This window comes from Myxine glutinosa, chromosome 8 (genome assembly GCF_964187855.1).
Source record: "Myxine glutinosa chromosome 8, kmMyxGlut1.1, whole genome shotgun sequence".
NCBI lineage: Eukaryota > Metazoa > Chordata > Myxini > Myxiniformes > Myxinidae > Myxine > Myxine glutinosa.
Window position 1 is genome coordinate 107,558,212 of NC_136268.1, and position 127,636 is coordinate 107,685,847.

Consider the following 127,636-nt stretch of genomic DNA (forward strand, 5'->3'; position numbering starts at 1 on the left):
TGTGAGTAATAGCAGAAGAAGAAGAAGAATAAGAGGAAGAGGAAGAAGAAAGAGTAGTTGTGAAATGCCCAGTTTTTCTTTTTGTTTAAAATTATTTTAGTTTTGTATTTGTTCAAACTGTTGTCAAGGTTTAATTGTTTATTAAACAAATGTCATCACACCGACGATATAATGTTTAACTGAATTATAGTTATGATTTTGTTACCTGCAAAAACCTGAGATTTAAAATGTGAAAAGTTCATCATCAAGTTTTCGCAATTACAAAGATGAGATCAAATTCGCAGGAATGGATTCAAACTTGTACAAAATGAGACGTGATCATTGATTCCCCTCCTTATCTAAAGCACGAAAACTGTAAAATCGTTTTTGGTTTGAAAACCCATCGTCACGTGACCAGTCTCGGTGGTGGAATGGTTGGAGTGTTTGCTCTGAGTCTGGGGGTCGGAGGTTTGAACCCCGGCCGAGTGTGCTGCTTACTTGCTTGATGATCAGAATTTACAAAGGCTAGCCAGCACCGACAAAGAACCATAGGTTGGTAATAATAGCGCAGGCTTTGATGGATCCAATGGTCTCCTCGTGTGTTGAAGATCCCTCGAAGGCAACTCGTATTTCTATCATTAACTTTAACGTTTCCCTGAACAACTTTTCTCAACTTCAAATAGAGGAAGGAAAAGAGTAACATGATGTGTCAGAAAACCGAGTGGAAATAAACCCGCCATACTTCCCTCACCTCGAACCACAAACACTCCCCAAATTCTGGTTTTAACAAATCTTTCTCACCCCAAACACAGAACACACCGTGAGGGGTCAACCGAGGTCGCCCAGACAACACACCGTGAAGGGTCCACCAAGGTCGCCCGTACAACACACCGTGAAGGGTCAACCGAGGTCGCTCGGACAACACACCGTGAAGGGTCCACCAAGGTCGCCCGTACAACACACCGTGAAGGGTCAACCGAGGTCGCTCGGACAACACACCGTGAAGGGTCCACCAAGGTCGCCCGTACAACACACCGTGAAGGGTCAACCGAGGTCGCCCGGACAACACACCGTGAAGGGTCCACCAAGGTCGCCCGTACAACACACCGTGAAGGGTCAACCGAGGTCGCCCGGACAACACACCGTGAAGGGTCCACCAAGGTCGCCCGTACAACACACCGTGAAGGGTCAACCGAGGTCGCTCGGACAACACACCGTGAAGGGTCCACCAAGGTCGCCCGGACACAAGGAGACCCCGTTGATCTGCGACTACCTCCGGTGAGACTTTGGATCTGCAATCAGAATATAAACAAATTGTTATGAAATTATTTGTGGGGAAAATACAATCGATTATGAATTAAATATAATAACAAGTGACCATTGATTTCAAACTTGTGATTGTACGTTTATCTTCATTTCACATTATATATAATTATTACAATTTACAAACACTATACAGTACAGTTACTACAATGAATGATATAATATAAGTTATCTTCTAAAGAACTACAATGCAGGAGGACATGAGGCCAGTTAATCTTGCACAATGGTAGTCAACCTATGGTTGTTTGTCCTTTTTTAAGTGTTGAACATCAAGGAAGGAATCAGCACGGACCATTTAAAAATTATTTGTTGTAGCACGGCCGGGATTCGAACCACAGACCTTCCTGACTCAGAACAGACACACTAATCATTATGTGCAACCAACAATGGTGGATAAGGTGGCTGGCTGGAGATCTTAGGGCCCTGAGTTCAAGCCCCCCATTGAGATGTTAGGGTCCTGAGTTCAAGCCCCCCATTGAGATCGTAGGGTCCTGAGTTAGAGCCCCCCCACCCGCCCCCATTGAGATCTTAGGGTCCTGAGTTAGAGCCCCCCCACCCGCCCGCATTGAGATCTTAGGGTCCCGAGTTCGAACACCCACCCCATCAAGCCGTTGAATTAACACGAGGTGGGTTGACTCAGCCTGTAATTCCTATGAGCTTGGCAAAATGAGTACCTGCATACTGGTAATGGGGGGCACTGCATCGGTGGCATAGCAACAGAAAATGATGAGAAAAAATAACCAGAAAATGATGCAGCCAAACAGTCGCAGGATGCACATGAACCACCACTAATTGTGGATGACACAACATGTAGAATCAGTATCGGTTGTTTTATTTTTACCTGACATTGTGAACATTCCTTGCTTACCTGTACAAGGTACAGTGATCACCTTTTTCGAGGTACGATGTTAGCTTTGTGTACCTTCCTGTCTGTTCGTGAAGGTTACTGTTCGTTTTGAAGACCTTGTGAAGGACTGAAGTGGATTTGAGGGTGGGAAGAATGTCTGTGGCTGCAAACGTGAACCTGGATAGATCTCTCCGGGTCTTCATCACAGTTTTCTGCCTTTCCACACTTGTTGATGCAGGTGATTAAACCTGTTTATTCCAGATCGGGGTAACTCATCATCCCAAAATTACAAATCATAATATTCTCTGAAGTATAAATCTATCCAACTTTTTGTACACCTCTCCTTTCCGATTCCATCCCAAGGCACAGCATGACATCATCGCCAGGCACTAAAGGGGGGGCCCGGTGATGATGCGCGCTGAAAGGGAGTACTCAGTTTTCACTCCGTTTTTTTTTTTGTTTTGTTTGTTTTTTTTGTATACTGAATCGAGGCTCGTGAAAGAGCTAACATTTATTTCACAAACAAATCAACCAGACAAACAAAATATACAAAAAGAGGGAGCGGAAGACAAGATGGGGAGAGAAGGAGAAGCACACAACCACAACATTTGAGAGCAGGGAGAAGTGTGGGAGGGAGAGGGCTTGGGGGCAGGAGGCGTGGGAAGGGGGGGGGGGGGGAGAGGTATAAAACACAAGGGGACCGAAATTAGCGGGGGTAGAAAATATCAAGGTTTTGGATGGGGGAGGATAAGAGATGGTAGTGAACAGCTGTTTTAAAGACCTGGAGGGAGGAGTGGGATTGAAGAGAGTGAGGGAGTTTGTTCCAGAGGCGGGAGAAAAGAGGAATGAAGGAGTGAAGGTGAGCCGAGAGTCTTGATTTTGGCAATTTCACCAGAAGAGGGTGAAATATAGGATTTGGCGGTGATATTAAGTGGGGTTGTATCACCGCTAAATTTGGAAATATACTGTAGCAGTGCAAAGTTTTTCGGTTTTTCCAAGATGGCGCCCATACCATGTGACCTGTGATGTCATAATTACCATTAGAAGATTGTCGAGGCTAGTCGCTCCTATGGTAAAAATTTCCTGTCAACAGGTCCAACTATTGCAGAGAAAATGATTTTTGAAGGAAATAAATCCGAAAGATGGCAGTGGTACAATCAGTTAGATGCCCTGTGAAGAAATAGTGTTTTGTTTCTTCTTCTTCTTCCAACAATAATGACTTCTGGTTTTAAAGTTTATGCTTAAAATATCGTAACATCGAAACCATGTGACGTATGACATCATGATCAATGAATCTTTTTTTCATGAATGAACTTTTTGTTTGCCATGGCTATGCGATCTGTTCAGCTGTTGCGGAGAAAATGGGATTTTGATGTTTTTCACGAAAAACAATATGGCGACCGAACCATGTGACGTATTACGTCGAATTTTTTACATTCTGAATAATTTTTTTTCACTAAGGTCATGCAAAAAAAATATCATGTTCGTGACATCAAGGCATCTATTTGTCGAATTCTAACTTCGTAACGTTAGCACTTTTAACATCTTAAATAAACATATTTTGGTCCCATTGCAGAGTTCTTTAGAATGAGCCATGAATCAATTTTTGTAATTGAGCCGTTTCGGAGATATAGAGGGGCAAATTTGAAGGTGTTTTCCAAGATGGCGCACATACCACGTGACCTATGACTTCATAATCAGCAGTAAATCATTCTACATGTCGAGTCTATCACTGGGTGAAAATTTCATGCCAATCACACCAACGGTTGCTGAGAACGTTGATTTTAAAGTTTTCGGACGTGAAAAAGTGGTGGAATATAAAGTAGGGGCAAAGAAAAATTAGAGGAGTTTTAATCGGTTTTCCTCTTCATTACATGTGGACGAAACCTAATTATGATTCATAAAATATTTGCCAAATCAAACATTATTGGATTAAATCATAATACTGGTATATTTTGGAACAAAATGGTGTATAATGTTCCATATGATCATTAAAATCAAGCATCCACACTTATTTATACAAACAAACCCGAAAATATTTAGATACAATTTTGCATAATCTTAATAAAATAATGACATTTTAAAACTAGATAGTATTCATAGAATACTTACCCTGTGCAGTCAACTTGTTGCGAGCCAACTCTTCTGTTTTTGGACATTTTTTTTCTTCTTCGATCCAATATGGCTGCCAGACCACGTGAGCGATGACATCATAAATTTATATTGGTTCACGAGTTATCAAACAGTGACCACTATATTTGTCATGGGTGTGTGTCTGTCTGTCTGTCTGTCTGTCTGTCTGTCTGCAGCATAACTACCCGATGATATCATCCGATCTTGATGAAACTTGGGTGGGAGGTTGATATCATGATCAAGTTGTGTCCTACCTAGAGTGGGTGGATTGCGCCCATTGTGGGCGGAGCTACGCCCGAAAAAAGCTTTTTAGGGGGTAATCAAGTTCAAGCTACATCTTCTCCGAGGGAGTTGGTGGAATCTGACAGGGGTTTCGGTATTTGGTTCGGCCAATGTCATGTGTCTAGCCCCACGGAGCTCGATTTTTCATTTTCGCCCCAAGGTCAAGGTCATGAAATTTAGAAAAGTCGATTTTTAAAAATGGTTTTATTACATTGTTCGCTTCCTGGTCGGGTGAAATGTCATACATGATCTTATATTATCACATACATCATGAAATACAAGTTTTCCAACAAATTTCAGAATCTTCGACCTTTGACCTTTGAAGGTCACAAAGGTCAAAGTTTCAAAGTTGTCGGAATCGAACCGAATTTTCGGTATTGTGTAGCTAACTAACCTCATAACTGATCATACATTATTTTCTATCATTTCAAGGTCAGTAACCTACGTTTTGACATTTCCGGGCCTGGCCTGTCCGGGCCTGTTTCGGTTATAGTCCGTCCTTTGTCATTGAATACCGCTCGCTCGTGAACCATCGTCATCTCCTGACTTGTTCTCCAATATAATTGTTGCATAGATTACACTCAAGCCTGGTGTTGGCTTAGCGGTTAGGGTGCCGGCTTGGGATCCTAGGATCCTGGGTTCGAATCCCAGTCGATCGCTGAATTAACACCAGGGGGGTTGACTCAGCCTGTCATTCTCCCTGGCATTCGATTGGTGAACCAATTCTGTGACCCAATATGCAAATTCTTAAAATTATGTGACCTGCTTCCCCACAGCGTATCTACCAAGCTTGATATTGTCGCGCGACTCCCCCTCAGTTAAGACCGGGGAAATCGCGAATGGAAACGAGCGTAATGAGGCATCCAGGTCAATGGCGGATTTGCTATACACGCGCGGGAGGAAGAAGGAAAGAAGAAGTAACGGCGAGATTTACCTGATCCGCGCGAAGTCTTGAACCTGCAAAAAGTAACTTACAAACGAAAACGGAATTAAAGTTGGTTGGGAAAATAATACAAGGGTTTATTTAATATGGTGTCGGGACAGGAAAAGAACGCGCCGGTAATCACTAAACCCCCTAAATTGGGATCGCGCACACCTCACTTCAAATACAAGACAAATGGGAGAATATGAAAATAAATGTTTCTTTGTGTTTGTGAATGCGAGCTTATCTCAGTCTGGCAGTGTCAGGGATCGTCTGGCTCAAGCGCATCATCCGACGCAGCTCCTGTCGGTGGGAAGAAAGGCCTCGATGAGCCCCCGTTCGCACACTGCTAGGCCACCGAGCCACTCGCTCGCCCCGGTCTCGCCCGCTCCATTGGCAAGCCTCGCTCGCATGTGAATGCCAGGGAGAATCGACGGCGTTCCTTCTCTCCACCAACTTCCGAACTCCTCGATCCTTCCTCAAAGTCCGAAGCAAGAGAAGATCCAGCACGAAGGGACAGTCCAGAGCAAGAGGCCAAAAGGAAGAGCGGAAAATGCCGGTAAGCGAGAGGTTTTACTCACCGTCACGTGTCGTCAGCCCTCCTCCCCTCCAATCAGCGCGGCGCCCCTCGACCTCTCAAATCTTCTAATCGCGTTGCTGTCCTCTCATTGGCCGAGCGCGTTTTGCCCTTCGTGTCACGCCATCCGTCGGTGGCCAATCAGTGCGTCGCTCCTTCCATCAATCACGGGGAAGCTTTCTGCCCTTCCCCTGACCAATCACACGTCCTCCCCTACCCTGCCAATCGGTGGCCTGCTCTTTGCTTGCCCTTCCCCCCTGTCAATCAAGAGTCCTTCTGGGCGTGGCTCTCAGCCTGCCTGTTCGATGTCTGATCGCCATGGTGTACCACTGTGCGGCCGCTTGCTGTCTGCTCTTCTGGTCAGCTTTATCGTCTTGTGGCGGAGGGGGGATTTAATTAATGTGTGCACTAATGGGGCTAACTAATGTATGTGATGTGTTGCCATAAGGGACAATGGATAAATCACAGAGGTTTGACATATTGGGGAGTTAGCCTAATCCCTATTCTACCTATCAACCGATCATCCTCGTATGATCACAGGTACACACCTAATCCGACATTCGGGATACAGAACTTATTACATCGAGATTCCCTATCCCGACATACAAAGCACCTCGCTATACAGATCTACCTGGATCTATATATGCCCTACCCAACCGACATAACAATATGCTCAGGAAGCTCACATTAAGTGCATTTTAACCTTTAATAAAAACGGAACCATTGACGTCATCACCAGAAGTAGTTTTCACAGATATTAGTTTTCTATTCTTCATAAACATTGTACCGTTTTCTCTCTCCCTGCACAGATCTCCCAACCTCCCGGTTCGTACCAGAGATTCCCATGGATGGTGAAACCGTTACCTTCTCTTGTGCCATTCAGAGCCATTTTAACCTCCGCCTCTCTGCACGATGTTCGGGAATTGGAACAATAGAGGTTCAAAGAGATGGAGAACGAACAACTGCGAACCTTGTATTCACAGCTTCTACCGCAAACAACGGAGCATCATGTTACTGTTACATGGAATTTGGCGGGAATATCTTCAAATCAGGAACAAGGACCCTGGATGTACAATGTGAGTAACACACACAAGTTTATTCCTTGTTTAGAGCCCGTACCTGATGTTTATTACCTTGTCATGGATACAAACATCGATTAGATGGAATGATTCATGGATGTTGTTTGTTTGAGATTAACCTGACCCTGTAAATCAAACACCTTCTGCACAAACTCAGCAGTTTCAGCAACTCTTCTTGTTAAACTATTCATGGCATTGTTACCTTCTTACCTTGGAAAGAGAAAAATAACAAAAACGATATCTCAACTTTAATTGTAAAAGTTTCAGCTTCATGTCGAATCTCGGCCCAACTACAAACTGCCATGCTGGTGTTACCAAGGCCGTGTGATTAATCAATGTGTGTGCCACCTCTCGGATGGACGTTAAGCCGGGTGTCCTGCTTTGTCTTGGTCCAACGTCAATCTTGGGCAGTAGGTTCGTGAAAGACTTGGGCCAAATTTTCTTCATCCTGCCCCCACAAGGTGGGAATGATTAATAGCTGTGAAGAAACAAAAACAGGGAATAAAATCAATGTTTCACTTTTTATAGGGATCTAAATTCACTTTTATCGGGATTCTTTTTTTTTAACACACAAAACGATCTCGAACTGATTTGTATTAAAATTACCAGATACTGATGATTTGAAGCCTCGTTCATGTTGTGTTAACACTGATTTAGTCCATACCACCACTAGCTCATGGTCCTACACGGATTAACGTGCCCGAAGATAAACGTCCCCACTGTTATGGGACCAGGAACCCTGTACTTGACCGACAGACAGAGTGGTGTGTGGAAGGCACATCTTGTTGGTCGGGGTCCAATATATTACACGGCAGAACAACCAATCACGTGAGGGTCTTGAATGCACAGCAGGTTCTACTTGACAGTTTGTGCAGAGACGAAGAATTTAAACTTCTTTTTAATTTAATCTAATTCGAAGCTCAGACATTTTCATTTGTTTTCACGCACACTAATAGACTCTTAAAATTCAGGATTTACTCCTAAGTAAATTTATCAATGAACACACCTTCAGGGGAAGGATGGGATGTTGTTTTTAACAACATTGAAGTTCAAAATTAAAATATAACCTTCTTTCACCATTTCTGGGTAATTCACCTTATTAAGCATTCAATGTTCCTGAAAGCACAAAGAACGAGTCTAAATTAATTTCCTGCAACCAAGGATTCTCAGGCCTTTCAACCCCTGGGGACAAAACCAGGCTCGAGACCCCCAACCTGAAGGGAACGCATCGCTGTGTTGACCATGTCGATACAAACAACAACAACAACATGCATTTCAAAGGCCATTTTCCCTGCTAGAGCGGGGGTTAGCCTTGCGGTCCCCATGACAATCTTCTCCATTTAGCCCTATTTTCTGGATCTCTCCTTGTTAACCCCCTTGCCCGCATTTATTCTTCCACCATCTTTAGCCAAGTCTTTCTCGGTCTTCCCCGTCTTCTACCTCCTTCTACATTCATTTCCATCACTCTTCTCAACCAGTCACTTTCATCCTTCCTCAACACATGACTAAACCATCTCAACCTGTTTCTCTTCACAGCATCCATCACAGGCTCTATTTCCATCATATTTCGCAAGTCATCATTTGTCTTCCTCTCTCTCAACGATACTCCGCACATCCACCTAACCATTCGCATTTCCACCGTTTCCAGCCTTCGTTGCTGCTCCACGTTCATTACCCATGTCTCGCTCCCATAAATCATAACACTTCTCACACACGCAGCATAAACCTTTCCCTTCAGCTTCAATGACACTCCCCTCCTGGTCCGCACGCCACTCAGTTCCCGAAACGTATTTCATGCACATCTCACTCTCGCGACCGTTGCCAAGTCTGATCCACCTTCTCCATTCAGCATGTCTCCGAGGTAGCAAAATGTTTTCACACCTTCCAGCTTCACACCGTCTCTGAGATCCAACTCAACATTTCCTCCCTCTGCAGCTCCCTCTGTGCACACCTTACACTTGAATGTAGCTGCCACACTGGTCAATGACCCTCTCAGACCACTACATTTTCGATTAACCCACTCAGCGCACATTGTACATTGAATGGAGTTCACTCCGACACCCTTACTGCACACAGCACACGGCCACTTCCCAGTTCTATCCACCTCACCACATGCTTTACCGCTTGCCATCACCTTTGTCTTTCCAATATTCACCTTCAGACGTTTTGCCTCCATACATTCCTTCCACATGTTCATCTTCTCGTTCAGTCCATCCATACTCTCCCCAATCAACACCGGATAATTTGCATACAATAACTCCCACAATAAACGCTCCTTTACGTTCCGAGCCAGCACCTCCATCACAGCGACAAATAGTAGTGGACTTAGTACCGACCCCTGATGCACTCCCACTTTCACATCAAACTCACCACTCTTCCCGTCCTTCGTCCTGACAGCTGTGCTCTCTCGTACATTGTCATCACTACTCGGATCAACCATTCCTCCACTTCTAACTTCCTCAATGCCCATGTCACTACTTGCCTTGGAAGCCGATCAAATGTTTTCTCCAGATCAACAAACTCAAGAAACAACCTCTTCCTCTTCTCCATGTACTTCTCCTACATGTATCCGATGCTCCCCCTTCCTCTTCATTAACGGTATGGAACTCAAACATCTGGGGCCTTCGTTCAAACTTAACTGATCTCTCCATACAGGTTGCTTCTGACAAACCAGACGTGATCTGCTGAACAGAAACTTTCCTCCTTCATGATGTCTCTGATTCCTTAGTATCTCTCACGGGTTACACCCTCCTCCGGTATGATAGACCTGAGCCTCGTCCTGGAGGTGGGGTTGCTAACTTTATCAAAAACTCGCTTTCTAACTCGCCATGCACTGCCCTCTCTCCACCTCACCCCCAGGAATACCTCTGGCTACGGCTTCCCCTTCGCTCCCACCTCTTGTTCATATGTGTGTTGAACCGTCCACCAAACAGTGATGACTCCATCTACATCTCGCTGTCTGATAATATGGGCCAACTTCTATCTACTCATCCCAACTCTCTCTTCCTCATATGTGCTGATTTCAATTGTCACCATGCCAGTTGGCTGGGTGTGGGTACCTCTCTCACCAGCCATGGCTCCTCAGCAAAGGACTTGTGCGACTCACTGGGACTGACAAAATCTGTCAATTTCCCGACCCGGATCTCAGTCAACGGAGCATCTTCTCTTCAGGGCTTGGTTATGACTAACTTCCCTGAAAATGTCTGCTGCTCTTCTTCTGCTCCAATCGGCTCATCTGATCATGTGCTTGTTAAAGTGGACATCTCTCTGACCATTCTCAGGGAGCCTCCTCAGCGTCGACGAGTCTGGCATTTCACTCAGGCCAACTGGCACAGTCTTCAAGCAGCCATCAATCATCTGGACTGGTCTCCCATCTCTACCGCCTCTGACATCAACTCATCCTGGGAATTATTCCAAAGTAAATTGCTCTCTCTCATGCACAGATTTATCCCATCTCGTCTTCAGTTGTCATACCCTTCCTCCCGTCAATGGTACATGGAATCTTGTGGTGAGGCTGTTGCCCAGAAACAACTTGCCTTCGTCTCCTGGAAATTAAAATCCAACGGAAGGAAATCTCATTTCCTTTCACAAAGCCCGAAACAAGTGTGTGTCCACCCTCAGGAGAGCCAGGAAACAATATCTCTCCGTTCTCAAGACCGAACTCTCTTATCTGTCTCCCTCTTCCAAATCCTGGTGGCGTCTGGGCAAATCTGCTTCTGGTGTTTGTTCCCCCTCCATCCCCTCCCTCACCTCAAACGGCTACACAGCTGACTCCGCACGTGAAAAAGCTAAATGCCTCAAGTCTGTGTTTGCCTCTAAATCTTGTGTCCCAAACCCATCCCTCTCTGTACCCACCATACCCAGTCGTACCCAGCTGCTCCTGGACTCTGTGTCCTTTCCTCCTGACAAGGTGGAAAAGTTTCTGTCAACCCTCGACTCTGAATCTGCAACTGGACCTGACGGAATCAGCCCAGGGGTCCTAAAATCCTGTTCTACCGCTCTTTCACTCCCTCTCTCGGTTCTCTTCACCCTCTCTTTTGCTCAAGGTCATCTGCCATATACTTGGAAATCAGCCAACATCACTGCTTTACACAAAAAATGTGCAAAAACAGATCCGAGCAACTACAGACCAATCAGCCTTCTCCAAATTATCAGCAAAGTTATGGAATCCATCATTGCTTCAGATATGAAATCTTTCCTCTTCTCCAATGGCTTGATCTCTGATCATCAATTTGGTTTCAGACCAGGTTACGTGACTCTGGACATGCTGCTTCTGCTGTCTCAACAATGGATGGAGGTCCTCAATGCCAAACAGGAAATTCGAGCTGTCTCCCTTGACATATCACGTGCCATCGATACGGTCTGGCACCCCGCTCTGCTCACCAAACCCTCCTCCTTTGGTATCCATGGAAATCTCCATGCATGGCTGGCGGCCTTCCTAAGTCGTAGTCAACGTGTGGCCCTGAATGGGTTTCTCTCATCTCCTCTTCCTGTTCAGGCTGGAGTTCCCCAAGGCAGTGTTCTGGGCCCTGTGCTTTTTCTGGTCTTCATCAATGATCTCTCCAACTCTCGTGAAAATCCTCTCTATCTCTTTGCTGATGACTCCACTCTCTGCCGCTCCATTCCTCATCCCTCAGATCGGCAGTCTGCAGCCTCCTCACTCTCTGCAGACCTGGACAAAATCACAGACTGGGCAAACAAGTGGAACATGTCTTTCAATCCTGACAAATCTCAAACTCTTACGATGTCTCACTGAAAAGACCGACTGCGCAACCCTCCCATCCACTTTCTGAATAATCTTCTCCAAGAAGTTCTGTCACTCAAGCTTTTGGGTCTCATTATCTGCCGTGATCTTTCCTGGGAAAACCACATTTCAAATCATGCCTCCAAAGCCAGTCGCCGACTGGGCATCCTCCGTCGTGCGAAGTCCTTCCTTGGCACACCTGAGCTCCTCACCACATACAAGGCTTTCATCCGCAGCTCAATGGAATACTGCTCTCCCCTCTGGGCTGGCGCTCCTGCCTCACACCTAGCTCGTCTTCATGGTGTTGAAACCAAAGCGTTCAGAATCATTGGAATCTCCCGCGATGAAGCTACCTCCGAGGGCCTTTAATTTACTCACCGCAGGCAGGTTGGTGGTCTTTCTGTCTGCTACCGCCTCCTCTCCGGCCTTGCTCCTCCAGCTCTCTCTGGGCTCTGTATCCCATATATTCCTACAGGTCGCACAAGATCTGCCTGCAACCCTCTTTTGGTTAATGCCAAAATCAAGAATCTCTGCTCACCTTCACTCCTTCATTCCTCTTTTCTCCCACCTCTGGAACAAACTCCCTCACTCTCTTCAATCCCACTTCTCCCTCCAGGTCCTTAAAACAGCTGTTCACCACCATCTCTTGTCTTCCCCCATCCAAAACCTTGATCTTTTCTACCCCCGCTAATTTCACCCCAAATCCACTTTTTTGAAATACCAACTTCTTTCCTGGAAGTCCTTGGTGTCCTTGTGTTTATATTTCTCCCACCCCCCACCCCCCCCACCCCTTCCCACGCCTCCTCCCCCCGAGCCCTCTCCCTCCAACACATCTCCCTGCTCTCAAATGTTGTGTGCTCTCAAGTGTTTGTGTGCTTCCCATTCTCTTGTCTTCTGCTCCCTCTTTTTATATATTTTGTTTGTCTGGTTGATTTGTTTGTGAAGTAAATGTCAGCTCTTTCACGAGCCTCGATTCAGTATACAAAAAAAATAAAATAAAATAAAGTCACGTGATACGCACACCGCTTGGGCGTACTCGATTAGCGTGGCTTGTGCGAGGTCCGGTCCCCGTTTTCGTGGCAGCGTGCGTCAAAGGTACATGCGACGTCGACCCGATACCCTTTTCCACGCTCGCTGCGGAAGTGACGACTCGGCCTCGTGGACACAAAGACCCTAGGGAAAGAAGGGGGTTGACCCCCCCCCCCCCTTTTGTAACGTCGACGGGCTGTGGGAGATCCGCAACAAATTGGTCTCAGAAGTGGGATGGCCCTCCCTGGAGTGTCAGGAATGTCACTACTTAATTCTCAGTCTCTACTGTCGTCTAAATCCCTAACATTATCCTAGCCCTCCCTCGGCTAGCTTCGGCGCCCTCATGGATCGCCTTGGCCTTAGAGGCCGAGGCAGGACCCAGTACCTCCAATGACGGGGGCTCAAAGTTCAGAGGACTGGGGGGGGGGGGGGAGTAGTGTCCCCTCCATGGGGGAATGGTACTGACCATTCCTCACACGGGGGGGCCCATGAGCATTAGTTTAGGGGGATAGCAGTGTTAGGCACATGGAGGGGCCAGCAATGGTTGCCTCCATGGGGCACCGAAGCTAGCCGAGGGAGGGCTAGGATAATGTTAGGGATTTAGACGACAGTAGAGACTGATAATTAAGTAGTGACACCTGAACTATAGAGGGGACGTAGAGATTTTAGGTGGATGTTAAATAAAGGGTGTGCTTAGTTTAAAGGGACGACGAGGGAAGCACGAGTTTTAGGGGAAATTGGGTAGGTAGATGATGCTGTGTGTAAGTGTGAATTGTGCTGAGACAAATGGAGTTGTGTGGTAGTATTTGAGGAATTGTGTTTGAGGAATTGTGAGAGTGAGAACAAAAGGAATTGTGTAATGGTGCGTAAAAGTAGTGTGTGTGAGATATTTGGTGTGAGAATGCTTGGTGTGGAATAAAAGGTGTGGAATGCATGGTGCGAAGGATCGAATGGGGGAGAGTGGAACCCATTCGCGAAAGCCCGGGGGGGGGGGGGGGAGGGGTAGTGTAAAGCCAGGTAGAGGGCAAAGGTAAATTGCATGGATATTGACACCTGTGGTGCAGGCAGTAGCAAGAAATGCTTTGTCGGGTGCAGTAATCAGTGACATGGCTGGACGTGTGGCTTAATTGGAGCGTATGGTTATTGGGGCACTCCGCCACTGGTAATTTGTCGGCCAGGTGAGGCCGCAGGTAGGCTCTGGGAGCCGGTTAGGTTCGTTTGTGAGTGGTGCCCGAGGATCCCGGGAGAGGACCCGGGTTGCCCGATGCCAAGGTGGACATAGAGGGGGTAAGTGCCAGGGAGGGCCTTCCCCAGTTAGGTAGTTGCAGGAGCAGGCAAGCTCGGGAGGCGGCTTCAGTGGTGGAGGTGTGCAGGTAGGTAGACCTGCTGGTAGGGCCACACGACCCAGCCCCGAAATTGTGCGAGGGCACGAGTGAAAATTTGTGGGAGTGAGACCCAAATTCGGAGGGCACCACAGTGTGGGCAATGGGAATTCGGGTTCTTAGAACCACATAGTTTAAAGAGGCTGATTGGCAGGGTACGACCCCGGGTAGTTCAAATGAGTAAATGTCAGTAGAGTAATTAGGAAGTGAGATCCCTTCGCACCATCCACAGCCAGTCACCGAGGAAGACGAGCTCCACACCGAGGCTCTGTAAGCTGATTTGAGTAGTGAGACGCATCATGAAGTAAGTAGGACATTGTTGTGTTCCATCCCTTCCTTCCTGGGAGGGAGTTGGGGATGAATTTGGCATAGAGGGGGATATGGGAGACAGGATGTAGAGACGGATTGTAAATACAAGGGGGGGGCTAGGGTAGTGTAGCCAACGGTGGGGGGTACGAACGGCTAGGGACGAGTTTGCTCTGCTCGCTCTACCGCATCCCTCGCACCGCACCAGGCATGGTAGTGCCTGGTCACCTTGTTTTCTTGGCCACTGTTTCCTTTCCACTTGCTTGTTGTGCCTTGTCTTCCCTCCCCGCCCCAGGACCATTTTGGAGGCCGAACTGTGCAGCATCCATTCTGCACCGGTGCAGGCGAACTGTGCAGCACCTTGCTGCCATGGCCTTGTTACACCTGTGCAGCCGACTTGTGCAGCACTCTGCTGCCAAACCATCTTTCTGCCATATCTTTTGCTACACTTTGTCACTTATGGACCACAAGCCTTGTGGCCTTGCACCTCTGCTGTGCAGCATCTTGCTGCAAAATCATCTTGCACTTCGGACCACTTGTTTGAGTGGCATTGATGCCACACAGTTGGACCACGTGGGAGTGGCCCTGCTAGCAATGAGAAGCATTATTTACTATTGTGTGCTTGGGATGATGAAGATGTGGAAGTTTAGATGGCCCTGATGCTTCAAATGGCCTGTATGCCGGTCAGGGCCAGCTGGTTTTGTTAGCCGCACACAGAAGAAGCAAGATGCAAGATGCAAGCAGCAAGTGCCATTCAAGTGTGTTTTTCTCTCCTCCAATTTCTTCCCAAAGTACAGGTCCTGGGTCATATATTGTAAATATACATGCATGTAAATATAAGAATGTGCCCACCAGCTATGTGTGTAGTTTGAAAATTCCGAAAATACTCGGGTAGTTGTGGGTGTGAATCTGTTAGAGTAGCTGCTCAACACAATAGGAGGGACATATCTAGTGCTAAAAATGTCGCACACATGGGTCAGAGTAAATGCTAGGGGGAATCACACCAATGTGTCACATTTAAAAGTAATGGTTAAATTTGCATGCCAGGCTCTACCGGTCATTCCATTGTTGGGGTCGACTCGGGGTGAGTCTGGTGAGAGAGGGGTGTAGTGTTATGGTTTTGTGAATAAAGGATGACCCCCCCTCGTAGGTAGATGCACCACAACATGTAACCTCGTTTTAGTTCAGTTATTTCATAGTAAATGTAAGCGTAGTCCTTTCCTGTGTTAATTTTGCGTTGAGCAGGCCAGTGAGTAGGCCTCAATTATGCTGGAATACCATGTGCTCGGCCTGAGACAAGTCTGGCAAGGCCAAAGGGAGGAGCAGCAGGGGGAGTGGTCGGTGAGCAGTGAGCCGCCAATCAGAGCTTGACGGGAGTGGCTCACAACGGCGGTGAGGGGAGGGGCATGGAACATTCGGGTAGGACTGGGAAGGGGCTATATAAAACCCTGCCTCGAGCCCCCGCAGCAGAGTTCGGCAGACAAGTCAGAGATGAGAGGTGAGAGTTCGCTGTGAGACAAGGAGAGAGAATCGCCCAGCCCCTGAACGAGTCGGAGTGCTTGAATCGAACTGTTTGTAATAGCCTCGTTGTACACGAACTCTCCCCATGCCCTGTGCCCTGCGCTCTGCTACCTGTATTAAACGCGCTGTGTGGAGACGACCCATTCCGGGCCACAGACGCGCGATCTCCTTGCCTGCGCTCCAAGCGTACGTGCCGTGACCACCAGAGGGCCACGCCGGGCGAGCTGTCCTGGAGCGACCGACGGCAAGGCGCGTTTGGCGTGCGAACCTGCTCTTCTTCTTTTGCCCCGCGTGAGTGATTGGGCCCTGTCTGGGATTAAGTTAACATTGCTTAAGTGCCTGCTCTGTGTCTCTTCGGATCATTGTACATAACAAATAAATTGTGTTCTTCCTCTTATTTGATCGTCCCGTCCTCTCCATCTATTGGCCTAGCATCGTACAAATAGAACCACTCAATCGGGTTCAATAGACAGGAACGGCACAAGTCACGTGATACGCACACCGCTCGGGCGTACTCGATTAGCGTGGCTTGTGTGAGGTCCGGTCCCCGTGGCAGCGTGGGTCAAAGGTACGTGTGGCATCGTGTGATTGGGGTTGAAGGGAAAGGGTTATTATAGTTAAAAGATTTAAAAGCGCTCCTGGTAAAATGTGGCCGGAAATCCGGATCGTGACCGGAAGAGGTGGAGCGAGGAAGAAGAGGCGGTAGGAGATCGTGAAGAGACGTGGTTGTTGAGGCTCCGGACTGAGCGGTCGACGTACAGTGTGAGTGAACTTTGCGTCCTTCAAAGGAAATTCGGGCGATAAGAGATATCGCCGGAGTGCGTGGAGCCTGTGTCGGCGGGTATATTAATTGAGGTTCCGGAGGATCCTGGCCTCAAAGCCCGGGTTCGAGTGAAAGCCGTCCGCCATCTTCGCCACGCGAGCAACCTGCAGTGAACCGGTTTTGGTCGTGTCGGCTGTGCATTATTCCCCGGTGGTTTGCCGGGGATGGCTGTGCAAGAAAGGGCACTTGAGAAGTATACGGAGGCTTGCGGATTGAACCACAAAAGTTGTACGTCGGAGCGCGTCTTTGTGAGGTTCCTTTCCACTGCTGTATTGCTGGGTGCTGAACAACGTGACCTCGGGGTCGCCTCAATCGCCTACGCCTCAATTGACTTTGATCGGGCCTTGACTCCCCGATCGCGGGAGCGCACAGAGACATTGGGACTTCGCCTTGGAGGGGTGCAGAGACATTGGGGAGGTGCCGTGAGTTTGGGGTTAAGGGGCTTGATATTGCCCCCATTGTTGTATGGCTCTTTTTGTGTGATTTCTAATATATTCTTGTTTGTTCATAACCTGGTGTGGTTGCATTATTGATTTGACTGTTTCATTTGCTGGTTCCATTGAGGGTTTCATTATTTGCTTGATTTCAACCAAGGACAACACATCTTTCTGCCGGGGACCCTCTCGGGGTTCGGAGGTCTACCGAGACCAGAGGTAGGGGGAGGACCCCGTAACAATATATATATATATATATATATATATATATATATATATATATATATATGTTGGTGAATCAATCGAAGGTCCACCACGATGAAGAAAAAAAGTAACAAGCTTTATTGATATACCAAGTACACGATTGCGGAGATGCTCAGGGAAGAGAAAGACTCATGCAGCCTTCGGAATCCCCAAGCATCTGACTCTACCATACCAAGAGTTGAGTTTAAATACAAATCATATTCAAATTATTCCCCCACGAGACAAAAGGCAGTTTCAAAGGGATAAAGGATTTGAATCGGCCCATCCTGTCTTTATCAGATTGAATTACAAATGAGGCCAGGCTCCAGCCTTATCCTTTATCAAACTGCTGAGCCAAGCCAAAAGGCTTTTGTTCTAAAGCCCTTGCAAAATTCCTTAGCCTATCTCCTTGCACAACATGTTTGAGTTCTCAGATGTTGCTTCTTCGTCAGACTCAAATCTTATCCTTAAAAACAGATGGTGAAACTGCTACCCTTTCGTTCAGCTGACCTAGGTCATGATTCGCTTTTAATATAAAGTGAAACTAACTTACTAAGAAAACAAATCGCAATCATTAATGGCACAATCTCCCACAATACCCTCCTTTGGCTCTTTTGAGACAATGTAATCAAAGACACAATTTTAATGTCAGCATGTAGGCATTTCTTTGTTCCCTGTGGTCCGTCCTCTGTACACCCGTTCGCGCCCGAGGAAATTTCCAGTTCACCCTTGGCACCACGTAGGCATCTTACCTTCGACAACCTCAATCGTTCGACTGAGAATGCAAGACTTAGGAAAACCGGCAAAAAGATACACCTGCCATGCTTGATCTCGCGGTGGGAGATTGTCACCAATCAGCCCCTCGTGGCTGGCCTCTTGCTCCTCTGCATCTTCATGTCGTGGTCGTACATGTTGTAATTGTAACGGCTCTCCAAGGGCAGTCAGATCCGAAGCTAGGTCAACGGGGGTTAGACTGGCCCCGAGAGATTGCAAAACATATAGAGAAACAGGAGTCGATAAGTCCTGCACCCGTAGGTGATTTTGTAAAAAAAATCATCACAATTATCATATTTATCGCTATCTAACGACACGTCGTCCATGTACTCGTCCAGATCGGTGGAAAAAACCATAGTCTACGCTGGCGCTTTCTTCGACGTCCATCCTGAAAAGTATTTCTTTACACACACACAAGCACGAAGGCTTTCATTAGTGCCCCCCCCCCCCCAAATTACGACCCCAATTACCACCGTAAGTGCGGTAACCAACCATTTAACAATCGTGCCTGTCCATCCTTTGAACCAATCTGCGATCCATCCCAAATCGCTCCCAATCCCAAATCCAAATTTAGAGGCCTTGAATCTAAATTGAATTTAGAGGCCTTGAATCTTGAATCTAAATCTAAATCTAAATTTCATGCATGACCAGCACTGAATCCTGTTCTGCATTTTTGCCACCTCTCTTGCTACCTTCCAATATGTGTTCTCCTTGTTTCTCACTCGGGCCTCATCCCGGGAGTATAATTTCGAAATTTGCTTTAATTGGCCATCTATAATTCCCCTTTTCGACCATCCTTTACACCTAAGCTTCATGAACATGCCTTCTTCCAAGTGTGTGCGCATCCGTATCCTTAAATTGGGTGACCCCCATTTGTACCCCGGCTGATCCTCCACCTGGAAAGTGGTTACCCCCCAGAATGATTGTACCTGAAATTTTTAATACCTGTTTGAACCTACTTCCATTCAATGACACTTCCCAGGTTACGGTTCTCCACACACTATCATGGCCGCTTATGATTGTTTTAAAGCGCGGCGTTACGCGCGCTGCTTGTGAGCAAGGAGGAAGCGGACAAGCGGTAACATATAAACGCCTTTATTCAAGACTACACTGTAACACTGTACCGCTCCGGGCTGGGCGCCCGGTGTCTCTCATGAGGCCACGCCTACCCCTCGGACGTGGCCACCGCCCACTTGGTGCGTGGAATGATGTCACCACGCCAGTGGGCTTTTGTGTCCGCCACACGCGCCCCCCCAGAATTCCCGCGCACCTGGAGGGCCAGTTTGCGGGGCAGACGAATGACCCGGCCGAAGCGCCCCCTGGCGATCGGCGGCGTCCGGGGTGCAGGGATGCCAGGTGGGATGCCCCTGGCTGCTCCTGGGATGGGTGCAGGACCGGGGGGCGGCGTGGCGGCGGGGCTGGGCGGTGCCGGGGGTCCGCCCGCAGGAGGGCGGCCCCGACGTGGGGGTCGGGCCACTGGCGGTGGATGGTCCACATCGAGGTGGGCCGGCTTGAGGCGGTCTACCGAAACGCGGTCAGGAGTACCGCCGATGTCCAGGGTGAAGTGCTTCGCCCCGGTCTCCAGCACGCGGAAAGGCCCGTCGTACGGGGGCCGCAGTGGTGTCCGATGGGCATCGTGGCGGACGAAGACGTACTCCGCCGTGCGAAGCTCCGGGGCGACGTGCGTCGGTGGGTGCCCGTGGCATGCCGTTGGCACCGGGGCGAACCTCTGGGCGGTCTCTTGCAGAGCGGAGCGCTGCTGTGCCGCGGACCATGGTGCCGTGGAGTCGGGGAGGAACTCGCCCGGCACCCGCAGCGGTTGCCCGAAGACCAACTCCGCCGCGGATGCGCGCAGGTCCTCCTTGGGCGCCGTCCGGAGGCCCAGCAGGACCCAGGGGAGCCTGTCGACCCAGCCGCCGTCGCGGAGGGTGGCCCGGAGCGCGGCCTTCAATGAGCGGTGAAATCGCTCACACAGGCCGTTAGCCTGGGGGTGGTAGGCCGTGGTTCGGTGCAGCCGGACCCCGAGCCCCTGCGCAACCGCCCCCCAGAGCTCCGAGGTGAACTGGGGGCCGCGGTCGGATGAGATGTCTGAGGGGGCGCCGAACCGGGCGACCCAGGTGGCGATGAAAGCCTGCGCGACATCGGCCGCCGTTGTCGACGCCAAGGGCACGGCCTCCGGCCACCGGGTGGTGCGGTCCACCATGGTGAGGACGTGGGTGAAACCCCGCGAAGGGGGCAGAGGTCCCACCAGGTCCACGTGGACGTGGTCAAACCGGCGTTCCGGCACCGTGAACGGGGCCAACGGGGCCTGGGTGTGCCGGTGCACCTTGGCGCGCTGGCACGCGAGGCATGTCCTGGCCCAGCCGCGGACGGCCTTCCGGAGGCCATGCCAGACGAACTTGTCGGCGATCAGCCTTTGGGAGGCCCTCGCGCCCGGGTGGGACAGGCCGTGGATGGCGTCAAACACCTGGCGCTGCCAGCCCGCGGGCACAATGGGGCGAGGACGCCCGAGGGAGACGTCGCACAAGAGGGCCGCGCCCGCGCCGTCGAACGGCACCTCGGTGACGCGGAGGCCCGTGACGGCGGTCCGCAAGGCCTGGACGTCGGGGTCAGCGGCCTGGTCCGCTGCCATCCGGGCATAGTCGATGCCGAGGTGGACTGCGTGGGCGACGGCCCGGGAAAGGCAATCCGCCACCGGGTTGTCCTTCCCCGCGACGTGCTGGATGTCCGTCGTGTACTCGGACACGGCCGAGAGGTGACGCTGCTGCCGGGCCGACCACGGCTCGGTGACCTTGCCCATCGCGAAGATCAGCGGCTTGTGGTCGACGAAGGCAGTGAACGCCCGGCCCTCGAGCAGATGGCGGAAGTGCCTGACCGCCAAGTGAAGTCCGAGCAACTCGCGGTCGAAGGTACTGTAACGGCGTTCGGGCGGGCGAAGCTGCCGGCTAAAGAACGCCAGCGGTTGCCAAGCTCCACGCACCCATTGCTCGTGCACCGCGCCCACCGCGTAGTCCGAGGCATCGGTGGTGAGGGCGATCGGTGCATCGGGCGCCGGGTGCGCGAGCATGGTGGCGTTAGCCAAGGCGAGCTTCGCGCCCGTGAACGCCGTGTGCATCTGCTCGGTCCAGGTAACGTCGCCTTTGCCCGGCTTACCTCGGAGAGCTTCGTGCAGGGGGCGCAGGAGCTGGGCGATACGGGGCAGGAACCGATGGTAAAAGTTCACCATGCCCAGGAACTCCTGCAGCCCTCTGATCGTGCGGGGGCGCGGAAACCCCTTCACCGCCTCCACCTTGGCCGGCAGGGGGACGGCTCCGTGCCTGGTGACACGGTGCCCCAGAAAATCGATTGTGGCGGCGCCGAACCGGCACTTTGCGGGGTTCACAATCAGGCCATGCTGGCCCAGGCGTTCGAAGAGCGTGCGGAGGTGGCGTAGGTGCTCTTCGCGGGACGCGCTGGCGACGAGGATATCGTCCAGGTAGACGTAGACAAAATCCAAGTCGCGCAGGACGCTGTCCATCAGTCGCTGGAACGCCTGAGCCGCATTCTTCAGACCGAAGGGCATGCGCAGGAACTCGAAGAGTCCGAATGGCGTGATGACCGCCGTCTTCGGGACGTCCTCCGGCCTGACGGGGACCTGATGGTAGCCGCGTATGAGGTCCACCTTCGAGAAGAAGGACCTGCCCGCCAAACGGGCGGAAAAGTCCTGAATGTGGGGGACGGGGTAGCGGTCGGGAGTCGTGGCGTCATTGAGACGGCGATAGTCCCCGCACGGTCGCCATCCCCCGCCGGGCTTCGGCACGATGTGCAGCGGCGACGCCCAAGCGCTCTCTGAGCGCCGAACGATGCCGAGTCGCTCCAGGGTAGCGAACTCCGCTTTTGCCACCGCCAGCTTCGTCGGCTCGAGGCGGCGTGCCCGGGCGTAGACCGGTGGCCCGACGGTGGGGATGTGATGGGCCACCCCGTGCTTGACGGCCCCCGCCGAGAAGGTGGGCCGCGTGAGGGCCGGGAAACCGGCGAGGAGGCGGGTGAATGCGTCCGCTGCCGGCAGCGTACAGACCAACGTGGCCGGAACCGAATCGTTCGGCAAGCCGCTTGGCAAGCCGCTCGTTGAGCTGGGCAACGCACATGCGAGCGAGCTGAACGTCTCGGCCTGGACAAGCCGTCTGCGCTTGACGTCGACCAGGAGCCCATTAGCGCACAGGAAGTCCGCGCCAAGCAGTGCCATGGGCACGTCGGCGGTGACGAACGTCCATCGGAAAACCTGCCCTCCAAACCGCAGAGAGAGGCAGCGTTTTCCGTACGTACGGATGGGCGTCCCGTTCGCGGCAAGCAGCGCGGGGCCCCCACCCGCGGCGTGCTTGTCTGACATGCCGGCGGGAATGACACTCACCTGTGCTCCCGTGTCGCACAGGTAACGGCGCCCGGAGAAGGTGTCCGTTATGAACAGCAGGCTGCTCGAACGGCCGGCGCTCATCGCCACAATTGAGCGCCGGCCCGGGCGTTTCCCGACCCGTTGAAGGAGCACGGCGGATGACACCGCCGAGCTTCGTGGCCGAACTTGGCGTGGAACCAGCACCAGGTGGTGGAGCTGGAGGAGCGCGGCTGGCTCCGCCAGGCCGGTGGAGTCGACGGGTTTCCCCGCGGTGGCGGTTTTCGCCGCGGCGGTGGGCGGGGCGTGGCGGCGTTCACGAGGTGCGTATCAGCATGCTGCTGAACCACAGCGTGCTGTAGAAGATGATGCTGTGGAACATCAGCGTGCTGTAGAAGATGATGCTGTGGAACATCAGCGTGCTGTAGAAGATGATGCTGTGGAACATCAGCGTGCTGTAGAAGATGATGCTGTGGAACAGCAGCGTCGAAGGCCGTGACGGCCACGCCAACGCTCGCCCGCGTGTCCGAAGCGGCGAAGTACTTGTCCGCCTCGGCCGCCAATGCTCGGGGTTCCGTTAGCCCGGTCCCGGCCAACGCGAGGCGAACCTGCGCTGGAAGTTGGCGACGGAAAAGCGCCCGGAATAGCGAACCGGGGGCTTCGTCGCCCAACAGTGACAGCATATGGTCCATTCGGACCGACGGGCGCGTCTCACCGAGCTCGGGGAGATCCAGGAGGCGGTCGGCCCGTGCGTCGTCCGTGAGTCTGAACGTGGCTAGGAGTAGCCGCTTGAGTGCCTCGTACTTGTGGCCGTCCGGTGGGTGGCGAAGGACGGACACAACTCGAGCGGCCGTGTCGGGCCCGAGGGAGGCGACGACGTGGCAGTAGCGCGTGTCATCGCCGGTGAGGTGCCGAAGCTGAAATTGGGCTTCGGCCTGGACGAACCAGACTTCGGCCTGAGCCTCCCAAAATTCCGGAAGTTTGACGAAGGCGGCCATGGCGATGGCGTCGCGTGTGGAAGGATCGCTCCGGCAGATCCAACGTCGAGGGTCACCAATAAAGCGCGGCGTTACGCGCGCTGCTTGTGAGCAAGGAGGAAGCGGACAAGCGGTAACATATAAACGCCTTTATTCAAGACTACACTGTAACACTGTACCGCTCCGGGCTGGGCGCCCGGTGTCTCTCATGAGGCCACGCCTACCCCTCGGACGTGGCCACCGCCCACTTGGTGCGTGGAATGATGTCACCACGCCAGTGGGCTTTTGTGTCCGCCACAGTTTCATGAAAACATGGTTGTGATATTTCCTGCCTCATTACTACGGTGAGGTTTTGTGTTTCCCAGATACCCCCTTGTGCGCTACCAATAGATGATCCGTCGCCCGTGACGCATGTTACTGTTGCTATCAGAAGCATCATTCCTGTGGCTGACAACGTTATTACTGTGTTGTGGTGTCTGATGCTGGAATGGCCAACTTACAATGCGTAGCGTGGATCCAGGAAGATTTATTCTTGCAGAAGACTGCAGTCGGTGTAGTCAATATTACCTGGAATGGCCCTGCCCACCTTGGTTCCAGGGCGTTCTTGCGAGTGAAATGCTTCACAAGCACTTGGGTCTCCATCTTGAAAGTCGTGGATGGCCATGCTTCTATTGGTTCGGGCACAATCTCTTGGATCAATCAGTTGCACAAAATTGTTGCATCCAACAGAAACCATTATTCCAACGATTATTTTAAACAAACCAATTTTCTCTCATCCACTTTTTCAATTTTCATTTCAATTTCAATTCAATCCAATTTTCTCTAATCCCGCTCTCAGCATCTCATGCACCTATTCCCTGCACCTGTTTCGGCCCCTGGCCCAATATCCCTGGCCCAATAGTTGCCCAATATCTACTATGAATCCCAATATCTACATCGATATTATCCCAATAATTATATAATAATAATATTCCAATATCCCAGAAATATCAATATTTAAATTCTGAGAAAATGCCCTCTGACAAATAGCATTTTACAACTAGAATTACAACTAGAATGGCACCAAAAATTAAATAATTCTCACATCCAAAAGCCCGTCCAAAAAAACATTTGCGCTGGCCCTCTCATCAATCATCGCCTTGAAACCTCCCCCGTTATTTATTTATTTATTTATCACAAATAAAATAAATAAAAAATAACCTCGTTCATTTATCAAAAAAAATTAGTTCTCATATGTCTTACTGTTGTCCAGACTTACCTCCATCGAACCGCGATGCCGCAATCACAACCACGGCACCCATGAAGTCATTGTCAACAACCAGGCCACAACATAAACAGAGATCCACAACATCCTGGCCGATTAACATTTCCACACTCGCCACCTGGCATTCTCCACAATGACATTGCGCACCACAACACCACAACACAAGTGCCAGGTGCAATCAGCATCACCACCGTTTGAGTCTGCACCAAACGAGCCAAAGCGAACCCATAGCTTCCTCAGGGCACACACCCCGGCCTGCCACAGGCATCTCCAAATAGTGACCTCCACCTTTTGACCATTGAGGAGTCTAACATTTTATATTTATACACAGTGAGGATACTTACATTATATATATATACACAGTGGGGATACTTACATTTTAAATTTATACACAGTGAGGATACTTACATTTTATATTTATACACAGTGAGGATACTTACATTTTATATTTATACACAGTGAGGATACTTACATTTTATATTTATACACAGTGAGGATTCTTACCTTTTATATTTATACACAGTGAGGATACTTACATTTTATATTTATACACTGTGGGGAGTGTAACGTTTTATATTTATACACAGTGAGGATACTTACCTTTTATATTTGTACACTGTGGGGAGTCTAACGTTTTATATTTATACACAGTGAGGATACTTACCTTTTATATTTGTACACTGTGGGGAGTCTGACGTTTTATATTTATACACAGTGAGGATACTTACATTTTATATTTATACACAGTGAGGATACTTACATTTTATATTTATACACAGTGAGGATTATTACCTTTTATCTTTATACACAGTGGGGAGTCTAACCTTTTATATTTGTACACTGTGGGGAGTCTAACGTTTTATATTTATACACAGTGAGGATACTTACATTTTATATTTATACACAGTGAGGATACTTACATTTTATATTTATACACAGTGAGGATACTTACATTTTATATTTATACACAGTGAGGATACTTACATTTTATATTTATACACAGTGAGGATACTTACATTTTATATTTATACACAGTGAGGATACTTACATTTTATATTTATACACAGTGAGGATAGTTACATTTTATATTTATACACAGTAGGAGTCTTACCTTTTATATTTGTACACAGTGAGGAGTCTAACCTTTTATATTTATACACAGTGAGGAGTCTAACCTTTCATATTTATACACAGTGAGGAGTCTAACCTTTTATATTTATACACAGTGAGGAGTCTAACCGTTTATATTTATACACAGTGAGGATACTTACATTTTATATTTATACACAGTAAGGCATCTAACCTTTTATATTTATACACAGTGAGGATTCTTACCTTTTATATTTACACACAGTGAGGATTCTAACCTTATATATTTATACCCAGTGAGGAGTCTCACCTTTTATATTTACACACAGTGAGGATTCTTACCTTTTATATTTATACACAGTGAGGAGTTTAACCTTTTATATTTATACCCAGTGAGGAGTCTAACCTTTTATATTTATACACAGTGAGGATTCCTACCTTTTATATTTATACACAATGAGGCGTCTAACCTTTTATATTTATACACAATGAGGCGTCTAACCTTTTATATTTATACACAGTGAGGATTTCTTACCTTTTATATTTATAATACACAGAGAGGAGTCTAACCTTTTTTATTTATACACAGTGAGGCGTCTAACCTTTTATATTTATACACAGTGAGGATTCTTACCTTTTATATTTATACACAGTGAGGATTCTTACCTTTTATATTTATACACAGTGAGGAGTCTAACCTTTTATATTTATACACAGTGAGGATTCTTACCTTTTATATTTATACCCAGTGAGGATTGTTACCTTTTATATTTATACACAGTGAGGATTCTTACCTTTTATATTTATACACAGTGAGGATACTTACATTTTATATATATACACAGTGAGGATACTTACATTTTATATTTATACACAGTGAGGCATCTAACCTTTTATATTTATACACAGTGAGGATTCTTACCTTTTATATTTATACACAGTGAGGATTCTTACCTTTTATATTTATACACAGAGAGGAGTCTCACCTTTTATATTTATACACAGTGAGGATTCTCACCTTTTATATTTATACACAGTGAGGATTCTTACCTTTTATATTTATTCACAGTGAGGATTCTTACCTTTTATATTTATACACAATAAGGATTCTCACCTTTTATATTTAAACAAAGTGAGCATTCTTATCTTTTATATTTACTCGGGCATGCCCGCACTATATATAAGCTAGGACGTGCCCGTACGTGGGTGCCCGTTCCTTGCCAAAAAAAAAAAAAAAAAAAATTTTGTGTAGGGGTGTGTGTGTGTAAACATCCTAGGGCGTGCCCGTACGTGGGTGCAAAAAAACATGCGTGCAAACAACAACAACAAAAAAAAACTTTGAAACCACGTGGCAGTAACGACCACAGAACCCCCCCCCCCCCCTCTATTTACATGAATGGTTTGGTCCATTCGCAACGACCACAGAACCCCCCCCCCCCCCTCTATTTACATGCAATGGTTTGGTCCATTCGCAACGCCAAAGCGAACGGCGAACGGCTAAATCGCCATAGCTCGGTAAGTACTTGTCCGATTAATTTCAAACCTTGAAAAGGCACATCCTCGGGTCCCCAGCAATATACCTGGCAAGTTTCAAGTATATCGGACCGGTAGTTGTCGAGAAATCGTTGTCGCATACATACACACACACATACACACAGAGATTAATGGCATTATAGATAGATACACAGTCAGGAGTCTAACCTTTCATATTTATACACAGTGAGGAGTCTAACCTTTTATATTTATACACAGTGAGGAGTCTAACCTTTCATATTTATACACAGTGAGGAGTCTAACCTTTTATATATATATATATATACACAGTGAGGATTCTTACCTTTTATATTTAAACACAGTGAGGATTCTTACCTTTTATATTTATACACAGTGAGGATTCTTACCTTTTATATTTATACACAGTGAGGATTCTTACCTTTTATATTTATACACAGTGAGGATTCCTACTTTTTATATTTATACACAGTGAGGATACTTACATTTTATATATATACACAGTGAGGATACTTACATTTTATATTTATACACAGTGAGGCATCTAACCTTTTATATTTATACACAGTGAGGATTCTTACCTTTTATATTTATACACAGTGAGGATTCTTACCTTTTATATTTATACACAGAGAGGAGTCTCACCTTTTATATTTATACACAGTGAGGATTCTCACCTTTTATATTTATACACAGTGAGGATTCTTACCTTTTATATTTATACACAGTGAGGATTCTTACCTTTTATATTTATACACAATGAGGATTCTCACCTTTTATATTTAAACAAAGTGAGCATTCTTATCTTTTATATTTATACACAGTCAGGAGTCTAACCTTTCATATTTATACACAGTGAGGAGTCTAACCTTTTATATTTATACACAGTGAGGAGTCTAACCTTTTATATATATACACAGTGAGGAGTCTAACCTTTCATATTTATACACAGTGAGGAGTCTAACCTTTTATATATATATGTATATATACACAGTGAGGATTCTTACATTTTATATTTATATACAGTGAGGAGTCTAATCTTTCATATTTATACACAGTGAGGAGTCTAACCTTTTATATTTATACACAGTGAGGAGTCTAACCTTTTATATATATACACAGTGAGGATTCTTACCTTTTATATATATACACCGTGAGGATTCTTACCTTTTATATTTATACACAGTGAGGATTCTTTCCTTTTATATATATACACAGTGAGGATTCTTACCTTTTATATTTATACACAGTAAGGAGTCTTACCTTTTATATTTATACACAGTGAGGAGTCTAACCTTTTATATTTATACACAGTGAGGAGTCTAACCTTTCAGATATATATATACACAGTGAGGAGTCTAACCTTTTATATTTATACACAGTGAGGAGTCTAACCGTTTATATTTATACACAGTGAGGATACTTACCTTTTATATTTACACAGTGAGGATTGTAACCTTATATATTTATACCCAGTGAGGAGTCTAACCTTTTATATTTACACACAGTGAGGATTCTTTCCTTTTATATTTATACCCAGTGAGGAGTCTAACCTTTTATATTTATACACAGTGAGGAGTTTAACCTTTTATATTTATACACTGTGTGGAGTCTAACCTTTTATATTTATACACAGTGAGGATACTTACATTTTATATTTATACACTGGGAGGATACTTACATTTTATATTTATACACTGTGAGGATTCTTACCTTTAATATTTATACACAGTGAGGAGTCTAACCTTTTATATTTATACACAGTGAGGATACTTACATTTTATATTTATACACAGTGAGGATTATTACCTTTTATCTTTATACACAGTGGGGAGTCTAACCTTTTATATTTGTACACTGTGGGGAGTCTAACGTTTTATATTTATACACAGTGAGGATACTTACATTTTATATTTATACACAGTGAGGATACTTACATTTTATATTTATACACAGTGAGGATACTTACATTTTATATTTATACACAGTGAGGATACTTACATTTTATATTTATACACAGTGAGGATTATTACCTTTTATCTTTATACACAGTGAGGAGTCTAACCTTTTATATTTGTACACTGTGGGGAGTCTAACGTTTTATATTTATACACAGTGAGGATACTTACATTTTATATTTATACACAGTGAGGATACTTACATTTTATATTTATACACAATGAGGATACTTACATTTTATATTTATACACAGTGAGGATACTTACATTTTATATTTATACACAGTGAGGAGTCTAAGCTTTTATATTTATACACAGTGCGGATTGTTACCAATTATCTTTATACTGAGTGAGGATTCCTTCCTTTTATCTTCATACCCAGTGTGGATTTTTACCTTTTATATTTATACCCGTTGAGGATTGTTACCTTATATATTTATACACAGTGAGTATTGTTACCTTTTATTATTCATACCCAGTGAGGATTGTTACCTTATATATTTATACCCAGTGAGGAATGTTACCTTTTATTATTCATACCGAGTGAGGATTCTTACCTTTTATATTTGTACTGAGTGAGGATTGTTACCTTTTATATTTATACCCAGTGAGGATTGTTACCAATTATCTTTATACTGAGTGAGGATTCCTTCCTTTTATCTTCATACCCAGTGCGGAATTTTACCTTTTATACTTATACCCGTTGAGGATTGTTCCCTTATATATTTATACCCAGTGAGGATTGTTACCTTTTATTATTCATACCGAGTGAGGATTGTTACCTTTTATATTTGTACTGAGTGAGGATTGTTACCTTTTATATTTATACCCAGTGAGGATTGTTACCAATTATCTTTATACTGAGTGAGGATTCCTTCCTTTTATCTTCAGACTCAGTGTGGATTTTTACCTTTTATACTTATACCCATTGAGGATTGTTCCCTTATATATTTATACCCAGTGAGGATTGTTACCTTTTATCTTTATACCTGTTGAGGATTCTTACCTTTTATATTTATACACAGTGAGGATTCTTACCTTTTATATATATACACCATGAGGATTCTTACCTTTTATATTTATACACAGTGAGGATTCTTTCCTTTTATATATATACACAGTGAGGATTCTTACCTTTTATATTTATACACAGTGAGGAGTCTTACCTTTTATATTTATACACAGTGAGGAGTCTAACCTTTTATATTTATACACAGTGAGGAGTCTAACCTTTCATATTTATACACAGTGAGGAGTCTAACCTTTAATATTTATACACAGTGAGGATACTTACATTTTATATTTATACACCGTAAGGCATCTAACCTTTTATATTTATACACAGTGAGGATTCTTACCTTTTATATTTACACACAGTGAGGATTCTAACCTTATATATTTATACCCAGTGAGGAGTCTAACCTTTTATATTTACACACAGTGAGGATTCTTACCTTTTATATTTATACCCAGTGAGGAGTCTAACCTTTTATATTTATACACAGTGAGGAGTTTAACCTTTCATATTTATACACTGTGTGGAGTCTAACCTTTTATATTTATACACAGTGAGGATACTTACATTTTATATTTATACACTGGGAGGATACTTACATTTTATATTTATACACTGTGAGGATTCTTACCTTTAATATTTATACACAGTGAGGAATCTAACCTTTTATATTTATACACAGTGAGGATACTTACATTTTTTATTTATACACAGTGAGGATTATTACCTTTTATCTTTATACACAGTGGGGACTCTAACCTTTTATATTTGTACACTGTGGGGAGTCTAACGTTTTATATTTATACACAGTGAGGATACTTACATTTTATATTTATACACAGTGAGGATACTTACATTTTATATTTATACACAGTGAGGATACTTACATTTTATATTTATACACAGTGAGGATACTTACATTTTATATTTATACACAGTGAGGATTCTTACCTTTTATATTTGTACACAGTGGGGAGTCTAACGTTTTATATTTATACACAGTGAGGATACTTACATTTTATATTTATACACTGTGGGGAGTCTAACGTTTTATATTTATACACAGTGAGGATACTTACCTTTTATATTTGTACACTGTGGGGAGTCAAACGTTTTATATTTTTACACAGTGAGGATACTTACCTTTTATATTTATACACAGTGAGGATACTTACATTTTATATTTATACACAGTGAGGATACTTACATTTTATATTTATACACAGTGAGGATACTTACATTTTATATTTATACACAGTGAGGAGTCTAACCTTTTATATTTATACTCAGTGAGGAGTCTAACCTTTTATATTTATACACAGTGAGGATACTTACATTTTATATTTATACACAGTGAGGATTACTACCTTTTATCTTTATACACAGTGGGGAGTCTAACCTTTTATATTTGTACACTGTGGGGAGTCTAACGTTTTATATTTATACACAGTGAGGATACTTACATTTTAAATTTATACACAGTGAGGATACTTACATTTTATATTTATACACAGTGAGGATACTTACATTTTATATTTATACACAGTGAGGATACTTACATTTTATATTTATACACAGTGAGGATTCTTACCTTTTATATTTATACACAGTGAGGATACTTACATTTTATATTTATACACTGTGGGGAGTGTAACGTTTTATATTTATACACAGTGAGGATACTTACCTTTTATATTTGTACACTGTGGGGAGTCTAACGTTTTATATTTATACACAGTGAGGATACTTACCTTTTATATTTGTACACTGTGGGGAGTCTGACGTTTTATATTTATACACAGTGAGGATACTTACATTTTATATTTATACACAGTGAGGATACTTACATTTTATATTTATACACAGTGAGGATTATTACCTTTTATCTTTATACACAGTGGGGAGTCTAACCTTTTATATTTGTACACTGTGGGGAGTCTAACGTTTTATATTTATACACAGTGAGGATACTTACATTTTATATTTATACACAGTGAGGATACTTACATTTTATATTTATACACAGTGAGGATACTTACATTTTATATTTATACACAGTGAGGATACTTACATTTTATATTTATACACAGTGAGGATACTTACATTTTATATTTATACACAGTGAGGATACTTACATTTTATATTTATACACAGTGAGGATAGTTACATTTTATATTTATACACAGTAGGAGTCTTACCTTTTATATTTGTACACAGTGAGGAGTCTAACCTTTTATATTTATACACAGTGAGGAGTCTAACCTTTCATATTTATACACAGTGAGGAGTCTAACCTTTTATATTTATACACAGTGAGGAGTCTCACCGTTTATATTTATTCACAGTGAGGATACTTACATTTTATATTTATACACAGTAAGGCATCTAACCTTTTATATTTATACACAGTGAGGATTCTTACCTTTTATATTTACACACAGTGAGGATTCTAACCTTATATATTTATACCCAGTGAGGAGTCTCACCTTTTATATTTACACACAGTGAGGATTCTTACCTTTTATATTTATACACAGTGAGGAGTTTAACCTTTTATATTTATACCCAGTGAGGAGTCTAACCTTTTATATTTATACACAGTGAGGAGTTTAACCTTTTATATTTATACACTGTGTGGAGTCTAACCTTTTATATTTATACCCAGTGAGGAGTCTAACCTTTTATATTTATACACAGTGAGGAGTTTAACCTTTTATATTTACTAGGGCATTGCCCGTACGTGGGTGCCCGTTCCTTGCCAAAAAAAAAAAAAAACGCTACCCGTACGCTCTACCCCGCCCGTACGCCCGTAAACAAAAAAAACAACGCTCTTCGCTTCCGCCCTTCGCTCTGACTGAATTGGGAGAAATAATGCGCATAAGAAATCGAATTACGTACCGTAATGGCGGTCAGCTCGTAACGCGCTCAGCTCCGCTCGTCTCACATCGGCCACGCCTACGCAACAAAGCGTTCTGTGATTGGCTGCCGGAAGTGAAGTCGTCACTGTCCGGAAGTTCGCAAATCGCAGTTACGATGAATCGTTTTAATTTAATCGCAGTTTGAATTCGTTTTAAAACATAGTTTAACGGCAACATAGTTTTCCAACGTGAAATAAATGAATACGCTGTCAAATGTGCCGTCCGAGGCAGAGTCTGATCGCCACGTTCGGCACACGTGATAGCTCGCTGCTCTCTGATTGGTTGAAGCGTTTTTTGGACATAGCTCGGTAAGTACTTGTCCGATTAATTACAAACCTTGAAAAGGCACATCCTCGGGTCCCCAGCAATATACCTGGCAAGTTTAAAGTATATCGGACCCGTGGTTGTCGAGAAACAGCGGTCACAGACACACAGACACACAGACACACAGACACACAGACATTGCTGGAATTATAGATAGATACACTGTGTGGAGTCTAACCTTTTATATTTATACACAGTGAGGATACTTACATTTTATATTTATACACTGTGAGGATTCTTACCTTTTATATTTATACACAGTGAGGAGTCTAACCTTTTATGTTTATACACAGTGAGGATACTTACCTTTTATCTTTATACACAGTGGGGAGTCTAACCTTTTATATTTGTACACTGTGGGGAGCCTAACGTTTTATATTTATACACAGTGAGGATACTTACATTTTATATTTATACACAGTGAGGATACTTACATTTTATATTTATACACAGTGAGGATACTTACATTTTATATTTATACACAGTGAGGATACTTACATTTTATATTTATACACAGTGAGGATACTTACATTTTATATTTATACACAGTAAGGATTCTTACCTTTTATATTTGTACACAGTGGGGAGTCGAACGTTTTATATTTATACACAGTGAGGATACTTACATTTTATATTTATACACTGGGAGGATACTTACATTTTATATTTATACACTGTGAGGATTCTTACCTTTAATATTTATACACAGTGAGGGGTCTAACCTTTTATATTTATACACAGTGAGGATACTTACATTTTATATTTATACACAGTGAGGATTATTACCTTTTATCTTTATACACAGTGGGGAGTCTAACGTTTTATATTTATCCACAGTGAGGATACTTACATTTTATATTTATACACAGTGAGGATACTTACATTTTATATTTATACACAGTGAGGATACTTACATTTTATATTTATACACAGTGAGGGTACTTACATTATATATTTATACACAGTGAGGATACTTACATTTTATATTTATACACAGTGAGGATACTTACATTTTATATTTATACACAGTGAGGATAGTTACATTTTATATTTATACACAGTAGGAGTCTTACCTTTTATATTTGTACACAGTGAGGAGTCTAACCTTTTATATTTATACACAGTGAGGAGTCTAACCTTTCATATTTATACACAGTGAGGATTCTTACCTTTTATATTTATACACAGTGAGGATACTTACATTTTATATTTATACACAGTGAGGATTATTACCTTTTATCTTTATACACAGTGGGGAGTCTAACCTTTTATATTTGTACACTGTGGGGAGTCTAACGTTTTATATTTATACACAGTGAGGATACTTACATTTTAAATTTATACACAGTGAGGATACTTACATTTTATATTTATACACAGTGAGGATACTTACATTTTATATTTATACACAGTGAGGATACTTACATTTTATATTTATACACAGTGAGGATTCTTACCTTTTATATTTATACACAGTGAGGATACTTACATTTTATATTTATACACTGTGGGGAGTGTAACGTTTTATATTTATACACAGTGAGGATACTTACCTTTTATATTTGTACACTGTGGGGAGTCGAACGTTTTATATTTATACACAGTGAGGATACTTACCTTTTATATTTGTACACTGTGGGGAGTCTGACGTTTTATATTTATACACAGTGAGGATACTTACATTTTATATTTATACACAGTGAGGATACTTACATTTTATATTTATACACAGTGAGGATTATTACCTTTTATCTTTATACACAGTGGGGAGTCTAACCTTTTATATTTGTACACTGTGGGGAGTCTAACGTTTTATATTTATACACAGTGAGGATACTTACATTTTAAATTTATACACAGTGAGGATACTTACATTTTATATTTATACACAGTGAGGATACTTACATTTTATATTTATACACAGTGAGGAGTCTAACCTTTTATATTTATACTCAGTGAGGAGTCTAACCTTTTATATTTATACACAGTGAGGAGTCTAACCTTTTATATTTATACACAGTGAGGATACTTACCTTTAATATTTATACACAGTGAGGAGTCTAACCTTTTATATTTATACACAGTGAGGATACTTACATTTTATATTTATACACAGTGAGGATTACTACCTTTTATCTTTATACACAGTGGGGAGTCTAACCTTTTATATTTGTACACTGTGGGGAGTCTAACGTTTTATATTTTACACAGTGAGGATACTTACATTTTAAATTTATACACAGTGAGGATACTTACATTTTATATTTATACACAGTGAGGATACTTACATTTTATATTTATACACAGTGAGGATACTTACATTTTATATTTATACACAGTGAGGATTCTTACCTTTTATATTTATACACAGTGAGGATACTTACATTTTATATTTATACACTGTGGGGAGTGTAACGTTTTATATTTATACACAGTGAGGATACTTACCTTTTATATTTGTACACTGTGGGGAGTCTAACGTTTTATATTTATACACAGTGAGGATACTTACCTTTTATATTTGTACACTGTGGGGAGTCTGACGTTTTATATTTATACACAGTGAGGATACTTACATTTTATATTTATACACAGTGAGGATACTTACATTTTATATTTATACACAGTGAGGATTATTACCTTTTATCTTAAAACACAGTGGGGAGTCTAACCTTTTATATTTGTACACTGTGGGGAGTCTAACGTTTTATATTTATACACAGTGAGGATACTTACATTTTATATTTATACACAGTGAGGATACTTACATTTTATATTTATACACAGTGAGGATACTTACATTTTATATTTATACACAGTGAGGATACTTACATTTTATATTTATACACAGTGAGGATACTTACATTTTATATTTATACACAGTGAGGATACTTACATTTTATATTTATACACAGTGAGGATAGTTACATTTTATATTTATACACAGTAGGAGTCTTACCTTTTATATTTGTACACAGTGAGGAGTCTAACCTTTTATATTTATACACAGTGAGGAGTCTAACCTTTCATATTTATACACAGTGAGGAGTCTAACCTTTTATATTTATACACAGTGAGGAGTCTAACCGTTTATATTTATACACAGTGAGGATACTTACATTTTATATTTACTAGAGGATTCTAACCTTATATATTTATACCCAGTGAGGAGTCTCACCTTTTATATTTACACACAGTGAGGATTCTTACCTTTTATATTTACTAGGGCATGCCCGTACTATATATAAGCTAGGACGTGCCCGTACGTGGGTGCCCGTTCCTTGCCAAAAAAAAAAAAAAAAAAAAATTTGTGTAGGGGTGTGTGTGTGTAAACATCCTAGGGCGTGCCCATACGTGGGTGCAAAAAAACATGCGTGCAAACAACAACAACAAAAAAAAACTTTGAAACCACGTGGCAGTAACGACCACAGAACCCCCCCCCCCCCTCTATTTACATGAATGGTTTGGTCCATTCGCAACGACCACAGAACCCCCCCCCTCTATTTACATGCAATGGTTTGGTCCAAAGCGAACGGCTTGCAGTGTTTGGTAAAGAAATCGCCATAGCTCGGTAAGTACTTGTCCGATTAATATGAAACCTTGAAAAGGCACATCCTCGGGTCCCCAGCAATATACCTGGCAAGTTTAAAGTATATCGGACCCGTGGTTGTCGAGAAACAGCGGTCACAGACAAACATACACACAAACACACATACACACATACACACATACAAACACACAGAGATTAATGGAATTATAGATAGATACACAGTGAGGAGTTTAACCTTTTATATTTATACCCAGTGAGGAGTCTAACCTTTTATATTTATACACAGTGAGGATTCTTACCTTTTATATTTACTAGGGCATTGCCCGTACGTGGGTGCCCGTTCCTTGCCAAAAAAAAAAAAAAACGCTACCCGTACGCTCTACCCCGCCCGTACGCCCGTAAACAAAAAAAACAACGCTCTTCGCTTCCGCCCTTCGCTCTGACTGAATTGGGAGAAATAATGCGCATAAGAAATCGAATTACGTACCGTAATGGCGGTCAGCTCGTAACGCGCTCAGCTCCGCTCGTCTCACATCGGCCACGCCTACGCAACAAAGCGTTCTGTGATTGGCTGCCGGAAGTGAAGTCGTCACTGTCCGGAAGTTCGCAAATCGCAGTTACGATGAATCGTTTTAATTTAATCGCAGTTTGAATTCGTTTTAAAACATAGTTTAACGGCAACATAGTTTTCCAACGTGAAATAAATGAATACGCTGTCAAATGTGCCGTCCGAGGCAGAGTCTGATCGCCACGTTCGGCACACGTGATAGCTCGCTGCTCTCTGATTGGTTGAAGCGTTTTTTGGACATAGCTCGGTAAGTACTTGTCCGATTAATTACAAACCTTGAAAAGGCACATCCTCGGGTCCCCAGCAATATACCTGGCAAGTTTAAAGTATATCGGACCCGTGGTTGTCGAGAAACAGCGGTCACAAACACACAGACACACAGACACACAGACACACAGACACAGACACACAGAGATTGCTGGAATTATAGATAGACTAGGGCATTGCCCGTACGTGGGTGCCCGTTCCTTGCCAAAAAAAAAAAAAAACGCTACCCGTACGCTCTACCCCGCCCGTACGCCCGTAAACAAAAAAAACAACGCTCTTCGCTTCCGCCCTTCGCTCTGACTGAATTGGGAGAAATAATGCGCATAAGAAATCGAATTACGTACCGTAATGGCGGTCAGCTCGTAACGCGCTCAGCTCCGCTCGTCTCACATCGGCCACGCCTACGCAACAAAGCGTTCTGTGATTGGCTGCCGGAAGTGAAGTCGTCACTGTCCGGAAGTTCGCAAATCGCAGTTACGATGAATCGTTTTAATTTAATCGCAGTTTGAATTCGTTTTAAAACATAGTTTAACGGCAACATAGTTTTCCAACGTGAAATAAATGAATACGCTGTCAAATGTGCCGTCCGAGGCAGAGTCTGATCGCCACGTTCGGCACACGTGATAGCTCGCTGCTCTCTGATTGGTTGAAGCGTTTTTTGGACATAGCTCGGTAAGTACTTGTCCGATTAATTACAAACCTTGAAAAGGCACATCCTCGGGTCCCCAGCAATATACCTGGCAAGTTTAAAGTATATCGGACCCGTGGTTGTCGAGAAACAGCGGTCACAGACACACAGACACACAGACACACAGACACACAGACACACAGACACACAGAGATTGCTGGAATTATAGATAGATAATACACAGAGAGGAGTCTAACCTTTTTTATTTATACACAGTGAGGCGTCTAACCTTTTATATTTATACACAGTGAGGATTCTTACCTTTTATATTTATACACAGTGAGGATTCTTACCTTTTATATTTATACACAGTGAGGAGTCTAACCTTTTATATTTATACACAGTGAGGATTCTTACCTTTTATATTTATACCCAGTGAGGATTGTTACCTTTTATATTTATACACAGTGAGGATTCTTACCTTTTATATTTATACACAGTGAGGATACTTACATTTTATATATATACACAGTGAGGATACTTACATTTTATATTTATACACAGTGAGGCATCTAACCTTTTATATTTATACACAGTGAGGATTCTTACCTTTTATATTTATACACAGTGAGGATTCTTACCTTTTATATTTATACACAGAGAGGAGTCTCACCTTTTATATTTATACACAGTGAGGATTCTCACCTTTTATATTTATACACAGTGAGGATTCTTACCTTTTATATTTATTCACAGTGAGGATTCTTACCTTTTATATTTATACACAATAAGGATTCTCACCTTTTATATTTAAACAAAGTGAGCATTCTTATCTTTTATATTTATACACAGTCAGGAGTCTAACCTTTCATATTTATACACAGTGAGGAGTCTAACCTTTTATATTTATACACAGTGAGGAGTCTAACCTTTCATATTTATACACAGTGAGGAGTCTAACCTTTTATATATATATATATATATACACAGTGAGGATTCTTACCTTTTATATTTAAACACAGTGAGGATTCTTACCTTTTATATTTATACACAGTGAGGATTCTTACCTTTTATATTTATACACAGTGAGGATTCTTACCTTTTATATTTATACACAGTGAGGATTCCTACTTTTTATATTTATACACAGTGAGGATACTTACATTTTATATATATACACAGTGAGGATACTTACATTTTATATTTATACACAGTGAGGCATCTAACCTTTTATATTTATACACAGTGAGGATTCTTACCTTTTATATTTATACACAGTGAGGATTCTTACCTTTTATATTTATACACAGAGAGGAGTCTCACCTTTTATATTTATACACAGTGAGGATTCTCACCTTTTATATTTATACACAGTGAGGATTCTTACCTTTTATATTTATACACAGTGAGGATTCTTACCTTTTATATTTATACACAATGAGGATTCTCACCTTTTATATTTAAACAAAGTGAGCATTCTTATCTTTTATATTTATACACAGTCAGGAGTCTAACCTTTCATATTTATACACAGTGAGGAGTCTAACCTTTTATATTTATACACAGTGAGGAGTCTTACCTTTTATATATATACACAGTGAGGAGTCTAACCTTTCATATTTATACACAGTGAGGAGTCTAACCTTTTATATATATATGTATATATACACAGTGAGGATTCTTACCTTTTATATTTATATACAGTGAGGAGTCTAATCTTTCATATTTATACACAGTGAGGAGTCTAACCTTTTATATTTATACACAGTGAGGAGTCTAACCTTTTATATATATACACAGTGAGGATTCTTACCTTTTATATATATACACCGTGAGGATTCTTACCTTTTATATTTATACACAGTGAGGATTCTTTCCTTTTATATATATACACAGTGAGGATTCTTACCTTTTATATTTATACACAGTAAGGAGTCTTACCTTTTATATTTATACACAGTGAGGAGTCTAACCTTTTATATTTATACACAGTGAGGAGTCTAACCTTTCATATATATATACACAGTGAGGAGTCTAACCTTTTATATTTATACACAGTGAGGAGTCTAACCGTTTATATTTATACACAGTGAGGATACTTACCTTTTATATTTACACACAGTGAGGATTCTAACCTTATATATTTATACCCAGTGAGGAGTCTAACCTTTTATATTTACACACAGTGAGGATTCTTTCCTTTTATATTTATACCCAGTGAGGAGTCTAACCTTTTATATTTATACACAGTGAGGAGTTTAACCTTTTATATTTATACACTGTGTGGAGTCTAACCTTTTATATTTATACACAGTGAGGATACTTACATTTTATATTTATACACTGGGAGGATACTTACATTTTATATTTATACACTGTGAGGATTCTTACCTTTAATATTTATACACAGTGAGGATACTTACATTTTATATTTATACACAGTGAGGATTATTACCTTTTATCTTTATACACAGTGGGGAGTCTAACCTTTTATATTTGTACACTGTGGGGAGTCTAACGTTTTATATTTATACACAGTGAGGATACTTACATTTTATATTTATACACAGTGAGGATACTTACATTTTATATTTATACACAGTGAGGATACTTACATTTTATATTTATACACAGTGAGGATACTTACATTTTATATTTATACACAGTGAGGATACTTACATTTTATATTTATACACAGTGAGGATTATTACCTTTTATCTTTATACACAGTGAGGAGTCTAACCTTTTATATTTGTACACTGTGGGGAGTCTAACGTTTTATATTTATACACAGTGAGGATACTTACATTTTATATTTACTAGGGCATTGCCCGTACGTGGGTGCCCGTTCCTTGCCAAAAAAAAAAAAAAACGCTACCCGTACGCTCTACCCCGCCCGTACGCCCGTAAACAAAAAAAACAACGCTCTTCGCTTCCGCCCTTCGCTCTGACTGAATTGGGAGAAATAATGCGCATAAGAAATCGAATTACGTACCGTAATGGCGGTCAGCTCGTAACGCGCTCAGCTCCGCTCGTCTCACATCGGCCACGCCTACGCAACAAAGCGTTCTGTGATTGGCTGCCGGAAGTGAAGTCGTCACTGTCCGGAAGTTCGCAAATCGCAGTTACGATGAATCGTTTTAATTTAATCGCAGTTTGAATTCGTTTTAAAACATAGTTTAACGGCAACATAGTTTTCCAACGTGAAATAAATGAATACGCTGTCAAATGTGCCGTCCGAGGCAGAGTCTGATCGCCACGTTCGGCACACGTGATAGCTCGCTGCTCTCTGATTGGTTGAAGCGTTTTTTGGACATAGCTCGGTAAGTACTTGTCCGATTAATTACAAACCTTGAAAAGGCACATCCTCGGGTCCCCAGCAATATACCTGGCAAGTTTAAAGTATATCGGACCCGTGGTTGTCGAGAAACAGCGGTCACAGACACACAGACACACAGACACACAGACACACAGACACACAGAGATTGCTGGAATTATAGATAGATACACAGTGAGGATACTTACATTTTATATTTATACACAATGAGGATACTTACATTTTATATTTATACACAGTGAGGATACTTACATTTTATATTTATACACAGTGAGGAGTCTAAGCTTTTATATTTATACACAGTGCGGATTGTTACCAATTATCTTTATACTGAGTGAGGATTCCTTCCTTTTATCTTCATACCCAGTGTGGATTTTTACCTTTTATATTTATACCCGTTGAGGATTGTTACCTTATATATTTATACACAGTGAGTATTGTTACCTTTTATTATTCATACCCAGTGAGGATTGTTACCTTATATATTTATACCCAGTGAGGAATGTTACCTTTTATTATTCATACCGAGTGAGGATTCTTACCTTTTATATTTGTACTGAGTGAGGATTGTTACCTTTTATATTTATACCCAGTGAGGATTGTTACCAATTATCTTTATACTGAGTGAGGATTCCTTCCTTTTATCTTCAGACTCAGTGTGGATTTTTACCTTTTATACTTATACCCATTGAGGATTGTTCCCTTATATATTTATACCCAGTGAGGATTGTTACCTTTTATCTTTATACCTGTTGAGGATTCTTACCTTTTATATTTATACACAGTGAGGATTCTTACCTTTTATATATATACACCATGAGGATTCTTACCTTTTATATTTATACACAGTGAGGATTCTTTCCTTTTATATATATACACAGTGAGGATTCTTACCTTTTATATTTATACACAGTGAGGAGTCTTACCTTTTATATTTATACACAGTGAGGAGTCTAACCTTTTATATTTATACACAGTGAGGAGTCTAACCTTTCATATTTATACACAGTGAGGAGTCTAACCTTTAATATTTATACACAGTGAGGATACTTACATTTTATATTTATACACCGTAAGGCATCTAACCTTTTATATTTATACACAGTGAGGATTCTTACCTTTTATATTTACACACAGTGAGGATTTTAACCTTATATATTTATACCCAGTGAGGAGTCTAACCTTTTATATTTACACACAGTGAGGATTCTTACCTTTTATATTTATACCCAGTGAGGAGTCTAACCTTTTATATTTATACACAGTGAGGATTCTTACCTTTTATATTTATACCCAGTGAGGATTGTTACCTTTTATATTTATACACAGTGAGGATTCTTACCTTTTATATTTATACACAGTGAGGATACTTACATTTTATATATATACACAGTGAGGATACTTACATTTTATATTTATACACAGTGAGGCATCTAACCTTTTATATTTATACACAGTGAGGATTCTTACCTTTTATATTTATACACAGTGAGGATTCTTACCTTTTATATTTATACACAGAGAGGAGTCTCACCTTTTATATTTATACACAGTGAGGATTCTCACCTTTTATATTTATACACAGTGAGGATTCTTACCTTTTATATTTATTCACAGTGAGGATTCTTACCTTTTATATTTATACACAATAAGGATTCTCACCTTTTATATTTAAACAAAGTGAGCATTCTTATCTTTTATATTTATACACAGTCAGGAGTCTAACCTTTCATATTTATACACAGTGAGGAGTCTAACCTTTTATATTTATACACAGTGAGGAGTCTAACCTTTCATATTTATACACAGTGAGGAGTCTAACCTTTTATATATATATATATATACACAGTGAGGATTCTTACCTTTTATATTTAAACACAGTGAGGATTCTTACCTTTTATATTTATACACAGTGAGGATTCTTACCTTTTATATTTATACACAGTGAGGATTCTTACCTTTTATATTTATACACAGTGAGGATTCCTACTTTTTATATTTATACACAGTGAGGATACTTACATTTTATATATATACACAGTGAGGATACTTACATTTTATATTTATACACAGTGAGGCATCTAACCTTTTATATTTATACACAGTGAGGATTCTTACCTTTTATATTTATACACAGTGAGGATTCTTACCTTTTATATTTATACACAGAGAGGAGTCTCACCTTTTATATTTATACACAGTGAGGATTCTCACCTTTTATATTTATACACAGTGAGGATTCTTACCTTTTATATTTATACACAGTGAGGATTCTTACCTTTTATATTTATACACAATGAGGATTCTCACCTTTTATATTTAAACAAAGTGAGCATTCTTATCTTTTATATTTATACACAGTCAGGAGTCTAACCTTTCATATTTATACACAGTGAGGAGTCTAACCTTTTATATTTATACACAGTGAGGAGTCTTACCTTTTATATATATACACAGTGAGGAGTCTAACCTTTCATATTTATACACAGTGAGGAGTCTAACCTTTTATATATATATGTATATATACACAGTGAGGATTCTTACCTTTTATATTTATATACAGTGAGGAGTCTAATCTTTCATATTTATACACAGTGAGGAGTCTAACCTTTTATATTTATACACAGTGAGGAGTCTAACCTTTTATATATATACACAGTGAGGATTCTTACCTTTTATATATATACACCGTGAGGATTCTTACCTTTTATATTTATACACAGTGAGGATTCTTTCCTTTTATATATATACACAGTGAGGATTCTTACCTTTTATATTTATACACAGTAAGGAGTCTTACCTTTTATATTTATACACAGTGAGGAGTCTAACCTTTTATATTTATACACAGTGAGGAGTCTAACCTTTCATATATATATACACAGTGAGGAGTCTAACCTTTTATATTTATACACAGTGAGGAGTCTAACCGTTTATATTTATACACAGTGAGGATACTTACCTTTTATATTTACACACAGTGAGGATTCTAACCTTATATATTTATACCCAGTGAGGAGTCTAACCTTTTATATTTACACACAGTGAGGATTCTTTCCTTTTATATTTATACCCAGTGAGGAGTCTAACCTTTTATATTTATACACAGTGAGGAGTTTAACCTTTTATATTTATACACTGTGTGGAGTCTAACCTTTTATATTTATACACAGTGAGGATACTTACATTTTATATTTATACACTGGGAGGATACTTACATTTTATATTTATACACTGTGAGGATTCTTACCTTTAATATTTATACACAGTGAGGAGTCTAACCTTTTATATTTATACACAGTGAGGATACTTACATTTTATATTTATACACAGTGAGGATTATTACCTTTTATCTTTATACACAGTGGGGAGTCTAACCTTTTATATTTGTACACTGTGGGGAGTCTAACGTTTTATATTTATACACAGTGAGGATACTTACATTTTATATTTATACACAGTGAGGATACTTACATTTTATATTTATACACAGTGAGGATACTTACATTTTATATTTATACACAGTGAGGATACTTACATTTTATATTTATACACAGTGAGGATACTTACATTTTATATTTATACACAGTGAGGATTATTACCTTTTATCTTTATACACAGTGAGGAGTCTAACCTTTTATATTTGTACACTGTGGGGAGTCTAACGTTTTATATTTATACACAGTGAGGATACTTACATTTTATATTTACTAGGGCATTGCCCGTACGTGGGTGCCCGTTCCTTGCCAAAAAAAAAAAAAAACGCTACCCGTACGCTCTACCCCGCCCGTACGCCCGTAAACAAAAAAAACAACGCTCTTCGCTTCCGCCCTTCGCTCTGACTGAATTGGGAGAAATAATGCGCATAAGAAATCGAATTACGTACCGTAATGGCGGTCAGCTCGTAACGCGCTCAGCTCCGCTCGTCTCACATCGGCCACGCCTACGCAACAAAGCGTTCTGTGATTGGCTGCCGGAAGTGAAGTCGTCACTGTCCGGAAGTTCGCAAATCGCAGTTACGATGAATCGTTTTAATTTAATCGCAGTTTGAATTCGTTTTAAAACATAGTTTAACGGCAACATAGTTTTCCAACGTGAAATAAATGAATACGCTGTCAAATGTGCCGTCCGAGGCAGAGTCTGATCGCCACGTTCGGCACACGTGATAGCTCGCTGCTCTCTGATTGGTTGAAGCGTTTTTGGACATAGCTCGGTAAGTACTTGTCCGATTAATTACAAACCTTGAAAAGGCACATCCTCGGGTCCCCAGCAATATACCTGGCAAGTTTAAAGTATATCGGACCCGTGGTTGTCGAGAAACAGCGGTCACAGACACACAGACACACAGACACACAGACACACAGACACACAGACACACAGAGATTGCTGGAATTATAGATAGATACACAGTGAGGATACTTACATTTTATATTTATACACAATGAGGATACTTACATTTTATATTTATACACAGTGAGGATACTTACATTTTATATTTATACACAGTGAGGAGTCTAAGCTTTTATATTTATACACAGTGCGGATTGTTACCAATTATCTTTATACTGAGTGAGGATTCCTTCCTTTTATCTTCATACCCAGTGTGGATTTTTACCTTTTATATTTATACCCGTTGAGGATTGTTACCTTATATATTTATACACAGTGAGTATTGTTACCTTTTATTATTCATACCCAGTGAGGATTGTTACCTTATATATTTATACCCAGTGAGGAATGTTACCTTTTATTATTCATACCGAGTGAGGATTCTTACCTTTTATATTTGTACTGAGTGAGGATTGTTACCTTTTATATTTATACCCAGTGAGGATTGTTACCAATTATCTTTATACTGAGTGAGGATTCCTTCCTTTTATCTTCATACCCAGTGCGGAATTTTACCTTTTATACTTATACCCGTTGAGGATTGTTCCCTTATATATTTATACCCAGTGAGGATTGTTACCTTTTATTATTCATACCGAGTGAGGATTGTTACCTTTTATATTTGTACTGAGTGAGGATTGTTACCTTTTATATTTATACCCAGTGAGGATTGTTACCAATTATCTTTATACTGAGTGAGGATTCCTTCCTTTTATCTTCAGACTCAGTGTGGATTTTTACCTTTTATACTTATACCCATTGAGGATTGTTCCCTTATATATTTATACCCAGTGAGGATTGTTACCTTTTATCTTTATACCTGTTGAGGATTCTTACCTTTTATATTTATACACAGTGAGGATTCTTACCTTTTATATATATACACCATGAGGATTCTTACCTTTTATATTTATACACAGTGAGGATTCTTTCCTTTTATATATATACACAGTGAGGATTCTTACCTTTTATATTTATACACAGTGAGGAGTCTTACCTTTTATATTTATACACAGTGAGGAGTCTAACCTTTTATATTTATACACAGTGAGGAGTCTAACCTTTCATATTTATACACAGTGAGGATTCTTACCTTTTATATATATACACCATGAGGATTCTTACCTTTTATATTTATACACAGTGAGGATTCTTTCCTTTTATATTTATACACAGTGAGGATACTTACATTTTATATTTATACACCGTAAGGCATCTAACCTTTTATATTTATACACAGTGAGGATTCTTACCTTTTATATTTACACACAGTGAGGATTCTAACCTTATATATTTATACCCAGTGAGGAGTCTAACCTTTTATATTTACACACAGTGAGGATTCTTACCTTTTATATTTATACCCAGTGAGGAGTCTAACCTTTTATATTTATACACAGTGAGGAGTTTAACCTTTCATATTTATACACTGGGAGGATATTTACATTTTATATTTATACACTGTGAGGATTCTTACCTTTAATATTTATACACAATGAGGAATCTAACCTTTTATATTTATACACAGTGAGGATACTTACATTTTTTATTTATACACAGTGAGGATTATTACCTTTTATCTTTATACACAGTGGGGACTCTAACCTTTTATATTTGTACACTGTGGGGAGTCTAACGTTTTATATTTATACACAGTGAGGATACTTACATTTTATATTTATACACAGTGAGGATACTTACATTTTATATTTATACACAGTGAGGATACTTACATTTTATATTTATACACAGTGAGGATACTTACATTTTATATTTATACACAGTGAGGATTCTTACCTTTTATATTTGTACACAGTGGGGAGTCTAACGTTTTATATTTATACACAGTGAGGATACTTACATTTTATATTTATACACTGTGGGGAGTCTAACGTTTTATATTTATACACAGTGAGGATACTTACCTTTTATATTTGTACACTGTGGGGAGTCAAACGTTTTATATTTTTACACAGTGAGGATACTTACCTTTTATATTTATACACAGTGAGGATACTTACATTTTATATTTATACACAGTGAGGATACTTACATTTTATATTTATACACAGTGAGGATACTTACATTTTATATTTATACACAGTGAGGAGTCTAACCTTTTATATTTATACTCAGTGAGGAGTCTAACCTTTTATATTTATACACAGTGAGGAGTCTAACCTTTTATATTTATACACAGTGAGGATACTTACCTTTAATATTTATACACAGTGAGGAGTCTAACCTTTTATATTTATACACAGTGAGGATACTTACATTTTATATTTATACACAGTGAGGATTACTACCTTTTATCTTTATACACAGTGGGGAGTCTAACCTTTTATATTTGTACACTGTGGGGAGTCTAACGTTTTATATTTATACACAGTGAGGATACTTACATTTTAAATTTATACACAGTGAGGATACTTACATTTTATATTTATACACAGTGAGGATACTTACATTTTATATTTATACACAGTGAGGATACTTACATTTTATATTTATACACAGTGAGGATTCTTACCTTTTATATTTATACACAGTGAGGATACTTACATTTTATATTTATACACTGTGGGGAGTGTAACGTTTTATATTTATACACAGTGAGGATACTTACCTTTTATATTTGTACACTGTGGGGAGTCTAACGTTTTATATTTATACACAGTGAGGATACTTACCTTTTATATTTGTACACTGTGGGGAGTCTGACGTTTTATATTTATACACAGTGAGGATACTTACATTTTATATTTATACACAGTGAGGATACTTACATTTTATATTTATACACAGTGAGGATTCTTCCCTTTTATCTTCATACCCAGTGAGGATTGTTACCCTTTATATTTATACCGAGTGAGGATTCTTCCCTTTTATCTTCATACCCAGTGAGGATTGTTACCCTTTATATTTATACCGAGTGAGGATTCTTCCCTTTTATCTTCATACCCAGTGAGGATTGTTACCCTTTATATTTATACTGAGTGAGGATTCTTCACTTTTATATTTATACACAGTGAGGAGTCTAACCTTTTATATTTATACCCAGTGAGGAGTCTAACCTTTAATATTTATACAAAGTGAGGATTATTTAATCTTCTCCTTACAGATAAACCACAGAAAACGACGCTGACAACAAACGGTTCTTTTTCACTCGGACAATCACTCACTATGTTGTGTGAAACGGAGAGCAACCCTCCCTCCACAATCTCATGGTACAAGGACTATAAATGGTGGCGAAATGGGAAATGTCCGAAAGAGACAAATACTTGTTCTCATGAACTGAACCCCCTGCAGTGGGAACACGCCGGAGATTATTACTGCAGAGCAACAAACACCGATGGGTTCCACTACAGTCCGACGTTCACACTTACCTGTAAGTATGACGTTATAATCACAGAATGGATCACACAGTAACCAACATTCACTCTTTTCATCAAACCCTCGACGACATAAATCTGTCCTCAGGTAACACTGATTAAACAAGCCGACAAGACGTGTACATCGGGTTATTCCACATTGTCCGCTAATTGTCCAAAATCCCCACTTCGGCTCGGTCTGTCCACCTGCGGCCGATGTTGGTCCCACAATCCAGTGTCTCCTTTACCTCTGATTTACCTGTGATTGTTGTAGTAATTATACAAATCACAATATAGTTGATAGTACAATGCGTTGTATTATTTATTAATAAACACAGTCCAAACCACAGAACACCTTGTGTCAGGTCTGGCACAGATTCCATGTTTTTGATCCAAAGGAATTTTCACATCACAATAATTAACGTTTATATTTCTCTGTTTTATTGTTTAAAATTTCAATGGATTTGTTAAACAAATTCAACAACATCATTCATTCTGATGAGAAAGAATAAATATGTCTCACATTATAGAGTACTAGGGCATGCCCGTACTATATCTATATCTAAAATTATATCCCCCCCTCTATTTACATGAAATGGTTTGGTCCATGAAATGTTTTGGTCCATTCGCAACGCCAAAGCGAACGGCGAACGCTTTACATGAAATGGTTTGGTCCATGAAATGTGTTGGTCCATTCGCAACGCCAAAGCGAACGGCGAACGGCTTGCGAGTACAGTGACAATCCCCCCCCCCCCCCCCCTCTATTTAGATGAAATGGTTTTTATTAGTTTTAAAACATAGTTTAACGCCAACATAGCGGCAACATAGTTTGCAAACGTGAAATAAATGAATACGCTCTCAAATGTGCCATCCGAGGCAGAGTGTGTCCGCCACGTTCGGCACACGCGATAGCTCGCTGCTCTCTGATTGGTTGAATCGTTTTTTGGACATAGCTCGGTAAGTAATTGTCCGATTAATATGAAACCTTGAAAAGGCACATCCTCGGGTCCCCAGCAATATACCTGGCAAGTTTAAAGTATATCGGACCCGTGGTTGTCGAGAAACAGCGGTCACAGACAAACGTACAAACAAACACACAGAGATTACTGGAATTATAGATAGATGGAGTGAAAATCAGTGTTAAATGTTATGGTTTTACGATGCCTGGCATCGTTTAAATACAACAACAACAACATGCATTTTAAGGCCATGTTCCCTGCTAGAGCCGGGGTTAGCCTTGCGGTCCCCATGACAATCTTCTCCATTTTGCCCTATTTTCTGCATCTCTCCTTGTTAACCCCCTTGCCCGCATTTCTTCTTCCACCATCTTTAGCCAAATCTTTCTCGGTCTTCCCCGTCCTCTACTTCCTTCTACATTAACTTCCATCACTCTTCTCAACCAGTCACTTTCATCCTTCCTCAATACATGACCAAACCATCTCAACCTGTTCCTCTTCACAGCATCAATCACAGGCAATATTCCCATCATCTTTCGCAATTCATCATTTGTCTTCCTCTCTCTCAACGATACTCCGCACATCCATCGAACCATTCGCATTTCCACCCTTTCCAGCCTTCGTTGCTGCTCTACGTTCATTACCCATGTCTCGCTCCCATAAATCATAACACTTCTCACACATGCAGCATACACCTTTCCCTTCAGCTTCAGCGACACTCTCCTCCTCATCAGCACGCCACTCAGTTCCCGAAACTTCTTCCATGCACATCTCACTCGAGCAACCGTTGCCGAGTCTGATCCACCTTCTCCATTCAGCATGTCTCCGAGGTAGCAAAATGTTTTCACACCTTCCAGCTTCACGCCGTCTCCAAGATCCAACTCAACATTTCCTCCATCTGCAGCTCCCTCTGTGCACACCTTACATTTGAATGTAGCTGCCACACTGGTTAATGACCCTCTCAGACCACTACATTTTTGATGAACCCACTCAGCACACATTGTACATTGAATGGAGTTCACTCCGACACCCTTCCTGCACACAGCACACGGCCACTTCCCAGTTCTTTCCACCTCACCACATGCTTTACCACTTGCCATCACCTTTGTCTTTCCGATATTCACCTTCAGACCTTTTGTCTCCATACATTCCTTCCACTTGTTCATCTTTTCCTTCAGTCCATCCATACTTTCCGCAATCAACACCAGATCATCTGCATACAACAACTCCCACGGTAAACCCTCCTTTACGGTCTGAGCCAGCACCTCCATCACAGCTACAAATAGTAGTGGACTTAGTACCGACCCTTGATGCACTCCCACCTTCACCTCAAACTCACCACTGTTCCCGTCCTTCGTCCTTACAGCTGTGCGTGCTCTTTTGTACATTGCCATCACTACTCTGATCAACCATTCCTCCACTCCTAACTTCCTCAATGCCCATGTCAATACTTTGCGTGGAACCCTATCGAATGCTTTCTCCAGATCAACAAACCCAAAAAACAACTTCTTCCTCTTATCCATGTACTTCTCCTGCAACTGCCTCACAATGAAAAGCGCATCTGTCGTTCCTCTTCCTGGCATAAATCCAAACTGCATTTCGTCGATCTTCACTTTCTTCCTTATCCTCCTCTCCAACACCCTTTCCAATACCTTCATTCCATGCTCCAATAACTTTATCGCTCGGTACGAGCCACACTCCAGAGGGTCACCTTTCCCCTTGTATAGAGGGACGAGGGTACTCAGTTCCCAATCCACTGGAATGCGGCCTTCTTTCACCACCAGATTACAGATCTCTGTCATTCTCTTCACACCCCAACTTCCTGCTGCCTTCAACATATCTCCCACAACTCCCGTCGACCCTCCCGCTTTTCCACTCTTCATTGCTTTTATCGCTTCCTCAACTTCCTTCTCAGTTATCTTCTCTGCCGGTCCTAAAACTGGGTTACTCTCTATGTTGCCATCCCATTCATTCTCTGTATTCAACAGCATTTCCATATATCTTTTCCATCTTCCTTTAATTCCATCTGGGTCGACAACGATTTGTCCCACTTCATCCTTCAAGCAACTCACCCCCATCGTTTAAATGTATTCAATAAATACCTGGTATTACCTGTACCTAGTATTAACCCTTTTTTCTCCCTGTGGCATGTTCTCTCTCCACAGTGTATGACGTCACATATGGGGTGAAGGTTTACGGATTTACTGGAGGAACAGTCATGTTACCATGTAAACTCCGGTACGAACAAAATCAGGTCGGATCAGTGTTCCCAACTGGAGAGTGGTTCATCAAAAGCACATCATATTATACACAGGATGTTTATATTGACTCTCTGAGTTCAACAAATCGTTTCACATTTAAAAGAACCAGAATGAATAACAATTGTTCTTTAACAATCACAAACCTGATCAAATCCGACACTGGAACTTATTACTTCAAGCTAAAGGAACCGAGAGAGCAATCGTGGGAATCTGGAATTCGAGTGGAAGTTTATGGTGAGTACAAGGATAAGACTAAGAGTAGAGGGAATATAACAGCCTGTTAAAATGATCTATTTTATCATGAAAAGTGTGGTGTCTACCATGTGTTTGTACATTTGTCTTCCATGCGTTTGTACGTTTGTCTTCCATGCGTTTGTACGTTTGTCTGTCTCCAGTTTCCGGCGTCCCCTTTCTGCGCTGCTTTTGAATATTTCCGCATGCAGGCAAAGCTCAATATTCAATATTCTACCATAAGAACAGCTTTGTACCAAACGAGATACGTTTTAACGGAATACATACAGCATGGAACCGCAGTTTGTGTATTAACAGTGCGTTAAGATACAAACTGGGCTGACAGGATGGCCTCAAAGTGTGCACACTCGCTTCCAAGCTGTCTAGCCTGGGTTCGAATCCCGACCGAGCTATAAACTATCATCCCGTTGTTTCACAGAGTGGAGGAATTAATCAATGTGTGTGTCTTCCATCCGATTGATGTTAAACTGAGCGTCCCGTACATCTGCTGACATTAGTTGGTGGACGATAAAGATCCCACAGACCACGGTGTCCTCCAGAAAGAGTCGGCGTGCTATCACTGGCACCATGAACAGATTACAAATTCCAGCTCGAACTACTGCTGGAAAGGCAATGGCAAACCACCCAGTGTAACCCTTGCTCAGGAAGCTGCTTCTGCGGACCCGACGCGCTCTGACAGATTATGAGGATCATCACAAAGTTGAACAAACCATGTCGGTGTTGTTAATAACAGTAGCCCACAATGAAAATCTTTGAACAAACGTTCCAGTACAAGATGGTTATTTAAAATATAAACCTATATTTAGCGATGGTGACCTAAAAATAACGTTTCATAATAAACTTTAAAGAGGTCAAAATGAGCTTAAACTTAATTATTGAGGGAATTGACCGAATCAGTTATGAGTTGATGAGTTTGGCATTTCCATCCCAGCCTGTTAATGAGTTTCTCATGAAGAAACTGGTTCCCAATTTCCTTTCCCACAGTTTCCTCGATGCTGGTCTTTTGCAACCTGTTGCATGTGCATGGAGGAAACTGACAAGTACGGAACGTCGGTATGAGCAGGTTGACCTTTCTTGCATTTCTTGGAGCAGGTAAAATGCACCAGTACCTTTATGGCCGACATTTCATATTGGAAACTGACCACAAACCCCTCCTTGGTCTGTTGGGGGAGGATAATGTAGTATCACCGACTTCATCCGGTCGGGTGCAACGTTGGGCTCCAACCATTGCTCGTTATGAATCCAAGCTTGTGTTCAGGTCAGGACGTGAAATGTGTTGTGCAGACGCATTGAGTCGTCTCCCGCGCCATTGAGGAACCTCTACCGGGTAATGTTGTTCATCTGCTGTCTCAGGTTGTGCATGAGAAAGCACCTGTCGCTGTAAAGTCCTTTCGAGATTGATGGCATCGCAAATCGATGGATTCAGAGACACAGAGCAAGCGTCCAATAGCGGTTTATTCCAGGAAGTGACGGTACAGGAAAAAGCCCTCGGGGCGCACAACAGGTGGCGGAGTCCGGAAAAAGGATATGACATCACAGTATGTTACAGTACGGTAATGTAAACATGAACTTGTTAAATTTTGGGGTTAATAGGTCAACCGTGAACAATCTCTGGTACATCATGGGCGATGAAAGTTGTCATCAAGTTTGATTGAAATCGTATTTGTATTTTCAGAGAAGAGAGAAAATAATAATTTGGGGGGGGGGGGGGGAGAGGGGGGGGGGGGAGAGGGGGGGGGGGGTGATTTATCGCAAATAATTTAGCGCAGATAATTAGCGCAAATTTTGATGCCCTTCGTTCGGCATCAGATATGAAGCTTGTGGCATCAAAATCGTGTGTTTGGTTCAAGTGATAATGATTGAAGGGTTACAGACTCACCCACTGACTTACCTACGGACACTGCTTGATCGCATAAGCTCACCAGACTAAACTAAAGTCAAGGTGAACTCAAACGGAACCATTGACGTCATCACCAGAAGTAGTTTTCACAGATATTAGTTTTCTATTCTTCATAAACATTTTACCGTTTTCTCTCTCCCTGCACAGATCTCCCAACTTCCCGGTTCGTACCAGAGATTCCCGTGGATGGTGAAACCGTAACCTTCTCTTGTGCCGTTCACAGCCATTTTAACCTCCATCTCTATGCACGATGTTCGGCAATTGGAACAAAAGAGGTTCAAACAGACGGAGTACGAACAACTGCGAACCTTGTATTCACAGCTTCTACCTCAAACAACGGAGCATCATGTTACTGTGACATGGAATTTGGCGGGAAAATCTTCAAATCAGGAACAAGGACCCTGGATGTACAATGTGAGTAACACACACAACGTAATTTCTTGTAAAGAGCCCTTAGTACACTGTGGGGAGTCTAACGTTTTATATTTATACACAGTGAGGATACTTACATTTTATATTTATACACAGTGAGGATACTTACATTTTATATTTATACACAGTGAGGATACTTACATTTTATATTTATACACAGTGAGGAGTCTTACCTTTTATATTTATACACAGTGAGGAGTCTAACCTTTTATATTTATACACAGTGAGGAGTCTAACCTTTCATATTTATACACAGTGAGGAGTCTAACCTTTTATATTTATACACAGTGAGGAGTCTAACCGTTTATATTTATACACAGTGAGGATACTTACATTTTATATTTATACACAGTAAGGCATCTAACCTTTTATATTTATACACAGTGAGGATTGTTACCTTTTATATTTACACACAGTGAGGATTCTTACATTTTATATTTATACACAGTAAGGCATCTAACCTTTTATATTTATACACAGTGAGGATTGTTACCTTATATATTTATACCCAGTGAGGAGTCTAACCTTTTATATTTACACACAGTGAGGATTCTTACCTTTTATATTTATACCCAGTGAGGAGTCTAACCTTTTATATTTATACACAGTAAGGAGTCTAACCTTTCATATTTATACACAGTGTGGATACTTACATTTTATATTTATACACAGTGAGGATACTTACATTTTATATTTATACACAGTGAGGATACTTACATTTTATATTTATACACAGTGAGGATACTTACATTTTATATTTATACACAGTGAGGAGTCTAACCTTTTATATTTATACACAGTGAGGAGTCTAACCTTTCATATTTATACACAGTGAGGATACTTACATTTTATATTTATACACAGTGAGGAGTCTAACCTTTTATATTTATACACAGTGAGGAGTCTAACCTTTCATATTTATACACAGTGAGGATACTTACATTTTATATTTATACACAGTGAGGATACTTACATTTTATATTTATACACAGAGGATACTTACATTTTATATTTATACACAGTGAGGATACTTACATTTTATATTTATACACAGTGAGGAGTCTAACCTTTTATATTTATACACAGTGAGGAGTCTAACCTTTCATATTTATACACAGTGAGGAGTCTAACCATTTATATTTATACACAGTGAGGAGTCTAACCGTTTATATTTATACACAGTGAGGATACTTACATTTTATATTTATACACAGTAAGGCATCTAACCTTTTATATTTATACACAGTGAGGATTCTTACCTTTTATATTTACACACAGTGAGGATTCTAACCTTTTATATTTATACCCATTGAGGAGTCTAACCTTTTATATTTACACACAGTGAGGATTCTTACCTTTTATATTTATACCCAGTGAGGAGTCTAACCTTTTATATTTATACACAGTGAGGAGTTTAACCTTTTATATTTATACACTGTGTGGAGTCTAACCTTTTATATTTATACACAGTGAGGATACTTACATTTTATATTTATACACTGGGAGGATACTTACATTTTATATTTATACACTGTGAGGATTCTTACCTTTAATATTTATACACAGTGAGGAGTCTAACCTTTTATATTTATACACAGTGAGGATACTTACATTTTATATTTATACACAGTGAGGATTATTACCTTTTATCTTAATACACAGTGGGGAGTCTAACGTTTTATATTTATACACAGTGAGGATACATACATTTTATATTTATACACAGTGAGGATACTTACATTTTATATTTATACACAGTGAGGATACTTACATTTTATATTTATACACAGTGAGGATACTTACATTTTATATTTATACACAGTGAGGATTATTACCGTTTATCTTTATACACAGTGGGGAGCCTAACCTTTTATATTTGTACACTGTGGGGAGTCTAACGTTTTATATTTATACACAGTGAGGATACTTACATTTTATATTTATACACAGTGAGGATACTTACATTTTATATTTATACACAGTGAGGATTCTTACCTTTTATATTTATACACAGTGGGGAGTCTAACCTTTTATATTTGTACACAGTGAGGATACTTACATTTTATATTTATACACAGTGAGGATACTTACATTTTATATTTATACACAGTGAGGATACTTACATTTTATATTTATACACAGTGAGGATTATTACCTTTTATATTTGTACACTGTGGGGAGTCTAACGTTTTATATTTATACACAGTGAGGATACTTACATTTTATATTTATACAGTGAGGATACTTACATTTTATATTTATACACAGTGAGGATACTTACATTTTATATTTATACACAGTGGGGAGTCTAAGCTTTTATATTTATACACAGTGCGGATTGTTACCAATTGTCTTTATACTGAGTGAGGATTCCTTCCTTTCATCTTCATACCCAGTGTGGAATTTTACCTTTTATATTTATACCCGTTGAGGATTGTTACCTTATATATTTATACACAGTGAGTATTGTTACCTTTTATTATTCATACCCAGTGAGGATTGTTACCTTATATATTTATACCCAGTGAGGATTGTTACCTTTTATTATTGATACCGAGTGAGGAGTCTTACCTTTTATATTTGTACTGAGTGAGGATTGTTACCTTTTATATTTATACCCAGTGAGGATTGTTACCAATTATCTTTATACTGAGTGAGGATTCCTTCCTTTTATCTTCAGACTCAGTGTGGATTTTTACCTTTTATACTTATACCCGTTGAGGATTGTTCCCTTATATATTTATACCCAGTGAGGATTGTTACCTTTTATCTTTATACCTGTTGAGGATTGTTACCTTTTATATTTATACCCAGTGAGGATTGTTACCTTTTATATTTACACCCAGTGAGGATTGTTGCCTTTTATTATTCATACCGAGTGAGGATTCTTACCTTTTATCTTCATACCCAGTGAGGATTGTTACCTTTTATATTTATACCGAGTGAGGATTCTTCCCTTTTATCTTTATACCCATTGAGGATTGTTACCTTTTATATTTATACCGAGTGAGTATTCTTACCTTTTATCTTTATACCCGTTGAGGATTGTTACCTTTTATCTGTACACCCAGTGAGGATTGTTACCTTTTATATTTATACCCAGTGAGGATTGTTACCTTTTATATTTATACCCGTTGAGGATTGTTACCTTTTATATTTACACCCAGTGAGGATTGTTGCCTTTTATTATTCATACCGTGTGAGGATTCTTACCTTTTATCTTCATACCCAGTGAGGATTGTTACCTTTTATATTTATACCGAGTGAGGATTCTTCCCTTTATCTTCATACCCGTTGAGGATTGTTACCTTTTATATTTATACCGAGTGAGGATTCTTCCCTTTTATCTTCATACCCAGTGAGGATTGTTACCCTTTCTATTTATACCGAGTGAGGATTCTTCCCTTTTATCTTCATACCCAGTGAGGATTGTTACCCTTTATATTTATACCGTGTGAGGATTCTTCACTTTATCTTCATACCCAGTGAGGATTGTTACCTTTTATATTTATACCGAGTGAGGATTCTTCACTTTTATCTTCATACCCAGTGAGGATTGTTACCTTTTATATTTATACCGAGTGAGGATTCTTCCCTTTATCTTCATACCCAGTGAGGATTGTTACCCTTTATATTTATACCGAGTGAGGATTCTTCCCTTTTATCTTCATACCCAGTGAGGATTGTTACCCTTTATATTTATACTGAGTGAGGATTCTTCACTTTTATATTTATACCCAGTGAGGAGTCTAACCTTTTATATTTATACCCAGTGAGGAGTCTAACCTTTTATATTTATACCCAGTGAGGAGTCTAACCTTTAATATTTATACAAAGTGAGGATTATTTAATCTTCTCCTTACAGATAAACCACAGAAAACGACGGTGACAACAAACGGTTCTTTTACACTCGGACAATCACTCACTATGTTGTGTGAAACGGAGAGCAACCCTCCCTCCACAATCTCATGGTACAAGGACAATAAATGGAGGCGAATTGAAAATTGTCCGAAAGAGAGAAATACTTGTTCTCATGAACTGAACCCCCTGCAGTGGGAACACGCCGGAGATTATGACTGCGTTGCCAGAAACACCGATGGGGTCCACTACAGTCCGACGTTCACACTTACCTGTAAGTATGACGTTATAATCACAGAATGGATCACACAGTAACCAACATTCACTCTTTTCATCAAACCCTCGACGACATAAATCTGTCCTCAGGTAACACTGATTAAACAAGCCGACAAGACGTGGACATCGGGTTATTCCACATTGTCCGATAATTGTCCAAAATCGGGTATGTCTGTCCAGCTGCAGCCGATGTTGGTTCCACAATCCAGTGTCTCCTTTACCTGTGATTTACCTGTGATTGTTGTAGTAATTATACAAATCACAATATAGTTGATAGTACAATGTGTTGTATTATTTGTTAATAAACACAGTCCAAACCACAGAACAGCTTGTGTCAGGTCTGGTACAGATTCCATGTTTTTGATCCAAAGGGGTTTTCACTTCACAATAATTAACGTTTTTATTTCTCTGTTTTATTGTTTAAAATTTCAATGGATTTGTTGAACAATTTCAAAAGCATCATTCATTCTGATGAGAAAGAATAAATATGTCTCACATTATAGAGTGTGGAGTGAAAATCAGTGTTAAATGTTATGGTTTTACCATGCCTGGCATCGTTTAAATATATTCAATAAATACCTGGTATTACCTGTACCTGGTATTAACCCTTTTTTCTCCCTGTGCCATGTTCTCTCTCCACAGTGTATGACGTCACATATGGGGTGGAGGTTTACGGATTTACTGGAGGAACAGTCGTGTTACCATGTACACTCCGGTACGAACCAAAACAGGTCGGATCAGTGTTCCCAACTGGAGAGTGGTTCATCAAAAGCACATCATATTATACACAGGATGTTTCCATTGACTCTCTGAGTTCAACAAATCGTTTCACATTTAAAAGAACCAGAATGAATAACAATTGTTCTTTAACAATCACAAACCTGATGAAATCCGACACTGGAACTTATTACTTCAAGCTAAAGGAACCGAGAGAGCAATCGTGGGAATCTGGAATTCGAGTGGAAGTTTATGGTGAGTACAAGGATAAGACTAAGAGTAGAGCGAATATAACAGCCTGTTAAAATGATCTATTTGATCATGAAAAGTGTGGTGTCTACCATGTGTTTGTACATTTGTCTTCCATGCGTTTGTACGTTTTCTGTCTCCAGTTTCCGGCATCCCCTTTCCGCGCTGCTTTTGAATATCTCCGCACGCAGGCAAAGCTCAATATTCAATATTTTACCATAAGAACAGCTTTGTACCAAACGAGATACGTTTTAACGGAATAAATACAACATGGAACCGCAGTTTGTGTATTAACAGTGCGCTAAGATACAAACTGGGCTGACAGGATGGCCTCAAAGTGTGCACACTCGCCTCCAAGCTGTCTAGCCTGGGTTCGAATCCCCACCGAGCTATAAACTCTCATCCCGTTGTTTCACAGAGTGGAGGAATTAATCAATGTGTGTGTCTTCCATCCGATTGATGTTAAACTGAGCGTCCCGTACATGTGCTGGCATTAGTTGGTGGACGATAAAGATCTCACAGACCACGGTGTCCTCCAGAAAGAATCGGCGTGCTCTCGCTGGCACCATGAACAGATTACAAATTACCGCTCGAACTACTGCTGGGAAGGCAATGGCAAACCACCCAGTGTAACCCTTGCTCAGGAAGCTGCTTCTGCGGACCCGACGCGCTGTGACAGATTATGAGGATCATCACAAAGTTGAACAAACCATGTCGGTGTTGTTAATAACAGTAGCCCACACTGAAAATCTTTGAACAAACGTTCCAGTACAAGATGGTTATTTAAAATATAAACCTATATTTAGCGATGGTGACCTAAAAATAACGTTTCATAATAAACTTTAAATAGGTCAAAATGAGCTTAAACTTAATTATTGAGGGAATTGACCTATCTGAAATCTCTGACACACCTTCAACAGCTCTCCCTACCTGTTCCTCCTCTTCCACATCTTACCCTACCGCTCCCCCCCCCCTGTTCTGTATCCGATGCTCCCCCTTCCTCTTCTTTAACAGTATGGACCTCAAACATCCGGTGCCTTCGCTCAAACTTGACTGATCTCTCCATACAGGTTGCTTCTGACAAACCAGACGTGATCTGCTTAACAGAAACTTTCCTCCTTCATGATGTCTCTGATTCCTTGGTATCTCTCCCAGGTTACTCCCTCCTCCGGTATGATAGATCTGAGCCTCGTCCTGGAGGGGGGGGGGGGGGGGGGTTGCTATCTTTATAAAAAACTCTTCCTCACTCGCCCTGCACTGCCCTCTCTCCACCTCACCCCCAGGAATACCTCTGGCTACGGCTTCCCCTTCGCTCCCACCTTTTGTTCATATGTGTGTTGTCCCGTCCACCAAACAGTGATGACTCCATCTACATCTCGCTGTCTGAAAACATGGACCAACTTCTATCTACCCATCCCAACTCTCTCTTCCTCATATGTGGTGATCTCAATTGTCACCATGCCAGTTGGCTGGGTGTCGGTACCTCTCTCACCAGCCATGGCTCTTCAGCAAAGGACATCTGTGACTCACTGGGACTGACACAATCTGTCAATTTCCCGACCCGGACCTCAGTCAACGGAGCATCTTCTCTTCTGGACTTGGTTGTGACTAACTTCCATGAAAATGTCTGCTGCTCTTCTTCTGCTCCAATCGGCTCATCTGATCATGTGCTTGTTAAAGTGGACATCTCTCTGACCATTCTCAGAGAGCCTCCTCAGCATCGACGAGTCTGGCATTTCACTCAGGCCAACTGGCACGGTCTTCAAGCAGCCATCAATCATCTGGACTGGTCTCCCATCTCTACCGCCTTTGACATCAACTCATCCTGGGAATTCTTCCAAAGTAAATTGCTCTCTCTCATGCACAGATTTATCCCATCTCGTCTTCAGTTGTCATACCCTTCCTCCCATCCATGGTACACGGAATCTTGTGGTGAGGCTATTGCCCAGAAACAACTTGCTTTCGTCTCCTGGAAAGCAAATCCAACGGAAGGAAATCTCATTTCCTTTCAAAAAGCCCGAAACAAGTGTGTGTCCACCCTCAGGAGAGCCAGGAAACAATATCTCTCCGTTCTCAGGACAGAACTCTTTTATCTGTCTCCCTCTTCCAAATCCTGGTGGCATCTGGTCAAATCTGTTTCTGGTGTTTGTTCCCCCTCCATCCTCTCCCTCACCTCAAACGGCCACACGGCTGACTCCGCACGTGAAAAAGCTGAATGCCTGAACTCTGTATTTGCCTCTAAATCTTGTGTCCCAAACCCATCCCTCTCTGTACCCACCGTACCCAGTCGTACCCAGCTGCTCCTGGACTCTGTGTCCTTTCCTCCTGACAAGGTGGAAAAGTTTCTGTCAACCCTCGACTCTGATTCTGCAACTGGACCTGACGGCATCAGCCCACGGGTCCTAAAATCTTGTTCTTCCGCTCTTTCACTCCCTCTCTCTGTTGTCTTCACCCTCTCTTTTGCTCAAGGTCATTGCCATCTGCTTGGAAATCTGCCAACATCACCGCTTTGCACAAAAAAGGTGCAAAAACAGATCCCAGCAACTACAGACCAATCAGCCTTCTCCCAATTATCAGCAAAGTCATGGAATCCATCATTGCTTCAGATATGAAATCTTTCCTCTTCTCCAATGGCTTGATCTCTGATCATCAATTTGGTTTCAGACCTGGTCACTCTACCCTGGACATGCTGCTTCTGCTTTCTCAACAATGGATGGAGGTCCTCAATGCCAAACAGGAAATTAGAGCTGTCTCCCTTGACATATCACGTGCCTTCGATACGGTCTGGCACCCCGCTCTGCTCACCAAACTCTCCTCTGTTGGTATCCATGGAAATCTCCACGCATGGCTGGCGGACTTCCTCTCTAGTCGTAGTCAACGTGTGGTCCTGAATGGGTTTCTCCCATCTCCTCTTCCTGTTCAGGCTGAAGTTCCCCAAGGCAGTGTTCTGGGCCCTGTGCTTTTTTTTTTTTTTTGTATACATAATTGAGGCTCGTGAAAGAGCTAACATCTATCACACAAACAAATCAAACAGACAAAGAACCAAAGTATATAAAAAGGGGAGCGGTAGACAAGATGGGGAGAGAAGGGGAAGCACATCGTTTTTGGAACGATATTTCAATGTAGAAGAATCACTTGTGCACAGAAGTCCATGCTCGATCCTTTTTAAATGCTGAGCATCAAGCAAGGAATAATATGTGCAACTGGTTGTCAGAATAATAAATGATTCTTCAGGTCATAAACAAGGGGACAAAAGCGTAGAAAACAGTCTGGGTAGCTCAAAAATGACAAATGAGACCGGAAATTACCTAAATTGGCTTTATAAAATGTATTTACAACTTTGTTGCAACTTTCTTTTCTGTCTCAAATGATAAAAGAAATGATAAAATATACAACAGGATATTGATTGAGATAACCAAGCATCGACGACGAAATGACAGCACAAAATGAATATGTGGTACAGTATGTACAGTGTGAAAGATAAGTCATGTAACTGTAGACAGATGGCACCACTGAGCTGAGGTTGGATTACACAAGGCCCTAAAGGCGGAAACCTTCAGTCACTTTCGTCAGCATCACTCTCCCCGAATACTTCCTGCCAATCACGAGTCCGCACCATATCATCGCACCAATCATCACTCTCCCCGAATAGTTCCTGCCAATCACGAGTCCGCATCATATCATCACTCTCCCCGAAAAGTTCTTGCCAATCACGAGTCCGCACCATATAATCATACCAATCATCACTCTCCCCGAATAGTTCTTGCCAATCACGAGTCCGCACCATATAATCATACCAATCATCACTCTCCCGGAATAGTTCCTGCCAATCACGAGTCCGCACCATATAATCATACCAATCATCACTCTCCCCGAATAGTTCTTGCCAATCACGAGTCCGCACCATATAATCATACCAATCATCACTCTCCCGGAATAGTTCCTGCCAATTATGAGTCCGCACCATATCATCACACCGATCATCACTCTCCCCGAATAGTTCCTGCCAATCACGAGTCCGCACCAGATCATCACAGTCCTGGACGGGCGTGTCATCATCGTGACTTTGCTCATCATCACCGTCATTCCATGGGATATCGTCCTGTGTTCCATCAAGCCCATTAAAATTCCGCACTTCAGAATCGATTTTACAACAATGTCCTTATCCAACTGGGCCAGGGCGTCACGGACCCGCTTTCAAACGAGCGATGTTTCTAGTCTTGCTTGTTGGTTTTCTCGCGTGCAAAGCATGCACCTGCGAAAATCACAGGTAAAAAACTGGGGCCGTCTTATACACGGGATACATGAAAAAGACCTCACTTTTTCGGCAAAAGGTTGGGGTCGGCAGGAGGTCTTTTTCTGGTCTTCATCAATGATCTCTCTGACTCTCTTGAAAATCCTCTCTATCTCTTTGCTGATGACTCTACTCTCTGTCGCTCCATTCTTCATCCCTCAGATCGGCAGTCTGCAGCCTCCTCACTCTCTGCAGACCAGGACAAAATCACAGACTGGTCAAATAAGTGGAACATGTCTTTCAATCCTGACAAATCTCACACTCTTACGATGTCTCTCCGAAAAGACCGACTGGACAACCCTCCCATCCACTTTCTGAATAATCCTCTCCAAGAAGTTCTGTCACTCAAGCTTTTGGGTCTCACTATCTGCCATGATCTTTCCTGGGAAAACCACATTTCAAATCTGGCCTCCAAAGCCAGTCGCCGACTGGGCATCCTCCGTCGTGCGAAGTCCTTCCTTGGCACACCTGAGCTCCTCACCACATACAAGGCTTTCATCCACAGCTCAATGGAATACTGCTCTCCCCTCTGGGCTGGTGCTCCTGCCTCACACCTATCTCGTCTTCATGCTGTTGAAACCAAAGCATTCAGAATCACTGGATTCTCCCGCGATGAAGCTAACTCCAAGGGCCTCTCACTCACTCACCGCAGGCAGGTTGGTGGTCTTTCCGTCTTCTACCGACTCCTCTCTGGCCTTGCCCCCCCAGCTCTCTCTGGGCTCTGTCCCGCAAATATTCCTACAGGTCGCACAAGATCTGCCTGCAACCCTCTTATGGTTAAACTGCCAAAATCAAGACTCTCTGCTCACCTTCACTCCTTCATTCCTCTTTTCTCCCGCCTCTGGAACAAACTCCCTCACTCTCTTCAATGCCACTCCACCCTCCAGGTCTTTAAAACAGCTGTTCACCACCATCTCTTATCTTCCCCCATCCAAAACCTTGATCTTTTCTATCCCCGCTAATTTCACCCCAATTCCACTTTTTTGAAATACCAACTTCTGTCCTGGAAGTCCTTGGTGTCCTTGTGTTTTATACTTCTCCCACCCCCCCCCCCTTCCCACGCCTCCTCCCCCCAAGCCCTCTCCCTCCCACACATCTCCTTGCTCTTAAATGTTGTGGGCTCTCAAGTGTTTGTGTGCTTCCCCTTCTCTTGTCTTCCGCTCCCTCTTTTTATATATTTTGTTTGTCTGGTTGATTTGTTTGTGAAGTAAATGTCAGCTCTTTCACGAGCCTCGATTCAGTATACAAAAAAAAAAAAAAAAATTAGTTAAGAGTTGAGGAGTTTGGCATTTCCATCCCGGCATGTTGATGAGTTTCTCATTAAGTTTCCTCGATGCTGGTTCCCAATTTCCTTTCCCAAAGTTTCCTCGATGCTGGTCTTTTGCAACCTGTTGCATATGCATGGCGGAAACTAACAAGTACGGAACGTCGGTATGAGCAGGTTGACCTTTCTTGCATTTCTTGGAGCGGGTAAAATGCACCAGTACCTTTATGGCCGACATTTCATATTGGAAACTGACCACAAACCCCTCCTCGGTCTGTTGGGGGTTGGATAAGGTAGTATCACCGACTTCATCCGGTCGGGTGCAACGTTGGGCTCCAACCATTGCTAGTTATGAATCCAAGCTTGTGTACAGGTCAGGACGTGAAATGTATTGTGCAGACGCATTGAGTCGTCTCCCGCGCCATTGAGGAACCTCTACCGGGTAATGTTGTTCATCTGCTGTCTCAGGTTGTGCATGAGAAAGCACCTGTCACTGTAAATCCTTTCGAGATTGATGGCATCGAAAATCGATGGATTCAGAGACACAGAGCAAGCGTCCAATAGCGGTTTATTCCAGGAAGTGACGGTACAGGAAAAAGCCCTCGGGGCGCACAACAGGTGGCGGAGTCCGGAAAAAGGATATGACATCACAGTATGTTACAATATGATAATGTAAACATGAACTTATTAAATTTTGGGGTTAATATACCAACTGTGAACAAACTCTGGTGCATCATGGGCGATGAAGGTTGTCATCAAGTTTGATTGAAATCGTGTTTGTATTTTCAGAGAAGAGAGCAAATAATAATTTGGGGGGGGGGGGGGGGGAGGGGGTGGGGGGGGCTCAGAAACACCCCCGTAGTTGCCCTTAATTAGCGCAGATTTTGATGCGGTCAATAAACCTTCGTTAGGCATCAGATTTGAAGCTTGTGGCATCAAAATCGTGTGTTTGGTTCAAGTGATAATGATTGAAGGGTTACAGACTCACTCACTCACTGACTTACCTACGGACACTGCTTGATCGCATAAGCTCACCAGACTAAACTAAAGTCAAGGTGAACTAAAAACGGAACCATTGACGTCATCACCAGAAGTAGTTTTCACAGATATTAGTTTTCTATTCTTCATAAACATTTTACCGTTTTCTCTCTCCCTGCACAGATCTCCCAACTTCCCGGTTCGTACCAGAGATTCCCGTGGATGGTGAAAACGTTACCTTCTCTTGTGCCGTTCAGAGCCATTTTAACCTCCATCTCTATGCACGATGTTCGGGAAATGGAACAAAAGAGGTTCAAAGAGACGGAGAACGAACAACTGCGAACCTTGTATTCTCAGCTTCTACCTCAAACAACGGAGCATCATGTTACTGTGACATGGAATTTGGCGGGAAAATCTTCAAATCAGGAACAAGAACCCTGGATGTACAATGTGAGTAACACACACAAGTTTATTGCTTGTAAAGAGCCCGTACCCGGTGTTTATTACCTTGTCATGGACACAAACATCGTTTAGATTGAATGATTCAAGATGATGGGGCAGGGGGCAGAAGGGGGGAGTGGTGCACCATGTCATAGTGCTGAAGGGTGTGGGTGGGTCGGGGTTGGCGTTTGTTTTCCTTCCACAGGAATTTTTGAAAAATTGATCATCGGAGACGGCATTTCCTGTTTTCTTAGAAGTTTCTTTTGAAAAATTGATCATCGGAGGCGGCATTTCCTCTGTTCTTAGAAGTTTCTGCAGTTCCTTCGTTCTTCCCTGGCCCAACATTTCGGCAGATTCGTTAAGACTAATAGGCCAAAGTGGCGAACTGATGAGTAGACATGGCCAGATGGAATCCTAAGTTAAAACAAGAATGGCCGCACTGTGATCACAACCTGGACAAAATCCGGTTACGGGCCTATTAGTAAACGCACATTTAAAACACTCCTAAAAGGCAAACAGCGCCAATAGGAAACATATTTAATTTACTTTTCAAAAAATAACTCGACACATCTCACCATGTCAGCCTGTGCTATAGTTATATCAGAACGAGCCGATTCATCACACGGTCACAGATCGGTTATCCCCAAAATGGGTAAATTCAAAAATTACGTAACTGAAGCGCGGTGCTACGCGCGCTACTTGTTTAGCAAGGAGGAAGCGGACAACGCGGTAAGTTCAAAGAGTCTTTATTACAAGAGCTCCACTGTAGCACTGGAGCGCTCCGGGCTGCGCGCCCGGTGTATATCCCACGGCCACGCCTACCCCTTGGGCGTGGCCGCCGCCCACTTGGTGGGCGGAATGATGCCATCACGCCAGTGAGCTTTCGTGTCCGCCACACGCCCCCCCCCCCCCCCCCCCCCAGAATTCCCGCGCACCTGGAGGGCCAGTTTGCGGGGCAAACGGATGACCCGGCCGAAGCGCCCTCTGGCGACTGGCGGCGTCCGGGGTGCAGGGATGCCAGCTGGGATGCCTCCGGCGGCACCCGGGATGGGTGCTGGACCAGGGGGCTGCGTGCCGGCGGGGCTGGGCGGTGCCAGGGGTCCGCCCGCAGGGGGGCGGCCTCGACGCGGGGGCCGAGCCACCGGCGGAGGGTGGTCCACGTCGAGGTGGGCCGGCTTGAGGCGATCCACTGAGACGCGGTCGGGAGAACCGCCGATGTCCAAGGTGAAATGTTTCACCCCGGTCTCCAGCACGCGGAAAGGCCCGTCATACGGGGACCGCAGTGGTGTCTGGTGGGCGTCGTGCCGGACGAAGACGTACTCCGCGGTGCGAAGCTCCGGGGCGACGTGCGTAGGTGGGTGCCCGTGGTGCGCCGTCGGCACCGGGGCGAACCTCCGGGCGGTCTCCTGAAGCGCAGAGCGCTCCTGCACCGCGGACCATGGTGCCGTGGGGTCGGGGAGGAACTCGCCCGGCACCCGCAGCGGTTGTCCGAAGACCAACTCCGCCGCGGATGCGCGCAGGTCGTCCTTGGGCGCCGTCCGGAAGCCCAGCAGGACCCAGGGGAGCCTGTTGACCCAGCCGCCGTCGCGGTGGGTGGCCCGGAGCGCGGCCTTCAACGAGCGGGCGAACCGCTCGCACAGGCCGTTGGCCTGGGGGTGGTAGGCCGTGGTTCGGTGCAGCTGGACCCCGAGCCCCCACGCGACCGCCCCCCAGAGCTCCGAGGTGAACTGGGGGCCGCGGTCGGACGAGATGTCCGAGGGGGCGCCGAACCGGGCGACCCAGGTGGCGATGAACGCCTGCGCGACGTCCGCCGCCGTCGTCACCGCCAAAGGCACGGCCTCCGGCCACCGGGTGGTGCGGTCCACCATTGTGAGGACATGGGTGAAACCCCGCGAGGGGGGCAGAGCTCCCACCAGGTCCACGTGAACGTGGTCGAACCTACGTTCCGGCAGCGTAAACGGGGCCAATGGGGCCTGGGTGTGTCGGTGCACCTTCGCGCGCTGGCACGCAAGGCACGTCCTGGTCCAGCCGCAGACGGCCTTCCGGAGGCCATGCCAGATAAACTTGTCGGCGACCAACCTCTGGGAGGCCTTCCTACCCAGGTGGGACAGGCCGTGGATGGCATCAAAAACCTGGCGCTGCCAGCCCGCGGGCACGATGGGGCGAGGCCGCCCGAGGGAGACGTCGCACAAGAGGGCCGTGCCTGCGCCGTCGAACGGCACCTCGGTGACGCGGAGGCCCATGACGGCGGTCCGCAAGGCCTGGACGCCGGGGTCGGCGGCCTGGTCCGCCGCCATCCGGGCATAGTTGATGCCAAGGTGGACTGCGTGGGTGACGGACCGTGAAAGGCAATCCGCCACCGGGTTGTCCTTCCCCGCGACGTGCCGGATGTCCGTCGTGTACTCGGACACGGCTGAGAGGTGACGCTGCTGCCGGGCCGACCACGGCTCGGTGACCTTGCCCATCGCGAAGACCAGTGGCTTGTGGTCGACGAAGGCCGTGAACGCACGGCCCTCGAGCAGATGGCGGAATTGCCTGACCGCCAGGTGAAGCCCGAGCAACTCGCGGTCGAAGGTACTATAACGGCGTTCGGGCGGGTGAAGCTGCCAGCTGAAGAATGCCAGCGGTTGCCAGGCACCACACACCCATTGCTCCTGCACCGCGCTCACCGCGTAGTCCGAGGCGTCGGTGGTGAGGGCGATCGGTGCATCGGGCGCCGGGTGCGCGAGCATGGGGGCATGAACCAAGGCGAGCTTCGCGCCCACGAACGCCGCGTCCATCTGTTCGGTCCAGGTAACGTCACCTTTGCCCGGCTTCCCTCGGAGGGCCTCGTGCAATGGGCGCAGGAGCTGGGCGATGCGGGGCAGGAACCGATGGTAAAAGTTTACCATGCCCAGGAACTCCTGGAGCCCCTTGATCGTGCGGGGGCGCGGAAACCCCTTCACCGCCTCCACCTTGGCCGGTAGGGGGACGGCCCCGTGCCTGGTGATGCGGTGCCCCAAAAAGTCGATGTCGGCCATGCCGAACCGGCACTTGGCGGGGTTCACGATGAGGCCATGCTGGCCCAGGCGTTCGAAAAGCGTGCGGAGATGGTGAAGGTGCTCTTCGCGGGACGCGCTTGCGACGAGGATGTCGTCCAGGTAGACGTACAGAAAATCCAAGTAGCGCAAGACGCTGTCCATTAGTCGCTGGAACGCCTGAGCCGCATTCTTCAAACCGAAGGGCATCCGAAGAAATTCGAAAAGTCCGAATGGCGTGATGACCGCCGTCTTCGGGATGTCCTCCGGCCTGACGGAGACCTGATGGTAGCTGCGTATGAGGTCCACCTTTGAAAAGAAGGACATGCCCGCCAACCGGGCGGAGAAGTCCTGAATGTGGGGGACGGGGTAGCGGTCGGGGGTGGTGCCGTCGTTGAGGCGCCGGTATTCCCCGCATGGTCGTCATCCCCCGCCGGGCTTTGGCACGATGTGGAGCGGCGACGCCCAAGCACTCTCAGGGCGCCGCACGATGCCGAGCCGCTCCAGCGTAGCGAACCCCGCTTTAGCTACCGCGAGCTTCGTCGGCTCGAGGCGGCGTGCCCGGGTGTAGACCAGTGGCCCGGCGGTGGGGATGTGGTGTTCCACCCCGTGCTTGACGGCCCCCGCCGAGAAGGTGGGCCGCATGAGGGCCGGGAAGCCGGCGAGGAGGCGGGTGAATTTGTTCGCTGCCGGAAGCGTACAGATCAACCTGGCCGGAACCGAACTGCTCAGCAAGCCGCTCGGCGAGCAGCTCGATGAGCCGCTCCGGGAGCTGCTCAACGAGGCGGGCAGCGCGCAAGCGAGCGAGCTGAACGTCTCAGCCTGGACAAGCCTTCTGTGCTTTACGTCCACCAACAGGCCATTTACGTCCACCAGGAAGTCCACGCCAAGCAGTGCCATAGGCACGTCGGCAGTGACGAACGACCACCGGAAAACCTGCCCTCCGAACCGCAGAGAAAGGCAGCGATTTCCGTATGTGCGAATGTACGTACCGTTGGCAGCAAGCAGCGCGGGGCCCCGGCCCGCGGTCTGCTTGTCGGACGCACCGGCGGGAACGACACTCACCTGCGCTCCCGTGTCGCACAGGTAACGGTGCCCGGATAAGGTGTCCGTGATGAACAGTAGGCTGTTTGAACGGCCAGCGCTCAGTGCCACTACCGAGGGCCGGCCCGGGCGTTTCCCGACCTGCCGAATGAGCACGGCGGGCGACATTGCCGAGCCTCGTGGCCGAACTAGGCGTGGCAAAAACACCAGGTTGACGGCGGAGGCCGCGGTTTTCTCCGCGGCGGCGGTGGTGGGCGGGGCGTGGCGGCGGCCGCGAGGTGTGCATCAGCATCAGCCACGAGGTGTGCATCAGCCTCGAGATGCGCGACGGCCGCGCCAAAACTCGCCTGCATGTCCAAAGTCGCGAAGAACTTGTCGGCCACAGCAGCGAGAGCTTGGGTTTCCGTTATCACGGAACCGGCCAACGCGAGGCGTACTCGTGCCGGCAGCTGGCGTCGAAATAACGCCCGGAATAGAGCGTTCGGGGTTTTGTCGCCCATCAGCGACAGCATATGGTCCATGCGGACCGACGGTCGCGTGTCACCGAGCTCGGGGAGGTCCAGGAGGCGGTCGGCCCGTGCGTCCACCGTGAGGCCGAACGTGGCGAGGAGGAGACGCTTGATCGCCTCGTACCTGCCGTCGGCCGGTGGGTTCCTCAGGACCGACACGACGTGAGCGGCCATGCCGGGCCCGAGGGAGGCGACCACGTGGCAGTACATGGTCTCGTCCACCGTGATGCCTCGAAGTCGGAACTGGGCTTCTGCCTGCAGGAACCAAACTTCAGCTTGAACCTCCCAGAACTCGGGGAGTTTGATCGTGACCGCGTTGGTTGCCATTGCTGTGGCGGGTTCGGGTGGTCAGCGACGGCTGACCAGAACGTCGGAGGGTCACCAATGAAGCGCGGTGCTACGCGCGCAACTTGTTTAGCAAGGAGGAAGCGGACAACGCGGTAAGTTCAAAGAGTCTTTATTACAAGAGCTCCACTGTAGCACTGGAGCGCTCCGGGCTGCGCGCCCGGTGTATATCCCGCGGCCACGCCTACCCCTCGGGTGTGGCCGCCACCCACTTGGTGCGCGGAATGATGCCATCACGCCAGTGAGCTTTCGTGTCCGCCACATAACGATATTTTTTAGTAATTTAGCACTATAATTAGTTAATTATAATATGTAAGCACAATAATCAGTTAATTATAATATGTAAGGACAATCGTTAGTTATTTGAATGCCTGGTTCTTCTTGGAGTGACTTCCGGTGGTTGTTTTTTGGGTGCGTCGACGGGATGAAAGTGTGGCCTTCGCAGGGGCAGATCCAGGGATTTCAAGATGGAGGGGTGCACCAAGCCATATCCCCAAAGGGAGCAGAGGGGTGAATGGAGGTATTGGGGTCCTCCCCCAGGAAATGTATTAAAATTGATCGTCAGAATCGGCATTTTGTGCATTCTTGGAAGTTTCTGCAGCTCCTTGCATTCTTCCCTGGTCCAACTGTTCAGCAGATTCGCGATGACTAATGGCGGATGGATGAACTTGTGAACCGACTTGCCCAGCTGTTCCTTCTGCTATAAATTAATGAAGTGTGTGTGTGTGTGTGTGTGTGTGTGTGTGTGTGTGTGTGTGTGTGTGTGTGTGTGTGTGTGTGTGTGTGTGTGTGTGTGTGTTAAAACCTCTGAGCGTTGGTAAACTGCCTGGAACGTTCCTTATTGAAAATAATCTGGAAACGAGGGCCGTTCCAGGATATTCATAGCTTGTAATTTATCGAAAATCGGAAGGGGGGGGGGGTGCGCACCCCCTGAACCCCCCTCTGGATCTGCCAATGCCTTGAGGTGCTTGTACACTTGGTGTGTGCTGCGCTTGCTTGAAGTAATTGTTACGCTGTATGGTTCTGGATTGAATATGCTGCCCTTGGAAGAAACCTGTCTCTTAGTCCTTTAATTGGTTCCTCCATTTAGACATAACACCCATGAATATAAATCAGTGTTAGAGTAATTTGTGTAACTTAACACTTGATGATTACGTAACATAATGTAACGCTTGATTACTGTATGTTCTTGCATGCCGATTGGGAAACACACATTTAATGTACTATTAAAACATAAACAAATCGATTGGGAAACACACATTTAATGTGCTATTAAAACATGAACAGTGTGATTGTGAAACACATATAATGTGTGATTAAAACATGAACAGTACAAACGGGAAACACACATTTAATGTGTGATTAAAACATGAACAGTACAATCGGGAAACACACATTTAATGTGTGATTAAAACATGAACAGTACAATCGGGAAACACATTTAATGTGCTATTAAAAGATTAACAGTATGATTGGGAAACACACATTTAATGTGTTATTAAAAGATTAACAGTGCAATTGAGAAACACACATTTAATACGATATTAAAACATGCACAGTGCAATTGAGAAACACACATTTAATGTGCTATTAAAACATGAATAGTGCGATTGGGAAACACACATTTAATGTGCTATTAAAACATGAACAGTACGATTGGAAAACACATTTAATGTGCTATTAAAAGATGAGCAGTACAATTGGGAAACACACATTTAATGTGCTATTAAAACATGAACCGTTTGATTGGGAAACACACATTTAATGTGCTATTAAAACATGAACAGTACAATTAGGAAACACACATTTAATGTGTTAGTTAAAGATGAACAGTACCATTGGGAAACACATTTAATGTGCTATTAAAAGATTAACAGTGCAATTGACAAACACACATTTAATGTGCTATTAAAACATGAACAGTGCGACTGGGAAACACCCATTTAATGTGCTATTAAAAGATTAACAGTGCAATTGAGAAACACACATTTAATGTGATATTAAAACATGAGCAGTACAAACGGGAAACACATATTTAATGCGTGATTAAAACATGAACAGTACAATCGGGAAGCACACATTTAATGTGTGATTAAAACATGAACAGTACAATCGGGAAACACACATTTAATGTGCTATTAAAAGATTAACAGTACGATTGGTAAACACATTTAATGTGCTATTAAAAGATTAGCAGTGCAATTGAGAAACACACATTTAATGTGCTATTAAAACATGAATAGTGCGATTGGGAAACACACTTTTAATGTGCTATTAAAACATGAATAGTGCGATTGGGAAACACACATTTAATGTGCTATTAAAACATGAATAGTGCGATTGGGAAACACACATTTAATGTGCAATTAAAACATGAACAGCACGATTGGGAAACGCACATTTAATAGGCTATTAAAACATGAACAGCACAATTGGGAATCACACATTTAATGTGCTATTAAAACATGAACAGTACGATTGGGAAACACACATTTAATGCACTATTAAAAGATGAACAGCGCGATAAGGAAACGCACATGTAATGCACTATTAAAAGATGAACAGCGCGATTGGGAAACGCACATTTAATATGTTATTAAAACATGACTACGATTGGGAAATACACATTTAAAGTGCTATTAAAACATGAACAGTACAATTGGGAAACACACATTTAATGTGCTATTAAAAGATGACAGCGCGATTGGGAAATGCACATTTAATGTGCTATTAAAAGATGAACTGTGCAATTGAGAAACACACATTTAATGTGCTATTAAAACAAGAACAGCACGATTGGGAAACACACATTTAATGTGCTATTAAAAGATGAACAGGGCGATTGGGAAACACACATTTAATGTTCTATTAAAACATGAACAGTGCAAATGAGAAACACACATTTAATGTTCTATTAAAACATGAACTGTGCAAATGAGAAACACACATTTAATGTGCTATTTAAACATGAACAGTACGATTGGAAAATACACATTTAATGTGCTATTAAAAGATGAACATTGATTGGGAAACACACATTTAATGTGCTATTAAAAGATGAAGAGTATGATTGGGGAACACACATTTAATGTTCTATTAAAACATGAACAGTGCAAATGAGAAACTCACATTTAATGTGCTATTTAAACATGAACAGTACGATTGGAAAACACACATTTAATGCGCTATTAAAAGATGAACATTGTGATTGGGAAACACACATTTAATGTGCTATTAAAAGATGAACAGTGCGACTGGGAAACACACATTTAATGTGATATTAAAACATGAGCAGTACAAACGGGAAACACATATTTAATGCGTGATTAAAACATGAACAGTACAATCGGGAAGCACACATTTAATGTGTGATTAAAACATGAACAGTACAATCGGGAAACACACATTTAATGTGCTATTAAAAGATTAACAGTACGATTGGTAAACACATTTAATGTGCTATTAAAAGATTAGCAGTGCAATTGAGAAACACACATTTAATGTGCTATTAAAACATGAATAGTGCGATTGGGAAACACACTTTTAATGTGCTATTAAAACATGAATAGTGCGATTGGGAAACACACATTTAATGTGCTATTAAAACATGAAATAGTGCGATTGGGAAACACACATTTAATGTGCAATTAAAACATGAACAGCGCGATTGGGAAACGCACATTTCATAGGCTATTAAAACATGAACAGCACAATTGGGAATCACACATTTAATGTGCTATTAAAACATGAACAGTACGATTGGGAAACACACATTTAATGCACTATTAAAAGATGAACAGCGCGATAAGGAAACGCACATGTAATGCACTATTAAAAGATGAACAGCGCGATTGGGAAACGCACATTTAATATGTTATTAAAACATGACTACGATTGGGAAATACACATTTAAAGTGCTATTAAAACATGAACAGTACAATTGGGAAACACACATTTAATGTGCTATTAAAAGATGACAGCGCGATTGGGAAATGCACATTTAATGTGCTATTAAAAGATGAACAGTGCAATTGAGAAACACACATTTAATGTGCTATTAAAACAAGAACAGCACGATTGGGAAACACACATTTAATGTGCTATTAAAAGATGAACAGGGCGATTGGGAAACACACATTTAATGTTCTATTAAAACATGAACAGTGCAAATGAGAAACACACATTTAATGTTCTATTAAAACATGAACTGTGCAAATGAGAAACACACATTTAATGTGCTATTAAAAGATGAACATTGATTGGGAAACACACATTTAATGTGCTATTAAATGATGAAGAGTATGATTGGGAAACACACATTTAATGTTCTATTAAAACATGAACAGTGCAAATGAGAAACTCACATTTAATGTGCTATTTAAACATGAACAGTACGATTGGAAAACACACATTTAATGTGCTATTAAAAGATGAACACTGTGATTGGGAAACACACATTTAATGTGCTATTAAAAGATGAACAGTGCGACTGGGAAACACACATTTATTGTGCTATTAAAATATGAACAGTACATTTGGGAAACGATTAAATTAAAAGCGATTGAAAACACGATTAATCCTGAATCCTCCCCTCCCCCCTCCCACATCCACCTGGATCTGCCGATGTGAACCTGCTCTGTAAATCAAAAACCTTCTGTACAAATTGGAAATTAATAGAAAAATAACTATGAGAACCATTTTTCAACATTAAATGTAAAGATTCCAGCCTCAGTTCAAATGTCAGCCCAACTACAAACTGCCATCCTTGTGATACTAAGGCAGGGTGATTGATTAATCAATGTGTGTGCCATCTCTCATAGACGTTAAGCCGGCTGTCCGGCTCTGTCTTGGTGGAACGTCAAGCTTGGCCATTCCGTGAAAGACTTGGGCAAAATTTTCTTCATCCAGCCCCACAGGAAGGGAATGATTATAGTTGTGAAGGAACAAAAACAGAATAATATCAATGTTTGTCACTCACCTTTTTAAAGATTTAAAAAACATCGGGGCAATGCCCCTGGCGCTCTCCTGGTAGAATAAAGAGTATACTGCACTGACTAACGGTATTTTAAACCAATTTCAATGGTTGCTAGAAGACAGGGCAGCATGTAGAATAATACTAACATAATCATAAGACTTTAAACAAACAAACAAAAAATACCTATTTTGGGGGGCGGCCCCTCTCCCCACCCTCTCCCAACCCCATATACCTCCTCAGGCCCCAATTTTTATAAAGACTTGAACAAACATTGGTACATCATGGGTGATGAAGTTTCGTCGAAAGTGCGTGTGTCGTTTGAGAAGAAAGCAAATACCTATTTTGGGGTGTCACACCTGGACCCACTTTCACCCCCCGTAGACCCAATTAAACTTCCATTTTCTTCGTACCGTGAACAAATGTTGGTACAGCACGGGTGGTGAAGGCTGTAATCAAGTTTCATCGAAATAGTGTTTGTAGTTTCAGAGGAAAAAGCAAATATCTACTGTATTTTGGGGGGTCAAACCTGGATCTATTTTGACCCCGGTAAACCCCCTTAGACCCCGACTTTTTTTCTAATGCCGTGAACAAACTTTAGTCACAACACAACAAATATAATTGTGCCAAATTTGGTCGCAATCCCATCAGCGCAAGTTTCAATTGTTTACGGACTGACGGACGACGCGCCATCGCATAAGCTCCCCTAAACTTCGTTCCAGGTGAGCTAAAAAACACAAAGACGGATCTCGAGCTGATTTATATTAAAAGTCCCAGATGCTGATGAGCAGCCGAAGGTTTTTTATGAAACAAAAAATGAAATTGAAGCACAATGATCCTTGTAATTACGCCCAAATGACTCGCTGCACACCAAGCGACATCCACTTTGGTGGACCCACACGTGTCCAGATCACTTTCAGATCCGTAGACCCATGCACCATCCTGCCGCCTATCTTTTCTGTGATCCACAATCACCTTTCAGGGTCAACTCGTCCCCTTTCGGTCTCGGTGTGTTCCGTGCTGTGAACCACAAGGTCCTCACTCACTCCTCTTTCACACTCAATGTCTCTCCTTACTCACTCTGTCTGCTCCTTCAAGATGGAGAATTGTAATCCTTGGTGGGTAGATGGTGTATGACTATACTACCCATCCCAACCACCAGAGGCGATAAGCCGGCCATCCATTGGTGTGACTCACTCCATCAGGATTTTGGTGTGGATATGTAACATCACTTGGTGGTGGATGGAAGGGATATCAGATCTGTGAGGCTTTCTGAGCTTTAACAAAGTGACTCCATCACATGTCATCCACTTGTGCCCATTCATAAAAACATGTTCATGACATGGCAAAATCTACCAGAACACAGATACACAGGGGGGGGGGGGCAACACATACACAAGCGGGCATCACAGATACACAAGGGGGGCAACACAGATACACAAGGGGGGGTGGGGCTACACAGATACACAATCGGGCATCACAGATACACAAGGGGGGCAACACAGATACACAAGGGGGGGTGGGACTGCACAGATACACAAGGGGGGGCTACACAGATACACAAGCGGGCATCACAGACACACAAGGGGGGCAACACAGATACGCAAGGGGGGGTGGGGCTACACAGATACACAAGTGGGCATCACAGATACACAAGGGGGGCAACACAGATACACAAGGGGGGGGGGGAGGGCAACACATACACAAGCGGGCATCACAGATACACAAGCGGGGCAACACAGATACACAAGGGGGGGGCCTACACAGATACACAATCGGGCATCACAGATACACAAGGGGGGCAACACAGATACGCAAGGGGGGGTGGGGCTACACAGATACACAAGTGGGCATCACAGATACACAATCGGGCATCACAGATACACATGGGGGGGGGGGGGGCAACACAAATACATAAGGTCGGGTTCCATTCCTTCCCATACACTATTGAATCTGATCTTGGGGTACGTACAGCCTGTCAAATTGAGTCTTATATGGCAATAGGAATGTAACAGATTCATGTTATGGCATTAATCTTATTAAGACTTTCATCATATTACCTACAACTACAATAATGTAACAGTGGAGTGTCAGCTTAACGGTTAAAGTGGTTTGCTTGAGATCTTAGGATCCTGGGTTCGATCCCCTGTCAGCCGTTGAATTGACACTAAGTGGGTTGACTTATCCTGTCATCCTTCTAAGGTCGGCAAAATGAGTACCTGCTGACAGGTAATGGGAGCATTGCATCAGTGGCACAGCCACTCCCCCAGAAAATGATGCAGCCAATCAGCCACAGGCTGCGTTCAAACCTACACCACCCATAATGGAGTTTTATAATGGATTTAATTCACATTATGAGAATATAACATTTATACAATGGTTTTATTGTGTACAACATGAATGCAACAGCTTGTTATAATCGCTGTATTTTGTGCTGTGACATCCTGTTATAACGTATTTAATGGTTGAAGGATCATTTATAATCATTGTTTTCCGGTTTTAACATTATTCTACTTTTACCATGACAAAGTTCATTCTTCGTTATCATAAAATATATTATTTAGTTTAACAAGCAATGGTCTTGGGAGGAAGAAGATTCACCATAGTTAAGACCTTGACATCAGGAGTCTCTGTCCCAATCAGGGTGTGGTTGTCCTATGATGTACATACTGTCTTGATGTCCACACATAACTATTGGGATCCTGGTGTTGTCTCGGTGAAAAAGATGGATGAACAGGTGTGGTGTCTCGGTGAAAAAGATGGATGAACAGGTGTGTTGTCTTTGTGAGAAAGATGGATGAACAGGTGGAGCGTTTAAAAGGCTTGATCGTGATCATTCTAAATCATGTTCCGGGAGCTGATAGATGTTCTGCTCGAAATGAAAATATAACTAATTTAATAATGAAAACGTGTCCATGCCATCCTCATCATAGTCTCTCCTTCATTTCTCTCACCTCTCACCTTTGATGAAGATATAATTCACCTGATGTACGATAATTTTAAGATAGATCACGTGGTTACATTTATCTGTGTTGTATTGTAATTGTTTTTATAAATCTCTATTTCTGTGTCAATTAACTTGTTTCTATCTCATTCCAAGTGTTCTCCAGATATTGGTATCGGGTCACAAAGCATTTGATTGAGCAATGTTTGGTAGTTTAATGTTGTTCACACAGAAAGTTCGGAATAAGTAATCCTCATAAACTACAGAGAATCCTGAACATGAAAGTTTTTACATTTACGTGAAAAGATTTCATTTGGGTCACGTGACAGGTGGTGAACTAGTTAAAGTCACAAGAAGGTGTGGGCACCTTTACCCACTTTTGAAGTTAGAATCTCCACAGAGAACACCCTTTAGAACAGTAGAAATTGACAATGAGCTGGACATTTTCGATAATAACCATAGTTGTGGTTTGAACACCTTGTTCGGAGTTGAAATGCCCACAAAAAATAATTCTCACAAATTCACTCATGGTCATGGGGAAATACATTTTTTGGAGCAATTTCAAAATGGCCACCAATCGGGTTTCATAATGTATAACTTCTGTTTCATAAACACTTTCTATGCACTAATTTATCAATGATATGGAGGAAAACACGAACATTCAATATTGTTGTGGTTTTAGGATCTGATCCCGAAAACAATGGCACTGAATATACAGATCCTCTGTGTAGTTATTAACATAATATAAGGTAAGAGTCGTTCCTTCCATTGGTATACTCATACTGGGTTAGAATGTGATACAATGCGTTGATGAGGGTTAGAGCGGGGTTTTTTCCTCCTTTTCTCCCCATTTTCTAGGGGGGTAATTGTTAAGTATACACATCGTATTTTAGTTTAATAGCTCCGTGGCGCGTGTACGAGTCGTCAGCGTAGCGCGCCAAAAGGCATTTGAATCACGCGCTAAATCCAAACTGCCACTCTTCCTCCTTGTCTCCATGTCCTCTCTTTAGATACATTATAAGGACACAACACTTTTTTTTTTTTAAGTTAGTTTTTGGTAAAGGCATTTTTAGTTACGCTTTATTTTGGTTTCCTTGTAATTTTCACGTCAAGTTTACATGACATGAAGACATCAAACACATGGTAAGCTTCCCTACCCAACAGCCCCTAAATCCGACAACGACCACTTCGTTCCCAACCACTCCGTCTAACCACGGCCTGATCTAACTACTCCACAGACACCACCGTCGATGAAGAAGCACGAGGTAAAAGGCACGGGAAATGGCGGCAGTGGCAAACTGACTGACCCCTCCGTACCGGGTTGAACACCCAAACAACATGGCATTAATTGGCCACTGGTGTCTTGTTGACACCTTATCACTGTGCTTGCTTACCCCGACAAGTACCAGCTTTCCGGCTTTCATCCCTGGACCTGTAACCGGTTCCGTGTGTGCAGCTCATGTTAATTGTGGAGTTCCGACGCATGCCGCACGGGGCTGGAAGAATGAGCCCAAATTGTAATGAAGGTCTCGTGTGGGAGGTGCTAAACAGTGATGCGCCAATCAACGGGTAAATATTTACCAAGAGCTCGTTTTGATCCGATATTTGGCCCCGCCCCTGCTAAGGGATTATAAAAGATCATGGGGGCAAACACTCGGCTTTGGTATGGTGGTGAACATAATACTGTTGCTTGTCCTGTCTGCTGCTGGTGTTTCGAGGGAGAAGCAACTTGGGGGAACAGTCATTGCGAAAGAGGGATGGAGCTGGGACCGAGCCTTGGGCAAGCGGAGCATCCGCCATCAAGAGCGCTTCGGTAGGGCCAGACCAAGCCGTACTTACTCATATCTTTCACAGTGACTTCAGAAAGTATTCACACCCCCTGATTTTTTTTCACATTTTGTTGAGATACAGCCTGAATTTATAATGGATTAAATCAAGACTTTTTGTTACTGATATACACCGAATAATCCATAATGTCAATGAGGAATTTTTTTTAAAATTTCTTACATCAGGATGGCATTTTAGAACTGCCAGATATAACCAAACTGCGAGATGGTCGAGATTCAAACCCAGGCTAGACAGCTTAGAGGAGAGTTGGGGTACCTCAAGTTCATCCTGTCAGCCAAGGTCGTATCTTCACGACAGGTATCTCAACGACGTTTCATTATGGGTGCACAAAACTCAACCCAGAGAATTATACACACAAAGTTATGCATTACGTCTCACAAATTATTTGCAATAAGGGAATGGGAAACAGGAACAGGTCAAAACATTAGGCAGGATGTCTTTGGTGTGCTTCAGGCATAAATGTGAAATGCATAAATCTACGGTATATACGCACACAATTGCTTCAGAAATGATAATTTAAAAAACAATGCGAGCGATTTGTAAGCACAGCCTCATTTGCTTCCGATTAAATTTTTTTTGAATGCAGGCAGTTCATAAGCACAGAATGTTGCCTCGATTGCTCGATGCACCAAAAAATAACATCTTGAGTTATTAATAAAGCCAAAATATTGTTATTGCTGATGATACATTGTGTTTATATAGCTTGGACTGATTCCAATTCCACTGGGCCATAAAGGAATTATTCTGCAGGCGGGAAGGCTTGAATCCTGGGGCCTGCAGTGCATTCAGAAAGTATTCAGACCCCTTCACTTTTTTCACATTTTTTTATGTTGCAGCCTTATGCTGAAATCGTTTAAATTCATTTTTTCCCTCATCAATCTACACTCAATGCCCCATAATGACAAAGAGAAAACAGGATTTTAGAAAGTTTTGCAAATTTATTAAAAAGAAAAAACTGAAATATCACATTGACATAAGTATTCATACCCTTTGCTATGACACTTGAAATTTAGCTCAGGTGCCTCCCATTTCTCTTGATCATCTTTGAGATGTTTCTCCACCTTGATTGGAGTCCACCTGTGGTAAATTCAATTGATTGGACATGATTTGGAAAGGCACACACCTGTCTATATAAGGTCTCACAGCTGACAATGCATATCAGAGCAAAAACCAAGCCATGAAGTCGAAGGAACTGCCTGCAGAGCTCAGAGACAGGATTGTGTCGAGGCACAGATCTGGGGAAGCCTACAGAAACATTTCTGCTGCATTGACGGTTCCCAAGAGCACAGTGGCCTCCATAATTCTTAAATGGAAGAAGTTTGGAACAACCAGTACTCTTCCTGGAGCTGGCCGCCCGGCCAAACTGAGCAATCGGGGGAGAAGGGCCTTGGTAAGAGAGGTGACCAAGAACCCGATGGTCACTCTGGCTGAGCTCCAGAGATCCTGTGTGGAGATGGGAGAAACTTCCAGAAGGACAACCATCACTGCAACACTCCACCGATCTGGGCTTTCTGGCAGAGTGGCCAGACGGAAGCCAAACAGTTCAATCTTGGTTTCATCAGACCACAGAATCTTGTTTCTCACAGTCTGAGAGTCCTTTAGGTGCTTTTTTGCAAACTCCAGGCGGGCTTTCATGTGTCTTTCATTGAGGAGAGGCTTCCGTCTGTAATAAGTCATGTAAATTCATGTAAAGTAGACGTAGCTCACTCAGCGTAACCACATTTGCTCTGCCTTCAGCCTGTGATATTGTCACATCTTTTCCGATGTTTTGCAAGAGCTGGCGTTTTTAGTGAATTTCTGTTGTATACTGCAACATCGTTAGGCAAATAAGATGTCAGTTGGGCTCATAGGTCATACAGCATGAATTGGCGATTTTGTTTTTCTGCCTTGATTAACCACACAAAGACTACTGAATGCCTCATGATTGACTGTCTTGAGGTTTCAGACATTTATTCTTGAATCATCTGCAAAATATGAAATGTTTTACCAGACATAAATGTCTGCATGCACTCTCGATGATATTTGGCCTCAACAGCACAAATATCTCCTGCAAACTTTATCCTTGCTTTGACATTTACTGCTGGGGTATTAGTTCTCTTTTAACATACTAGGGCATGCCCGTACTATATATAAGCTAGGACGTGCCCGTACGTGGGTGCCCGTTCCTTGCAAAAAAAAAAAAACTGCAAAAAAAAAAAAACTGCAAAAAAAAAACAATGGTTTGGTCCATTCGCAACGACCACAGAACCCCCCCCCCCCCCCTCTATTTACATGAATGGTTTGGTCCATTCGCAAAGCCAAAGCGAACGACCACAGAACCCCCCCCCCCCCCTCTATTTACATGAATGGTTTGGTCCATTCGCAAAGCCAAAGCGAACGACCACAGAACCCCCCCCCCCTCTATTTACATGAATGGTTTGGTCCATTCGCAACGCCAAAGCGAACGGCGAACGGCTAAATCGCCATAGCTCGGTAAGTACTTGTCCGATTAATTTCAAACCTTGAAAAGGCACATCCTCGGGTCCCCAGCAATATACCTGGCAAGTTTCAAGTATATCGGACCGGTAGTTGTCGAGAAACAGCGGTCACAGACAAACAAACGTACAAACGTACAAACGTACAAACGTACAGAGATTACTGGAATTATAGATAGATTGTTGCGGATCTCCTCGTCAGCCCTCTCCCCTTTACCAAGGGGGGATTAGTCCCATTGTGTTTGACTAGCCGACGGGATCCGGGGCTATGACGTTCCTTCCGGATGGCGCTAAATAGGGTTGTAGGCCGAATTCCTATTACCTAAGTACCAACGCCGCCTCGGAAGCAAGGAAATAAGCCCCGCCCGAATCACGGGTGTAGGTGGAAACGCTGAGCAGTAGCGACCCGTGACCCGAGCCGTTAGCAATGACTAACCCGATCCGAGCGGTTCTAATCGTGCCACGTTTACCCAATGGAGGAAATCACTGATACGGTCGAATTAGGAAACACAGGAAGAACAGATGGTTTATTTCACTATGTACAATGATCAGAAGAAGACACAGGGCAGCTTATACAGTCTTATGCTTATCCCAGGACAAACGGGCCCGTTTACACTCAGTCACTCACATGGGGATTGCAGATGGTCAGGTTGATGGTCCAGGGATGGCGTCCAACAGCTCGTTCTCCGGTCCCCAACGCACCATGAGGAAGATGGAACAGACGGCAGGAGCTCTCCGCGTGTCGTTGGCGCACGGGATTATTACGGGGCGAACGGTAAAACTGGCTTGGCGGTTACACTTGCGGCCACGGCCGCGTACGTAATAACTGGACCGGCGCTATATACGCTCCCAATACGAATTTGTATGCGCTCCCAATACGAATTCATATGCGCTCCCAATACAAGTTCATATGCAAGGCGCAATTCCTTCCAGTCCTTTACACACTGCTCTCCCGCAGAAGTCCTCCTCAAGTCCTCATCCTCTCAAAGTCCCCCGGCCAGTCCTCCCAAGGGCTTTGTGCGTGCGCTTATATAGGCATGCCCAGCGAACCCTCTGGAACTCACCAGATGCGTCCTGCCACACCCTATCACACCATGCCGCCTGAGCCCTGATTGGCTGTTGGCCCTTACCATCGCTGTCTCTGACGCGCTTCCTTGACGCCGCTCCCCCACCCCCCTTTTCGGGCCTACCTCGTGTCCCTTGACTAGTGGGCACCCTAATTCGAGGTGCAAGGGATTGCGCCTGTAGGGGTAGCTTTGGAGGGTGGAGGCAAAATGAAAGGGACCTAAGCTTATTTCTTTTACACAACGCAGATGTTACTAGGGAAATGGCCTTATTCTAACACATACTATGACATAACTAATGTTCTAAATGGGCCTACGTGTTGCTTGTGGACTAACTATGGGGGGCAACCTTTTAACCTTTAATGATGCTATTTGTGCATCCTCAAAACTGCAACAATATATTTCGTAGGCTTTCTTGGATAGTACTTTTTAATCCTTGCTAATAACCTCAACACTCTTGATTTGAGAGCAGCGTACTGCATGATGCTGAGCAGCACCAAAGTTAAGTGCCTTTGCACATATGAGGCAGTTTTTTTGATAGTTATATGGGTGAGACACAGATCTCAATGTAGAAAGAGGAGAATCCCTTCCCTTGTTGTAAATGTCAGTATTAAGAGCTTGTGCAATGTTTCATGGTAAAAGGCGTATTTCTTGTAACAATTATCATGTACATCATATTTGTCTGAAGATGATAGCTTGAGATGGAACTCACCTTCATGATCGTTGAACCTGTATTTGCGTTGAAAGTCCCTTCTGACCCAAAACTCTCCCGCTGCCATTGAAACCACAACACAAATTGCACAAATATCTTTGCTTCGGGCAGCCATGATTGTCAATTTCTAATCTGCAACAAATAAGAAAACAGTTTATCAGAACATACATCGATAAGACAAAGGTAATGTAAACAAAAAACTGTGCAGTACTGTACTCGAAGAGGCAATCAAAATCCTGCACATCAAAATATTACACAGTAATAAATGGAAAGTTGGTATATAATTAAAGGGACAATCATCAAAAACAAATCTGGATTTACACTGACAGATATACTTACAATAACATCATTTTCACATGTTTATTTGATAATTTGAGTGAGATTTATGGTTAGTAATTTTCTCTCTATAACGTACATTTTGCCACTTCTGGACCATTGTACATTTAAAAAAAGGACATGTGGAGCATGTTCTCCATATGAGTCAAATAATTAATCCCCTATTTTATCACACACAGTAAAACAGTGGTGATGATAGAAGTTAATTAAGCAACAAAAAGAAGAGAATAATTGTTACAAATAGTCTACATGTCTTAAAGTTAAAAGACAATAAACACCATTTGTTGATAATGATTTTACCTAAAAGAAATCGACTGTTTTAGACAAATTTGAAGCACAACATTACACACAACATTTGTGAGTGCATGCTTGCAAAATTTCTGACTCATCCACTGTGACTTCCTGTCAAATTCCTGTGCACTTGAGATATGGTGACCTATAAGTGATTGGGGTATAAGTAAAAAGTAACTAGAACTGCCACTATATAACTGCTAGTCGTGATGACCAGATTCCTCCGCCTTCCCGCTTTCATACAACCGTGCTTTTGATACAACCCCGCTTTCATTGGACACGCTTTGATGCAACCCTCTTTGATACAACCCCACTTTGTTACAACCTCGCTTTCATACAACCCCGCTTTGCAGGGGCGCCGCCAGTGATTTTGGGCCCCATGAAATGATATCACAATGGGCCCCTATGAAGCACGCACGCACATTTTTTCCCCGACATTTTTGTCAGGAGGTTGAAACAATGCTTATATTTCTGCATACAGTATGGAATTCACTATTTGATGCAAGACTGATACCCACACAAGAAAGGTGCTAAAGGCCATCCTTTACAGTCTAAATGTAATTTTAATGGTAAGAATTACAACATACATTAACCTCTTCAATTAAAATAAATTAACATTATCATCTTTAGAATGATATAACAAACAAAATAATAAAATCAGCAGCAGAGTATACATACAAGTATACATACCAAGTGTAGTGATCCAATATCCATAGCCATGCCATTTAGTTATCACTGGTCCTTGCTCAGCCTTACACACCAAGAGCCCAGCGCCGAGCCTTGTTGCCCGCAAAGTCACTGATCTAGTCTTTGAATTCCAGCTTTCTAGCCAACTGACTTTCAATGGACAGCATGGCAAGACTGCAAAGCCTGGTTAATAATTTAATATTGAGAATTTTTACCTAATGTTCTAATAATTGTTAGGGCCCCTGTCAGTGCAGGGCACTAGGAATCATCCTAACTCCCCCCCCCCCCCTTACAGTTCCCCTGCCGCTTTGATATAACATCACTTTAATTGGACACCTTTTGATATAACCCCGCTTGTTACAACCTCGCTTTCAAACAATCCCACTTTGATGCAACCCCGCATTGATACAACCTCGCTTTCATACAACCCCGCTTTCAGACAACTTCGCTTTTATACAACCCTGCTTTGATACAACCTGACTTTCATTGGACACGCTTTGATATAAACCCGCTTTGATATAACCCCACTTTGTTACAACCTCGCTTTCATACAACCCCACTTTGATACAACCCCACTTTGATACAGCCTCACTTTCATTGGACACGCTTTGATATAACCGCGCTTTGTTACAACCCCACTTTCATACAACCCCACTTTGATACAACCCCGCTTTCATTGGACACGCTTTCATTGGACACGCTTTCATTGGACACGTTTTCATTGGACACGCTTTCATTGGACACGCTTTCATTGGACACGCTTTCATTGGACACGCTTTGATATAAACCTGCTTTGTTACAACCTCGCTTTTATACAACCCCACTTTTATACAACCCCGCTTTGATACAACCTCACTTTCATTGGACACGCTTTCATTGGACACACTTTGATATAACCCCGCTTTGTTACAACCTCGCTTCATGAAACCCCTCTTTGATACAACCCTGCTTTAATACAACCTCGCTTTCATTGGACACGCTTTAATTGGACACGCTTTGATATAACCATGCTTTATTACAACCTCGCTTTCATACAACCCCACTTTGAGACAACCCCACTTTGATACAACATCGCTTTCATTGGACACGCTTTGATACAACCCTGCTTTGATACAGCCCCGTTTTGATACAACCCCACTTTGAAACAACCCCACTTTGATACAACCCCACTTTGATACAACCCCGCTTTGATACAACCCCATTTTAATCGGACACGCTTTCATACAACCACACTTTGATACAAAGTTGCTTTCGTACAACCCCACTTTCATCATATTTAAAGCTACATTGAAAAGTCACATGGCTGGAGAAGATAAAATGTAGAGTTTCTTCTTCTTCATGCAATAACAACTGTTACCTTCCAGACCGTACAACCAATCATGTTGAAATTTTAAACACTTGTTCCACTTGATGACATCGACATTCGTTTAAAGTTTCATGTTGATCATTCAAGCAATTCAAGAGAATTTTTTATATATATTTCTGTTCAGTGATTTATGGATGTCAAACCCAAAAACCAATCATGTTGAAAAAAAAAAAAATTCACTTGACGCCTTCTACATTGCTTTAACGTTTCACGTCGATCAATGAAGTGGCTCAATAGATACCAGGTTTTTAATATTTGTTACAACCTCGCTTTCATACAACCCCACTTTGAAACAACCCCACTTTGATACAACATCGCTTTCATTGGACATGCTTTGATACAACCCTGCTTTGATACAGCCCCGTTTTGATACAACCCCACTTTGAAACAACCCCACTTTGATACAACCCCACTTTGATACAACCCCACTTTGAAACAACCCCACTTTGAAACAACCCCACTTTGATACAACCCCGCTTTTAATTTTAATATTTAATATTCAATTCAGAGAATATGGGTTTTTAGTGGTTTTTAAGGCTTTACACTTAAAACAACATAGCGGCCGAAACACATGACCCATGAGGTCATTCATTTTTTTTCTGCATCAATTTATCCCCTAGATGATGCTCAAAAAAATTTCATCCTGATTGGATGAAGTTTTTGACTTGTCGAATTATGACGTCACATCATTCACATATGTTATTCTGCATGGAGAGTTCTTTACAATGAGCAACCCGCTCAATGAGCAACCCTCTCAATGTTTTCTACACAACGCTTTTTTTTTTGGATACAAGGTCGAGGCTCGTGAAAGAGCTAACATCAATCAGAATAAAAGACAAACGGACGCACAAAACATACAATAAAGGGAGCGGGAGACAAGATGGGGGAGAGAGAGGGAAGCACATAAGTACAACAGCAGAGAACAGGGACAATGGATCCGTGGGAGGGAGAGGGCTTGGGGTGAGGAGGCATGGGAAGGCAGGGGAGGGGGGTGGGAAAGGTATAAAACACATGGCCACTGCGAGAACTTCCAGGAAAGAAAGAAGTCGATATTTCAAAAAAATAGGGTGGATCTGGGGTGAATTAATTGGGTAGAAGAGATCAAGGTTTTCGATGGGGGAAGACAAAAGATGGTGGTGAACAGCTGTTTTAAAGACCTGGAGGGAGGAGTGGGATTGATGAGAGTGAGGGAGTTTGTTCCAGAGGCGGGAGAAAAGAGGAATGAAGGAGTGAAGGTGAGCCGAGAGTCTTGATTTTGGCAATTTCACCAGAAGAGGGTGAAATATAGGATTTGGCGGTGATATTAAGTGGGGTTGTATCACCGCTAAATTTGGAAATATACTGTAGCAGTGCAAAGTTTTTCGGTTTTTCGAAGATGGCGCCCATACCATGTGACCTGTGATGTCATAATTACCATTAGAAGATTGTCGAGGCTAGTCGCTCCTATGGTAAAAATTTCCTGTCAACAGGTCCAACTATTGCAGAGAAAATGATTTTTGAAGGAAATAAATCCGAAAGATGGCAGTGGTACAATCAGTTAGATGCCCTGTGAAGAAATAGTGTTTTGTTTCTTCTTCTTCTTCCAACAATAATGACTTCTGGTTTTAAAGTTTATGCTTAAAACATCGTAACACCGAAACCATGTGACGTATGACATCATGATCAATGAATCTTTTTTCATGAATGAACTTTTTGTTTGCCATGGCTATGCGATCTGTTCAGCTGTTGCGGAGAAAATGGGATTTTGATGTTTTTCACGAAAAACAATATGGCGACCGAACCATGTGACGTATTACGTCGAAATTTTTTACATTCTGAATAATTTTTTTTCACTAAGGTCATGCAAAAAAAATATCATGTTCGTGACATCAAGGCATCTATTTGTCGAATTCTAACTTCGTAACGTTAGCACTTTTAACATCCTAAATAAACTGAATCTTGGTCTTGCTTCTTGGTCTTGGTCTTGATCTTGGTCTTGAATCTTGGTCGAACGGTCTTGCTGGCGACGGTTCGTTTTTTCGCAGGTCTCCACGCTCTCCATCGAAATCGAAGTTAAGTCATTGTTCCAATTTGTATTTTCGTTATAACTGTATTTCTTTTATGGTGTATGTACGTATATTGTCCCGTCAAAGATTTTCGGTGCAAATCTTTCATACCTGTATTGAAAATCGCGTTAATTCGTGTCGTCTCGAGGTCTTGTACAGTGTACACTGTACAACCTTGAGGCTTTGTTTTTCTCTCAGCGCCTGTCGTTTGTGATCCAATAACTTTCGTTCTCTGTTTTCGCAGTCTTTCCACCCCAAAGCCTACTTCCTTATGTAAATCTCAACTCAAAAAAACAAAAAAAAAAGACTACCTTCTCTGTGCTCATTCGTTTATTCATTCTTATTCGTTCGTTCGTTCTTTGACCACGTGTTTCTCCCCCATTTCCCCAGATAGATTGTCAAATTTCAATTCGTTATTTTATCGTCCATGTGATATTGTTTGATTATAGTTAGTTTTGGTTTGAATTTCCTGTAACTCGTAATTAATTAATCGTTTTCTGCTCATCGTGTGTGGCCTTGTAGTTGTACCCCCGTCGGTGTTTTATTAACTTAAGTGTGTTTTGCTTGGCTCTTGGTTTTTTCCCTTCTACCCCGAACATAATACTGTCTAACGTTCTAAATCCCCACCCCCCCCCCCCCCAAAAAAAAACAAAAAAAACCAAAAACATTTATTTTATTTTCTCCACGTGTACTGTTCTACTGTTGTCTCATCCTGTATTTTCTGTCCAGGTGTGCTGTTCGCCCCACCCCCATTATCTCCTTGCCATCCACCGTTTGCCCTGTTCACGTGACTCGTGGTGGTCCCTCTCGGCTCTCCCCCCGTTGGTATTTTTGTGCATATAAGATTGTTCATAGTTCTGTTTAAATATTTTTAAATATGTTTAACCTTTCCCCTTCTGTTTTTTATTCAGTGGTATATTACAACACGCTGTTTTTCTTCCTATTTAAAAGGCTTTTCTCAATTTCCTCTCCAACTCATTCCACTTCAAAAAAAAGAAATTCAATATCTTATACGTCTCCCTCACTACATGGTCTAAATTCACATTCATTCCATCCCTCCTCCATCATCCTGAACCGGCTTGCTAACTTGAAAATCACAACAAACCCAATTTGTTATCAATGTTCGTCTTTCATTAATCATCCACTTTCTAAACTCCCCTCTTGCCCCTCCCATCCAAATCCCCCCCCTTGCACCTACACTCCGAAACTTCCCCCTTGCCCCACCACTCTTAAACTCCCCCCTTGCCCCTCCACTCCTGAACTCCCCCCTTGCCCTTCCCCTCCTAAACTTCCCCTTTGCCCCTCCCCTCCTAATCCCCCCCCTTGCCCCTCCACTCCTGATCTCCCCCCTTTCCCCTTCCCTCCAAAACTCCCCCCTTGCCCCTCCCCTCCTAAACTCCCCCCTCACTCCTCCCCTTCAAAACTCCCCCCCAATCCCTCCCATTCAATTCTCCCCCCATACCATTCCTCTCCAATTCTCTCTCCTCCCCCCTCCTCCTCCAAGCTGCCTCCTCCCCACTTCGTCTCCCTTCTATCTCATACCTCCACCCCCCCAAACCTTCTACTTTCCTCTGCCCCCCCTCAAACAACCCCTCACTGTGCCGCATCCCTTCACCAGCAAACCTTTCATCCTCCTCATCCTTCCCTTTCTTGGAACTCTTCTGCAACATCTGAAACACTATCAACTGCTCTCCCTACCTCCCCCTCTCATCCTTCATCTTACCCTACTCCTCCCCTCCCCTGTCCTGTACCCGATGCTCCCCCTCTCTCTTCATTAACGGTATGGACCTCAAACATCCGGGGCCTTCGCTCAAACCTGACTGATCTCTCCATACAGGTTGCTTCTGACAATCCAGACTTGATCTGCTTAACAGAGACTTTCCTCCTTCAAGATGTCTCTGATTCCTTAATATCTCTTCCTGGTTACTCCCTCCTCCGGTATGATAGACCTGAGCCTCGGCCTGGTGGTGGGGTGGCTATCTTTGTCAAAAACTCTCTTCCTCACTCTCCTTGCACTGCTCTCCTTCCTCCTCACCCGCAGGAGTACCTCTGGTTACGGCTTCCTCTCCGCTCCCACCTTTTGTTCATATGTGTTCTGTACCGTCCCCCAAACAGTGATGACTCCATCTACATTTCAATGTCTGACAACATGGACCAACTTCTATCCACTCATCCCAACTCTCTCTTCCTCATATGTGGTGACTTCAACTGTCATCATGCCACCTGGTTGGGTGTGGGTTCCTCTCTCACTAGTCATGGCACCTCAGCAAAGGACTTCTGTGACTCACTGGGATTGACACAATCTGTCAATTTCCCGACCCGGATCTCAGCCAATGGAGTATCTTCTCTTCTAGACTTGGTTATGACAAACTTCCCTGCTAATGTCTGCTGCTCTTCTTCTGCTCCAATCGGTTCTTCTGATCATGTGCTTGTCAAAGTGGACATCTCTCTGGCCATTCTCAGAGAGCCTCCTCAGCGTCGACGAGTCTGGCATTTCACTCAGGCCGACTGGGACGGTCTTCAAGCAGCCATCAATCGTCTGGATTGGTCTCCCATCTCCACCGCCTCTGACATCAATTCTTCCTGGGAATTCTTCCAAAGCAAACTGATCTCTCTCATGCACAGATTTATCCCATCTCGCCTTCAATTGTCTTACCCTTCCTCCCGTCCATGGTACACTGAATCTTGTGGTGAGGCAGTTGCCCTGAAACAACTTGCCTTTGCCTCTTGGAAGGCTAATCCAACTGAAGGAAATCTCAGTTCCTTCCACCAAGCTCGGAACAAGTGTGTGTCTACCCTCAGGAGTGCCAGGAAGCACTATCTCTCCTCACTCAAGAATGAACTCTCAAACCTGTCTCCTTCCTCCAAATCCTGGTGGCGTCTGGTCAAATCCGTTTCTGGTGTTTGTTCCCCCTCCATCCCCTCCCTTACCTCAAATGGCCACACAGTTGACATCGCACGTGACAAAGCCGAATGCCTCAACTCTGTGTTCGCCTCGAAATCCTTAGTCCCAAACCCATCTCTCTCTGTTCCCACCTTTCCCAGTCGAACCCAACTGCTCCTGGACTCTGTGTCCTTCTCTCCTGACAAGGTGGAGGAGTTTTTGTCAAACCTCGACTCTGATTCTGCAACTGGACCAGACGGCATCAGCCCACGGGTCCTAAAATCCTGCTCTGCCGCTCTATCTCACCCTCTCTCTGTTCTTTTCACCCTATCTTTTGCTCAAGGTCATCTGCCAGCATCCTGGAAATCAGCTAACATTACCGCTTTACACAAAAAAGGTGCAAAAACAGATCCTTGCAACTACAGACCAATCAGCCTGCTCCCAATTATCAGCAAAGTCATGGAATCCATCATTGCTTCGGATATGAAATCTTTCCTCTTCTCCAATGGCTTGATCTCTGATCATCAATTTGGTTTCAGACCAGGTCACTCTACTCTGGACATGCTGCTTCTGCTGTCTCAACAATGGATGGAGGTCCTCAATGCCAAACAGGAAATCAGAGCTGTCTCCCTTGACATATCAAGGGCCTTTGATACGGTCTGGCACCCAGCTCTGCTCACCAAACTCTCCTCCTATGGTATCCATGGAAATCTCCATGCATGGCTTGCGGACTTCCTCTCTGGTCGTAGTCAACGTGTGGCCCTGAATGGATTTCTCTCATCTCCCCTTCCTGTTCAGGCTGGAGTTCCCCAAGGAAGTGTGCTGGGCCCTGTGCTTTTTCTGGTCTTTATCAATGATCTCTCTGACTCTCTGGAAAATCCTCTCTATCTCTTTGCTGATGACTCCACTCTCTGCCGCTCCATTCCTCTTCCCTCAGATTGGCAGTCTGCAGCCTCCTCACTCTCTGAAGACCTGGACAAAATCACAGACTGGTCAAACAAGTGGAACATGTCTTTCAATCCTGCCAAATCTCACTCTCTTACTATGTCTCTCCGAAAAGATCGACTGGACAACCCTCCCATCTACTTTCTCAACAATCCTCTCCAAGAAGTTCTGTCACTCAAGCTTTTGGGTCTCACTATCTGCCATGATCTTTCTTGGGAAAACCACATTTCCAAGCTGGCCTCCAAAGCCAGTCGCCGACTGGGCATCCTCCGTCGTGCGAAGTCCTTCCTCGGCACACCTGAGCTCCTCACCACATACAAGGCTTTCATCCGCAGCTCAATGGAATACTGTTCTCCCCTATGGGCTGGTGCTCCTGCCTCACACCTGGCTCGGCTTCACGCTGTTGAATCCAAAGCTTTCAAAATCATTGGAATCTCCCGCGATGAAGCTATCTCTGAGGGCCTTTCACTCACTCACCGCAGGCAGGTAGGTGGTCTTTCTGTCTTCTACCGACTCCTCTCCGGCCTTGCTCCCCCAGCTCTCTCTGTGCTCTGTCCTCCAAATATTCCTACAGGTCGCACAAGATCTGCCAGCAACCCTCTGATGGTTAAACTGCCGAAATCTCAGCTCTCTGCTCACCTTCACTCTTTCATTCCTCTTTTCTCCCGCCTGTGGAACAAACTCCCACACTCCCTTCAATCCCTCTCCTCCCTCCAGGTCTTTAAAACAGCTGTTCACCACCATCTCTTATCTTCCCCCATCCATAACCTTGATCTTTTCTACCCCCATTAATTCACCCCAGATCCACCTTGTTTGAAATTCCAACTTATTTCCTGGAAATCCTGGCAGTGTCCATATGTTAATACCTCTCCCACCCCCCCCCCCCCCTTCACATGCCTCCCCCCCTTCACATGCCTCCCCCCCTTCACATGCCTCCCCCCCAAAGCCCTCTCCCTCCCACAGATCTCTCGATGTCTCCATGTCTCTCGGTCCCTGCTCTCAAATGTTGTGTTTGTGTCCTTCCCCCTCTCTCCCCATCTTGTCTACCGCTCCCGATGTTATTTGTTTTATGTGTCTGTTTGTCTTTCTGTGTGATTAATGTTCGCTCTTTCACGAGCCTCGATCTTGTATACAAAAACAAAAACAAAAACAAACAAAAAAAAAAACATATTTTGGTCCCATTGCAGAGTTCTTTAGAATGAGCCATGAATCAATTTTTGTAATTGAGCCGTTTCGGAGATATAGAGGGGCAAATTTGAAGGTGTTTTCCAAGATGGCGCACATACCACGTGACCTATGACTTCATAATCAGCAGTAAAACATTCTACATGTCTAGCCAATCACTGGGTGAAAATTTCATGCCAATCACACCAACGGTTGCTGAGAACGTTGATTTTAAAGTTTTCGGACGTGAAAAAGTGGTGGAATATAAAGTAGGGGCAAAGAAATATAAAGTCTGTCTGTCTGTCTGCAGCATAACTACCCGATGATATCATCCGATCTTGATGAAACTTGGGTGGGAGGTTGATATCATGATCAAGTTGTGTCCTACCTAGAGTGGGTGGATTGCGCCCATTGTGGGCGGAGCTACGCCCGAAAAAAGCTTTTTAGGGGGTAATCAAGTTCAAGCTACATCTTCTCCGAGGGAGTTGGTGGAATCTGACAGGGGTTTCGGTATTTGGTTCGGCCAATGTCATGTGTCTAGCCCCACGGAGCTCGATTTTTCATTTTCGCCCCAAGGTCAAGGTCATGAAATTTAGAAAAGTCGATTTTTAAAAATGGTTTTATTACATTGTTCGCTTGCTGATCGGGTGAAATGTCATACATGATCATATATTATCACATACATCATGAAATACAAGTTTTCCAACAAATTTCAGAATCTTCGACCTTTGACCTTTGAAGGTCACAAAGGTCAAAGTTTCAAAGTTGTCGGAATCGAACCGAATTTTCGGTATTGTGTAGCTAACTAACCTCATAACTGATCATACATTATTTTCTATCATTTCAAGGTCAGTAACCTACGTTTTGACATTTCCGGGCCTGGCCTGTCCGGGCCTGTTTCGGTTATAGTCCGTCCTTTGTCATTGAATACCGCTCGCTCGTGAACCATCGTCATCTCCTGACTTGTTCTCCAATATAATTGTTGCATAGATTACACTCAAGCCTGGTGTTGGCTTAGCGGTTAGGGTGCCTGCTTGGGATCCTAGGATCCTGGGTTCGAATCCCGGTCGATCGCTGAATTAACACCACGGGGGTTGACTCAGCCTGTCATCCTTCCAAGGCCTGCCAATTGAGTACCACCTTGCTGTGATGAATGATCACGGTGTGTACCCCGATTTAGAATAGGTACACCGTATCCCTGCGCATCGTAAGAGGCAATCAAGGGTTGGCGCCAGGAAAGGCATCCGGCCATAAAAACATTGCCTCAAACAGGGAACCATGATTGTCATGGGGCCCGCAAGGCTAACCCCCGCTTTAGCGGGGAAAATGGCCTTAAAACGATCATTCATTCATTCATAGATTACACTCAATACATTTCAAACTGATCAGACTAACCATTTTCCCTGTCGAATTATGACGTCTTAATTATGGCAGCAATTACGTCATAGTTAACAACACCTATTCCCCATATGGTGTTCTTTACAATGAGCCATGTTTCAATTTTTTCCATGCAGCGGTTTTGGAGATATGGAGGTGCAACATTTTTAGGGTTTTCTATGATGGCGCCTGTACCATACCATGTGCCCTATTGCCCTATAATGTCATAATTATCACAAGAAAACTCTACACGAGTAGGCGCATACTATGGCGAAAAATTTGTGTCAATCGCACCAATGGTTATCGAAAAAATGAATTAAAAGCATGCAACGCCACTATATATTAACCCATACCCACCGACGGGGTTTTGTGTGTGTGTGTGTGTGTGTGTGTGTGTGTGTGTGTGGGGGTGGGGGGGGGGGGGTGGGGTGGGCTTTCGATTGGTGAACCAATTCTGTGACCCAATATGCAAATTCTTAAAATTATGTGACCTGCTTCCCCACAGCGTATCTACCAAGCTTGATATTGTCGTGCGACTCCCCCTCAGTTAAGACCGGGGAAATCGCGAATGGAAACGAGCTTAATGAGGCGTCCAGGTCAATGGCGGATTTGCTATACACGCGCGGGAGGAAGAAGGAAAGAAGAAGTAACGGCGAGATTTACCTGATCCGCGCAAAGTCTTGAACCTGCAAAAAGTAACTTACAAACGAAAACGGAATTAAAGTTGGTTGGGAAAATAATACAAGGGTTTATTTAATATGGTGTCGGGACAGGAAAAGAACGCGCCGGTAATCACTAAACCCCCTAAATTGGGATCGCGCACACCTTACTTCAAATACAAGACAAATGGGAGAATATGAAAATAAATGTTTCTTTGTGTTTGTGAATGCGAGCTTATCTCAGTCTGGCAGTGTCAGGGATCGTCTGGCTCAAGCGCATCATCCGACGCAGCTCCTGTCGGTGGGAAGAAAGGCCTCGATGAGCCCCCGTTCGCACACTGCTAGGCCACCGAGCCACTCGCTCGCCCCGGTCTCGCCCGCTCCATTGGCAAGCCTCGCTCGCATGTGAATGCCAGGGAGAATCGACGGCGTTCCTTCTCTCCACCAACTTCCGAACTCCTCGATCCTTCCTCAAAGTCCGAAGCAAGAGAAGATTCAGCACGAAGGGACAGTCCAGAGCAAGAGGCCAAAAGGAAGAGCGGAAAATGCCGGTAAGCGAGAGGTTTTACTCACCGTCACGTGTCGTCAGCCCTCCTCCCTTCCAATCAGCGCGGCGCCCCTCGACCTCTCAAATCTTCTAATCGCGTTGCTGTCCTCTCATTGGCCGAGCGCTTTTTGCCCTTCGTGTCACGCCATCCGTCGGTGGCCAAACAGTGCGTCGCTCCTTCCATCAATCACGGGGAAGCTTTCTGCCCTTCCCCTGACCAATCACACGTCCTCCCCTACCCTGCCAATCGGTGGCCTGCTCTTTGCTTGCCCTTCCCCCCTGTCAATCAAGAGTCCTTCTGGGTGTGGCTCTCAGCCTGCCTGTTCGATGTCTGATCGCCATGGTGTACCACTGTGCGGCCGCTTGCTGTCTGTTCTTCTGGTCAGCTTTATCGTCTTGTGGCGGAGGGGGGATTTAATTAATGTGTGCACTAATGGGGCTAACTAATGTATGTGATGTGTTGCCATAAGGGACAATGGATAAATCACAGAGGTGACATACCGGGGAATTATACCACTTTAAGATATGGTCTCATAAGTCTTAGAAGCATAATTATACCACCTTAAGATATGGTCTTATAAGTCTTAGAAGTGTAATTATAAGACTTTCAGCAAACAAACAAACAATACCCATCCTGGGGGGCATGTGTAGTTTCTGAGAAAAAAATCTCAGGAAACCTAGCACCCCCACCCCCCACCCCCCCCCCCCCTCTCGTAGATCCCCTTTGACCCCAATTTTTATAATGCCGTGAAAAAAGGTTGCTACATATCGGGTGATTAATGGAACGTTGTGGTCATGTTTCATCATCATCATGTGTAGTTTCTGAGAAGGAAGCAAACACCTATTTTGTGGGGGCAACCCCGTCCCCACCCACCCATAGACCCCCTCGGGCCGTGATTTTCTTTTTGCTGTTAACAAACTTTTGTACATCACGCGTGATGAAGGTTGTGCTCAAGTTTCATTGGATTTGCATGTGCATTTTCTGAGAAAAAAAGCAAATAACTCTTTTGGGGGAAAACCCCCTCCATAGACACCCAAAGGGCCCCATTTTGTAGCTCACCTGGAACGAAGTTCAGGGGAGCTTATGCGATGATGCGTTGTCCGTCCGTCCATCAGTCCGTCAACACTTGCAACTTCTTTCCCGAATCCGCTGATGGGATTGCGACCAAATTTGGCACAAATTATATTTGTTGTGTTGTGACTAAAGTTTGTTCACATCATGGTGGATAAGGGGGTTTATTGGGGGTCAAGGTGGGTCCAGGTTTGACCCCCCCCCCCCCCCCCCCAATGTAGTTATTTGCTTTTTCCTCTGCAACTGTTACGTGCTCCTCCCCAAACCCCGGTCACGGTGTACCTCCGAGCCCCGAGAGGAGTCACGGCAGAAAGATGTGTTATTCTGTATGCCAAGGATCAATGGTGAATCCACACCAATTATTACCAACAAAGAAATATTGTATTAAGGTCACACAAGAATAACAACACAAAAACAATAGTAATCAATTGTACAACCAATATATTGTTACGGATTCGGGGGTCGGCTCTCCCCTTATCAAGGGGGGGGGGGAGGGGGGGGTTAATCCCCTTGTCTTTTAGGCTGGCCGTCCCGAGTCCTTGGGACGTTATGACATCACTTCCGGTCGGTGGTAAGTAGGGTTGTAAGCTGAATTAGTCTTAGTACCTAAGTACTACCACCGGCCGTAAAACGAGGAGATAACTCCCACCTGAGCCGCAGCGTTAATTGACACGCCGAGCGAAGCGAGCCGCGACTCAGGCCGTTAACAAAGACTAACCCGATTATGAGCAGTTCTAAATCGTGCCACAGGTACTCAATTGGGAAAAGACGATAGCGATCGGATGGAGGGGAAACCAGAGTAAAGGAAGAACAAAGTGTGGTTTATTAATTATGTACAAAACCAAAGAGGAAACGAAAGGAAAGAATGTAGAGGAAGGGAAGCAGGAGGAGGACACAGGGCAGGCTTAGCTATACAGTCTTAACTTAACGACCCCAGGACAAACAGACACACTCACACAGGATTGTAGTGGGTAGGGTGGAAGGTCCAGGAAGATGTCCAGGTAGGTCGACTCCATCCAGGCTCCGGTTCCGCGGCGAAGAACGGCAGGCAGCTTAGCGTGTCACCGACCGCGAGCGGACCTTACATATAGGGGCTGGGATGCTGCATACATAATACGTTTATCGAGCAACGCTCTCTCTCTCGCAAGTTTGTACAGGGGCTTTGCGCGGCTTCGTCTCTCAGCAGCCGATGCTCCCAGCAGACCTCCCACAAGCAGTCCGCCTCAGCCAGACCCCACCAAGCACCGTCTCCAACCCGAGTCGACTTCGTGAAAAGGCTCGCGCTGGCGCTTATATAACGCGCTTCAAGATCAATGCGCGCGCTTGGAACCCACGGCTGCCAGCGAGCTCACCTCAGCCCTGGTTGGCTGGTAAGGGCTTACCGGCTCCTCCCTTGATGGCGAGTTGACAGGAACGCGCCTTGCTCTTGTTGTTCCACTCCCTTTTTCCTCTAGCCGACCGCATGGTTAATGGCGTTGCTTGGGCGGAAGCTCAGAGAGGCAGTAAACGCTGCTAACAAAAGGCGCGTCATAGAAATGGGAGGGACAAGGCACTGTCTATAGGGGCGCATAATGGTGAGAGCGATTGGAAAATGAGCGAATGGGGCCTATCTTATTTGATTAATGCAACGCAGTTCAACTATTGGGAACACGGCCTTATCTAAAACACATACTAATGAAATAACTAAAGTTCCTATGGTGGCCTTCGTGTTGCATATGGACTAATTAAGGGTGCGACCTTTAACCTTTTAATAATGGAATATTTACAAGAATTATTTATAAAGTGAGGGTTCTAAAACCGCAACACTGCACCCTCCTTTCCTCCAGGGCCGGCCCGGGCCGAAACAAAAGGGCCAACTTTTAACTTAGTGTGACACTTAAGTGTGGTTACCCTCTACCTTTAACCTCACCCTGAGTGCGACAGTTTTAACACTAAATATGTCCCGCCTGCTGCGTTGCATCCTACCTAACTGACTCATGCCCACAGACTAACCGAATTGCGGAATTATTTTCAAACTATAAATTTAGCCGGTGGGGAGCATTATTTACAAAAAACACGACTAATTATTTACACTGCAACCCAGGACCTGTCTTTTGCGGGAAGAGAAGCAGAACTTTTTGAAAAGAGGAAAATCACTGCACTGCACTGCACTGATACACCATACCCACATGCACCAATAAACAAAAGGCACGAAAAGCACCATCCAAGCACCAAAATACAAAAAATGCAGGAAAAGCACCCAGCATGAAAATGCACCAAACACATGAAAATGCACAAAACACATTTCTTAAATAATAAGATGCCTTGTCCTTGCTTGTCTGCTGGGCCGATGCTTCTGGCTGGCTTCTTGCTTGCTGTCTATTTCATAAAAAGGATTGCATCAACCATGTCCGTCTTTTTTTATGGCCAGCAGGGCCAACTCAGGTGGTCCACCGCTGGGCATAGGTGCCACTTAAAACCGTGGTCCGCAAACAAGATGCTGCTAGCAGCAATGGGCCGCTCCAGCCAAATGCCAGGCCACAGAACGTGTGGTCCATATGGTGGTGCCAGGCCACAGAACGTGTGGTCCATAAGTGGTGTACCAGTGCAGGCAGTCAGGCAGCAAGGGTACAGGTGCACAACTGCAGCACCTGCACACTTTCCCTCGGGCACAAAAGAACAAGGGTCCGTGAGTGGGGAAGGAAGGACAAGCAGATCAGCGGGCAGGGGTGCAAGGGTACACATCAATACAAAGTAATGCAGACATGAAGGGCGTGGGAGAGCGAGCTGAGAAAGCTTGTCCCTAGCGTTCGTCACCCCATATGTCACTTACTCTACCCTTGCCCCTACCCCATATTTACACAATTTACAAATTACAAATCCGTCGCTAACGTCTTGTCTTTCCCATTCCCTCTAATGCCAAATTCGTCCCCAATCCCTCCTAAGGAGGAAGGGATGGAATACTTAACAATGTCTCACCCACGTCGAGATGCGTCTTTCATTCCAAATGTCTGCAAAAAAATATGGTGTGGAGTTTCATCACCCAAGTGAGTGGATGCGGATGGTGCGAAGAGATTTTCTCCTATCTATCCTTCTAAATGACATTAACACTTTGATCTACCCGGGGTCTTACCCTGCCAATCCATTGGCCATCATTACACTATTCGGTTCTAAAAACCAATTCCCATTGAACATACTGTGGCGCTCACCAATTTGGGGTCTCACTCCCCCGATTTTTCTACCTGTGCCCTTGCACAATTTCAGGGCTGGGTCGTGTGGCTCACCATCAGGTCCGCTCACCTGCACACCTCCGCCACTGCAGTTGCCACCCGAGCTTACCTAGCTCCTCACCCTAACCTACCTGGGGAAGGCCCTCTGGCTCCCTTACCCCACTAATGCCCCCTCTGGCATCGGGCTACCCGGGTCCTCTCCTTGGGATCCACAGGCCCCATTGAACTCTACTTGGCTCCCAGAGCCTACCTGCGGCCTCACCTAGCCGACAGACTACCAGTGGCGGAGTGCCCATTTAATCATTCTCACTAACAGGCCACACGCCCAGCCATTCCATACACTTATGCACCCAACAAAACACTTCTTTTCCACAACCAGCACCACAGATGTCAATATCCAACCACAATTTACCTCCTCCCTCTACTTTTAAACTACCCTCCCTGGGTGTTCGTGAAGGGGTCCATCCTTCCCCCATCCACTCCTTCGCACCATACACTCCACTCCACTCATTCCACAATACTCACTCCACACCATTAATTCCACTTTTACACACACACACATCTCTCTCGAGCATTGCCTCATTTCAACAAGCTCACCGGGAATCTCATTCCAATTCCTCATTTCCTCACCAGCACTACAAGGAATCTCATTCATTTTCTCATTTAAACTATACCACAAACACACTGCATCATCTGGCTATCTACAGACTTGTCATTTAATATGGAATATTTTTTTTGTGGGGGTGAACTTACTTTTCAAGATGTCTTAAGGGCCTATCTCATTGGCCTGGAGACTAGGTGGCGACCTGGTGGCGACTCGAGTCTCCGCTGGTTGCGGAGACGTCTCCGCGACGTCTCCTGGAGACAAGCCGGGTCTCCGGGAAGTCGCGGGAAATTCAAACATGTTTGATTTTTTGGCGATGTCGCAGAGACTAATTTTGTCCGCGACTGGGGAGACGTCTCCGCGACGCCTCCGCGACGTCTCCGCGACGTCTCCGCGACCTGCTGGAGACCAAGGAAACTGAGGAGACGTTGCGGCGTTGTTGCGGCGATGTTGCGGCGACGATGCGGCGACGTCTCCACGACGCTGCTTGACGCTGCTTGACCCACTTTAGAGACCACGTGACTGAGCGCGTGCTGGCATCATCGAGACGCCTTCACTCCTGGTCCAAGTCAGGTACAGGATCCGGTCAAGGTCTTCATCATTTGGTACTTGTTCCTGCTACTGCTGCTGCTCCTTGTACTGCCTTGGAAGAGGCCCCACCATCTTGTCTTGCCAGGGGACAGCTCCAACTCCAGAGTAGTACTGTCCTTCCACCATGCCACCCAAGGGCAGTGGGGGCCGGAAGGGCAAGAAGAAGGAAGATGAAGCAGTTGTAGCAGCTTCAGCGCAGTTTGTGGATGCTGAGGCAGCAGTTGAAGCTAGAGAAGATGAGGCACATGGTTCCAGCGGCGATCCGACTAGAAAACAATATGATTGGAAAGAGGGGCATCAAGAGGCAATGGCTGACTTCTGGGAGGATCATCCGGAATTTTACGATAAATCGTATGCAAGATACAAAGATAACCAATACAAGAAAGCAGCGGTTGAAACCTTCCTTGTTGATATGCAGAACATCTTCGAGGAGATCAAGAAGCCCCTACCTACATGTGAGTGTATATTTAAATTGCATTGAATTTATATTTAATTGCATTAAAATAAATACATGCAAAAATATGTAAAAAATGTAGCGAAAGGAGTAGTGATGAATATCATCGCCCTGGCGTAGACGTCGCCCCGGCGTCACTTTGGTGAGAGCGCAAGCCATTTTTTGGTCTCCCGAGTTGCCGCGACTAATCAGTCGCGGCAGTCACGGCGACATCTCCGCCAATGAGATAGGCCCTTTAGAACCAAAAGTTCATTGGAATTATGTTGAAAGTATTCTAGATTTTGTTAATGTGACCTTTAAAAGAAACAAAAACCACATTTGACATTTCGAAACAAATAAATTGATCCTTGAAAGTGATGTTAACTGATATCAAACTCAATTCATGGACAGTACTGTGTTAAACTTCTGTACGTTTTCCAGAAGTATCTCTTTATTTTGCACATTAGCCAAAAATTTTTTTAACAAAAACAAAAGTTACATTCCGACTGGGATTACGGACAGTGAAATTACAGTTCAGCACTTCGTGTAACCCCCACGAGCATTCAGGAGAGCACGTACATGTTGAGGCATGCTGTTCACAAGATTTGCCAAGGTTTGGACAGGAATCGCTTGCCATGCAGTGACAATAGCCTGCTGCAATTCACGCACAGAGGTCGGCTGCTGGTCCAAGTGGTCGATTTGACGCGTTTATTCTGCCCACAAGTTCTCTATCGGATTCATATCCGGGGACATGGCAGGCCACTCCATATGCTCTACACCACAGTCAGCAAGAAAGTGTTGGATCAAGCGAGCACGATGAGGCCGTGCATTGTCATCTTTTTTTGCAATTGTTTTTATGTTTTGCTATGCATTATGTTTTGCACTCTGTCAAAGCGTCTTTGGGCTTCCTGAAAAGCGCTATATAAAATAAATGCATTATTATTATTATTATTATTATTATCTTGGAAGACAAAGTTTCCTCGAAAGGCTGCACGAGCAAATGGAAGCAATGTTTCTTCCAGAATGGCCCTGTACTTGAACTGGTTCAGGTTTCCATTCAGAACAACCAGGTCAGTTTTGCCCCCTGCATGAAAAGCAGCCCAATCGGTCACCCCACCACCTCCAGCTTGGACTCTTGGCACTATAAAATCTTTGTTGTGGGCTTCATGCACTTGTCTGCGCACTCGGACGCGGCCATCTTGATGATAGACCAGAAATCTAGACTCGTCACTGAAGATCACGTGATTCCAGTGTCCTGGCTGCCATTGACGGTGCTCTCTGGCCCACTGCAATCGGCGCTGGTGGTGTTGTCTGGTACAGGCGTGGCTTTCTCAGGGGATGCCTGGCACGATAGCCTGCTTGAACCAGTCGTTGGTTGACTAGCTTTCTGGATACAGGCACATTTGTCAGTTGCTGCCACTCAGCCCTAAGCCGATTAGCTGACTTGGTACGGCCATTGCGGACTAACCGGTGCAGCTGGCGATCATCCCTCCTTGTGGTTCTGTGGGGACGTCCTGGCCTCGGTATTGGAGTAGGGACACCCTTCTGAGCATTTCGTTTCAGGATCTTTGACACCTGACCTTGAGTGATGCCATACTGCCGACCAATAGCATGCTGTTTCATGCCATAATTTCGTAAAGCCACCACTCCATGACAAACAGCATTGTCGAGTTGACGGACCATCTCCAGAGGAAGCGGCAATAACTTTTGGAGACGTGCAGCAGTTATTTTCCACTAATACAGAACGCGACAACCCTAGTATACCGGATTGTGAAGCCAATCATCAAATGCACCTGTCCGTACATTTTGCCATGCCACCTGTGATACAATCCTGTTGTTGACTTCTTGCTGTGACAGACAATCAGTGACATGGTTCTTTTAACAAATAAATCACAAAAGTGTAAAAGAAACTCACCAGATTGATATACTGAGTTAAGAAATTAAACCCAAGTCAAGAAAAAAAAAAAATTCCATATTAAATGCCAAGTCTGTATTTCCCCTCTAAAACTCGTGCTTCCCATCATCCCTTATACTAAGCACATCCCACGTCATTATCATCCACCTAATCTGACTACGTCCCCACTACCTGTACAATTATCACTACTTAAATCTTGGTCACCTATAGTCATCTCTAGTTTCTATCAATAACCTAGCCCTCCCGGGCTAGATTTCACTGCCAATCCCCATAAACTATAGCTCCTCTGCCCAAATATGGAGGTAAGGGATGGTAGAGCTACCATCCCTCTACACCGTATACCATTCGCCATCACTATCACTACTAGTCCAATAAACTATGAGCCTCTCGTGGAAATACATTTTTTTTACAGCTCAGCTTCGAAAAGCCGAGCAATGTATACTGTGGTCTGTCTCCTGCAGGTTGGGTCCGTCCGGCATTTACGACTCTGGGGAGGAGGTTTTGTCGGGCAAAGGCCCCAAGCACCAACCCTATGCAGGGCCTTGCGCTCCCAAGCGCGTTTGCCCAGCCTTTCCCGGCCGGAGCGCCGCCACCGCAAGGGGGTGCTGCTCCGAACCCTCCTACCTCCCCTCGAACCGGGCCGGTCGCCTTGCCTGGCAAAACGTGGCACCGACCATGCAGGGCGGAGCCCGGCCCGAATCATGCACGGCGGAGCCCGGCCCGAATCGTGCACGGCGCTCCGTGCAGGAGCGACGCGGCACCGATCCCGGCCGGCCCCCGCAGCACACAAAGCGCACCACGCCCCGAGAGCTCGCGTCAGCTATAAGTCGGCCTGAACGCTGTCCCGGTTAGCATCGATGCTCCCCTCGCATGCTCACACCATGCGTTCCGTTCTACACTCATACATCTCAGTGCTCCAACGCCTCTCATACAACTCACGCATTCGATCACCGCACGCTCTCGTGCACACCACCCAGGCACACTCACACACTCCGCTACACACCTCTCTTGCGCACACCCTGGCGCACTCTCCCTCGGTATATACTCGGTACCACTCACGGGTGTGCACTCTGTTGCACGCCCACTCAGCGCACACCTACCCACGGGTGTGCACTTCTGCATCCACCCAATAACGCGCTCTGGTGTGCTCTCCCGCACAAGCTCCACAATCAACTCAGGTATGCATCCTCGCACACGCTCCTCATCCATCTCACTCTCCGTGTCACACTCTTCCAACACACTTTCACACTCTGTAACACACTCACTCTTCGACGCACACTTTTTTCTTACACGCGTGCCATTTCCACTCACGCAGCGCACAAAGGACCTTCCACGAACGCCCGGGTGCCATCTGGATCCCAAGCGCGCGAAAAATCATTTCGCGCCAAACACTTTTCCGCAAAATCTTATAGCCCCATATACAGCCCTTCTCAACTTGGCGCTTCCTCCTCTTTGCTCCACCACCTGCAAACTTTCCATTTGGTTAAGCACGGCATCACGATGTGAATACAGACTTTGCATTCATTCCATTTCTTCCTTCGATTTAATTTCTATCTCTGCCGTCTCTTGAATCCCAATTTCCACTATTTGTTTGATTTTATATTCTTTTTCCTCGACGACCGCTGACGCTAATAAAATAAAATTCTCTACTTCGGCGGTCGCCGGCTTCCCCATACCCCGGGTCGCGATTTCTATACCCGTCCACGTGACTTTGCCCTTCTCAACTTCGCTCAACCCGCGCTCCTGTAGCCATGTTACCTCGTCGCGTACGAATGCGACCTCCTCGCTCGCCCTGCGGTCAATTTCCCTCTCAACTTCCTCGGTCTCATACCTGGCTTGCCCCCTCGCTAGCCCCTCGTTTACGTCCTGGGCTTGGCCATTTACATCCTCCAATTGGCCCCCTAATTTGTTCTCTAATCCCCACAATTTATTTTCTAATCCCCCAAATTTACTTTCTAACACCCCAATTTGATCTCCCAATTGCTCCCTCATTCTATTTTCAACTCCCTCACTATCGGCCCTCATTTCTCCCATCTCCTTACTCAATCCCCCAATTTGGCTTCCCAAATCATTTTTTAATCCGCCAATTTGGTTTCCCACTTCATTTCTCATTTCCTCAATTTGGTTTCCCCATTTATTCATTTCCCTGGTGGATTTGTCCATCTTTTCATCTATTTCTTTACTTTGCACCACGAAGCATGCCCTGATTTGCGCCATGAAGGCTTGCATGTCGCCCACCCCCATTTGCGCAGCGGGCACGGCCCCTGCCGCCATGTGTGAGGCGCCGCCATTTTGTGCGCCTGCAACCCCCACTACCATCATTATTTTCCTCCTCCATCTCTCCCACTTCTTCCCTGGGGTCCTGGGTCGATTCTACCTCTTCTTCTACCCCTTCATTCTCCTCCACCGGCATCTGATCGCCTTGATTATCCATGGCACGACTCAATTTGGATCTTTTAATAAAAATTTTGGTCGCACAAAATTTTGACCAAATTTTTGCAGAAGATAAAATTTGGTTCGGGCTTGAAATCCCACTCCTGGCACCACTTGTTATGGATTCAGGGGTTGGCTCTCCCCTTATCAAGGGGGGGGGGGGTTAATCCCCTTGTCTTTTAAGCTGGCCGTCCCGAGTCCTTGGGACGTTATGACGTCACTTCCGGTCGGTGGTAAGTAGGGTTGTAAGCCGAATTAGTCTTAGTACCTAAGTACTACCACCGGCTGTAAAGCGAGGAGATAACTCCCACCCGAACCGCAGCGTTAATGGACACGCCGAGCAAGCGAGCCGCGACTCAGGCCGTTAACAAAGACTAACCCGATTATGAGCGGTTCTTAATCGTGCCACAGGTACTCAATTTGGAAAAGACGATAGAGATTGGATGGAGAGGAAACCAGAGTAAAGGAAGAACAAAGTGTGGTTTATTAATTATGTACAAAACCAAAGAGGAAACGAAAGGAAAGAATGTACAGGAAGGGAAGAAGGAGAAGGACACAGGGTAGGCTTAGCTATACAGTCTTAAATTAACGACCCCAGGACAAACAGACACACTCACACGGGATTGTAGTGGGTAGGGTGGAAGGTCCAGGTAGATGTCCAGGTAGTTCGACTCCGTCCAGGCTCCGGTTCCACGGCGAAGAACGGCAGGCAGCTTCGCGTGTCGCCGACCGCGAGCAGACCTTACATATAGCGAGGGGCTGGGATGCTGCATACATAATACGTTTATCGAGCAACGCTCTCTCTCTCGCAAGTTCGTACAGGGGCTTTGCGCGGCTTCGTCTCCCAGCAGCCGATGCTCCCAGCAGACCTCCCACAAGCAGTCCGCCTCAGCCAGACCCCACCAAGCGCCGTCTCCAACCCAAGTCGACTTCGTGAAAAGGCTCACGCTGGCGCTTATATAACGCGCTTCAAGATCAATGCGCGTGCTTGGGGACTATGCCCGCCAGCGAGCTCACCTCAGTCCTGGTTGGCTCGTAAGGGCTTACCGGCTCCGCCCTTGATGGCGAATTGACAGGGCTACGCCTTGCTCTTGTTGTTCCACCCCCTTTTTCCTCGAGCCGACCGCATGGTTAATGGCGTTGCTTGGGCGGAAGCGAGGCGAGGCAGCGAACGCTGCTAACAAAAGGCGCGTAATAGAATTTGGAGGGACAAGGCACCGTCTGTATGGGAGCATAATGGCGCCGTTTGGAGAGAGCGATTGGAAAATGAGCGAATGGTGCCTATCTTATTTGATTAATGCAATGCAGATTCAACTATTGGGAACACTGCCTTATCTAAAACACATACTAATGAAATAACTAAAGTTCCTATGGTGGCCTACGTGTTGCATATAGACTAATTAAGGGTGCGACCTTTAACCTTTTAATAATGGAATATTTACAAGAATTATTTACAAAGTGAGGGTTCTAAAACCGCAACAATATATTTCCTAAGATGGTACCATCAGGTTCGTACAATATAACTCACTGTGCTCCAAGTGAGCGAAAAGAAGAACATTCCCAATGTCTCTATTCCCGGCTTCAAGCCAAAGTTGTTTCCGGCTTCAAGCCAAAGTCGATCCACTCCAGCGATCGTCTGTACGATGTCGTATTGAGACCAGAATCCTGTTGGGTTGGCAGTTACACTGCCAAAGATGGGCGAAGGTGTCCTCGAGAAGTGACGGGGAAATCACACCTTCAGGAATGGATGTTTGACGGCTCTCAATCGGCGAACCGCAATTTCCATTCAAAATCCGCGTTACACACACACACCAGATTACCATCTGGAGGCGGTGAAAATGGTGGAAGCGAAGTGAAAAACCTTGAGTGAAGCGCAAAGCGCGCGAGTCAAAATGGCCAACGGCCCGTTCTCGTGGCGTAACGGCATTCCAATGATTCTCTTCGGAATCGACTGCAAAACCTGTCACGCAGGTTTATCTGTCACAGCAATGACAACTCTGTCGCAGGAATCCCTATCCTGGGAAACCCAAAGTTCACACGTGACCCTCGTTCGCAAACATTCGCTCAGGACCTTGAAGCAACTCGGCTTCTTGTCCGACTCACTCGCTCCACCTTTTTTTTCTCCTCTTCCTCTTCTTCCTCTTCGTCGTCGTCCGGTTCCGGTTTCATTTAAAACATTAACTTTTTACCTTTTGAAAATAGTAATCTCATTTTTCCTCAAACGACAACAATAATAGTACATGGAATCAAAAATATTTACAGTGGATGAAAACCACAACAACGGAAGTGACGAATCCATAACACTTCCCCCCCTCAAGAAAGAAAGTTTGAACATAGTGAAAACTTTCTTTGCAGGCAAAAACTCTTTTAACAAACAAAAGTAAAACTCACACCCAAATTATCAATTCACGTGAGCAACAATAATTAATATTCCCCAAAATAAAGCGACAAAACTTCCAAACAACCTACAGAAATTTCCAAAGTTAGTTCACTCTGGACAAAGCATCAGCAACGACATTGTCCCTGCCCTTTACATGCTCAATTTCCAAGTTCAACTCCTGCAAAGCCAAACTCCATCTCATCAACCTCTGATTTTTATTTTTCATTTTTTGAATGAAGGTTAAGGGGTTGTGATAAAAAATCCAAAGCAAAGCAAATCTATAGCACTTTTTGAAGGAGGCCGAGCTGAGAGCCAGGTTTCATGGTGGTTGGATGGTGAGGCCTGGAAGTATTCACTGCATGGACGCATTTAGGAACGTGGAGTTCACGGGTTAATCCGTGTAGGAATCTTAGCTCGGTTGCTCCTGAGCACTCAGTGCTTCCAACTCTTCTCTTGATCATAATAATCGTAATCACGGTTGTAGAGTCGGGTGCTGTAGTCACGTGAGTAGCAGTCCCCATCTCGGCTACCACCGTAAGAGTCATCCCGTGGAGAGTTGCCAAAGCTGCGCTGCTGCTGATGGGAGCCTCCGTAGTAATCACGACTGCGGCCGCCACCAAAACTACTACTCCCACCCCGGGAGCCATAGCCACGCCTGAAACTACCTCCACGTTTTCCTCCTCTGTAGCCCCCTCGACACCCATGGCCTGCCTTCTCTACTGTTATGGTCCGACCATCCAAAGCCTTGCCATTCCAATCCTTTTCTGCATCTTTCGTGTCCTTTGTGTTTTCAAACGTGACAAAGCCAAACCCTCTCGACTTTTGCGTCTCCCTGTCTTTAATCAGCAGCACTTCCAAGAGTGGTCCATATTTGCCAAAGATAGAGTCCAGAACATCTTAACTTGTGTCAAAGTTCAGTCCACCTACAAAGAGCTTGCCAACATTGCCTCCATCCATGACTTGTGTGTGCTGACACTTAGTTTCAAGGTACTCGACAAGAAGTGCCTGTGCAAAGCGTGACGTCAGTACCTTCTCCTTCTCTTCAGAGCGCTTCCTACCCATAGCAGGAGTCGCGGCACATGATGGAAAGATACCCGGAATCTCCTGCTCTAACTGTGCGGTGTTATTTTCCATACTAGGCTTTGCAACAAACATCGGATTACCAGAAACTTGACCACCGGCCAAATCATTCCCGATAACAAAAGATTCCCTTTACAGGAAGAGTGGCTTGTAAACCTACGGTGACCGGTCCTGACACCAAATCAGACTTTAAATGGATGACATGAAGTGGAGCTTTAACATAGCCACCAACCCCCTGTAAAAGAACACTAACACCAGTTGCCGTCTTCTCTGACAATGGCAAAATGCCCTCAAGCATCAAAGATTGATGTGCTCCTGTGTCCCTCAATACCCGAACAGGTCTCTGGTTCGTTAAGTCTCCATCCAGTGACACAACCCCTCTGAAATAAAAGGTTTGTAACCCTCTTGAACAAGGTCGTTCTGTGATGCCGTAACTTTGGCATGGGAACATTCACAAGGCACTGTCCTCCAAGGACGATTTCTCGCATTTGCCAATGCATTCGGAGTTGTACTAGTCTGACTCCGCTCCTGATTTTTCCTTTTCAGGGCGTAACATTGGGACATCAAATGCCCAGGTTTCTTGCAAAAAGCGCAAGTAGGCCCGAGGAAAAACTCGTGGTCTGCCTCAGGCCCCCCGGAAGAGAAGTCTGTCTTGGAACTGTAGTCTTCTGATCCCTAAAAGTCGCGGTATCAGATTTGTCCCCACAGTCATCTCTAGGCCGCCTCCATGAATATTTGTTCTCCGCACCTGATTTACCATAACTCCCCTGGCTAACTCTAGGTGGGAAGTTAGGTTTGTGGAACCCCATCCGGTGTGTCAAGGCATAGTCATCTGCCACTGCAGCCGCCTCATACAACTCTGGTACCTTTTTTCATCCAGATGCACTTTAATGTCCACGTGGACACACTGTTTGAATTCCTCCACCAAGATCAATTGTCGCAACAGGTTGAAGTCTTTCCCAATCCCCTTCGAGTCACACCACCGATCAAACATGGTTTCCTTCATTCTGGCAAACTCCACATGGGTCTCACTCTCCCTCTTCCTGGCATTCCTGAATTTTTGCCGGTAAGCTTCAGGGACGAATTCATAGGCTTTGAGAATGGCTTTCTTCACTATCTCATAATCTGCACATTCGTCAATCGGTAAGCCGAATAGATATCTTGAGCTTTACCCACCAGAACACTTTGCACTAACATAGTCCAGGACCCCACAGGCAATTTTAGCATTTGAGCCACTTTCTCAAAGTGTAAAAAAAACTTGGCTACCTCCTTTTCATTGAAGGGTGGAACCAGCCTCACATGCCTACCAACATCCCAAGTGTTCTGACTAGTTGTCGAACTAGCCGGCATGGATACTACTTCTCTCCGTTCTCCCATTAATTCCAGCTCCTTGAGTTTAAGTTCCTTCTGATACTCCATGTCACGTTCCTTTAACTCCCTTTCGGCTCTCCTTTCCTCTGCTCTTTCCTCTGCTCTTCTTTCTTCTTCAGCTCTCCTTTCCTCTGCTCTTCTCTCCTCGAGTTCTAATTCCTGTTCTGCTCTTCTTTCCTCGAGTTCCTTTTCAGCTTTCCTTTCCTCCGCTCTTCTCTCCTCGCGTTCTTTTTCAGCTCTCCTTTCCCCTGCTCTTTCCTCTGCTCTTCTCTCCTCGAGTTCTTTTTTAGCTCTCCTTTCCTCTGCTTTTAACCTTTCCTGGCTCTGCAGTTGCATCTCCATTTTCCGGAGCTCCACATTTTCTTTTTCCTCGGATAAGCAATCCAAGGCTACCTCCTTCCATGTTCCTTGTCCCACCAGAGAAAATCTACCACCAATGTCTGCATCGCTGCTTTCTTCATATTAACTCGGACCTCCAAGTTAAAATATTTGGCCAATATCAAGAGTTCCGATCTTTTTAACGCTTGGAACTGTGCCTCATTAGGGGACGCCGCAAACTTTCTGCGTCAAACACTATGGTGACTATCGGTTAACACCTGTTAAACTTCACACAAAAAAAATTCAATTTTTTTTTTTTTGAAAAATTTGGGAATGTTAGAAAAATTCCAAATTTGGGAATTTTGGGAATGTTAGTGAATTCTATCCCGGCCGAGGATGTTAGGGAATTCTATCCCGGACGAGATTTAGGGAATTCTATCCCGGACGAGATTTAGGATTTTTGTCAGCAAAGACGAGCCCCCAATTTCAATTTGGGCCAATTTTGGACAAGCCCCCAATAGTAATCTCATTTTTCCTCAAACGACAACAATAATAGTACATGGAATCAAAAATGTTCACAGTGGATGAAAACCACAACAACGGAAGTGACGAATCCGTAACAGCAACTACACACTATATTTCGATGAAACTTTACCACAACCTTCACCACAAGTGATGTACCGAAGATTGTTCACAGCAGTAAGAAAACCAAAGTCCAAAGGGGACTATGAGGGGTCAAAGTGGGTCCAGGTTTGACCCCCCAAAATAGGTATTTGCTTTCTTTTCTAAAACTACACACACGATTTCGATGAAACTTGACCACAACCTTCACCACCAAGGCTGGACCAAAGTTTGTTCACCGCATTTTAAAAAAATCTGCCCCTTTGTGGGTCTTTGGTGGGGGGGTTGCCCGCCAAAATAGGTATTTGCTTTCTTCTCATAAACTACACACGCAATTTCGATGAAACTTCTCCACAACCTTAATCACACATGATGTACCAATGTTTGTTCACGGCATTAGTAAAATTGGGGTCTTCGGACTTATTTAAAGTTTGTTTGTTTAAAGTCTTATGATTCTGTTAGTATGATTCTACATTCTGCCCTGTCTTCCAGCAACCATTGAAATTGGTTTAAAATACCCTTAGTCGGGGCAGTATACTGTTTATTCTACCAGGTGAGCGCCCAGAGGTTTTGCCCCTATGTTTTGTTTTTTAATGCCATGAACAAACTTTGGTACATCACAGATGTTGAAGGTTGTGGTAAACTTTCATTGAAATTGTGTGTGTAGTCTGAGAAGAAAGCAAATACCTATTTCAGGGGGGTCAAACCAGGACCCACGTTGACCGATGGTACACTCGGATTTTTATGCCTCCACCGACGAAGTTGTTATTGTCCCCCGTCGCACCGCGGAGCGAAAGGGAGACTCTGGTTTTCCCCTCCGTCCGTGTGTCCGTCCATGCGTCCGTCCGTACATGCGTCCGTGCGTGCGTGTGGGCGTGCATGCGTGTGGGCGTGCGTGCGTGCGTACGCGAAGGACCGAATTATAATTTGGTGTGTGGGTGCACTCCACGTCAAAATCAAAGATGGCCGCCGCCATGTATGTCTGAACATTGTGAGAGGAATATCTTGAAAAATAAGCGAAGTACCAACTTCTAATCTGGTGTGTGGGTGTATCTAGGCATAAGGAAGAACGCTATTGAAAATTGGGTCGCCACGTCAAAATCCAAGATGGCCGCCACCATATATATGTCTGAACCTTGTGAGCGAAATATCTTGAAAAATAAACGAACTACTAACTTCTAACCTGGTGTGTGGGTGTATCTACGCATAAGGGAGAACGCTATTGAAAATTGGGTCGCCACATCAAAATCCAAGATGGCCGCCTTGCGTCTTCCACTTTGTCAACTCACATCACTTCACCGACGGGGGACCTAGGCGTAACGCTTGTTTTTCAGGTTGTCCGTCCGGCTGTCCGTCCGTGATAGGTTTTTGTTGCCGCGATAACTTGAGAACGGCTGAAGTGATCTAATGCAAACTAGGTACAGGTTTGTATGACGTTCTAAAGATTAAGTGATGAGATTTTGGGGTCATAGGTCAAAGGTCAAAGTCTGTAATCGGTCTGTAACTTGAGAATGGCTGAAGGGATCTAATTCAAACTTGGTACAGATATGTATAATGATGTAAATATTAAATCATTAGATTTTGGGGGTTCTGAGGTCAAAGGTCAGAGGTCATGTCACGTAAAAATGTGCTAACCTGGGCACAGCTGAATGGATTTAAATTAAAACTTGGTACAGGTATGTATAATAATGTAAACATGAACTTGTTAAATTTGGGGGTTAATAGGTCAAAGGTCAGAGGTCATGTCAGGTAAAAATGTGCTAACCTGGGCACAGCTGAATGGATCTAAATTAAAACTTGGTGCAGGTATGTATAAAAATGTAAACATGAACTTATTAAATTTGGGGGTTAATAGTCCAAAGGTCAGAGGTCATGTCAGGTAAAAATGTGCTAACCTGGGCACAGCTGAATGGATCTAAATTAAAACTTGGTGCAGGTATGTGTAATAATGTAAACATGAACTTATTAAATTTGGGGGATAATAGGTCAAAGGTCAGAGATCATGTCAGGTAAAAATGTGCTAACTTGGGCACAGCTGAATGGATTTAAATCAAACTTGATACAAGTGTTATGATGATGTAATAATCTGGGCGGAGGCATATCAGTCGACGCCGTGACATCAAAGAGTGCCATTCTAGTTTTCTATGCTGTGAACAAACCTGAGTTGCAACATACCAAATATCATTTGTGCCAAGTTTGGTCACAATCCGATCAGCGGTTTCGGAGAATAAGTTGCAAGTGTTTATAGACTGATGGACTGCCGATGCACCATCGCAAAAGCTCCCTGGAGTTGCAGTTGAGCTAAAAGTATGACCGTGGGTCCTGAAGCTCACCTGGATCAGAAGCAACAGTCGCTCAAATCCCCCACAGACCTCCTAAGACCCTGATATTTTGAATGGTGTGAACTAATTTTGGTCCATCATAGGCAATGAAGGTTCTCATCAAGTTTGATTGAAATCGTGTTTGTATTTTCGGAGAAGAGAACAAATATCTATTTTTGGGGGGGAGTGTGGGGGGGGGGGCTCAGAAACATCCCCGTAGTTGCCCTTAATGGGCGCAGATTTTGATGCGGTCAATAAACCTTCGTCAGGCATCAGATATGAAGCTTGTGGCATCAAAATCGTGTGTTTGGTTCAAGTGATGATGACTGAAGGGTTACAGACTCACTCACTCACTCACTCACTCACTGAATTACCTATGGACGGACACTGCTTCATCGCATAAGCTCACCGGACTAAACTAAAGTCAAGGTGAACTAAAACGGAACCATTGACGTCATCACCAGAAGTAGTTTTCACAGATATTCGTTTTCTATTCTTCATAAACATTTTACCGTTTTCTCTCTCCCTGCACAGATCTCCCAACTTCCCGGTTCGTAGCAGAGATTCCCGTGGATGGTGAAACCGTTACCTTCTCTTGTGCCGTTCAGAGCCATTTTAACCTCCGCCTCTCTGCACGATGTTCGGGAATTGGAACAAAAGAGGTTCAAAGAGACGGAGAACGAACAACTGCGAACCTTGTATTCACAGCTTCCACCTCAAACAACGGAGCATCATGTTACTGTGACATGGAATTTGGCGGGAAAATCTTCAAATCAGGAACAAGAACCCTGGATGTACAATGTGAGTAACACACACAAGTTTATTCCTTGTTCAGAGCCCGTACCTTGTCATGTATGCAGTGAAATGTTCACCGTTGTATCCCTACACCGGGACCGGGTTGTATCCCTACGCCAGAGCTCGGATGGCGCTGCTGTGAATCGGTTGGATCATGTTCAGCCACAACGTTGGAACAAGGCTCCTCGTCAGAAGCCAGTGCAGTCTCAAACCCACAACAACTGTTTTCGGTGCAACGGAAAGCACCCTCCGGAGACGTGTCGGTTCAAAGATGCCACCTGCCATTTCTGTTCGAAAACTGGCCATATTGCTCCAGCTTGCATCACTCGCAAATCGGGAAAAGGAAAAGCTGCTGACAAGATTCATCAGTTTATCGGTTCGGAGGAACCCGAGCTTGACCAGGTGAGCTCTGTTTCCGACAACTCAGAATCGTATGACCTGCTTCATATTGATTCTCACCATAGGCGGGACCCTCTTCTTGCCAATGTTGTCGTCAACAATCGACCATTGCAAATGGAGGTCGACACTGGTGCGGCCGTCTCGCTCATCAGCCATGCTGTTTTCACAAACCTGTGGAGTGATGCTGACCGACCCCATCTGAAACCTACTACCTATGGACTCTCCACCTATACAGGTGAGAAGATTGTTCCCTGCGGTACATGTGATGTCACGGTGGGCTACGATAACCGTGAGTTTCACCTACCCCTGATCGTCATTCCTGGAAAGGGCCCTTCCTTACTCGGCAGGAACTGGTTGAGCATAATTCGACTGAAGTGGGAAAGCATCAACTCCGGGCAGCCAATGTTTCTCCTACCGCAGCATACACACTCAAAAATGTGCTGGATACGTACCCGGATGTCTTCAAGGATGAGCTTGGAACCTTGAAAGGACATACGGCTAAACTCAGGGTTGACCGGGATGCCAATCCTATATTTTGCAGGGCTCGCCCAGTCCCTTTCGCCCTGCGTGAGCGGATTGACAAGGAACTGGATCATCTTGAAAATCTGGGGATCATCGAGCAAATCCAGTATGCCGAATGGGCGGCGCCCATCGTTCCAGTCATAAAATCGGACCAGTCCATCCGCATATGTGGAGATTATAAAATGACCGTGAACAGGTGTTCTTCATTGGATAAATATCCAATCCCGAGGATCGAAGACCTCTATGCTCGTCTCACGGGAGGCAAGACTTTTACGAAACTCGATCTCAAATCCGCCTATCTACAGCTCTGCTTGGACGAGAATTCGAAACAGTATCTTACCATCAACACGCATCGTGGGTTGTATAGGTACCACCGACTTAGTTTTGGAGTGAAATCTGCACCTGGAATTTATCAGCGTGTCATGGACAGTTTGTTTGCCGCCGAACGCAACGTCGTTTGTTACCAGGATGATATTCTGGTTACTGGTCGTACGGACGCGGAACATCTACAGAACCTGGAGAGAGTTCTGAAGAAGATTTCGGACTCCGGCCTACGTTTGCGTCGAGACAAGTGCAAGTTTATGGTGCCATCAGTCACGTACCTGGGTCATACGATTGATGCCGAGGGTCTACACCCGACAGATGAGAAAGTCCGAGCTATCAAGGATGCTCCTTCTCCACGAGATGTGACCGAATTGAAGTCATACCTCGGTTTGCTTCAGTTCTATGGTCGTTACATCCCGAATGTGACCGACGTTTTGGGCCCCCTTTATCGGCTTTTGAGGAAAGGAGTCTCCTGGAGCTGGGGGTCTAGTGAACAATCAGCATTCCAGACCTCTAAGGATCTGCTCAAATCGTCCAATGTTCTCGTTCATTTTGATCCAGAGAAGGATCTTGTGCTGACATGCGATGCCTGTCGGTATGGAGTGGGGAGTGTATTATCGCACGTGATGCCTGATGGTACAGAAAGACCGGTTGCATTTGCATCCAGAACGTTGACCCCGGCAGAGAAAAACTATTCCCAACTTGACAAGGAAGGATTGGGAATCGTTTTCGGCGTTGGCAAATTTCGCCAGTACCTTCTTGGACATCATTTCACGATTCGCACTGATCACAAGCCGCTGATCAGTCTGTTTGGTCCAACTAAGGCGACATCTGACACACTACCACCCAGGATCATCCGCTGGTCCCTGTTTCTCGCTGCTTATGACTACACCATATGTTATAAGCCCGGTTCGTCTATCACAAATGCAGATGCCATGAGTCGGTTACCCCTTCCAGAATCCGTTGATGATTCCCCTACACCAGGATCCATTATCGCACTGATGGATCATCTGGAAGATTGTGCTGTCGATTCTGGCCAGATCCGCACTCATACTCGACGAGACCCCGTTCTGTCCAGAACTGTCCAGGCTGTACAGCTTGGATGGCATTTGCTACCTGAGGGTGACCCAGATTTTGCGGCTTTTAAAGCACGTAAAAACGAACTCAGCGTGGAAAATGGTTGCCTACTCTGGGGATGTCGTGTCGTGATCCCGAAAAATCTGCGTTCCAGGGTCATGGATGAAATCCATGACTGTCACCCCGGGATTGTGAAGATGAAGTCACTCGCCAGAAACTATGTGTGGTGGCCGAATCTTGATGCTGATATCGAACATCATGTTCGACATTGTTACCCCTGCCAGAGCACCCGGAATACACCTGCGAAAGCGCCACTGCATCCCTGGGAATGGCCCAGCGAACCGTGGCATCGCCTACATCTCGATTATGCCGGGCCTATTAACGGCAGCATGATTCTAATAATTACGGACGCGCACACAAAATGGATTGATGCCTATGTGACGCGTGGTACTACGTCAGCCATTGTCATCGAAAGACTCAGACGCTGTTTCGCCACTCATGGTCTGCCCAGGATGATCGTGAGTGATAACGGTTCGTGTTTTTCCAGTACCGAGTTTGCCAAGTTCACACGTCGGAACGGCATCAAACATAAGTTTGTCAGCCCACATCACCAGGCTTCAAATGGCTTGGCCGAACGATCCGTGGGAATCATCAAATCCGGATTGCAGAAACTTCAGGAGGGAACCCTGGAAACAAAGCTGTCTCGTCTCCTGTTCAAATACCGCATCACGCCACAATCAACAACCGGTGCAGCTCCGTCTGAGTTATTGATGAAACGACACTTGAGATCGACACTTGACAATCTCAAACCAGACATATCATCAAATGTTTATCAGAGCCAGCTTAATCAAAAGTTGGTGCACGATAAGACGTCCAACAGTCGATGTATCAACATTGGAGATCCAGTGTTTGCCCGAAATTTTGGTGCAGGTGCGACGTGGCTACCGGGAGACATCATCGAGAAGCCAGGTCCACTGTCCAGTGTGATTCGCCTGCAGGACGGCCGCAAAATTCGTCGACATCAGGACCACATAACCTACCGTCACTGTGAGTCGATGGAGCCTGTAGCATCGTCACAGTCAGGACAACAGTTCGACCCGCCACTGCCGGAGATCGTCGTGGCCGCTCCAGCCAGCTCGGATGCCCCGAAAACCTCTGCAAACGCTACACCCTTCGTGGAGACCAAAGGAATCACCTCGGACTCTGTATCCACTGGTACACCGCGACCCAAAGGAATCACCTCGGACTCTGTATCCACTGGTACACCGCGACGCTCAATGCGTGAGAGAAAAGCACCCGACCGGTTGAATCTTTGAAGATGTTTTTTTTCACGTTGACACATGTTCTATTTTCACGTATTTTCATTATTCTCATAACCGTTTGCACACATATTTTCACATGTTTTGGAAATGTTGCTTTTGAAATGTCAATTCTGGAAATCTAGCACGTATATTGCTCTTGGTAATTTTGGACTTAAAGGGGAGGATGTCATGTATGCAGTGCAAATGTTCACCGTTGTATCCCTACACCGGGACCGGGTTGTATCCCTACGCCAGAGCTCGGATGGCGCTGCTGTGAATCGGGCCTTGATTGGCAGAGTGAAAACGCGTACGACAATTGATCGCAGTTTGTCGAGATACTTTACATACCTGATGTTTATTACCTTGTCATGGATACAAACATCGATGAGATGGAATGATTCATGGATGTTGTTTGTTTGAGCTGAACCTCACCCTGTAAATCAAACACCTTCTGCACAAACTCAGCAGTTTCAGAAACTCTTCTTGTTAAACTATTCATGGCATTCTTACCTTTGGAAATTAAAAAGAAGAGGAAGAACCATTTTCAACTTTAACTGTAAAAATTCCTGCTTCGGTTCGAATCTCGGGCCAACTACAAACTGCCATTCTGGTGTGATAAGGCAGGGTGATTAATCAGTGTGTGTGCCGTCGCTCGGATGGACGTTAAGCCGGATGTCCTGCTTTGTCTTATTTGGTCGAACGTCAAGCTTGGCCAGTCAGTTCGTGAAAGGCTTCGGCCAAATTTCCTTCAGCCAGCCTCAGGAGGTGGGAATAATTATAGCAGTGAAGGAATAACAACAGGGGGATAAAATCAATGTTTCACACTCACCTTTACATGGATATTAAAAAATGAAACATAGGGGCAATACCCCTCGCGCTCACCTGGTGGAATAAAAAGTATACTGCACTGACTAAAGGTATTTAAAACCAATTTTAATGGTTTCTAGAAGAGATAGCAGCATGTAGAATCATACTATCATAATGATAAGACTTTAAACAAACAAACACAAAAAATACCTATTTTGGGGGCAACCCCCCCCCCCCCCCCGTACCCCACCCCTATACCTCCTCAGACCCTAATTTTTTAAATGCCTTGAACAAACATTGGTACATCACGGGCGATTAAGGTTGTGGTCAAGCTTCATTAGAATTGCGTGTGTATATTGTGAGAAAAAAATCAAATACCTATTTTGGGGTACATTATAGCATTCTGAGGGCCCGATTATAGCATCTGACTCAACATTTAGTTTTGTGCACTCATCATCCCTTCTCCCATATCTTCCTCAAACATCAGCAAAGGGATTTCCCTCTGAGAGTGCTTCAGGCCTGGCACCATCTTTTTGAGCATTTTATTGTGCTACATTTTATTCAGCCTTGTGCTATTCGGTATTCAGCATTGAAGACCTGCTCTGGCAGATAGCACTTCTCCTCAATCAGCGGTGCGACTTGTGTGGAGAAAGTTGCAGCTGCTTCATAATCTGCTGAGGCACGCTGGCATGTGAGGTTCACATTGTGGAGGTTGTATGGCTTCTTGAAGCGGTCAAACCATCTCCTGCTAGCTTCTGAGCTTCACATTGTGGAGGTTGTACTGCTTCTTAAAGCGGTCAAACCACCTCCTGCTCGCACATGAGCTTCACATTGTGGAGGTTATACTGCTTCTTAAAGCGGTCAAACCATCTCCTGCTAGCTTGTGAGCTTCACATTGTGGAAGTTGTACTGCTTCTTAAAGCGGTCAAACCATCTCCTGCTAGCTTGTGAGCTTCACATTGTGGAGGTTGTACTGCTTCTTAAAGCGGTCAAACCATCTCCTGCTAGCTTGTGAGCTTCACATTGTGGAGGTTGTACTGCTTCTTGAAGCGGCCATACCACCTCCTGGTAGCTTGTGAGCTTCACATTGTGGAGGTTGTACTGCTTCTTGAAGTGGTCAAACCACCTCCTGCTAGCTTGTGAGCTTCACATTGTGGAGGTTGTATGGCTTCTTAAAGCGGTCAAACCACCTCCTGCTCGCACATGAGCTTCACATTGTGGAGGTTATACTGCTTCTTAAAGCGGTCAAACCATCTCCTGCTAGCTTGTGAGCTTCACATTGTGGTGGTTGTACTGCTTCTTAAAGTGGTCAAACCACCTCCTGCTAGCATGTGAGCTTCACATTGTGGTGGTTGTACTGCTTCTTAAAGTGGACAAACCACATCCTGCTAGCATGTGAGCTTCACATTGTGGAGGTTGTGCTGCTTCTTAAAGTGGTCAAACCACCTCCTGCTAGCATGTGAGCTTCACATTGTGGTGGTTGTACTGCTTCTTAAAGCGGTCAAACCACCTCCTGCTAGCTTGTGAGCTTCACATTGTGGTGGTTGTACTGCTTCTTAAAGCAGCCAAACCACCTCCTGATAGCTTGTGAGCTTCACTATTGTGGAGGTTGTACTGCTTCTTAAAGTGGTCAAACCACCTCCTGATAGCTTGTGAGCTTCACATTGTGGAGGTTGTCCAGTCAAGGTGAACTAAAAACTGATAGAGGGGTCAATATATGGTTGAACCCCAAAAAAATTGATACAAAAGGTTTTTCAATGGATTCTGGTACCATTGGGCATGCTAAATAACATACTAAAAATCTAGTAACATCTGACTTCCGGAAAGGGGTCATTTACAAGATGGCGTCCAAGATGGCCGCCGGGAGCTTAAAATGGCCATATCTCAATTATTATTCAACCTAGAAAGGTGGTTTTGGTGGCTAAACCTAGGTTTTAGGGCCCAAGGAATCCAATTGAATCAATAAAATTACCATCAGTTGATTATTTATTGACAAGTCCAAGATAGGCATCCCAAGGTGACATCCTGATCCACTAAAATGGCTCTGTCGAATAGTAGTCAACCTAGAGAGACATTTTCAGTGTGTATACCTAGGTTTAAGGCACCTAGGAAATCATCAAAATTACTTAAATAAGCACAAAGTAATCAGGTAATCCAGCAAGCCAGGTTTACCAGCCCATTAGGCATTTGTTGTCTTATACAGTTAGTCGCTATTCAGCGTCATCCTCCGACTCACCAGCTAATGAACCAAGTGTGTGTTTCAGATTGGAGATAAGAGTGTAATGTGTCTACACCACTGCCACCTGTGACTCCAGTCCACAGTATTCAGTGATCATTACAGACAAAGGTTTGTTCAAAGCTTGAGAGGTTATGGCAAGGGACAGACTATTTTATATTGGGGAGGGGGGGGGACTGAAAAATCTAGCTCACGTGATCTGTGATCATGCAAGTGATGCCATCCTAGCTTCTGTACCAGAAACGGAGATCCAGGTCCTTGATGGAGGTTCACTCCTTCACAGAATACCATGGAAGAGTGGAGAAAGCTATGGTGAAATAGCGCAGTCGTATGCTGACTTCACCATCCAGCATTATGGTTCAGCTACGACCATTGTCTTTGATGGCTATGAGGAAGGGCCGTCCATTAAAGACAACACGCATCAGAGAAGAGGACACAATATTCATCCCATTGTCAGCTTCACTGCTGAGACAAAGTTCTCAGGCAAGAAGGAGTAGGTCCTGTCAAGAGATATCAATAAACAGAGACTGATCGGGATGATAAAGTGATGAACTGAGAGAAAGGTATTGCACTGTGGTCAATGCACCTGGAGATGCTGACGTAGATATAGTAAAGGCTGCAGTGGAGGCATCTCTTCTACACACCACTACACTGATTGGAGAAGATACTGATCTCCTTGTCTTACTCCTTTGCTATGCGCAGGGAGACAGTAAGAGCCTTTATTTCAGATCAGACAAGTCCAAAGCTGATGGCAGTTTTAAAGTGTATGACATCAACCGTCTAAAATAAATCCTCGGACATGACATGTGTTCTCAGTTGATATTCATCCATGCCATGACTGGTTGTGACACGACTTCTCGGATTTTTGGTGTTGGCAAAAGACTGCTTCCAGAAGCTTGTAAAAGGAGACCCTGTCCTTCGGTCTTGTGCCAACACATTCACCATCCCAAACCAGACCACAGAGGTGATCGATGACCTTGGATGCCGAGTAATGGCTATCCTCTTTGGTGGCAAGTGCAAAGATTCCCTTGTGTTACGTGGTCCCCTCGGTGAATACCTGGTCTCGGTGACCCCCGGACCGTGAGAGGAACTCCGCCAGCAAGCTGTATTATATATGCGCTTTCGCCACGCAATCCATATGAATTTCACCCAGGAGACAACAGATGTTCAAGGATATATTTCCCATGGTAATGATACCAGACAATTTCAATGACACAACCACGGAGATTTTCCCCGAGCAATCAACAATACACAACCATCAACAATTCCCAATTCACAAGCACTTCCCTATGAGTAAGATGGCCATCTTATATATGTGTGTCCCGGTGAGTACTCACAACCCCCTTTCGGTCTCTGCTCCTCACAATGTCTCTGGGCCCCTCCTGACCAAGATACTGGTCGGCGTCGCCGCACTCGGGTGGTTGAACGAACCCCGGGTGGACGTTTATCCACCAGGCAGGTATCGTACCAGGCACCGTGGCTGCAGCCCCTCGTGGCCACGCGAAGCGGGTACGGTAGAGCAAGCCAAACCCCACGCCGCTTGCAAGGCGCGTTAGGCCCCAACGTGCGACCCGCACGCGTCTGTTTAGACGGTGCCGCGAACGATGCCAGACGCGGGGTCGATGCACGGCCCCACGTCAACTTGACGTCTCCACCGGGCAGGTACACGTCCCGGTAATTCCTCTCGCCAGACAGGCTTCGGAACGCCGCTTTTCCACGCAGCGCAAGGTCGATCCCACCTTTTGTCGGAGCGGGGCGAGGAAGAATACTACTCGTCCCTTTTCTTCCTCGTCTTTTTTTCTTCCGTTTCCGGTCACTTCCTTTTCCGGCCACCTTTTCAGAAGGGCTCCTGACCCTCCAACCACAACAACTACACAACAACTTAATATACTACACACGGATAAGCAAAGACCTGAATGGTAATTCACATACATTCACATAAATATGTAACACTCCCCCCCTTCAAGAAAGAAAGTTTGAACCCAGCGAAAACTTTCTTTGCCGGCCAATTTGGAGAAACAAACCAGATAACTCAACCCCCCCACATTATCAGTTCCCCCCGGGCACAGTTATCACTTAAAAATAAAGCAACCAAAATTTCACCACAACCCCTCCAGATTACTCACTCTGGACTAAGCACCAGCAACGACCTTGTCCCTGCCAAATCAAACTCCATCTCATGACCCTCTGACTTGGACCGTCAGTTTCTTGTGAATGAAGGTTAAGGGGTTGATCAAAGATCCAAAGTTAAGCCACTCGATAGCACTTTTTCCGGGAGGCCAAGCCGAGTATTCACTACATGGATGCCTTTAGGAACGTGGAGTTCACGGTTAGTCCGTGCAGGAAAGTTCTCTACATGGGCGCCTTGAGGAACGTGGAGTTCACGGTTAGTCCGTGCATGAAAGTTCACTACATGGACGCCTTTAGGAACGGTGTTCACGGTTAATCCGTGTAGGAATCTTGGCTCGGCGGCTCCGCCGCATTCAGTGCTTCAACTTCTCAGAACTTCCCTAATACTTAGGGTGGGACCACTTGTCCCTGTAGTCCCAGGAATAGCGGTCTCCTTCTCGGCCACTACTTTGCCAATCCTTCCTTCGGGAGCGGCCGTAACTCAGGGAGCCTCCATAATAATATTGATTGCGGCCACCACCAAAACTACCGCCCAGTTGTCCTCTCCTGTAGACCTCTCGACGTCTACGAAATGCCTTCCCTACTGTTATGGTCCGACCCTCCAAATCCTTGCCATTCCAATTCTTCTCTGCCTCTCTGGCGTCTTTTGTGC

General features: G+C 44.3%; 1 protein-coding gene across 1 annotated transcript; it reads left to right on the forward strand.

The window, feature by feature from the left end:
- The first annotated feature begins 1,105 nt into the window (after positions 1–1,105).
- Positions 1,106–98,934, forward strand: LOC144893314 (uncharacterized). Its single transcript, XM_078783656.1, has 6 exons — positions 1,106–1,257; positions 2,245–2,387; positions 53,059–53,388; positions 60,515–60,844; positions 67,558–67,824; positions 98,743–98,934. Exons 2-6 carry the CDS (start codon positions 2,303–2,305, stop codon positions 98,841–98,843), a joined length of 1,113 nt encoding a protein of 370 aa, XP_078639782.1. The 5' UTR covers positions 1,106–1,257; positions 2,245–2,302; the 3' UTR covers positions 98,844–98,934.
- Positions 98,935–127,636: the final 28,702 nt, after the last annotated feature.

Coding starts and splice junctions, on each gene's coding strand:
- LOC144893314 (XM_078783656.1), top strand. CDS start 2,303: ATGTCTGTGGCTGCAAACGTGAACCTGGATAGATCTCTCCGGGTCTTC. Junction 2,388..53,058: donor TTCCACACTTGTTGATGCAG/GTGATTAAACCT, acceptor CTCTCTCCACAG/TGTATGACGTCACATATGGG. Junction 60,845..67,557: donor AATTCGAGTGGAAGTTTATG/GTGAGTACAAGG, acceptor CTCCCTGCACAG/ATCTCCCAACTTCCCGGTTC.